This window comes from Phyllobates terribilis, unplaced genomic scaffold (genome assembly GCF_046119375.1).
Source record: "Phyllobates terribilis strain yellow unplaced genomic scaffold, ASM4611937v1 Scaffold_1__5_contigs__length_1240528914, whole genome shotgun sequence".
Lineage (NCBI taxonomy): Eukaryota > Metazoa > Chordata > Amphibia > Anura > Dendrobatidae > Phyllobates > Phyllobates terribilis.
The window spans coordinates 175079935-175224113 of record NW_027362761.1 but is presented as its reverse complement, the minus strand read 5'-3'; the positions used below and the strand labels follow the sequence as shown (position 1 = coordinate 175224113).

Below are 144179 nucleotides of genomic sequence, written 5' to 3'. Positions count from 1 at the left end.
GCGGACCGGGAGAAGACCGCATTCACCACCCCGATGGGACTTAGCGAGTTCACCTGCATGCCGTTCGGACTCTGCAACGCACCGGGAACCTTCCAACGACTAATGGAGTGTTGTCTGGGCCACAGAAACTTCGAGACGGTCCTGTTGTACCTGGACGATGTCATCGTATATTCCAAGACGTATGAGGACCACCTGAAACACCTGGCGGAAGTGTTCGAAGCTCTGGCAAGTTACGGCCTAAAGGTGAAACCCTCCAAGTGTCACCTCCTGAAACCAAAGGTGCAGTACCTGGGACACGTGGTGAGCGCTGACGGAGTGGCTCCCGACCCTGATAAGATCACCGCAATTAAGGAATGGCCAAGCCCCTCCAGCGTAAAAGAAGTGCGGCAGTTCCTCGGGTTGGTAGGCTACTACCGAAGGTTTATTCCCGGTTTCACCAAAAAGGCAGCACCTATGCAGGACCTCCTGATAGGCCAGTCCCGGAAGGCCAAGAACCAGAAGCCGCCCTTCAAATGGGAGGAGCTGGAAGAAGAGTCCTTCCGCCAGCTGAAGATGGCCCTCACGGGGGACGAAATCCTGGCGTACCCGGATTATAGCCAGCCCTTTATCCTCTACACCGACGCCAGTAACATCGGGCTAGGAGCCGTACTGTCCCAGATCCAGCAGGGGAAGGAACGAGTAATCGCCTACGCCAGCCGAAAACTGCGACCCACCGAAAGGAACCCCGAGAATTACAGCTCATTTAAGCTAGAGTTCCTGGCCGTAGTATGGGCAGTCACCGAGCGCTTTAAGCATTACCTCGCTTCTTCCCGGTTCACCGTGTACACGGATAACAACCCGTTGACACACCTGGACACGGCAAGACTCGGTGCCCTGGAGCAGAGGTGGATGGCCCGTCTGTCCAACTACGAGTTCACAATCAAATACCGGGCAGGACGCTCCAATACCAACGCGGACGCCCTGTCCAGGATGCCCAACCTGCCGGACGGAGGAGAAGATCCGGAGGGACTGGAAGAAGTTGAACTCCCTGCGTTCCACCGTCATGGGACTATTCAGTATTCCCACCAGGTAAGGAGTAAGCAGACTGCTACGTTGAACCCCTTACCCCACTACAACTGGGCGGAAACGCAAGACAGCGACCCTGCCGTCCGACTGGTGAAGGAGATGCTGACTCGGCCGGAGGCTCGCCTTGAACCAGACGCTCCGGAGGAAGCCAAACAACTATGGGCAGAGAAGAGTCGACTGTTCCTTTACAAAGGGAAGTTGTGCCGCAGAATGGTTAACTCCCGGACGCATGAATTACTCTGGCAAGTAGTGGTGCCACGAAGGGACGCAGCCATGGTGATGGAGGCATACCACGACGGAGCTGGGCACTTCGGGTGGAAGAAGCTGGAGTTCCTGCTGCGCGAGCGGTTCCACTGGGTAGGCATGAGGGGAACCATTGAGAAGTGGTGCAGAGACTGTGGCCCGTGCAACCTGAGAAGGAAGGACCGTGCCAGCCAGAAGACTCCCCTGCAGTCCATCGTCACCCGGCAACCGTTGGAACTGGTAGCCTTGGATCATGTAAAACTGACCCCAAGCAGAAGTGGCTACGTCTACGCGTTAACCATCGTGGATCATTACTCCCGGTTTCTGGTTGTCGTCCACGTCAAGGACTTAACGGCTCAAACAGCAGCTAGAGCCTTCCAGCAGCACTTTTGCCGTCCACACGGGTACCCGGACCAAGTGCTGACGGACCAGGGACCTGCCTTTGAAGCGGAGGTCTTCCAGGAATTCTGCAATCTGTATGGCTGCCGGAAGATAAGGACGACACCCTACCATCCGCAAACTAATGGACTTTGTGAGAAAATGAACCAGGTGGTAATGGATCTTCTAAAAACGTTGCCCCTGGAAGAACGCAGTCTGTGGCCTGAGAAGTTGCCCGATCTGGTGGACCTATACAACCACATCCCGGTAGGTTCCACCAACTGTACCCCGGCTTACCTAATGAGGGCAAGACCTGGTAAGTTACCTGTTGACCTGGAAATGGGAGTCCTGACACCCGAGGACACTTCACCAGAAACAGACTGGGACACAGAGAGGCAGCAGCAGTACCGGAGAGTACAGGAGAGCGTGGAGCGAAGTCTCTGTCAGGCTAGGGAAAGACAAGAGAAAACTTACAACCAGTATGCTCCCGCTGTTCCCCTGGTACCCGGAGAGCAGGTCTTGAAGAGGAAGAGACGGCTCCACAAGTTGGATGACCAGTGGGAGAAGGACCCGTACACCGTACTGCCCTCAAGCCACGAGAACCCGAAGGTTTGTACCATCAGTAAAGACGGAGGGGAAACCACCGCCATTGTATCCCGGGACCACCTGAAGAAGTGTCCCGAACAACTGAGGAACCCTGAAGAGGAACAAGAAGACCATCGACCCGTAGAGGAAAGGGAAGATATGGTTAGTACTGTGCTCGGGGACTTCCCTCGGTCTTGGACTCAAGTCAATGGTGCAGTTGTGGTACCCGTACTCACCTTCCTCCAACCAGCATCCCAAGCACCTACAGAGCAACAGGTAGAGCTAGAAGAACAGCCGGTCCAGGAGGCAGAAGACTCCACACAAGCAGAACAGGAGGATCAACCCTCTGCTTATAGTGAGCCTGCCGTACCCCTAGTGAGACAAAGAGCCGGTAGACAGCTGCCCAGTTTACCCTTGACAGCTCCTACACCCTGTAGTTCAGGGCCAGACAGTCAGCTCCGTAGGTCCACTAGGGCCACTAGAGGCCAGTTACCCGCACGCTGGAGGATTTGAAGTGTATAAATTGTTTTATTTATGTTTATCTGTGTATTGTTGCTTGTGTATAATTTTGTGTTTCCAGTTATTTTTAGGAATCCTTGGTGGATTTACCGGGAATCCTTGTACATAGTTGGAGCGTAACCCAGGATGGACTAGAGACTGTTAAGGACTCGGGGTAGGACAGACCCCTACCTGGTTACGTCTCCCTGTTTTGGTGAAATGGACACCTTGCTTTCTTCAAAGACTGCACCCGGTTACGGACATGCCGTGACCACCTTTATGTGTTTCTTTATTGTATTGTTATTGTTATATCTTGTTATGTTTTTCTAAAATATGTTTAGTCCCGGAGTACTAAATTTCACTAGGGGGGAATGTGACACCCCAGGGGTCTGGTTGCCACAGTGATAGAGATATTATGTCTGAGAGCAGGTGGGAGGTCCTTTGGTCAGGGATCCTGTGCATGCCACACCTCCTGCCCAGTCTTGGGAGGGGAAGAACTTCCCCTATATAAACCCGGGGCTGAAGCAGGGTTAGCAGTCAAGGAGAGTAGAGACAAGAAACAGTCACAGGAAGAAACAGCAGAAGCTCAGTGGGAGCAATACTACTACAAGTCAGGGGCTGGCAGCTGCAGAGCTCGCCCTGACTGAGAAGCTTTCTTACCGGACCCGGAGTCCGAGGCTGTGGGGACTAACTCCTACCCAGCAGCAGAATCCGTCAGGCAGGGGATTCCAGGTCCTCTGGCCAAGAAACCCGACGGCCCCGAGTCACCGGCCATACGGGTGAGCACCACACGGTACACTCAGGGACGTGGGCTACTTATATCCGCTTCTAGCAAGGTAGCCAGAAGAGTACAGTCAGTTTGGGAGGCCTACAACTCCGCCTGGCCAGGGGAGATCCCATCTGCTCAAGGACTGACCAGGCCCCGTTCACTAGCAAGTACTCCGGGAGGGTCTATCGTTGTTACCAGTAAAGACCCTGAATTACACCGCACCGTCTCTGAGTGGTTCCTGCTACCCCCATCATCCACATCTGCTGCCCTGAGGCCATACCCCTCCCGTTGGGGGTTATACCATCTACGCTGCACCATCCATCCACCGGCCTCAGCGGACTGTCCTGCAGCGGCAGCTCCATAGCTGCATTCAACGGGTGGCGTAGTCGTCCTGCATCTACCGCTGTTACATCGCCGCTCAGTTTGACTCCCTGGGCACGGACCGGGTCACCGCCACGAGACTACAACCCTCAAGAGATCCGGCTCCGGGTAAGCTCCCGCGTGCGCAACGCAGCGCGACACAGGCCCAGGGGCGCGTCACATACCTATCGAAAAAACCTGACACTCACATCAAATGTTTGCTTAGAAAAATCCCAAAAAGATTCGGTAAAGGATATATCAAAGTGGAGGTACAGTTTTATCACCGCCTTCAACAGGGGTAATTCAAACATCCGTATAATACTAAAGAAGTACTGGTATCTCATCAAAAAAGATCCAATTCTGAAAGGGATAGTACCCTCTAGACCAGGGGTCTCAAACTCGGCTGGGTATATGGGCCGCACATGGAAAAAATTTGAATTTGGGGGGCCGCATTCTTTGTTCAATGTGACATTTTTAGTGATACCATTTGTTTTGTATACACCTTTTGAACATTTTTGCCGTGTTTATTTTTTTATGGCTTGGGTCGTTATGGATGTGGAGATAATAAACGTGCACTTTTTTGTGTTTACTTTAGTTTACATATAAAACAGCATTTTTAGTACCAATATTTTTTCATGCTTTATTTTATTTTTTTTACAATTTTATTTCCCCCAATTGGCCACATACAGTAATATTGTCTTACAATTAACATCATATAGTAATAATGGAAAACATCTTGTAGTAATATTCCCCATCCAAGTCCCCATCTTGTACTAATGTGCCCCATCCAGGTCCCCATCCTGTGGCTATGTGCCCCATCCAGGTCCCCATCCTGTGGCAACGTTCCCCATCCTGGCGCCCATCTTGTACTAATGTGCCTCATCCAGGTCCCCATCTTGGGGCTATGTGCCCCATCCAGGTCCCCATCCTGTGGCAATGTTCCCCATCCAGGTCCCCATCTTGTGGCTCTGGTCCCCATCTTGTGGCTCTGTGCCCCATCCAGGTCCCCATCTTGTGGCTCTGTGCCCCATCCAGGTCCCCATCTTGTGGCTATGTGCCCCATCCAGGTCCCCATCCTGTGGCAACGTTCCCCATCCTGGCGCCCATCTTGTACTAATGTGCCTCATCCAGATCCCCATCTTGGGGCTATGTGCCCCATCCAGGTCCACATCCTGTGGCAATGTTCCCAATCCAGGTCCCCATCTTGTGGCTATGTGCCCCATCCAGGTACCCATGTTGTGGCTCTGGTCCCCATCTTGTGGCTCTGTGCCCCATCCAGGTCCCCATCTTGTGGCTCTGTGCCCCATCCAGGTTCCCATCTTGTGGCTATGTGCCCCATCCAGGTCCCCATCCTGTGGCAACGTTCCCCATCCTGGCGCCCATCTTGTACTAATGTGCCTCATCCAGGTCCCCATCTTGGGGCTATGTGCCCCATCCAGGTCCCCATCCTGTGGCAATGTTCCCAATCCAGGTCCCCATCTTGTGGCTATGTGCCCCATCCAGGTCCCCATGTTGTGGCTCTGGTCCCCATCTTGTGGCTCTGTGCCCCATCCAGGTCCCCATCTTGTGGCTATGTGCCCCATCCAGGTCCACATCTTGAGGCTATGTGCCCCATCCAGGTCCACATCATGAGGCTCTGTGCCCCATCCAGGTCCCCATCCTGTGGCTATGTGCCCCATCCAGGTCCCCTCTTGTGGCTATGTGCCCCATCCAGGTCCCCTCTTGTGGCTATGTGCCCCATCCAGGTCCCCTCTTGTGGCTATGTGCCCCATCCAGGTCCCCATCCTGTGGCTATGTGCCCCATCCAGGTCTCCATCCTGTGGCTATGTGCCCCATCCAGGTCCCCATCTTGTGGCTATGTGCCCCATCCAGGTCCCCATCTTGTGGCTATGTGCCCCATCCAGGTCCCCATCCTGTGGCTATGTGCCCCATCCAGGTCCCCTCTTGTGGCTATGTGCCCCATCCAGGTCCCCTTTTGTGGCTATGTGCCCCCTGTGCTGTTCTTCACACACATAAAATAGAAAAAAAAAAAGATGATTCTCACCTGTCCTCCGTTCCCTCGGCGTCCTTCCTGCAGATGTGGCCCGCAGGCACCACAGAGTCCGACCCCTTGACGATCCCGACCTGGTCCAGGAGGAGCCGCCGACAGCAGCGCTGCATTGCCGCACAGAGACTGTCTCCCAGCACAGCATTTTCAATGTCAGCCGCCGGCCAATCAGAGGCCAGCAGCTGACATCTGCATATGGCAATGACGTCATACTCGCTGCGCCGACACGCAGATATCAGCTGCTGGCCTCTGATTGGCCAGCGGCTGGCATTTGAATGGCATTGGAAATGCTGTGCTGGGAGACGGTCTCTGTGTGGCAATTCAGCGCTGCTGTCGGCGGCTCCTCCTGGACCAGGTCGGGATCGTCAAGGGGTCTGTGCCTGCGGGCCGCATAAAGTAGCCTCAGGGGCCGCATGCGGCCCGCGGGCCGCGTGTTTGAGACCCCTGCTCTAGACCCAACATAGATTTCAGAAGAGGTAAGACTCTAAAAAACAACATAGCACTCAGTCTTTTAAGAGATAAGAAGGTAAACGACAGGAATGTTAAACATCAGAAAAAAGAGAAAATGGGAATATTTAAATGTGGATATATAAATGTCACTGTTGTAAGATTATCAATTGGGATAAGAGGAAGAGTATCCACACTAAGAATCCGAAGATCACCTTCAAACCCACCCAAGAGCTCACATGCAGCTCGAATTTTGTCATCTATGTGGTAACATGTAGTTGTGGATTACATTATGTAGGACGGACCACCCAGACACTACGAAGCCGTATGAATGGCCACAGGCATAACGTTAAAAAGGGGTTTCTCAAACAGAGCCTTTCCAAACATATCACTCTTGTGCAACTTTGACTCCATAACAGTGACACCTGTAGAGCAAATTCCACCACTCACCAAGAACAGAAAATCGGTCCTCAATGCGAAAGAATCCTACTGGATCTACAGACTGGGCAGTCTGTATCCAGATGGATTAAATGAGACAGTTGAGACAGTATAAGAGATATGTAGCTAGCTGAATAACACCACTTTTTCCATGGCAATTAACATCATGATACTTTTAGTAAAGACCCGTATCAGAAACAGGGACCTGGGGCATCTATCTGGCAATCCCCGATATCTCTCTAATACATCATATGTCTTTGACTAGTTTGTCACAATTGACCTCTTTCTCATATAATCTGTTCATATGTGCAAATCATTCCATCTGAGAATTAACATTATCGTTGTTGTGGCAAGTAACATCAATACACGGGTCATTGTTTTTTATCCCCCCTATAATATACCCATTTACATTCAATTCATCACCAGCACATACATATATTTTAATCAATATAGATCCAAAATTCATGAGACAATCGAAATTATACCATCAATTCACTTTTCTTTATTTTTAGTAACACATCCCCCAATTATTATCCAGCAGATGCTAAAGCATCACATCATATCCGAGATCCAATCTATGTGTACATACATATATATATATACTAGCTTTTACCCGCGGCTTCGCTCGCGTGGAATTTGGTCTGCCACATTAAGTTTCGTGACAGATCATTTTAATAGTAAAAAAAAATAATCTTAATAGTAAAAAAAAATAATCTTATTTAGTTACTCGTACATCCAAAATTTCAGATGTCTAACTTCAAAACTGACGGATTCCATACAATCTTTGAACCCCTATAATATGAAGAGGGAAACTCTTGAGGGTGGAATTATCAAAATTCCTTTCTTAGTGCTCATTTAAGCTATAATAGAACCTATCTGCAAATTTCAAGATGCTAAGTTCAGTGGTTTCGGCTGTGCGTTGACCGCTAGGTGTGTCAGTCAATCAGGTTTACAGTTTTATATAATCTTCGCCTGTATGGTGTGTTTATAAAAAGTAGCCCTATGTTCTTCTCCAGGCTTGAAATTATCCATATCAAATTTCATCACAAACGGATTACTAAACACTGATTAATAAACAGGACGGACTGAAGTTACTTGCGTTTAATATTGTTCGTGTTAGTAAAGAATTAGTATGTAATTGGAATAATGGACATCTGCAGGTAATTTATCTATGTGTTTTTACTGCAATATACTCCTGTAAACTATGTTATTTGATTTCTTTCGTTCAGCGAAAATATGTAGATTTTGCGATTTAGAAACACGTGAGCAAGCTACGTATAGCTGACCGTGGGAAAAACAGGGCGCGCCTAAATGTATCCCCGCTACCTTCAAAGTTTGCCCTTGCGATTTATTGATGGTCATTGAAAATGCAACTTTAAGTGGGAACTGCAAACGTTTGAAATTAAAGGGTAAGTTATTGGGTATTATTGGGATGCGTGGTATAAGAATATTTTCACCCTTAGCTTCTCCAGTTAAAATTGTGGCCTTTACAATGTGCCTGCCTAGTTCAGTGACTCGCAATCTAGTGCCATTACATAATCTCGGGGCGTCCAAGTTGCGCATTAACAAAACGGGTATACCGACCTTTAATTCGAGCTTATGAGATGGGACCCCGCATAGCTCCAAAGAGTTAAGAAACTCCACGGGGTAGCTCGTACAGTCTTCAGATGACATGACTGTGTCGATGGAGTTGTAGGTTGTTGCATCGCTGGTTACTTGGTCCAAGATAATTTTATTGATTTTCGCAACTGTTTCATTTCTTGGTGCTAGTATAGTTCTTTCACATAGCCAATTTTCATCGTGGATGTTTTGTTGCAAATTTGGAAAAACTTGAGCAATAAGTGCGTCTTCCGAATCCACAACATGACAAAATTGGTTAGAGAATAGAACCATACCTTCTTCGTCAGTTTCGATTCGACCTTCACCGATCTCGAGCAGTTTCTCAGCGTACGCGCCCGACTCTAGATCACTGAATAACTGGACACGCATGTTGGTGGTGAGGTGCAGCTTTTCAACTTTGGTCCATAAATATGAGGATTTCAGACATGCGTTAATTTCGTCTGCTGCAGTGCCTCGCTCGATGACAGGCAAAGTTTGCCTAAAGTCCCCGGCCAATAAAACAACCACACCACCCATTATTGTTTGTTTACTGTGTAAGTCTTGTAGACAACGATCAAGAGCTTCGATGGCGCGTTTGTGTGACATTGTGCACTCGTCCCACACGATTAGTTTGCACTGTTGCAACAGGAGGCCACGGGCGCTGCTCTTGCTGATATTACATGATGGGGTTTCTTCGTTCACCAGATTAAGAGGTAATTTAAAGACTGAATGTGCCATCCGTCCACCGCTTAGCAATGTTGCAGCAATTCCAGAGGAAGCCACAGCTAATGCAACGTTATGACCGCTACGAATTTTTGCTAAAAGTAAATTAAGCAAGAAAGTTTTTCCTGTACCACCCGGGGCATCAAGGAAAAAAAGTCCGCCTTCACCATTCTCAACTCGTCCTACTATTTTGTGATAAATCTCTCTTTGATCAGGTAGCAAACGCGAGCGTCTAACTGGTTGGTATCATAGCTTAGTTCTTTTATCAACTCGTTCGACAGCTCTCCTCTACGCCGCGGTGAGGGTAGACCAAAATCAGACAATTTCTTTCCAGAAATTATTAATATTTTGTCCTCGATAAGCCCCAACGCCTCATTGAAACAGAGATCATCGTTAACGTGATCCATTCTTTCAAATCTGTGCATGATATTCTCTGATAACGCAGTTTTATACTTGTGCCAGAGTTGTAGAGGATTGGATAAACCGTAAGTGCATATCAATATGGCAAACAACTCTCTTATTTGCGCCGGGGAGCGACATAGCACGGCCTCTTCTAAGGTGGTATCCCAGAGGTTATCATCTTCCAACAACCCCATCTTCTCACACACTTGCCGAAAAGTTGCAAGTTCTTGACCTTCAAATGTTTTTAAATCCGAGAAGTTGGTTGGACCCCTTATTACATTCAGCAGCATACGCAAGCAATAACATTCAAAATTGCTAACGTGCACCGTGTAAATGCGACCTAGAGCGTCTCCTGCCTTCACACCTGGCAAGCCATCTACAGGTGTTTCTTGTAAACGACGTTTCCATTGCTTCCGTGCCACATTCCAAGTATAGTAGCGAGGCACGTCAATGTAAAGTAATGTTTTTGCAAACGTATCACTTTGGCACAACAGGAAAAATGCAGTTAGTGTAGTTTTAGGTGGTGCTTCTAATCTCTCTCTAAAATTATTTTCCGTAAAGTAAACCCTCTCGCCTTTGGGTAAATGAATCGCGAGATGAGTGACGGTTGGGTGTCTCTCGTGCAGAGGCAGACCTAAGATCCGCCACGCTGCTTCGCTACTACTAACATATCGGCCGGTTCTAAAGGTCTGCACCTCATCTCTTGGGTCAATGTTAACATTCCCTTGCTGGCGGATGTTAAAAATAGCCTGGTCACTACCCTTATTAATATATTTACAAATATATTTTATCGCCTGTACCGTATTACAGAACTCTACATTTAAATGAGAATTAAAATTTTTTGATAAGAGTGGAGAATATGGGACCACCCAGCTATTGTCCACCAATATTTCCTGTGTTCCTCTACGGGTTTTTATAATCGTCATGCGTCCACCATTCTCTGGTGACCTGCGCCTGTACAAAGGATAACATTTGTCATTGGTTTGAGTATCTTTTAAAAGCTTCCTCGGATATTTTTTGGTACATTTTCCTTCTTTCATGCATGGCGATGAAGAATTGAATGTACCACATGGCCCGTGAATCATATTCTTTGTCACTGTATCATAGAGCTTTTGATCGGTTTCTGGGTTTGGTTATCTCAGCACATATGATTTCGTCAATTTGGTTCGGATGCAATTTTTCCTTTAACCACAGCAGTAAGTGCACATGAGGCAAACCTCGCTTTTGCCACTCGATCGAGTACATGAAGCATTGCATATCACCAAATATGTTACCTTTTGTAAGTAGAGCTACCAACTTCTGTACTTTTATTCTAAATACTCGAGCTGTTAAGTCATGTCTGTCCGTTGAATTTTGACCAGCCATAAGCTCTTTGGTGATTTCTGGCCAAGCGGGGTTGCAAGTCATTGTAATAAATAAATCAGGCCTCCCATAATTACGTACGTATGTGAACGCATCTTGTGTGTATTCGTGTAGGTATCTCGGGCTATTTACAAATGATGACGGGAGAATCACCATCTGACCTAAGTTATTTGGATCCAAATCCGCATCATTTCTTATTGCATCTTGCAAGTGAATATAATTTTCTGTGCGCAGTTTTTTTTGATTTAAAGAAATGAACCTTAAGCGCTCACTTTCCATCTTTACATACATGTCGACCAGAAACTGATGAAGTAGGAGCCTACACTTAAGCATCAAATTAAAATCGCTGCGACGGACCATCAAGTGAAAGGCATAAAAATCTTTGCAGGACACCTTTTTGCTTGGCATTGCTTGTTTGGTAATTGGATTTATCTGAGGAATATCAATGCTGTACCCCTCTTGTCCTTTCCAAAAAATTATTGGGTACTCGAGAGCGTCATAGAATCTATGTGTATCGGGAACCCTAGTGAGCATGCCATCGCGTGGCTGCACAACGATGTCCCGAGACATAGTTTGTTCGCTACTAACTATTACAGCAGCTATTTCATTTGTAGTAGGGGCATTGAATCGTCTCTCATCTTGACCACCTGGTACACGGTCTGGGTGAATCACTACTTTGAAATGATCGTCATTGATCATTCTGTCTCTAGCCGTTTTACATTCATGCACCAAAATGTTGTGGTCGTGAAGTACTCGTTGTAATTTTTTAACTATGTTTCTATCTACGCTTTGCACGCACTCAGTACGCCTGTTGATTTGTTCTTCTTCGTCACCTATGAAATAAACTTGTAAAAATTGTGGTTGCGAAATGGACGTAGGAATTAAAGAACCGATACGGTGGTATACTTTTCCTTGTATGTAAAGGTCGGGCAAAACCCTGGTATTGAGACAATTTGATCTGCTCCAAAAGACGTCATATGAAAGCACATGTTGTATTTTCTTATATTATTTAGAAAAAGGCGAGATTCATCAGTTTCATTAGAGAAAAGCTCTTTTAAAGGTTGAACTGGCTCGTCTATATAAGGAAGAGCTACTTTCCCGCCCAAACAACACATACCTGCTGCTTCCTCTTTCCACTTAAGAGCTCCGCAATATTTGCAATCTATGGTCATTGCTTCTATTTTTATAAGCTTGTGAGTTTCATAATCAAGAGTCACGTCATACTCAAATGCAGCTTTATTAAATAATATCAATGTATTTCTTGTAAATGTTTGACGTCGCTGTGCTGCCCTTTCAGCAACAGTGCGTCTGCGAGATTCGGCCATTTCATAAGTTTCAGTGGCTCTTTTGGACGCCATGTAAGTCGCTTGCTGCTGACGTCGAGCTTGGGACTGTTCTGGAGTTTCAGCAGCCCGTTGAGACGCCAGATACTCCGCATGCTGTTCACGTTGGGCTTGGGACTGTTCTTGAGTTTCAGCAGCCCGTTGAGATGCCAAAAACTCCACATTCCGTTCACGTCGGGCTTGGGATTGTTCTGGAGACTCTGCAGCTCTATGTGCCGCACAACGCACCGCCTGCTCAAGCCTTCGTTGCTCGGCTTGTTGAGACGTCTCATCACGTCTAATTATTTTCATAGCTCGGGCTTTATTAGAGCTTTGCGAAATGTTAGACTTACGCTTTCGCGGCATTTTTATAAGTACTAATTACAAAATAGGTACTTAGTAAAGTTCAAACAAAATACTAAAACAATCTAATTAGTTATATTACGATCGCTGTACAGACGATATCAGTTGCATATGACTGGTCTATGAGGAGCAGCTGTGGCGCGGTTACCCATAGCAACCATTCCCAGTGCTCTGTGGGAGCTGAGAGCAGCCTGCTTATGCTGTGGGTGACATGTTGCGCTGCACACACACAGGGCTGTGCTGCACACAGGAGGGGAGGACGCCATTTGTGTAGCGCTGCTGCCGGTGCTGTCAGGCTGCAGTGTGTGCATCCTCCATGGAGCCGCGCTCAGGTTACTGCCCCTCCCCGTGTGTGAGTCACTTCCCCTCCGCCCAGGTGAGGCGCTCGGAACTTTCCCGCTGCAGCAGCTGGCGCAGGTGAGCGCATGTTTTATTATACGGTGTTATGTGGAGGGACAATGGCGGCGGGGACCCCCTTTGTGAGGACAATGACGGCCCGGTGCCCCCGGGCAACCTGCAGGAGGAAGCCTCACACTCCCCCCGGGCTGTGGGCGCGGGCAGGCCGTGCTGGGATGTGTAGTTCCCTAGTAACCTGTTCCTGACATATGGGCTGTTTTCTGTGTTTTTTTGTTTTTTTTTTAAGTCTGAGAAAATGTCATAAATTATCCTTCTCCCTTCAGCTGTTTCCAGAGTGTAATGTATCAGGGTGAGCTCATGACTGACAGCTGCCAAAGTTTCTAGGAAATGTCAGTCCCTGGGGGTCGTGTGTGAACCCCCTGTGCCACACTTGTACCTGGCCACGGTATATGATCACCCCTGTATTCTGACTGTGGACAGGCGGCAACTGTGACCTCACTATACAATGATCCACTATGGGCAAATTATTGTATTATCAATCTCTTCTGACTGCTGTAAATCAGCCATTTAAATATCACCTGTGTATGTGTGTATATAAGAGAGCTCTCAGAGGCCAGATTTTTTTCCGACTTAATTGACATGTATCGTTATATTACGACCAAAATTACATAAAATCCTTACAAATTGTAGCCTATATGTTATTCCGATGTATAATCTATATTACTGTACTGTACTTTCGCATTTATAATATTAGTAGGATATATATATATATATACAGTACAGACCAAAAGTTTGGACGCACCTTCTCATTTAAAGATTTTTCTGTATTTTCATGACTATGAAAACTGTACATTCACACTGAAGGCATCAAAACTATGAATTAACACATGTGGATTTATATACTTAACAAAAAAGTGTGAAACAACTGAAAATATGTCTTATATTCTAGGTTCTTCAAAGTAGCCACCTTTTGCTTTGATGACAGCTTTGCACACTCTTGGCATTCTCTTGATGAGATTCAAGAGGTAGTCACCAGAAATGGTTTTCACTTCACAGGTGTGCCTTGTCAGGTTTAATAAGTGGGATTTCTTGCCTTATAAATGGGGTTGGGACCATCAGTTGTGTTGTGCAGAAGTCTGGTGGATACACAGCTAATAGTCCTACTGAATAGACTGTTAGAATTTGTATTATGGCAACAAAAAAGCAGATAAGTAAAGAAAAACGAGTGGTCATCATTACTTTAAGAAATGAAGGTCAGTCAGTCCGAAAAATTGGGAAAACTTTGAAAGTGTCCCCAAGTGCAGTTGCAAAAACCATCAAGCGCTACAAAGAAACTGGCTCACATGAGGACCGCCCCAGAAAAGGAAGACCAAGAGTCACCTTTGCTTCTGAGGATAAGTTTATCCGAGTCACCAGCCTCAGAAATCGCAGGTTAACAGCAGCTCAGATTAGAGACCAGGTCAATGCCACACAGAGTTCTAACAGCAGACACATCTCTTCAACAACTCTTAAGAGGAGACTTTGTGCAGCAGGCCTTCATGGTAAAATAACTGCTAGGAAACCACTGCTAAGGACAGGCAACAAGCAAAAGAGACTTGTTTGGGCTAAAGGAATGGACATTAGACCAGTGGAAATCTGTGCTTTGGTCTGATGAATCCAAATTTGAGATCTTTAGTTCCAACCACCGTGTCTTTGTGCGACGCGGAAAAGGTGAACGGATGGACTCTATATGCCTGGCTCCCACCGTGAAGCATGGAGGAGGAGGTGTGATGGAGTGGGGGTGCTTTTCTGGTGACTCTGTTGGGGATTTATTCAAAATTGAAGGCATACTGAACCAGCATGGCTACCACAACATCTTGCAGCAGCATGCTATTCCATCCGGTTTGCGTTTAGTTGGACCATCATTTATTTTTCAATAGGACAATGACCCCAAACACACCTCCAGGCTGTGTAAGGGCTATTTGACCAAGAGGGAGAGTGATGGGGTGCTACGCTAGATGACCTGGCCTCCACAGTCACCAGACCTGAACCCAATCGAGATGGTTTGGGGGTGAGCTGGACCGCAGAGTGAAGGCAAAAGGGCCAAAAAGTGCTGAGCATCTCTGGGAACTCCTTCAAGATTGTTGGAAGACCATTTCCGGTGACTACCTCTTGAAGCTCATCAAGAGAATGCCAAGAGTGTGCAAAGCAGTCATCAAAGTAAAAGGTGGCTACTTTGAAGAACCTAGAATATAAGACATATTTTCAATTGTTTCACACTTTTTTGTTAAGTATATAATTCCACATGTGTTAATTCATAGTTTTGATGCCTTCAGTGTGAATGTACAATTTTCATAGTCATGAAAATACAGAAAAATCTTTAAATGAGAAGGTGTGTCCAAACTTTTGGTCTGTACTGTGTATATATATATATATATATATATATATATATATATATATATATATATATATATATATAAATATAAAATGTGTGGGGAACAACCCAAAGAAAAAATATAAGCAATTTGACACATCAAAGTACAATTTGTATCACAATAACACTCAACGCTCCGGTTCGGGGCAGCTCCATGGATTGCGGCGGAGGAGTGAGACTCCAGGAGTGAGCATGCATCTATGTGTCTGGTCTGGGATGTTTAGTTTTTTTTAGGGTTTTTTTTTTTTTTTGCTACCCATCACATCAATCCAATGCCTCCCTAAATCAATTTTTAGATTTCTTGTAGGAACTCCACACAATAGATAATTATAGATTTTGACAAAGTAGTCATTTGGTTAACATAGGCTTCCAGCTCACATTTGGGTGATGATTTTTAAAATTTGAGCAATGACACTATTGGTAAGAAATATATGTATATAAAAGTCCACTTATATTCATTAATTAGAGTTCAGACTCCACAACAGAGAGAAAGAGTAGATTTGAGTTGGGTGTTACCTCTGAGGGTGACCCCACCCACAAGTAAAGATTCTGGGTATAAGAGTTCAGTCAAACCTAAGGTCTCATACACACCCGATGAAGGCTCTATGAGCAGAAATGCATTGTGTGATCCTTTTTAAAGACCCCCTTCTCCCTTCCCTTTTTTGTACATCCATGTCCCTCATGTGTATTCACGGTTTTATGATTTTTTAATAAACCTACAAATATTAATCCCTTGTGGAATATCCTCCATGTGATTGCACCTCATTTGGAAGATTCAACAATTTTTTGGTTACTCTTTCTTCCACGGGAACGCCTCCAGAATCCATTTGTCTCAGGATTGGGTCTGAGGGGGCCATGCATACCAGAATTGGAGATGAGGGGGCCATGCATGCCAGGATTGGAGATGAGGGGGCCATGCATACCAGGATTGGGGATGAGGGGGCGATGCATACCAGTATTGGGACGGAGGGGGCCATGCATGCCAGGATTGGGGATGAGGGGGCCATGCATACCAGGATTGGGTCTGTGGGGGCCATGCATAACAGGATTGGAGATGAGGGGGCCATGCATACCAGGATTGGGGATGAGGAGGCCATACATACCAGGATTGGGTCTGAGGGGGCCATGCATACCAGGATTGGGTCTGAGGGGGCCATGCATACCAGGATTGGGGATGAGGGGGCGATGCATTCCAGGATTGGGTCTGTGGGGACTATGCATACCAGGATTGGGTCTGTGGGGCCATGCATACCAGGAATGGGGATGAGGGGGGCCAAGAATACCAGGATTGGGGATGAGGGGGCCATGCATACCAGGATTGGGGATGAGGGGGCCATGCATACCAGGATTTGGGATGAGGGGGCCATGCATACCAGGATTGGGGATGAGGCAGTCTGCGAAACGCCCCTCATTACCAGCTCCCCTCTGACAATTCCTTCTGCCAGGGGAGAAATAAATGGTAAATGGGTGTGGATTGGTGTGTGGCCAAAATTTACCCATAATCTGTCCCTCTTTCTCTTCTTCAAAAGTTGGGAGGTATGTAATTATAAGACCAGGATGTCAAAACTCTGTAATGAGATAAGTTGAGTACAACAGACATTAACATGATTACTGACACATCTCTGCACAGGCGCAGAACTGTACAGTTTACAGGGCTAGGCGAGGAGGGCAGCTGATTGACTCAGCTGTGCCATCCGTTCCCCTGCAGGAATTTAATATGAAAGGTTTGAGTCACTTCTGTTATATAATCTCTCAGCACTTTCTAATCATGAAGGAGGTCAGACCATTACATCTCACACTCAGTGAGCTCTAAGTTATTGTGGGGCATGTTTTTTTCTGTTGTATTGCAGCCTGCTTATGTTTCATAAAACATTGGGACAATCCTTGTAAGCACTTGCTCATTTTGGGCCTTTAGGACAAAGCAATTTAGTGTCAGGACTCCTTTAATATAATTAACTGTAACGGCGGTGGGTGTGGACCCACTATGCCACCGGTTGGGCTTACCCTGGAGAGGTGTGACTAAGTAGCTACCTGGTCTTCACTAGGGCATCTGATGGTGAGGATAGGCTTGGGCCGTTAGGCTAGTCGCCAGATGCCACTCCAGGGCAGTGTCTGTATCTGCAGCAGCTGGCCTAAGGGTCAAGGCAGAAATGCGAGGCACAGATGATGAAGACAGAGATGTGGTCTGACAGTTCGAGGTCAGGGAGGGCAGCACAGATTCAAAATACGAAGCTGGGGTTGTCAACGCAGATATCAGACAAAACAAAATGGGAAAACAAGCCAGGTCAGTAAGGATACAGTACAGACCAAAAGTTTGGACACACCTTCTCATTTAAAGATTTTTCTGTATTTTCATGACTATGAAAATTGTACATTCACACTGAAGGCATCAAAACTATGAATTAACATATGTGGAATTATATACTTAACAAAAAGTATGAAACAACTGAAAATATGTCTTATATTCTAGGTTCTTCAAAGTAGCCACCTTTTGCTTTGATGACTGCTTTGTACACTCTTGGCATTCTCTTGATGAGCTTCAAGAGGTAGTCACTGGAAATGGTCTTCACTTCACAGGTGTGCCCTGTCAGGTTTAATAAGTGGGATTTCTTGCCTTATAAATGGGGTTGGGACCATTAGTTGTGTTGTGTAGAAGTCAGGTGGATACACAGCTGATAGTCCTACTGAATAGACTGTTAGAATTTGTATTATGGCAAGAAAAAAGCTACTTTGAAAAACCTAGAATATAAGACATATTTTCAGTTGTTTCATACTTTTTTGTTAAGTATATAATTCCACATATGTTAATTCATAGTTTTGATGCCTTCAATGTGAATGTACAATTTTCATAGTCATGAAAATACAGAAAAATCTTTTAATGAGAAGGTGTGTCCAAACTTTTGGTCTGTACTGTATGTGCCAACGATCAGGAAATAGCAGCATTTTGGAAGCAGCGTATATTCGCTGCGTCTAAAACGCTGTGTTCTAATCACGCAGTTAAATCTGCATGTGTTAAGTGAACCATGCGGATTTAAAGTATCCAGTACATTCTATTGTGGAAATTTCTATCGTGGAAATAGCGTCACTGCAACAGAGATTGACATTCTGCGGCTCGTAAACCCGCGTCGTGGGTGAGTTTACGCAGCGTCAAATAGAAGCACAGTGGGCATGGGATTTCTATAAATCCCATCCACTGTGCTTCTAATGTAGAACGCAGCGTTTTGGACACAGCGCAGATGAGCTGCGCCCAAAACGCTGCTATTCCTGATCGTGAGCACATACCCTAACAGGAGAGTCAAAATATGAATGCACCTAAATAGGAAACTGGAGACTAACTACAATAGAACCTAAGTTCAGGCAAGGCGTGGCGGGAAGAGCTGCCTAATATATCCCCTGCTGGCAGGGGATAGGCCAAGGAAGCAAAACTCTGCAGGACACAGCTGGTTAAATTCCTGCAGAGTCTGGCTGCGTCAGGTGGAGACTTTCCAATCATATGAGGATGCAGCAGTCCTGGGAGTTGTGACAGGAAAGACTAAGTGCAACTGTGGCTCCCCAGGGGTCTGGTTGCTACAGTGATAGAAATATCACGTCTGGGAGCAAGTGGGAGGTTCCCTGATCAGGAGCTCTTGAACATGCAACACCTCCTGTCCCAGACCAGATAGGGGAGGAACCTGCCCTATATAAACTGGATCTGGGGCGGGGTTAGTCAGTCAGAGCCTGGAGTTTGTTCCAGACACAGGGACAGTAACAGCGGGGAGCTCTGTAGGAGCAGGAGCTGAAGACCAGGGACTTGAGCTAAGTGGAGTTCGTCCTGGCAGAAGACGCTAAGAACCGGACACAGGAGTCCGAAGCTGTGGGGACTTATATATACCCAGCAGCAGAAACCCGCCGGCAGGGGATTTCAGGTCCTCTGGCCATAGAAGCCCGGAGGCTCAGTCACAAGCAAGGGACCAGCACCGCCATCGAGGAGCGGAGGCTATCAGAAGGCCCCAAGTCACCAGCCATACGGGTGAGCACCACACGGTACACTCAGGGACGTGGGCTACTTCCACTTGCTTACAGCAAGGTAGCCAGGAAGAGTGCAGATAGACGGGGAGGCCTACAACTCCACCTGGTCAGGGGAGCTTCTGTTTGCTCGCAGACTGACTAGGCCCCTTATGCTAGCCAGTACTCCTGGGAGGGTCCGCCTTATTATCACCAGTAAAGACCCTGAACTGCACTGCAAAGACTCTGAGTCGTTCCTGCTACGCCCGTGCACCATCACTCCCATCATCCACATTCCCTGCCCTGAGGCTATACTCTTCCCGTGGAGAGTTATCCCATCCTTTGCTGCGCACACCACACCAGCCTCAGCGGTCTGCCTCGCAGCGGCAGTACACCCTGACCGCAATCCACGGGTGGCGTAGTCGGACATTAAACCACAAAAACCCTATAAAAGACTGCCACTGGTTTGACCACCCTGAGCCACGGGACCGGGTCACCACCACGGAGACTACAACCCCCAGAGACCCGGCTCCGGGTAACCCACACTCGTGCACACACGGCCCTGGCGGCGCGTCAACTTTGGCGTAGTCGGCAGGATTGTGACCAACCCGTCACAAACGGGTATTGCGTTCCTGAAAAAGACTTTGCACTTACCTGAAAAAGAGTTTTCCCGCCATCCGGAGCCGTTTCCCGCCATCTTCAGTCGTCTCCCGCCATCTTCAGTCATTTCCCGCCGTCTTCAGCTGTTTTCCCGCCATGGGACGCCATCTTCAGGACGCCGCGCGGGAAGAAGAGGGGCGTGGACGCCGAAAGCGCGCGAGAGCTGAAGCCCCGCCCTACGCACCGACGCTGCGCAAGGTCCTGGAAGGAGAGAGAGCGACGCTGACGTCACCAGGACGCGACGCAAGGTCCTCCACCCCAACGAACGCCAGCGGAGCCGCGGCCTACGGAAGAGGATCGACGGAAGATAGGCCACATTTAACTAGGGGGGAGGAAGATGACGGACACGGAGGGACCCTCTACCACCAGCGCGGCCACTGCCGCAGTAATGCCGTTCACAATGCCATACATCCCCGGAGCGGCCTGGCTGCCCCAATACTCAGGGGAGTCGCATACCCTAAGCGACTTTAAAGAGAGACTGTACAGCCTATTTAAAGTATACCCCCTGACGGAGGGACAGAAAGTGAGCATATTGATAGCCCAGCGTGAAGTAAAGTCCTGGTCAGTCCGGGACAAGGAGACCGTAAAAGAGATCTTGGCCCGTCTGAAGGACACTTTTGACACCCGCACCTCAGCCGAGATCAAAATGAGATTTTATGGGTGCAAGCAGCAGGCCCAAGACAGTATAAGAGACTATGCTTTGAGTTTGCAAGAGGCCCTGGGAGCCATTAAACAGGCTGTCCAACGCCCACCGAACCCAGTTACGTGCAATGGCCTTGCAGAACCCTGGTTTAGACTTTGCAAAGTTCAAAGACAGGGCCATCCGGGTGCTCCGAGAACCGGCACCGGGTAGAGCTGTAACCCACCGGCGCCCTGCTATTACCTATCATCAGGAGGCGGCGCCCTTGTCTACAGAGTCTGTAGGAGCTGGTGCGCAGGCTTTGGACAACAACCCGGCTACAGACCTGCACTATCAGGTCCAAGAGCTGACTAAAAGCGTAGCCGCGCTAACCAGAACTGTGCAGTCTTTACAGGTCTCTCCTCCAGGAAAGATCCAGCTGGCTTCCGGACCGGAGGACGTCCCATGGCGCCGACAGAGGAGGATCCCATCGTCCAGAGGAAGACCCAGCAACAGATACAACGAGGAAGGACAACCCATCTGCCGCCGCTGCGATCAACCCGGACATATGGCAAGGTACTGTCATTTAAACGGGCACAACCTGGGGCAGAGGGACAACCCCCAGGCATAAGATCATCAGGCCCCTCAAACTGGCGAGATAAATATGTAGGGGGACGTCCAGTCTTGCCTGTGGTACTGGATGGCATTCCAATGAGTGCCCTACTAGACACTGGGTCACAGGTAACTACCATCCCTTATGTGCTCTTTAAGCGGTACTGGAATGACTCGGACATAACCCGCTACCCAGATGACGACCTGAGTATCATCGCCAGCAATGGTCAGCCCGTGCCGCAGGTGGGATTCAAAGAGGTGACCATTAAAATCGGTAAAGTTGAACTGGCGGCACAAGGACTGATTATTGTGGACATTGACCGTCATGAGAGTCACCCTAAAATAACCTTGGGAACTAACGTGATTGAAAATTGTCTTGCAGAGATAATTCTCATTTTACAGCAGGTTGCCAAGAACGCCAGTTCCAGCCAGCAGCGTGTTCTCCAAAAAGAGATCCGGGCACTGATGAAACGGCAACAAGTGGAACTATGTGGTGGTGAGTTTGGTAGCGTGAGAATGTGTGACCCGTTCCCTATTGCCATGCCCCCGAAAAGTGAGATGATGATCTGGTGCCGGGCAGCTATTGGTCTGAGAGGTAGAGACTACCAAGCAATGGTGGAACCCGTTTACTCAGACAGTAGGCCCACCATTTTGACAGCACGGGGGGTGGTCGATGTACGCCATGGGAGGGTACCTGTCCGCATCGTAAATATCGGGGAGAGAGAAGTACACCTGCCCCGGTATGCCACGCTAGCCAAATTGTTCACCATAAACCAAAATTCTGTAAAGGCCGTAGAACCCTTGCCTCCATCTCAACCAGAGGAAGGTAACGGCTCTAAGAAACAAATGGAGGACTGGTGTCAGCAACTGCATTTGGGTACTGACTCCACTCCCTCACACCAAAAACAGGGAGTCTACCGGGTGGTTCAGGAGTACGAAAGAGTCTTTAGTAAACACCCGCTAGACTTCGGGCGAGTAAAGGGGGTAGAACATCACATCCCCACAGGAGACCATCCACCCATAAAGGAAAGATACCGACCTGTACCCCCTGCACACTATCAGCATGCAAAGGGGATGTTGCAGGACATGAAGGAGGCTGGGGTAATCAGGGACAGCTGTAGCCCCTGGGCAGCTCCACTAGTTCTAGTGAAAAAGAAGGACAACACAATGAGAATGTGTGTAGACTACAGAAAGGTCAACTGTATCACACACAAAGATGCGTACCCGTTACCTAGAATAGAAGAATCTTTAGCTGCATTAAAATCTGCTAACTTCTTCTCCACTTTGGATCTTACTAGCGGGTACTGGCAGGTTCCTGTAGCAGAGGCAGACAAGGAGAAGACTGCATTCACCACCCCGATGAGTCTCAGCGAATTCAACTGTATGCCGTTCGGGCTCTGCAACGCACCAGGAACCTTCCAGCGGTTGATGGAATGCTGTCTGGGACATCGGAATTTCGAGACGGTCCTGTTATACCTGGATGATGTCATAGTTTATTCCAAAACCTACGAGGACCATCTGAAACACCTGGCAGAAGTGTTTGACGCCCTGGCAAGCTACGGCCTAAAGGTGAAACCCTCCAAGTGTCACCTGCTGAAACCAAAGGTGCAGTACCTGGGACACGTGGTGAGTGCTGACGAAGTGGCTCCGACCCCGATAAGATCACCGTGATTAAAGACTGGCCAAGACCTTCCAGCATAAAGGAAGTGCGGCAGTTCCTCGGGTTGGTAGGCTACTACCAAAGATTCATTCCCGGTTTCACCAAAATGGCAGCTCCTATGCAGGACCTCCTGAGAGGTCAATCCAGGAAGGCCAAAAACCAGAAGCCGCCCTTCAGGTGGGAAAAGCTGGAAGAGGAGTCCTTCCGCCAGCTGAAGATGGCCCTCACGGGGGATGAAATTCTGGCGTACCCTGACTACGGCCAGCCCTTTATCCTCCACACGGACACGAGCAACATCGGGCTAGGAGCCGTACTGTCCCAGATCCAGCAGGGGAAAGAACGGGTAATTGCTTACGCCAGCTGAAAACTACGGCCCACAGAGAGAAACCCTGAGAATTATAGCTCATTCAAGCTAGAGTTCCTGGCAGTGGTGTGGGCAGTGACCGAACGTTTCAAGCATTACCTTGCCTCTTCCAAGTTCACCGTGTACACGGATAACAACCCGTTGACACACCTGGACACTGCAAGACTTGGTGCCCTGGAGCAGAGATGGATGGCCCGCCTGTCCAACTATGAATTCACCATCAAATACCGGGCGGGACGCTCAAATGCCAACGCGGATGCCCTGTCCAGAATGCCAAACTTACCGGACGCAGGGGAACATCCAGAAGAACTGGAAGAAGTTGAACTCCCTGCGTTCCACCGTCATGGGATTACCCTGTATTCCCACCGTGTAAGGGACAGGCGCTCTGCTACGTTCAATCCCTTACCCCACTACAGCAGGGCGGAGACACAAGACAGTGATCCCGCAGTCCGTCTGGTGAAGGAAATGCTGACACAGGCTGATGCCCGTCTTGACCCAGACGCTCCGGAGGAGACCAAGCAACTGTGGAAGGAGAAAAGTAAACTGTTTCTTTACAAGGAGAAGCTGTGCCGGAAAATGGTCAACTCTAGAACACATGAGCTGACCTGGCAGGTAGTGGTCCCAAGACGAGACGCGGCTATGGTTCTGGAGGCATACCACGACGGAGCAGGACACTTCGGATGGAAGAAGCTGGAGTTCTTGTTGCGTGGACGGTTCTACTGGGTAGGCATGAGAGGAGCCATCGAGAGGTGGTGCAGAGACTGTGGCCCGTGCAGCCTAAGAAGAAGAGACCGTGCCAGCCAGAAGACTCCCCTGCAGCCCATCATCACCAGGCAGCCACTGGAACTGGTAGCCCTGGACCATGTGAAACTGGCTCCAAGCAAATCTGGGTACGTCTACGCCCTCACCATCGTAGATCACTACTCCCGGTTCATGGTGGTGGTCCCTGTCAAGGACTTAACGGCTCAAACAGCAGCTAGAGCCTTCCAGCAGCACTTCTGCCGTCCACACGGGTATCCGGAGCAAGTGTTGACTGACCAAGGGTCAGCCTTCGAAGCGGAGGTCTTCCAAAAGTTCTGCAATCTGTATGGCTGCAGGAAGATAAGAACAACGCCCTATCACCCTCAGACCAATGGACTATGTGAGAAAATGAACCAGGTGGTGATAGACTTGCTAAAAACGTTGCCCCTGGAAGAACGCAGTCTGTGGTCTGAAAAACTGCCTGATCTGGTGGACTTGTATAATCACATCCCCGTAGGTTCCACCAACTGTACCCCGGCTTACCTAATGAGAGCAAGACCTGGTAAGCTGCCTATTGACCTGGATATGGGAGTCCTGACACCTGAGGACACCTCGCCAGAGGCAGACTGGGATACAGAACGGCAGCAGCAGTATCGGAAAGTACAGGAGAGCGTCGAGCGAAGTCTGTCTCAAGCAAGAGAAAGGCAAGAGAAGACTTATAACCAGCATGCTCCCGCTGTTCCCCTGGTACCTGGAGAGCAGGTCTTGAAGAGAAAGAGGCGGCTCCACAAGTTGGACGACCAGTGGGAGAAGGACCAGTACACAGTACTGCCCTCAAGCCATGATAATCCAAAAGTCTGCATAATCAGTAAGGATGGAGGAGAAACCACAGCCATTGTTTCCAGAGACCACCTGAAAAAGTGTCCCGAGCAGCTGCAAAGCCCTTACCAAGATCAAGAGAACCCTCAACCCGCAGAGGAAAGGGAAGAAATGATCAGTACCGTACTCGGAGACTTTCCCCGGTCCTGGACTCAAATTAACAACGCGGCCGTGGTACCCGTCCTCACCTTTCTCCAGCCAGCCCCTCAAGGGCCTACAGAAGAACAGGTAGTGTCGGAAGAGCAGCCGGCCCAGGAGGCAGAAGAATCCATACCAGCAGCCCAGGAGAATCAACCCTCTGCTAGTAGTGAGCCTGCCGTGCCCCTAGTAAGCCAAAGAGTATGCAGAAAGCTGCCAGACCTACCCGCAACACCTCCTACACCCTGTGGTGCAGAACCAGATAGTGGGTTACGTAGGTCCACCAGGAGCACTAGAGGACAGATGCCCGCTCGCTGGAGAATCTAAACTGTAATGTGAATTTACCTGTAAACTGCAAATGTTGAAAATGGTTTATGTTTGTTGCCTGTTTATTAATTATGTTTCTCTAGTTACCCTTCAGGTTTATTTGGACTGACAGGTTAAGGACGCTGAATAACCGGAACTACATTGTAAATAGTTGCACTTTGTGCCTCTTGCGAAGACGGCCACGGAAGAAAAACCAGTCTGGCATGGTCTCGTGTGGTCCAAAGTAGTTCGCTTCGCCTTGCAGCCAGGCCCAGGGCCAACGTTTGGGGTTTGCTTTGGACAGGTCCCCTACTCCGTTCTAAAACTTCACCTTGGGTGATATGGACACCCGGTTACGGAAATGCCGTGACCATCAAGACAAAATGTACTTTTTCCTGTTAGTGTTTATACCCTGTTATATTATGTTTCAAAAATGTGTTTAGTCCCGGAGTACTAAATTTCACTAAGGGGGAATGTGGCACCCCAGGGGTCTGGTTGCCACAGTGATAGAAATATCACGTCTGGGAGCAAGTGGGAGGTTCCCTGGTCAGGAGCCCTTGAACATGCAACACCTCCTGTCCCAGACCAGATAGGGGAGGAACCTGCCCTATATAAACTGGATCTGGGGCGGGGTTAGTCAGTCAGAGCCTGGAGTTTGTTCCAGACACAGGGACAGTAACAGCGAGGAGCTCTGTAGGAGCAGGAGCTGAAGACCAGGGACTTGAGCTAAGCGGAGTTCGTCCTGGCAGAAGACACTAAGACCCGGACACAGGAGTCCGAAGCTGTGGGGACTTATATATACCCAGCAGCAGAAACCCGCTGGCAGGGGATTTCAGGTCCTCTGGCCATAGAAGCCCGAAGGCTCAGTCACAAGCAAGGGACCAGCACCGCCATCGAGGAGCGGAGGCTATCAGAAGGCCCCAAGTCACCAGCCATACGGGTGAGCACCACACGGTACACTCAGGGACGTGGGCTACTTCCACTCGTTTACAGCAAGGTAGCCAGGAAGAGTGCAGATAGACAGGGAGGCCTACAACTCCACCTGGTCAGGGGAACTTCTGTTTGCTCGCAGACTGACCAGGCCCCTTATGCTAGCCAGTACTCCCGGGAGGGTCTGCCTTATTATCACCAGTAAAGACCCTGAACTGCACTGCAAAGACTCTGAGTCGTTCCTGCTGCGCCCGTGCACCATCACTCCCATCATCCACATTCCCTGCCCTGAGGCTATACTCTTCCCGTGGGGAGTTATCCCATCCTTTGCTGCGCACACCACACCAGCCTCAGCGGTCTGCCTCGCTGCGGCGGTACACCCTGACCGCAATCCACGGGTGGCGTAGTCGGACATTAAACCACAAAAACCCTATAAAAGACTGCCGCTGGTTTGACCACCCTGAGCCACGGGACCGGGTCACCACCACGGAGACTACAACCCCCAGAGACCCGGCTCCGGGTAACCCACACTCGTGCACACGCGGCCCAGGGGGCGCGTCACAACAAAAAGGGATGAGGGGAAGGAAGCACAGACACTAGGAAAAGGGGGAGTGGAGACCCCTAAGCAGATCTAATGACACCCTGCCTACCCTACTGTCCCTATATTGGTTCCACACCAATCGTCGAGCAGGAAATCTAAGGCCTGTATATCCCTAGAGCTAGGCCCTAGATAGGGAGGGGGTGAGCACTGGTCACTGTCCACTATAAACTAAAGACAACAAGTGAGACAAACAAAGGAGGAAAACGTAGCTTGAGCAGACACCAGAGAGATAACACCAAACATCCTACAAGGGCACCAGAGAGGAAGCTAGCCGACTGCTGTAGTTCCAAGCTTTCACAAGGGAAATATGAATATCACCGGTGACTCACTTCAGCAGCAGACTGAGAGTTTATAAACACTCAGACCAGGTGTGTCAATCAGAGCAGGAGGGAGGTTGCCGCTGGGTCCAAAAGTGAGAAGGATTTAGGAAGATGTCTGCAATGCCAAACCTTCTGCAGCCAGATGCACAGCGACTGTCACATCGGACACACCTGGTGTCTCTTGCAGCAGGAGTGCTGCAAGAGGCAGTTCAGCGCGATGGCTCAAAACTGGGAGGAGCAAAGTGAGTAGGACGGCGTGCGAGTCACCGCCGTGATAATTTCCCGATCATTACACCCTCTCCTTTTTTGGCCAATATATCTTCTCAGCACCAAAGCCCTTCCGATTAACTAAATAGAAGGTCCTTCCCTGAACCTTCCTAGAGTCCAGAATGTCATTTACTTCAAACACATCCAAGGGAGTGTGGAATTTAGAGAAGCAATTCAGAACCACTGGTTTCAGGAGCAAGATATGGAAAGAATTTGGAATCTGTACATTCACCAGGAGCTGAAGACTGTAAGTCACAGGATTCATTTGTCTAAGGATTTTGAACTGACCATGATACCGAGGGGCAAATTTATAGGAAGGCACCTTCAGGCAAATATTCCAGGAAGATAACCAGACTTTATTTCTAGGTTGGTAATAAGGCATAGAACTTCTCTTCTTGTCTGCATGAGACTTCAGCTGAGACACGGCCTTAAAGAGGAAGGTCCGAGTTTGCTGCCAGATTTGGAAGAATTTGCCATATGAGGAATCAGCTGCTGGTACCCCAGAAGAAGCAGACATCGGAGAGGGCACAAAAGGATGCTGAGAGTATACAACAAAAAATGGAGGTGCTCCAGAAGACTCCCCAACATGGTTGTTGTAGGAAAACTCTGTTCAGGGAAGTAACTGCACTCAATCATACTGATGGGCAGAGATAAAGTGGTGTACGTAGTTTTTGAGAACTTGGTTGATCTGTTCCACTTGCCCATTGGTCTGAGGATAATACACAGAAGCGAAATCCAGCAGGAAACACTGAGACCATGGAAAGGAAACACATGCTGAAAAAACTGCATGACAAGCTTGGAAGCAGAGGGAAGGCTGACCAGAGGAATGAAGTGAGCCATCTTGAAGAACCAGTCCACCACGACCCAGATGGTGTTGAAACCCTCAGATCGGAACAGATCCATGATGAAATCCATGGCTGTGTGTTGCCAGGGGACGGAAGGAACCGACAGAAGCTGAAGGAAACCAGCAGGCTTGTTCCTGGGATACTTGTTTCTGGCACACAGTGGACAGGTGGTTACAAAGTCCCGAACATCCTTGAAAATCAGCTCAGTAGACTTACTGTAGTGTGAATATAAAAATGGCTATTTTTGAGTCCATATTGAAATATATAGAATGTATTCAAACCAGCACTGGATGCTCTGGTTTGGTTATATATTTACAGACAGATAAGGCTCATTCTGTTTAACTTTACTTTGTATTTACTTGATGTTTAGACACAAGACAATGTTAATAGTAACAATATCTTGAGGATCGCTTATTCACAATGTCTGAAGCATCTATCACAAATAGTCTTCTGTTTATTGAGGGTTACTGTAAAGCATGAAGATTTACATAACCTTTTGTGTTTAGTTACTTACTTGATTCCTAAGAGCTTTTAAATTGTGTACGTTTATTGTTCACAATTGTCCATGTAAGAGCCTATATCTGATTCACCTTTTTGTCTACAGCTGGCCACTGTGGGGGCAAAGGTGAATTAGACTTAGTAGTGTACATTCACTATATAAGGCCAGAAAAAATATTGCTGAGCACAAGCTTTTTGGACCTGTACTGATGTGTACAGTGTTGTGATACCTGCCCATGCAGTGTTGTAAGACTTCCATGGGTTTCTCTGTCTTGGTGAAATTGCTTCTCTGATATTCCAGACTGATGTTTAAAAGCCCCTTGGTGATGACGTGAGTATATGTACGTATGTACTGTACTTAACTGTATGTACAGTAAACATATACAAAAGTGTACGCAATATCATACCATTCCTTTAATTGTGTATATTATCTTTTAAATCAACTATTATAAATAAAATTACATTACATCAGAAGTGGTTGCCTTCTTTACAGCCGTATCCGAACCTTAGTGTCAAAAACTTGGCAAAACACTTACACATGTCAACATGGCTGGCCAGCTTGCATTCGTGTCCCCAGGACAGAATTCTCCTCCTCCTATCCTATTGTAGGAACAAAGGTCTTACCTGGAGGGATGTCTTTTAACAGAACAGGAGCTGCTTCAATAATCCTATCCGGGTTAATAATGTGCTGTGATTCCTCCTCAGAATCAGACATAGTAACCTAGTAACATAGGTTGATTAAAGAGCTAGGTCCATCAAGTTCAACCTTCCTCCCCCAATTGTACATTTTGTGTAATTTAACTGTAACCCACAATGTTATGTGTATCAAGGAAATCATCCAGCCAATTTTTGAAAGCTGTTATAGTGTCTGCCTTTACTACCTCTTGTGGTAGGGCATTCCACAGTCTGACTGCTCTGACTGTAAGAACCTTTTCCTGTTTAGGTGTCAGAATCGCCTTTCTTCCACCCGTAATGAGTGCCCCCTGGTCCTTAGTATGGTCTTTGGAAGGAATAAGTCATGTGCTAGTCCTTTGTACTGATCATACATATATTTACTGTATACATGTAAATGAGATCTCCTCTGAGGCATCTTTTTTTCTAAGCTAAACAAGTTCAACTTTTTCAACCTCTCATCATATGAGAGGCCTTCCATCCCTTGTAATAATCTAGCTGCCCGCCTTTGAACTGACTCTAACTTCTGAATATGCTTTTTAAAATGTGGAGGCCAAAACTGAATCCCATATTCTAGATGTGGCCTCACCAGTGATTTATAAAGGGGCAACGGTACATTGGGATCGTAGGATTTTATTTCTCTTTTTATACATCCTAAAATCTTGTTTGATTTTGTGGCTGCTGCTTGACATTGAGTACTGCTGCTCAGCTTACTTGTAACCAGAATACCCAAGTCCTTCTCCTGTTCTGTAGTCCCGCATATACTCCCATTTAATGTGTATGCAGCAATAGGATTACTCCGTCCTTGGTGCATTACTCTACATTTATCAACATGTCAAAAGGATCGAGACAAAGAATACACTTTAATATTATTCTCCGCAGGACGGAAGTGCAACTCAAAGTCGAAAAGGGTATAGAAGAGTGCCCACTTGTCTTGACAAGGATTTAACCATTGGGTGGTCTGAAGAAAGGTCAAATTCTTATGGTCCATGTATATTATTACTGGAGAACTGGGGCCTTCCAGTAGAGGTCACTATTTTTCAAGCGCCATCGTAATGGGCAGTAATTCATGACCCCCAATATTATACATTCGCTCAGCCAGTGAAAGCAGCTTAGAGAAAAAACACAAGAGACAGACTCCTCTGAAGAAGTTCTTTGCAGAAGAACTGCCCCAACACCAATAGAGGAGGCATCCAATTCCAGGAGAAACTGTTTGTTATGATCAGGGTGGTGCAGCACTTGCAATGGCCCTTTTCAAGTGCTGGAAGGTCGACACAGCTGACTCAGACCAGATTCTGGCATTAGCCCCCTTTTTGGTTAAAGAGGAGATGGGTGCCATGAGGGACAAGAAGTGCAGAATAAATTGTCTGTAGAAGTTGGCAAAATCCATGAACTGCTGGATGGCACACAAGCCTTGGGGACGAGGCCAGGAAAGGCAAGGAGGGTATTTCGAAGACACATTTGGACAACTTGGCAAACAATTGTTCTTCCGTAGATGCTGCAGAACCTGATGGACATGTCTTCTATGGGTAGATCAGGAGAGAAAATCAGGATGTAGTCCAAATACACGACAACAGAAACAAAAATGAGGTCCTGGAAGATGTCGTTAACGAATTCCTGAAACACGGTGGGCGCATTGCACAGACCAAAGGGCATGACGAGATACTCATAGTGACCATCACGAGCACTAAAGGCAGACTTCCATTCGTCACACTTGAGAATCCAAATAAAGTTATAAGCCCCTCATAGATCCAATTTGTTTAAAATCTTTGCCCACGGATTCTGTCAAATAATTCAGAAATGTAATATAGCAGGGGTAACTTGTTCTTTATGGTGATTTTCTTAAGGCGCCGATAGTCAATACAGGGATGTTGGGAACCATCCTTCTTTGTCACGAAGAAGAAGCCGGCACCGGCAGGAGAAGAGGACTTAAAGAATGAATCTATTGGCTAAGTTTTCTTTGATGTACTCCAACATGGCCCAAGTCTCTGGTAGAGATAGGGGATATACCCAACCCCGGGGTGGAGAGGTGTCCGACTGAAAATCGATGGGACAATCATAAGGTCTATGGGGTGGCTAGACCTCTCCCTTCTTTTCACAAAAGTCATCTGCAAAGGCACGATCATAGGTGGGCAGAGAAGAAAGGTTTGAAGGCACAGTCGGCAGAGACTTGGGCAAGACTTGGGCACAAAACGGTCCCCACTAAAGCACGTAGCCGGTGGACCAGTCAACAAGCGGCACGTGTAAGTGCCACCACGTTAGGCCCAGAAGAATAGAGTTTACTGATTTAGGTAGCATGTAGAAAGAAATTCTTTCGGAATGCAGGGCTCCTATCTGCAACGTGACTGGCAGCATGATATATGGGATAGGCTCTCCAAGGAGTTGTCCGTGAATGGAGTCGATAGCCAGGGGATGATCTAGCTGTTGTGTAAGAAGCTGAAGTTGAAGAACGAAATCCTGATGGAGGAAATTGGCAGTGGAACCCGAGTCTAGATGGGCTGTCGTGAAGAGAGACCTCTCTTCCCAGGTCAGGGTGACCCCGGTCAATAGTTTTGGAACAATCTTTCTCACCTAGGGTCATCTCTCCTACCAACCATAGGTGCTGGAGTTTCCCGCTCGGCCTCCTCACTGGGCACTCACGAACATAATGCCCTTTGCCTCCACAGTGATAGAGTCTATTTTGTTTTACTATCGGCCATCTTGTTGTGGTTTGCTGGCTTCTAGTCTTTTCCTCTGGTGCTGGGTTTCTTGGTCACGTGATCTCTGCACTCTTTATTACCCAGCACCTGGCTCCCATTCCCTGCTGGACATCAGTGTTGTAATGCTCGTGCTCTGGCTAAGTAGCCTTGTTTAGTTCTTCTTGCTTTGGACTATTGTTATCCTGGGACTTCTTGTTCCACCAGTTTTGTTTCCTTTAATTTTCGTTTCTGCAACTAACTTTTCTGTTAGGAGGTCTCCTGCTTTTGCTCCCAGTCCTTAGATCTTTTAGGAACCCCTTTCCCCATCCTACAGGTCTTCGTTTGAGTTCAGTGAAGGAGTTGCAGGAGTGGGGCTATTCATAAGGAATAGGGCACCCACCCCAGCGTAGGGTTAATCTGAGTCTCAGTGCAGGGACAGCTTTTCCCTCCTATTCCATAGTTTTAAGTTGCAGAACATAACACACAGTACATGGACTTGTTCTCTCTATACCTGCACTGTCGCTCTTATACAGAATGTTTGGCCCGCTCAACTTGCATTGGCTCTATAGCAAGTGTGGCTTGCGACAGCAAAGGGTACTAGAAGGTTGGAACCAGCCTGGGTGGCCTTCTGAAGTGAGAATATACTTGAGCTTGTTCTAGAGCTCGATCATATAAACGAAGATCAATCCTCTTAGCCAAGTGTATAAAGGGAAACCAGAAAAGATGGTAGACCTCTCCTTTACAATTCATCCTTAATACGAACAGTCAGACCCTGCCTGAAGGTCGCCACCAGGGCTTCTTCATTCCAAGCCAGCTCCACAACTAGGGTACGGAAGCATAACGCATACTGAGCCATGGTGTCAGCGCCTTGTCTTAGAGTTAAAAGGGACGAGGAGGCTGAGGAGGTGCGGCCTGGTACCTCGAACACAGCTCAGAACAACTCCAGGAACTTTCCTAAAACGCAGGTCTCTGGACAAGTCAGGGAAAATCCTGTAGCTGAGTTGGCACCACATTGATTGCCTGCATCAGCTGGTTTTGACGCTCACATTGAGAACAGACTTTCTCCTACAGGACTTGTCAGTGGGGTCCACAGCCTGAACTTACTGTGTGATGGTAGTGGGTGGACACATTGCCCACTGGCTTCCTTGTCTTCACTAGAGCCTCTGATGGTGAGGATAGGCTTGGGCCCTTAGTGTAGTCACCAGGTGCCACTCCAGGGCAGTGCCGGACCAGCAGCAGCTGACCTGCAGGTCAAGGCAGAAATGCAAGGCAAAGATGACGAAGACAGAGATGTGGTCTGACAGTTCGAGGTCAGGGCGGGCTGCACAGGTTAAAATTACAAAGTTTGGGCCAGGAGCAGAGAGATCAGACAAAACGGGTAAACAAGTCGGGTCAGTAACAGGAAGGTCAAAACAAGAATGCACCTAAACAGGAAACTGGAGACTAACTGCAACAGAACCTAAGTTCAGGCGAGGTATGGAGGGAGGAGCTGCCTAATATGTCCCCTGCTGGCAGAGGATAGGCTAGGGAAGCAATACTCTGCAGGACACAGGGGGTTAAATTCCTACAACTTCCTGGCAACGCCTCCCTATAGCCAGGTGGATACTCTCCAGCCTCATGAGGATGCAGCAGTACTGGGAGTGCTGCAAAAGGCTGTTCAGCGCAATGGCCCAACCCTGGGTGGTGTAGAGAGGTGAACGCTGTGAGTAGAAAGGTGCTGAGAAGGCATGCGAGTTACCGGCATGACACTAACTACTACTTACCTATTCACTTTTTTTAAGCCACTGACATAGTCAATAAAAAAAACAACAATCTTTGGCATTACCATAATCGTACTCAGACGGAGAATCATGTTGCAAGGTGTATTTACCTAAAAAAACAAACTATAAACATGGTACCCAAAAAATGCCAAAATTGCATTTTTTCCACCATTTTACCTCACTTCCAAACTTAAATTTTTTCCCATTACTCAGTACATGGTATGGTAAAATAAATGACGCCAATCAAAACTACAACTTATCCCTCTAAAAACAATCCCTCAAAGTCGATGAAAAAAGTTCTGGCTCTTTGAAGAAAGAGAAGAAGAACTGAAAGAGCAAAAATGAAAATTGACTGCATCTTTAAGGGGTTAATATTTTGATCCCAACATAATTTTTTCGGGGTAAAAACTCTTCCTTTGTATTAAAAAGAGGTTAAATATTCTTTCTTATTTTATTTATTTTTTACAAATACAATTTTGTGGGGACATAGTAGGCTGAAAAAAAGACCTCTCTCAGTTAATTAATTCTTTAACCCCTTAAGCCCCGAGGGTGGTTTGCACGTTAATGACCAGGCCAATTTTTACAATTCTGACCACTGTCACTTTATGAGGTAATTACTCTGGAACGCTTCAACGGATCCCCCTGATTCTGAGACTGTTTTTTCGTCACATATTGTACTTCATGATTGTGGTAAAATTTCTTCGATATCACTTGCGTTTATTTTTGAAAAAAACGGAAATTTGGCGAAAATATTGAAAATTTTGCAATTTTCAAAATTTGAATTTTTATGCCCTTAAATCAGAGAGATATGTCACACAAAAGAGTTAATAAATAACATTTACTTTACATCAGCACAATTTTGGAACCAAAATTTTTTTTTGTTAGGGAGCTATAAGGGTTAAAAGTTGACCAGCGATTTCTCATTTTTCCAACAAAATTTACAAAACCATTTTTTAGTGACCACATCACATTTGAAGTCACTTTGAGAGGTCTTTATGACAGAAAATACCCAAAAGTGACACCATTCTAAAAACTGCACCCCTCAAGGTGCTCAAAACCACATTCAAGAACTTTATTAACTCTTCAGGTGCTTCACAGGAATTTTTTGAATGTGGAAGAAAAAAATGAACATTTAACTTTTTTCACAAAAATGTTACTTTAGACCCAATTTTTTTTATTTTCACAGAGGTAACAAGAAAAAATGGACCCCAAAATTTGTTGTGCAATTTCCCCTGGGCACGCAGATACCCAATATGTGGGGAAAAAACACTGTTTGGGCGCACGGCAGGGCTCGGAAGGGAAGGAGCGCCATTTGACTTTTTGATTGTAAAATTTGCTTGAATAATTAGCGGACTCCATGTTGTGTTTGGAGAGCCCCTGTGTGCCCAAACATTGGAGCTCCCCCACAAGTGACCCCATTTTGGAAACTAGATCCCCCAAGGCACCTATTTAGATGCATAGTAAGCACTTGGAACCCCCAGTTACTTTACAAATTGATTCGTAAAAATGAAAAAGTGAAAAAAAAAACACTTTTTCATATTTAAGAATCAATTTGTGAAGCACCTGGGGGTTCCAAGTGCTCACTATGCATCTAGATAGGTGCCTTGGGGGGTCTAGTTTCCAAAATGGGGTCACTTGTGGGAGAGCTCCAATATTTGGGCACACAGGGACTCTCCAAATGCAACATGGTATCCGCTAACAAATTGTCGGCTCAAATTGTTAGCGGACATCATGTTGCGTTTGGAGAGCCCCTTTGTGCCCAAACATTGGAGCTCCCCCACAAGTGACCCCATTTTGGAAACTAGACACCCCAAGGCACCTATCTAGATGCATAGTGAGCACTTGGAACCCCCAGGTGCTTCACAAATTGATTCGTAAAAATGAAAAAGTGAATAAAAAACACTTTTTCATATTTATGAATCAATTTGTGAAACACCTGGGGGTTCCAAGTGCTCACTATGAATCTAGATAGGTGCCTTGAGGGGTCTAGTTTCCAAAATGGGGTCACTTGTGGGGGAGCTCCAATGTTTGGGCACACAGGGGCTCTCCAAACGCAACATGATGTCCGCTAACAATTTGAGCCGACAATTTGTTAGCGGATACCATGTTGCATTTGGAGAGTCCCTGTGTGCCCAAACATTGGAGCTCCCCCACAAGTGACCCCATTTTGGAAACTAGACCCCTCAAGGCACCTATCTAGATGCATAGTGAGCACTTGGAACCCCCAGGTGTTTCACAAATTGATTCATAAATATGAAAAAGTGTTTTTTTTTCACTTTTTCATTTTTACGAATCAATTTGTGAAGCACCTGGGGGTTCCAAGTGCTCACTATGCATCTAGATAGGTGCCTTGGGGGGTCTAGTTTCCAAAATGGGGTCACTTGTGGGGGAGCTCCAATGTTTGTGCACGCAGTAGCTTTCCAAACGCAACATGGCGTCCGCTAACAATTTGAGCCGATTTTCCATTCAATTTGTTAGCGGACACCATGTCACGTTTGGAGAGCCCGTGATGTGCCTAAACAGTGGAGCTCCCCCACAAGTGACCCCATTTTGGAAACTATACCCCTCAAGGATTTTATTAAGGTGTATAGTGAACATTTTGAACCCAGAGGTACGACACAGAATTTGTTTACATTAGGTCATCATATTGAATAAGTTGTCATTAGTCTTGAGCGCAAGTGCTCGCTACTTGAGTTTGCATCGGGTACTCAGGTATGCACCATGTACAGCGTGTGCTCGAGTGACATGCTCGAGTCCCTGCTCCGCATGTTTCACGGTTATTAGACACCCAAAAAAAACCATGCGGGGATCGCTCGTGCATGGCAGGCAATCCCCGTAAAGTTTTTTTGGCCGCGAAGCATATGGGGCAGAGACTCGAGCATGTCACTCAAATACCCACGATACTCAATGCATACCAGAGCACCCGATGCAAACTCAAGTAGCGAGCACTTGCGCTCAACACTAGTCGCCATATCGTCATCTTTTTTCTTACTTTTGAAAAAAATCCCAACCCCATCACAACCCTAACCCCAACCCTAACCCCAACCCCAGCCCTAACCGTAGCACAACCCTAACCGTAGCACAACCCTAACCGTAGCACAACCCTAACCCTAGCACAACCCTAACCCTAGCACAACCTTAACTCCAAACCCAGCCCCAACCCTAGCCCAATCCTAACCCAAGAGTTTATTTTTGACGCCGTTCCTCGTGCGGTATAAGTGATTAGACGACTTTATTCTTCGGGTCGGTGTGATTACAGCAATACCAGAATCATATGGGGTTTTTATGACTGACAGCTGTCACACACAAAAAGACGCATTTTTTGTAAAATCTAGTTTTTGCAACGCCATATTTTGAGAGCTATAATTTTTCCAGATTTTGGCAGACAGTCATGTGACGGCTCTTTTTTGCGGGATGAGTTGACGTTGTTATTGGTGCCATTTTCAGGCATGTGACATTTTTTGATCGCTTTCTATTCCGATTTTTGGGAGGCAGAATAAACAAAAACCAACAATTCAGGAATTGTTTTTTTTTTTTTATTCTGTTCCGCGTGTGGTAAAAGTGATAAGGCAGCTTTATTCTTCGGGTCAGTACGTTTACAGCGGTACCACATTTATATCGTTTTTCTATGTTTTGCACTTTTACATAATAAAAGCAATTTTATAGAAAAAAATATTTTTTAGCATAGCTTTATTCTGAGAGCTATAACTTTTTTATTTTTCGGCTGATGGAGCTGTATGTCAGCTTGTTTTTTGCGGGACGAGATGACGTTTTCAGCGGTACCATTTTTATTTATATTCGTCTTTTTGATCGCGTGTTATTCCATTTTTTATTTGGCGGTATGGTGATAAAGCATTGTTTTTTTGCTTCGTTTTTTTTTTTTTTTTTTTTACCGTGTTCACTGAAGGAGTTAACTAGTGGGACAGTTTTATAGGTCAGGTTGTTCTGGACGCGGCGATACCAAATATGTGTACTTTTATTGTTTTTTTTGTTTTTTTTTATAATAATATTTATTGATGGGTACATTATATTTTTATTTTTGGTGGATTATTTTATTTATTTATTTTTTATATTTTTGCAATTTTTTTTTTTTTTTTCTCTTACTGACAGTTTTTATACTTTATTACTTTGTCCCACTATGGGACTTTCACTTTTTTTTCTCTGATCGCCTGCATGGCACAGGAATGCAGCACCATCCCTGTGTCATACAGGCTATCAGCGCTGCACAGTGAGAAGATTGTTTGGAGATGCACTGAGCATGTCCAAACAATCTTCCTGCTGTCTGGTGACCCGGATGTTGTCATGACGACATCGGGTCGTCATGGCAACACCCGGGAAGCCTTTGCAGACAGCGCTGGAAGCCGGAAGAGGAGGTGAGTATCTGCGATCACCTCCCCTTGCCCCCGCAATGCTGCGATCGGCTGCGATCGACTTCGATCGCAGCATCGCAGGGGTTAATGTGCTGGGAGCGGTGCAGGACCGCTCCCTGTACATAGTACCGGGTGTCAGCTGTGACAATCAGCTGACACCCGGCGGCAATCGCGCCCGCACAGCCTGTGCGCGCGCGCAATCGCGATGACGTACTAATACGGGTCTGGCTCTTAAGTCCCAGGGCACAGACGCGTATTAGTACGTCAGATGTTATTAAGGGGTTAAGGACCAGGGAATGTTTTTTTCCTTTTTCCTTTTTCCTCACCGTCTTCCAAGAGCTATAACTTGTTTATTTTTCAGTTGACTTAGACGTATGAGGCCTTGTTTTATGCGAGACAACCTATAATAATACTATAAAAGAAGAAAAAAAAAATTCCACGTGGGAAGACATGGTAAAAAAAATGCAATACCACCATTGCTCCAACACACACTCCACTTAAATACTGCTGTCAAAGATTGACAGCGGCATCCAATGGTTAGCACTTACGGCCTGAGCTAAAGCAGTTAAAGGCAAATGCTAGCTATGTAATATATCCGGCTTCACAAGCTTGTGGTAGGAACTCCGATCCACACATGTGGACCCGTTCCCAGGATGTTGTTTGCGTTCTATTGCAGGATATGTTTATTCACTTAGAAAATAAAAGATGCTTGTGCGGAAGGCTGACAATGTCATCTGCTATTCTGCAAAGTGTGCATTATAACACTTCACTCAGATGTTTTTTACAAAGGTGTTGGGTCCATTGTTCTGAAAGGAACCATTTGGCAAGAACAAAGTGAAACAGAATTAATTTTATCTGTCTTAAGAAATTTTACCATAAAGTTATAATTAATGACAAAATTGTTTTTATTACCACATCTGTCAATAAGTTCAAAAAGAAAGGTCCCACCGAGATTTGAACTCGGATCGCTGGATTCAAAGTCCAGAGTGCTAACCATTACACCATGGAACCCATTACATTAACCCTATAAAATACTATTTACAACATTGACTAATCTTCTCTAATTATATATTTGTACAACAGGTTTGGTGTTGGGTGCGGCAGCAGAAGCCGCAAATTATTATAGATCTGAGCATGCTATTTCAAGTCACCTGTGATGTCAAATCTTCCTTACGTACTTTTTTTTATCAAAGTCATCCCAAATATCCATATAATCAATTAGCTGTTCACTAAGTGTAAATATAGTACTGACAACTAACATAATATTAGGATCAAGTGCCGAAAATATTAAAAAACTAATGTAAATTACACATAAACAATAATAAATTAATTTAATATATTATAAACAAGTTTACAATCTCTGAAGCAATAGAAACCCTCACTGATGTTAAAGTATTTCTATAACTCGGTACATTTTCAATTTGGTCCCAACAAGTTCCTAGATATCTGGACTAGGCTACATTCATGTGTTTCCATTTTAAGATCCATTAAAAAGGACACTATTTTCCAATGTGTTATCCATTTTGCATCCATTTTGCGAAAACTGAAGGACGTAAACTGTCTATAAACTTTCTTTCTCTATTCACTCTTAACAATGGAACAATGAAAAACTGATGCAAGTCTTTCATTTTTTTATTCATATGTATGTAAAAAACTGTCCGATTTTAATCAGCATTTTGGATCAGATTTTTATCAGTGTTTGGTCTGTCTTTTACATCAGAGATATTCTTGTTTGGAGAAAAAAAATTGCAAAGCTTCTCCTACCCATTAAATAGTTTTTTTTTTTTTTTTAATCAGATCATTTTTATTAATACAGGATATATAACATTTTTTTACAAATCATCTATGAAAACAATAACTTGTACATATATACAGTGGGTACGGAAAGTATTCAGACCCCTTTAAATTTTTTCACTCTTTGTTTCATTGCAGCCATTTGGTAAATTCTAAAAAGTTCATTTTTTTTCTCATTAAAGTACACTCTGCACCCCATCTTAACTGAGAAAAAAAAAACAGAAATGTAGACATTTTTGCAAATTTATTAAGAAAGAAAAACTGAAATATCACATGGTCATAAGTATTCAGACCCTTTGCTCAGACACTCATATTTACAGTCATATGAAAAAGTTTGGGCACCCCTATTATTCTTAAGTTTAATGTTTTCTAAAAATTGGTGTTTTTGCAACAGCTATTTCAGTTTGATATATGTAATAACTGTTGGACACAGTAATGTTTCTGCCTTGAAATGAGGTTTATTGTACTAACAGAAAATGTGCAATCTGCATTCAAACAAAATTTGACAGGTGCATAAGTATGGGCACCCTTATCATTTTCTTGTTTTAAATACTCCTACCTACTTTTTACTGACTTACTAAAGCACTTTTTTGGGTTTTGTAACCTCATTGAGCTTTGAACTTCATAGCCAGGTGTATGCAATCATGAGAAAAGCTACTTAAAGTGGCCACTTGCAAGTTGTTCTCCTGTTTGAAGCTCCACTGAAGAGTGCCATCATGGGCTCCTCAAAACAACTGTCAAATGATCTGAAAACAAAGATTATTCAACATAGTTGTTCAGGGGAAGGATACAAAAAGCTGTCTCAGAGATTTAACCTGTCAGTTTCCACTGTGAGGAACATAGTAAGGAAATGGAAGAACACAGGGACAGTTCTTGTTAAGGCCAGAAGTGGCAGGCCAAGAAAAACTTCAGAAAGGCAGAGAAGAAGAATGGTGAGATCAGTCAAGGACAATCCTCAGACCACCTCCAGAGAGCTGCAGCATCAACTTGCTGCAGATGGTGTCACTGTGCATCGGTCAACTATACAACGCACTTTGCACAAGGAGAAGCTGTATGGGAGAGTGATGCGAAAGAAGCCGTTTCTGCAAGCACGCCACAAACAGAGTCGGCTGAGGTATGCAAAAGCACATTTGGAGAAGCCAATTTCTTTTTGGAAGAAGGTCCTATGGACTGATGAAACCAAGATTGAGTTGTTTGGTCATACAAAAAGGCGTTATGCATGGTGGCAAAAAAACACAGCATTCCAAGAAAAACACTTGCTACCCACAGTAAAATTTGGTGGAGGTTCCATCATGCTTTGGGGCTGTGTGGCCAATGCCGGCACCGGGAATCTTGTTAAAGTTGAGGGACGCATGGATTCCACTCAGTATCAGCAGATTCTTGACAATAATTTTCAAGAATCAGTGATAAAGTTGAAGTTACGCAGGTGATGGATCTTTCAGCAAGACAATGATCCAAAACACCGCTCCAAATCTACTCAGGCATTCATGCAGAGGAACAATTACAATGTTCTGGAATGGCCATCCCAGTCCCCAGACCTGAATATCATTGAACATCTGTGGGATCATTTGAAGAGGGCTGTCCATGCTCGGCGACCATCAAACTTAACTGAACTGGAATTGTTTTGTAAAGAGGAATGGTCAAAAATACCTTCATCCAGGATCCAGGAACTCATTAAAAGCTACAGGAAGCGACTAGAGGCTGTTATTTTTGCAAAAGGAGGATCTACTAAATATTAATGTCACTTTTCTGGTGAGGTGCCCATATTTATGCACCTGTCAAATTTTGTTTGAATACAGATTGCACATTTTCTGTTAGTACAATAAACCTCATTTCAAGGCAGAAACATTACTGTGTCCAACAGTTATTACATATATCAAACTGAAATAGCTGTTGCAAAAACACCAATTTTTATAAAACATTAAGCTTAAGATTAATAGGGGTGCCCAAACTTTTTCATATGACTGTAAGTCATATGCTGTCTATTTCCTTGTGATCCTCCTTGAGATGGTTCTACTCCTTCATTGGAGTCCAGCTGTGCTTAATTAAACTGATAGGACTTGATTTCGAAAGGCACGCACCTATCTATATAATACCTCACAGCTCACAGTGCATGTCAGACCAAATGAGAATCATGAGCTCAAAAGGAACTGCCCAAGGAACTCAGAGACAGAATTGTGGCAAGGCACAGATCTGGCCAAGGTTATAAAAGAATTTCTGCATTACTCAAGGTTCCTAAGAGCACAGTGGCCTCCATAATCCTTAAATGGAAAAAGTTTGGGACCACCAGAAGTCTTCCTAGACGTGGCCATCCAGCCAAACTTTGCAATCGTGGGAGAAGAGCCTTGGTGAGAGAGATAAAGAAGAACCCCAAGATCACTGTGGCTGAGCTCCAAAGATGCAGTAGGGAGATGGGAGAAAGCTCCACAAAGTCAACTATCACTGTAACCCTCCACCACTCGGGCCTTTATGGCAGAGTGGCCCGACTGAAGCCTCTCCTCAGTGCAAGACATATGAAAGCCCGCATAGAGTTTACTCAAAAACACATGAAGGACTCCCAGACTATGAGAAATAAGATTCTCTGGTCTGATGAGATGAAGATAGAACTTTTTGGTGATAATTCTAAGCAGTATGTGTTGAGAAAACCAGGCACTGCTCATTACCTGCCCAATACAATCCCAACAGTGAAACATAGTGGAGGCAGCATCATGCTATGGGGTGTTTTTCAGCTGCAGGGACAGGACGACTGGTTGAAATTGAAGGAAACATGGATGCAGTCAAGTATAGAGATATCCTGGATGAAAACCTCTTCCAGAGTGCTCTGGACCTCAGACTTGGCCAAAGGTTCACCTTCCAACAAGACAATGACTCTAAGCACACAGCTAAAATAACAAAGGAGTGGCTTCAGAACAACTCTGTGACCATTCTTGACTGGCCCAGTCAGAGCCCTGACCTAAACCCAATTGAACATCTCTGGAGAGACCTTAAAATGGCTGTCCACCAACGTTCACCATCCAACCTGACGGAACTGGAGAGGATCTGCAAGGAAGAATGGCAGAGGATCCCCAAATCCAGGTGTGAAAAACTTGTTGCATCATTCCCAAGAAGACTCATGGCTGTACTAGCTCAAAAGGGTGATTCTACTCAAAACTGAGCAAAAGGTCTGAATACATACGACCATGTGATATTTAAATTTTTCTTTTTTAAATTTGCAAAAATTTCTACATTTCTTTTTTTTTCAGTCAAGATGGAGTGCAGAGTGTACTTTAATGAGAAAAAAAATGAACCTTTTAGAATTTACCAAATGGCTGCAATTAAACAAAGAGTAAAAAATTTAAGGGGGTCTGAATACTTTCCGTACCCACTGTATGTATGTTCCATTTGCGTAAATTTTCATCGCCAGCCCTACAAATGGTATATTCCTATGTATTAAAACACTTACTCCTCTGGCATGTGACGAGTAAACTGAATGAAACCCCCTCCCCACCCTTGCCCTCTTCATTAGATGTAATCTGTCATATGTGTTTTGATATGCAGATTATACCAGGTTGGTACTGGTGTAGCCAATCGAACACTGCCCCCCTTTTCACCACATCTCCCAATCCCTTGACATTCCAAGTCACGATATTAAGTACATGTGCCATTCTCATATATATGGCTATACTTAACAGCATATCTCCCGACTCTCAACTGTGCACTCCCATATAATATGACAATTTTACTAGCATTATTTGGACATTTTGTGGTTTCCCTGATGCAAAACCCCTTTTAACAACCTTAGGTATCCATGGTTACGTCCACTGATAAAGTCACACTATGTTAGCTAGTTGCTAGTGGTCGTAACCATGGATACCTAAGGTCCTGCGATGCCTGTACATGAGGAAAGAGAGATAGCAAATCAAAAATACTATACTACATTTCTAATGGGAGATATTTGCTAATATTATTATTACACCTACTACATATTGGGATAGGATCTTGGAGATGGGAATACCCCTTTAACCCTTCCATCCAGTGGAAGTTGGGGCTATTAGATAGCCTAAGTTTGGAAAATAAAACCAGCACTATTTTCCTTTTTTTCCAAAAAGATATATAAACCCAAACAGTTAAGCTCATTCCGCAACACTTAAATCTCCTTAATTATAGGAGATTCCTACATCAGACTAGCTCAGAACTAGTCACAGCATTGAGTAGTAGGAAAAGAAAAAATAGGGGGAAAGAAAAAATAGGGGGAGAGAAGAAGCAGATCCTGGTGGTGTGAATACATAGCCAATGTATCTTCCCTCAGGAGACTCTTCCTCTTCCATTTTCATTTTGCATAGACCATTCATTGGTGTCCATCCAGTCCAGCACCTCCTAGGATTATCAAACACAAACAATTGGATCTTCCCCACTACCATTACTCTAAGACGTACTGGGTATATCATGGAATAAGGAATTTGTTTTGCACGCAGTCTCCTTTTTATGTCCATGAACTGTGCTCTCTTAATCTGCACCTCTGCTGAAAAATCCGGATATATAGATACAGTTGCTCCATTGATGCTTAAAGGGGTTGTCCGGTCAAAAGTGATAAGCCTGCAGTCACTCTGTGTGACTGTAGTCTTAAGAATTTCCCCAGCGGATGCACTGTGCGCTGCGGGGATTCGCCGGTATAAGACTCGGTAACGGAGGGTATGTATACGTTATACATACCCCAGGCCAGTGGGTGTGGCCTCGCTCTCCATACACTTGTATTGAGCGAGGCCACGCTGAATGGCCGGGGGTATGTAGAACGTATACATAGCCTCCGGTCAAGGGTCTCATACCGGCGAATCCCTGCAGCACACAGTGTCTGCGCTTGGGGGATTCATAAGTCTGCTGTCACAGAGTGACTGCAGACTTATCACTTTTGACCGGACAACCCCTTTAAGCATCAATGGAGCAACTGGAGCAACCCACTATCAGTATTTGGTCAGTATTTTTTCCTCAAAAGTAGGAGGCAAAACCAGGCGAAGAACAATCAGAGAAAAGGTATAACAGAAACAAGTCACCAATTCTGCATTTATCACCCACTCCTGGTTTTGGCTCCCACTCCTGAGAAAAAATACTGACCGAATACTGGGCAAATACTGATAGTGGGGCCGTGGCCGAAGAGAGGGCTCCTTGTTAGTGATGAGAGAGCATGCTCGCTACTGCTCGGTGCTTGCCCGGGCATCTCACTGCTCGAGATGCTCAGCGCTCGCCGAGTATTTCCGGGGTTGCTTGGCGGGAGCTCGGGTCCCCTCCCTGCATGTTTGGCGCTCTTTACAGAGTCAATGAATATGCAAGGATTGTCTGCCACCCACTGTAATGCCACAGCCATGTTGGTTATGGCATTACAGTGATTGTCTGGCAGCACAGCGTCATCAGGTCTATATCAGACCTGGCGCGTCAGTCTACTCCGCAATCATACAGTGTAGGGAGAGCTGCTGCTGAGCTAGGGAGAGATTTGCTTGTTTCTAGTTAGTGTAGGTATACCAAACTATATTAGAGATACATATCCATCTCAACTAAGAGTCCTTCTGAGGACTAATCCATCTGCAGAGATATCAGGCAGACAGTATATATAGGCAAGCAGGCAGTGTATATAGCAGACTGCAGTGCACATAACACAAGAGGCTCCATTCCAGTTTTGTCTGCTGCTGTTAGATATTTCTAGAAATAGGCCCAGGTATCAGGGGCCAGGAATAATTTTTGCTTAAAAAGCAATCCAGAGAACACAGTTTTTCTGCGCCTTTTGCTTGTTGGCACTGCAGAATACAGCCAGGTCCTTTCCTTATTACAGTGCTAAAAATCCAGCTATTTAAGACTGTGCTTTCTCCGTCACACGGATCACATATACATTTTCAGAAAATACTGCCATTTCTGGCCTCCATTAAAAATTTGTTTCAGTGTGTCAGTGAAGCTATTGACACCAGTTTGCTGTTCAAACTAGTTAACTACAGGCCAGCTATTTAAAACTGTGGTTTGTCCGTCACAAGGATCACATATAAGTTTGCTCCAAATTCAGTCATTTGTAGTGAGTGTGGAAGATAGTGTTCTCCATTTAAAATGGGCAAGGCACGTGGCAAGGGACGGGGAACTGGACGTGATGGTGATGGTGAGTGCAGTGGGCAAGCTGAAATTGTGCCACAACAAACACCCACATCTTCTCGCTTGACCTTCCTGTCCCAATTAATAGGGGATCGCAGAACACCACTATTGAACACAGAGCAGTGTGAAAAGGTTATTGGTTGGATAGCAGATAATGCTTCCAGTCACTTAGCCACCACCACCACCCAGTCTTCCACACGGTCAAGTCTCAGTAGCCGTGAGTCTGGACCGCATATTCCTCACCCTGATCCTCCTTCCTCCCACCATGCCGAGTGCCCAGAGACAACTGATCCCACACTTGTACACTCCGAAGAGCTGTTAACTTTTTCATCTATAGATTTGGGCCTCTCGCCCGGTCCACTTGAAGCGGGGTAAGAAGAGATCGCATGTAGTGATGCCCAAATATATGAGCAGCCACGGTCACACGAAGATGAAGGTGGGAAAGTGTCACAAGAGGTGGACGATGATGAGACACAATTGGCAGAAAGTCAGGGGGAGGACCAGGGTGCGGAAGTGGAAGACAAGGTGGTGGATGATATAGAAACTGACCCAACCTGGCAGGAGGACATGCAGAGCGAGGAGAGCAGCACACAGGGGGAGGAAGGCAGAGCATCCCAACAGGCAGGAAGAAGCAGTGTGGTGGCCGCAGACAGAAGGCAGGCAACCGTTCCCCGTAACACCAACACGAAGGAAGTTGCCAGTACAACTGTTAGGTCTTCCCGAGTTTGGTTGTTTTTTAAAGACTCTGCCGATAACCCCAAAAAGGCCATTTGCACCACCTGCCAGGCCAGCATCAACAGGGGTGGCAAAACTACAAGCCTGACCACCACCAGCATGATCAGGCACATGGCAGCAAAGCAACCAACTTAGTCGGCCGAGCCCCAGGGTCCAGGAACAGTGTCTGCAGGTGGCACCACAGCTTCTTCCGGTGTTGTGCTTGCAAGCCAATCCCCTGTCCATGGTGCATGTGAAGATGCCTCCTGCCCTGCACCTGTCATTGCACACTCTCAAGTAGCAGTATCAGGAAGCACGTCCACGTCGTCCTTGTCCCAGCGCAGCGTTCAGTTGTATATACCCCAGTCCTTGGAACGCAAGCGCAAATACGCACCACAGGCCACATTACTAAATTCCCACATTTCGCGACTGCTTGCGCTCGAAATGTTGCCTTTTAGGTCCGTGGAGAAGGAAGCATTCCGCAACCTGATGGCGGCGGCCGTCCCTCGGTACTCGGTCCCCAGCCGCCACTATTTCTCCTGGTGTGCAGTCCCCACATTACACAAACACATGTCCCAAAACATTAGACGTGCCTTGAACAACGCAGTTACCGGGAAAGTCCACCTAACCACGGATATGTGGACAAGTGCTTGTGGGTAGGGACGGTACATCTCGCTGACGGCACACTGGGTTAACATAGTGGAAGCCGGGACCAAGACGGACCTTGGGACGGAACACGTCCTCCCGACACCAAGAATTGCAGGCCCTAGGTCAATCAGGGTTGCCCCCAAAGTCTACAGCTCCTGCACCTCATCCTCCTCAGCCTCCATCTCCGAAATGATCACATCAGTCACAAGCTGAAAGCACTGCAGCATTGCTTCGGCTAAGCGGCAACAGGCTGTACTGAAGCTAATATGCTTAGGTGACAAACCGCACAATGCTGAAGAGTTGTGGACAGCTCTGAAAGAGCAGGCAGATCTGTGGCTTACAACGCTGATCCTACAGCCAGGCATGGTCATGTGTGACAATGGCCGGAACCTGGTGATGGCTCTGAGGCGAGGCGAACTCACACACATACCATGCCTGGCCCATGTGCTTAACCTCGTGGTTCAGCGGTTTCTCAAATCCTAACCGGAGCTGCCGGATCTGCTTGTTAAAGTACGCCGCCTGTGTGCCCATTTTAGAAAGTCACCTACAGCTTCCGCCACCCTTGCCGTGTTTCAGCAGCGTTTGCTTCCGGCTCAGAGACTGGTGTGTGCTGTCCCCACACGTTGGAACTCTACACTCCAGATGTTGGGAAGGATTTGTGATCAGAAGAGGGCAGTTGTTGAGTACCAGCATCAACAAGGCCGTCGGTATTCAGTTCAGACTCCACACATAAGACCTTAGGAGTGGACATGGATGTCAGACATATGTACCATCCTCCAAAACTTTGAGGACTCCACCAAGATGGTGAGCGGCGATGACGGCATAATTAGCGTCACCATCCTGCTTCTCTGTCTTCTGAAACGCTCTCTGCTCACAATCAAAGAGGATGCATTGCAGGCAGAGCACGATGAGATGGAGCAAGGAACCATACAGGGTGATTACACACAGCCCAGCCTCATCTCATCCCAACGTGAATTGGGTGACAATGAGGAAGAGGAGAAGGAGGAGGAAGAACAGGAGCTAGTTTCATGCGCTATAGAAGGTACTACCTGCACAACTGTCATACCGTCTCTTCAGAGTGGATGGCCTGAGGACAGAGAGGAGGAGAGCATGGTCACTTGTCCTCTTGGTGAGGACACAGAAGTCTTGCCTGTTAACAGTCTGGCACGCATGGCTGAGTTTATGTTACGCTGCCTTTCCCATGACCCTTGCGTTCTCAAAATTTTGGGTGACAGTCATTACTGGTTGGTGACACTTCTAGACCCACGCTACAAGGAGATCTTTATATCTCTTATTCCTGAGGCAGACAGGTCTACAAAAATGGGGCAGTACCAGAAGGCCCTTGTTGTGGAACTATTAAAAAAATTCCCATCTGAAAACGCTGGCGGCAGAGGTCACAGTTCGTTGGACAATCAAGGACTACAGGCGAGAGAGACACAACTCCAATCCAGCAGAGGCAGGGGAACACTGTCAAAGTTTTGGGAGCATTTTCTCAGCCCCTCCCATCGCACAGGCCCTGAGGCGCAAGGTACTGTCACAAGGAGTGCAAAGTTTGGGAAGATGCTGAGGGAGTACCTTGCCGACCGTACCAATGTCCTCCGTGATTCCTCTGTGACTTATAATTATTGGGTATCCAAGCTGGATATGTGGAATGAACTGGCTTTCTATGCCTTGGAGGTCCTGGGCTGCCCTGCAGCTAGCGTTTTATCAGAGCGGGTTTTTAGTGCCGCTGGTAGAATTATAACTGATAAGCACATCCGCCAGACAACTAAAAATGCTGACAGGCTGACTCTTATAAAAATGAACAAGTGCTGGATTGGGCCAGACTTGTCAACACCATAGAATGATAGCAGCATAACATAAACTCAAATCCAGTGTCTTTTTTTGGGAGGCGTATTCCCATGCACCTTTTCAAACCCACACATATGTATACGCTTCCTGATTTTGGCTATTTGCTCTTGTTCTCCTCCTTCTCCTCCACCACCATATCACCAGGGTGACCGTGGTCCGTGATGCAACACCCACATAATTTTTTAAAGGGTTTTTATGATGCCCGTAAAAATTTTTTTTATAAAGTATGCTCATGTATACCCCCCAGGGGTAAATGTTTGTCACTCCATACATGGGCATTACAAGTATAGGAGACCCGCTCCTTTCTAATGGGAACATTTTTTTTAGGAGGCCCTCCTACACGTCTCTTCCAAGGGGTATTGGAGTGCCTCCCAATTTTTGGCAGCCCTTGCATTCACTGCATAGGCCAACACTATGGGAGACCCACTTCCTAATAATGGGAACATTTTTTCATGAGGAACTCTACGTCTCTTCCAAGGGGCATTGGAGTGCCTCCCAATTTTTTTTTCAGCCCTTGGACGCCGTGCTCTCTTGGGCCCTCTGCTTCTGAGCTTTGCTGCGCGTCATCCTCACCACCGATTTGCACCGAATCTGGGTCTGCTAGGGAACGTCGTACACTGGGCTGAGGGAGATCAGCTCCACATGTCCTTTTTACATGGCCGCTAGGACACGCCACTCATTACATTGTTAATCATGGACAGGACCTGGATTGCACCCAGATACTTGTTAGTGTACATATATCTTTTAAGGTTTCATTTATCTAGTATAGACATTTATATAAGTCCGACTTTATAGCACAATAAACGTTATTAGTACACAGTTCTATTTGTTCTGCATTCCCTTTACCAACAGAGTCCTACTGGGCTACCATAGGAGTATTCCCCTCAGCTCTCCACCTACCCCTTTCTTCATTAGCATTCCCTTTTGTTTACCAATCTCATACATGCCTCTTCTCCCATTTACATATTGTTTCCCACCAAGTGTGCCTATCACAGTGATACTTTTCCTTGGAACACATCACTTCCGGTGACATAAATACATACAGCCCTTTACTAAAGTTACTACAGCTCGCTCATCAAACCACAATGTCATTTCCGGGTCATGTCACTTACGGTGACAAAGAGATGCGAGATCATGCACCATAGTAACAGGAATGCTTTCCGGAGACCGCAGCGTCAATTTCGGTCACCTGGACACGTCAATACAGTGTGGGCATATTGCGGCCACGTGGTCCAACACAAATGGTGATCTCTTCCCGGTCATAGGTCAGACTCCTACATTTAAGACACCTGCAGTCCCTTACACACAGAACTGTACCACAAGCATAGTAGTGCAGTTCCCTAGCGCTCATTGGAGCTTAACTAAGAGGGTCCTTCTGGTAAGTACATGACACATGTTAATCTTATCATTTACGTTGTGAGCTCTTTGGGACTATAATCCCAACTTCTTGCGCCTACTATTTGGCTTAGTATCTATTACTGTCATTGTGTGTTTACTCATTCATTTTTCTACTATATTTTAGGCCTTTGTGCCATTACATGGGACATTCCTAATTTGAATACTAGTCCTTTGTCCTCATTATAATCTATTGACACTGATGGTAAGAAGAATTGAGAAACCATTTTGTTTTCTTTCTTTTGGTTTTCACTTAGTGGATCGCTGTTATAGTATTTTACACAGTTTAATTCATTGATCTGTATCACTGCTGTATACTGTTTGGACTTGTTACTATTTATCTGATACAAATGTGCATATACACATGATTTGTTCTGTCTCTAAATACACTTGTTATCCACTTTTGTATGAATTTCTTGTTTACATGTTTTTGTTATTTATTTATACTTTTCAGTTCTGATGAAGGCCATGCTATTGGCCAAAACGTCAATATTGTTTATACAGTGGATGAATTTGCATCAATAAACACATCTGTCTTAACCCCTTAAGGACAGAGCCAATTACAGTGGGTACGGAAAGTATTCAGACCCCTTTACATTTTCACTCTTTGTTTCATTGCAGCCATTTAGTAAATTCTAAAAAGTTATTTTTTTTTTCTCATCTGCACCCCATCTTGACTGAAATAAACAGAAATGTAGAAATTTTTGCAAATTTATTAAAAAAGAAAAACTGAAATATCACATGGTCATAAGTATTCAGACCCTTTGCTCAGTATTGAGTAGAAGCACCCTTTTGAGCTAGTACAGCCATGAGTCTTCTTGGGAATGATGCAACAAGTTTTTCACACCTGGATTTGGGGATCCTCTGCCATTCTTCCTTGCAGATCCTCTCCAGTTCCGTCAGGTTGGATGGTGAACGTTGGTGGACAGCCATTTTAAGGTCTCTCCAGAGATGCTCAATTGGGTTTAGGTCAGGGCTCTGGCTGGGCCAGTCAAGAATGGTCACAGAGTTGTTCTGAAGCCACTCTTTTGTTATTTTATATCAGAGAGATATGTCACACAAAATAGATAATAAATAACATTTCCCACATGTCTACTTTACAGCAGCACAATTTTGGAACCAATATTATTTTGAATAGGAAGTTATAAGGGTTAAAAGTTGACCAGCGATTTCTCATTTTTCCAACAAAATTTACAAAACCATTTTTTTAGGGAACACATCACATTTGAAGTGACTTTAAGGGATCTATATGAGAGAAAATACCCAAAAGTGACACCATTCTAAAAAATGCACCCCTCAAGGTGCTCAAAATCACAAACATTGAGCCGTAAAAAAATTAAATTTTCACATTTTTCCCACAAAAATGTTTTTCAACCCCCAATTTTGCATTTTCATAAGGGTAACAGGAGAAATTGCCCCATACTATCTGTTGTGCAATTCCTCCTGAGTAAGCTGATACCCCATATGTGGGGGGAAAAAACACTGTTTGGGAGCACGGCAGGGTTCAGACGGGAAGGAGCGCCATTTGACTTTTTGAATGTAAAATTTGCTTGAATAATTAGCGGACGCCATGTCGTGTTTGGGGAGCCCGTGAAGTGCCTAAACAGTGGAAACCCCCCACAAGTGACCCCATTTTGGAAACTAGACCCCACTGATGTGTGGTAAACACCTTGAACCGCCAGGTGCTTCACACAAGTTTATAACGTAGAGACGTGAAATTAAGAATTACATTTTTTTTCCACAAAAATGTACTTTTAGCCCCAATTTTTTTATTTTCACAAGTGTAACAGGACCCCAAAATTTGTTGTGCAATTTCTCCTGAGTATGGACATACCCTATATGTAGGGGAAAACTATTGTTTGGGTGCATGGCAGGGCTTGGAAAGAAAGGAGTAACGTTTGGAAAGCAGACTTTGATGGAATGGTCTGCGGGTGTCATGTCACGTTTGGAGAGCCCCTGATGTGCCTAAACAGTGGTAAATCCCGACAAGTTACCAGTTTAGTGCCCATATATTGTGCCCCCATAAAGTGTAGTACCCCATACATTTCTCCTGGTGACACACACCCTGTAAATTAAATGCTCTCCCCGCTAGAATTATGCCAAACATGTGGCCTCTTACTGCGGTTTAGACACAGTGGGGCACTTGGATTTGGGAGCGCAGAATTCACTGGATTTTATTTGAGGGGGCAGGAGCCATGTCCCTTTTCCAGAATCTTTGTTCTACAAGTAACATAGGACCCCCTGTAGTCCCAGTGACAGATGACAGACCTGAGTGGGGGCTGGGTTTGTGTGGGATAAAGTAGGGATTTTATTGGTAACATTTTGGGGTACATAATTTTCGCTTGCTTCCAGAATAAGACTGGATAGCCAGTCTACGTTGAGCACTTACGACTGGATTTCCGTGTAAATCCCACAAAAATGCGATTCAGACGAAACCCCCAACATAACCACCCACCACAAAGAGGCAGATGGAGAAAATTTGGAGTCCGTTTGACGTCTGCTCCAGTGGTCTCCATCTTTTTAGGCATGCACAGATCTGTGGTCGTCCACACTTGTGCGCTAAAAAAAAGCCTAAAATGATGGTACGCCGCCGGAACAGAGACCAGTCCAAAGGGACTCCATCAGCCTCATAAGTGAGTGTCTCCATCTGTTTTGTTTCAATGTAAAAAAATCGCTGCACTGCTGAATAATGGTGCTCAAGTAGGGGCTGAACCCTTTTGTATATCAAAATAATCTTGGCACTCAAGTATGTATTAAGGAAGTGAGAATTTAATGCAGTCCATTCATATTACAAACAAAAACGTTTCGGTCACACAGACCTTCATCAGTTAACTGCAGAGAATGTAAAATAATGTGAGTAAAATAAAATACATAATCAAAAAGAACAGATTTCATACAGTTGAATTACATATAGGCGTACTCATAGGAGAGGGAGGGGTAAACAAGGGGAGGGAGGGGGGGGGAGTTTAGGGTTGTGGGGGAATTCATAGGGATGCTCTGTTTTATGTGTGCCATTTAGTCTGTGCACCAGTGAGCCTTGGTGCTCTCTAATACCCACTTTCTAATGTTCTTAGATAGTTCTGTAATGGACTATGACACAACACGTGCTGCCTATGCAAATTAATTCATTTGCATTACAAACATTCTGGTAGGTGCCTCTTTCACCTTTACCAGATTTAATATATGGAGCTAGCTTCCCGCATCCCTATGAATTCCCCCACAACCCTAATCCCCCCCCCTCCCCTTGTTTACCCCTCCCTCTCCTATGAGTACGCCTATATGTAATTCAACTGTATGAAATCTGTTCTTTTTGATTATGTATTTTATTTTACTCACATTATTTTACATTCTCTGCAGTTAACTGATGAAGGTCTGTGTGACCGAAACGTTTTTGTTTGTAATATGAATGGACTGCATTAAATTCTCACTTCCTTAATACATACTTGAGTGCCAAGATTATTTTGATATCCATCTGTTTTGTTGTCTGAATTGTGGTTTTGGTGAATTTAATAATAATAATTTACACAGAAACCCCAACGTAAGTATTCTCCCAACGTAAGCGCTCAGCGGAGAGCGCAGGATAAACGTGAGCTGAGCCTTATTCCGATTTTTTTTGAAGGCAGAATGAGGAAATAGACAGCAGTACCAGAATAGTTCTTATTTTGATTTTTTCGCGGTTCACAGTACGGTATAAGTGATAAGGCGGATTTATTCTTCAGGTCGGTGTGATTACAGCGGTACCAGATTTATATTGGGTTTTTTTTAGGTTTTGTTGCTATCACACAGTAAAAATGTTTTTTTTTTTTTTTTAATAAAAGTACCATATTTTTCGGACTATAAGACACACACAGGTTTTAGAGGTGGAAAATGGGGGGGAAGCTATGACATGCTGGGGAGTTATAGTTCCCCACATTTATGTCATGTGTTTGCCCTGAGAACTATAACTCCCAGGACGTCCTTCAGCTCTTATGTCATGCTAGGAGTTATAGTTCACCACTGGAGTGGTAAAGTGTTTGACGTGCTTTTTCACTTTACTTCTACCTTATAATGCTTGCCTCTCATTCTGGATAGGCAGGGAGCAGGGTCACACGGGCTGGGGGCTGCGGCAGCGTAGGCGGCTGGGGCTGTGGCAGCGGTGGGGGCTGTGGAGGGGGCTGTGGCAGTGAAGGCGGCTGGGGCTGCGGAGGGGGCTGTGGCTGCAGAGGGGGCTGAGGCAGCTGGGGCGGTGATGGATTGGTGTTACCCAGCGGGCGCCGCCATGAATTCACTATGGCCGCGCTAGACATCAGGAGGTGGGCGGTCTCCCGTCCAGATCGCGCGCTGCAGTGACGTTACTAACAGGCAGGGCCGGGGAAACACAGAACAGCACAGCGCGCAGTCATCCCCGGCCCTGCCTCTTAGTAACGTCACTGCAGTGCGCGATCTGGACGGGAGACCGCCCACCTCCTGATGTCTAGCGCGGCCAAAGTGAATTAATGGCGGCGCCCACTGGGTAACGCCACCCCAGCCGCAGCCCATGCTGCCGCAGCCGCCCCCCCACATCACAAAAAGCCTTAGTTACTTACCGGTAATGGGATTTTTCGGAGCCCATGACAGCACCACGAGAGAGGATCCGCCCATCATGGACAGGAAACCTACAGGTTAAAAAGGGCGGCACCTCTCTCCCGCCTCAGTTTAGTTAACAGAGCATGAGAGGACCGCCAAGGTTAATAACAACAAAACAAATTCATTTTAAGCCAATTACTTTAAGTAACTTCCCCCAAAGGTGCAAAAAAAAAAAAAAAGAAGAAATAACTCTACGGGAGTGCAATAACAACACCAGTGTAGGGAGGGAATATAAGGGTGCTGTCATGGGCTCCGAAAAATCCCGTTACCGGTAAGTAACTAAGGCTTTATTCGTACTCCCATGACAGCACCACAAGAGAATTACAGAGACGAAAGGAGATTAGGGAGGGACCACAGCTTGAAGCACCCTTCTCCCAAAGGTGAGGTCAGAAGAGTCACCCAAGTCCAATCTATAATGCCTATAGAAGGTGGAGGGAGAAGACCAGGTGGAAGCCTTACATACAGTGGTGGCCAAAAGTATTGGCACCCCTGCAATTCTGTCAGATAATACTCAGTTTCTTCCTGAAAATGATTGCAATCACAAATTCTTTGCTATTATTATCTTCATTTAATTTGTCTTCAATGAAAAAACACAAAAAGAATTGTCCTAAAGCCAAATTGGATACAATTCCACACCAAACCTAAAAAAGGGGGTGGACAAAAGTATTGGCACTGTTTGAAAAATCATGTGATGCTTCTCTAATTCGTGTAATTAACAGCACCTGTAACTTACCTGTCGCACCTAACAGGTGTTGGCAATAACTAAATCACACTTGCAGCCAGTTAACATGGATTAAAGTTGACTCAACCTCTGTTCTGTGTCCTTGTGTGTACCACATTGAGCATGGAGAAAAGAAAGAAGACCAAAGAACTGTCTGAGGACTTGAGAAACTAAATTGTGAGGAAGCATGAGCAATCTCAAGGCTACGAGTCCATCTCCAAAGACCTGAATGTTCCTGTGTCTTCCGTGCACAGTGTCATCAAAAAGTTTAAAGCCCATGGCACTGTGGCTAACCTCCCTAGATGTGGACGGAAAAGAAAAATTGACGAGAGATTTCAACGCAAGATTGTGTGGATGGTGGATAAAGAACCTCGACAAACATCCAAATAAGTTCAAGCTGCCCTGCAGTCCGAGGGTACAACAGTGTCAACCCGTACTATCCGTCGGCATCTGAATGAAAAGGGACTGTATGGTAGGATACCCAGGAAGACCCCACTTCTTACCCCGAGACATAAAAAAGCCAGGCTGGAGTTTGCCAAAACTTACCTGAGAAAGCCTAAAACGTTTTGGAAGAATGTTCTCTGGTCAGATGAGACAAAAGTAGAGCTTTTTGGGAAAAAGCATCAATATAGAGTGTACAGGAAAAAAAAAGAGGCATTCAAAGAAAAGAACACGGTCCCTACAGTCAAACATGGCGGAGGTTCCCTGATGTTTTGGGGTTGCTTTGCTGCCTCTGGCACTGGACTGCTTGACCATGTGCATAGCATTATGAAGTCTGAAGACTACCAACAAATTTTGCAGCATAATGTAGGGCCCAGTGTGAGAAAGCTGGGTCTCCCTCAGAGGTCATGGGTCTTCCAGCAGGACAATGACCCAAAACACACTTCCAAAAGCACTATAAAATGGTTTGAGAGAAAGCACTGGAGACTTCTAAGGTGGCCAGCAATGAGTCCAGACCTGAATCCCATAGAACACCTGTGGAGAGATCTCAAAATGGCAGTTTGGAGAAGGCACCCTTCAAATATCAGGGACCTGGAGCAGTTTGCCAAAGAAGAATGGTCTACAATTCCAGCAGAGCATTGTAAGAAACTCATTGATGGTTACCGGAAGCGGTTGTTCGCAGTTATTTTGGCTAAAGGTTGTGCAACCAAGTATTAGGCTGAGGGTGCCAATACTTTTGTCTGGCCCATTTTTGGAGTTTTGTGTGAAATGATCAATGATTTGATTTTTGCTTCATTCTCTTTTGTGTTTTTTCCTTGCAAGCAAATTAAATGAAGATAATAAGACCAAAGAATTTGTGATTGCAATCATTTTCAGGAAGAAACTGAGTATTATCTGACAGAATTGCAGGGGTGCCAATACTTTTGGCCACCACTGTATGTCTTCGATGGAAACCCCCGTCTTCTCGGCCCAGAAAGTTGCTACTGCTCTGGTGTGCTCTCAACCCTTCCGATACTTCCCTATCCCCTGAGGAGTAAGCGAGGGAGATGGCCTCTCTAATCCACCTTGCGATTGTGGATTTTGAAGCTTTACAACCTTCTCTGGCCCCCTGATGGCATTTAAATAGGGACCTATCTTTCCTAAAATTGTGTGAAACCTCCAGATATTTAAGCACGCACCTCCTAACATCTAATGTATGTAGTTTCTCCTCTTTCTGATTCTTAGGGGGGAAACAAAAGGTTGGAAGATTTACCTCTTGAGTTCTATGAAACCGCGAGACTACTTGTGGGAGAAAAGCTGGATCAGGCTTTAACACAATTCTATCATCCATAATTTGGGTAAATGGAGGGGATATAGAAAAGGCCTGTATGTCACTTACTCTTCTGGCCGAAGTCAGGGCCACTAACAAGGCTGTTTTAAGAAATATAATTTTATGAGTGGCATTTAAGACTAGGTTTAGATCCCAGGGAGAGGGTTTGGATTTAATGATAGGTCTACATCTGAAAGAGGCCTTTATAAACCGTGCTACCCAATAATTTGCTGCTATATCAGATGCAAATAAGGCCTCTAAAGCTGACACCTGTACCTTCAAGGTACTAGTGGTTAGACCCTGTTCTAACCCCCGTTGTAGGAACTCTAGTATCTTCCCAATAGGGATCCCATCCTCCAGCTTGAATTCTGTAAAATATAGGAATTTTCTCCAAGTTCTAGCATAGATGTGGGTAGTAACGGGCTTTCTGCTACTTAAGAGAGTGTTTACCAAATTTGAGGAAAACCCTTTGCTGGCTAACAGTGCCCTCTCAAATTCCATGCCGTTAAATGGAGATTTGAGGCTGGAGGATGGGAAACCGGACCCTGAGTAAGAAGGTTCGGGATTTCCGGAAGGATCCAGGGGTCTGATATTGATATCTTGCGGAGACAAGAGAACCATGGCCTCTTGGGCCAAAAGGGGCATATGAGGATCACTCTGGCTTCGTCTGTCCTAATCTTTCTTAGGACTGACGGAAGCAGGACCATAGGAGGGAAGGCGTACGCCAAAGGAAACTCCCAAGGTATCATGAAGGCATCCACCGCCAGGGGCTTTTCTCTGGGGTCTAGAGAACAAAATGTTGTCACTTTCCGAATGGACTTCGTCACGAACAAGTCCACTGCTGGAAGACCCCACATTGCCACGATCCTGGAGAATATTCGAGGGTTCAATGACCATTCTCCTTCCTTTAGGGAATTGCGGCTGAGAAAATCTGCCCTGATGTTTTCTTTTCCTCTTAGATGCACCGCAGAAATGGAGAGAAAATGATCTTCTGCTTTTTGAAGAAGACTGTCTGCTACTCTCATTAAGTCTCTTGAACGAGTCCCCCCTTGATGGTTTATATACGCTACCGAGACTTGATTGTCCGAGAGTATACGGACATCCTGGCCCTGTAAATATACAAGGAACCCATTGAGCGCATAATCAATCGCCAAAAGTTCCTTAACATTTGAGGAAAACCGTACTTCATTTTCTGACCAGGTTCCCTGAATTAAGCGGTTTTCAAAATGAGCTCCCCAACCTGTAGCACTTGTGTCTGTAGTTACAACTGCCGTAGGTTTATTTTCCCAAGGGACTCCCCTAGAAATATTAGTGTAAACTAACCACCAGCGAAGGGATTGTAAGGAGCGAAGGCCCAACGTAAACTCCCGGTCTAGATGTCCATCTAGGATTGAGTCATTATATAACACATCCCATTGAAGAGCCCTTGAATGAAATTGGGACCAGCGCACTGCCGAAAAACTTGAGGTCAGGGTCCCCAATAAGGACCTGGCTTTGCGCAGTGTCATAGAGGGACTATCTATACAGTGTTTCACTAGTCCCTGAATTGTCGCAATTTTCTCATCTGATAAATGACATAACTGCTTATCTGAATCTAAAATGACCCCCAGGAACTGTTGGGCTTTTTGTGGAATCAATCTAGATTTTTCTAAATTTAGAAACCAACCTAAGCTTTGTAGGATAGAAATTGTTACCTGAAGATGGGCTTCGCATTGTGCAAAGGAGTCCCCCACTATCAGGAAATCATCAAGGTACGGGATTATTAAAATATCTTTTTCTCTTATGTGGGCCATCACTTCTGCCACCAGTTTAGTAAAAACTCTTGGGGCTATACCCAATCCAAAGGGAAGGGCAGTGTACTGGTAGTGTTTTAACACCCCTTTAATTTTGATGGCTAATCTTAAGTACTTTTGATAATCCTTATGAATGGGGACATGGTAGTAAGCGTCTTTAAGATCTAGGACAACCATAAAACAGTGGGGAAAAAGCAATTTTATTATCGTTTTTAACGATTCCATTTTGAAGGTGTCTATTCTAAGAAACCTATTTAAAGATTTTAAATTTATGATAGTCCTGAAACAGCTATCCGGCTTGGGAACCAAGAAGAGCGAGGAGTAGAATCCGTCTCCTTCTTCTGTTTTCGGAACCTCAATCAGGACGTTTTTCTTTATTAGGTCTTGTATTTCCGATATGAGGGCAGCCTGCCGCTCTGGGGAGGAACTAGAGGGAACAATTACGAATCTCTTGTAAGGAAGGGTTTGAAATTGAAATTTAAGACCAAACCTAACCAACTGCTATGTGAAATACGTTCCCAAGCCGGAAAAAACAATGACAAACCCCCCCCCCCCACACACACACACCTGGGTGGATTGTGGTTCCCCTGGCTTCCGCTCATCTCTGGAAGAAGAACCAAGGAGTAGGCCTCTACCTTTTCGACTTCTTTCCTCGAATTTCTCCTGTTCTCTAAAGAATCGCCTACGGACAAACTTCTTTTTCCGAAAGGATCTTTTAAAAGAGGGTAGAGGTACAGATGGAAAGCCCTTCTTAGGATCTCCTGCTTTTTCCAACAGATCATCCATTGTCTGGCCGAAAAGATATTCACCCTCACAAGGAATTGTACAGAGTCTGGACTTTGTTTGTACATCTCCCGGTCAGCATTTTAGCCAAAGGGCTCGCCGAGCAGCATTTGAAAGAACTGATGATTTTGCTGCTAATCTGACTGAGTCTGCAGACGCGTCAGCAAGAAAGGCTGCTGCACCCTGGACTAGGGAAAGAGAAGAAATGATCTCCTTTCTGGGGACACCTTCTTTCAATTGGTTGCCCAGCTGTTCAAGCCAGACCATCAGGGCCCTGGATGTGCAGGTGGCAGCCACTGCTGGTTTCAGGGCTCCTGTAGTGGTCTCCCAGGTACCTTTTAAAAAGGTATCTGCTCGTCTGTCCAGGGGATCTCTTAAAGCTCCCATGTCGTCAAAGGGGAGGGAAGCCTTTTTTGAAGCCTTGGCAATGGCCACATCAAGCCTTGGTGCCTTTGACCAGGAGGAGCATGCGGAATCATCAAACGGATATCTCCTTTTGAAAGAGGGAGGGATGCTGCCCTTTCTGTCCGGCTTCTGCCACTCTCTTTCAATAAGATCCTTAATCTTTGTGTTCATGGGAAAGGATCTTTTTTTTTTCTTTGACCTAAACCTCCAAACATAACATCCTCCAGGGACTTCTCCGGTCTAGCGTCCACAATGCCCATAGTAGAACGGACAGCTTTCACTAAGGCATCTACCTCATTTAAAGGAAAACATTGTCTCTCAGATTCACTATCAGAGGAGGATATGGAAGAGGAAGAAATGTCCGAGATGTCGGAATCTGAGCCCGGTCGAGGATCCTGAGGGGGAATGCCCAACCTCAGAATTCTCACGCAAGGCCTTGCCTACTTCTTCTTTAATTAAGGTTTTTAGGCCTAAAGAAAACCCCGGGATCTCCTCCACCATCACCTTGTCAATACAAGGCTGGCACAATTTTTTAATATATGCATCAGGGAGCGGGCTGCTACATAGGGCACATTCTTTATGCCTTGATTTAAACTAACATTTCTTGCTCTGAAAGATTCCATAGACAGAGAAGAAAAAAGAGGAGCAATTAGTAGGACTTTCACGAAGATTCCACTTACCCCCTGGCATATGCGGTACCGTAGAAGCAGAGTAATCCTTCTTAACTGGCAGAGGATCACGCCGAACGACAGGACCTTCCTTTCTGCTCTTAGCGGTAAACTTCTTAGTAGAACAGCTGGACCCGGTTCGGGAACGACGTTGTACCGCCTGTTGTGAGGGCTCCCCAGAGGGCTGCTCCTGCAGCAGTTGTTCTTGCTCAGGTGAAAGCTTCTGTGTATCTCCCATTGTTTAAGAGAAACCAAAGGGCTGGGAAGCACCTCTGCATGTAGCCAGGCCTATTTTATATTGGCCATGCAGGCACCTGTGTGATTAACTTTTTTTTTTTTCACAGGGGGGGGGGGGCTCTTTTTCCTCCTCCCCCCTACCTTCTCCCCCCTCCCCGGGTTGGGCAGAACACCTGCGGGACACCCCACTGTTCGGGACGCCCATACTGTTATGGGCCTCCGGCGTCCCCACTGTTCGCATGCGGCCCCTACTTCCTGGCCGCGCGCGAACTGCGCCCACTTCCGGTGGAGGCCAGCGCACCGGAAGTACGTCATAGGCCCGCCGCAACATGGCCGCGCCTGCACGTTCCCCGCCGGCGCGGCTGCGATCTCTTGTAGGAAGCGGGGGGGGGGGGGGGGAGTCTTACCCGCATGTGGCACTTTTTACTCACACACACAGCGGACCATCCAGCTCTAGCGAGGGGATGTCAAGCTGGCCGAATGCACACGGAGGTGCCCCAATGAGCCCTGCCGTCTCGAGGAAGAAGAGGACCGACCAGGGGAGGAACCTCATCGCTCCAGGTACCCTGTCTATCCCTCTGGGCAAGAGACCACTCCAATATTCCTCCTGCAGGAACCTGATAGGTCTCCCATCATGCACAGGAAACCTAAACTGAGGCGGGAGAGAGGTGCCGCCCTTTTTAACCTGTAGGTTTCCTGTCCATGATGGGCGGATCCTTTCTCGTGGTGCTGTCATGGGAGTACGAATAAACTGTACATTCGGACCATAAGACGCACCCCACTTTCCCTCCAAAATTTTGGGGAAAAAAATTGCGTCTTATGATCCGAAAAGTACGGTAGTTATTTTCGTCGCCATATTCTGAGAGCTGTAACTTTTTTATTTTTTGGTGAACAGAGCTGTATGAGGGCTTATTTTTTGCGGGATGAGTTGCACATTTTTATTGTACCATTTTGGGGCACATAGTAATTTTTGATTGCTTTTTATTCAGATTTTTCAGACACACAATGAACAAAAACCAATAATTCAGTTATTGTTTTTATGTTTTGCGCCGTTCGCCGTGCGGTAAAAGTGATAAGACCGATTTGTTCGTCGGGTCGGTACAATTAAAGCAATACCAGATTTATATATTTTTTTTATGCTTTGCTATTTTTAGAAACTAAAAACAGTATTTTTCAAAAAAACCCTTGATTTTGCATCGTCAAATTCTGAGAGCTGTAACTTTTTTATTTTTTTTTGCCGAATGAGCCATATTATGGCTTGTTTTTTGCAGGTCGGTTTGACGTTTTTATTTATATCATTTTTTTTTTTACATATGACTTTGTGATTGCTTTTTATTCACTTTTTTGTGAGTCAGTATGATGAAAAAGCTTCATTTCTGGTGTTTTTTTAAATTTTTTTTACGTCATTCGCCAAAAGGACTAAATAACGCAACAGTTTTATAGAGTGGGTCGTTCCAGACGTAGCGATACCAGTTATGTGTATGTTTTTTCGCTTATTTTTGTTTTATCACAAACCCTGCGTTTTGAGCGGCGAAACAGATTTTAGTGATTTGTGTGAACTGTTTTTTTCACTTTTTACCAAGTCCCTCTGTAGGACATGTAAAATTTTCACTTTGATCGCTGGTCTCATACTCTGCAGTACTCCTGTACTGCAGTGCATGAGACCTGTCAGTGAGTCACTGATTCACTGACTCTGCCTGTGAGATCCAGCTTATTGCTGGATGCATTACAGCGGTCGTTGGATCTATATTTACATACATACATAATTTTGATCCATGACACAGATGAAAAACGAACATGTCTTCATGATTTATTTGCAGTCACAGAGTCCACAAAAAAACACGGACATGTGAATGACTCCACAGATTATAACCGGTATGTGTTCTATCCATGAAAAATACAGATAGAACTCATTCAGACATACTGTACGTGCCCTAACTTAGAGAAAATTTCTACAAACACATACAGAACGTAAAACCATTGCTTCCAGGATTGAAGAACTGCAAGGTAATTGCACCAGCCACCATTCTGATCAATGACGTATTGTTACATTTTATGTTAGGTTCCCTTCTTTTATGACACACCAAAAAGAGGCAGAAAATGCAGCATCAAAAACGCGATAAAAATGTAAGTTAAAAAAAAAAACACACAAAACGCAATGAAGAAATGCAAGTAACCCAATTTAAATAATAGGTGCAGATATTCTGCAACTTCAAAAACTCACCAAAAGCTCATTGTGGGAACGTAGCCTAAAGCGGCCTAATTGGGCTTTAAAAATGGAAATGAAATTATGCCGACAGCCACTTCTTTGACTAAGTAACTGGTGTTTTTAAAAGGTTCTATGACTTTGGCCCACTGATTTTACACCACCAGTGCAAAGAAGGGGATGCCCTACATTAAATTTACTTAACTCCACAAGGGTTATTGGCTTGAAATCTGGCATCAATATGGGTAGACAACCATTTTTATTGATTTGAATAAGCAACTGGTGCTTTGAAAGGGTTAAATATCTTTGGGCCACTGATCTTACATCACCAACACACAGAGAGCAGAGCCACGCATCAAAATCTGTAATAGGAAGTTTGAAATCAGTGGAATAACCTAGAAACCAGGACAAGTATCATGGCCGCGCTGTTGGAAAATGGCGGATCATCACGTTTACTGGGGAAGTCCATGTCTACGCGTTTCGTAGTCAGTTAACCCTTAAAAAACACCAATTGCTCATTCAAATATTTCAAAATTGACTGACACTTTGTAGACAGTTTTTATGCCCAGAACCCATTGAAACCAGTGTATAGTGAACTGAATTTGATGCAGCAGGACATCTCTATCTGGTGTTTCTTTAGTGGCCCAAAGTTGATTAACCCTTTAAAAAAACAAGTTACTTATTCTAATCAGTAAAAGTTGGTTGATGCCACCTGTGACACCCAGAACCCATTTGAACCAGTATAAAGTAGGCTGAATTTGATGAGAGAAAACCTATACAGAAAAGAAATACCAAATATATAACCAAAACGTAAAGAATACCAAAATCAACGAGACACCAAAAAATGTATTCTGAGACCAAACTATGATAAATAGGAAATCAATTTATTTGTATAGAACTACACAACAAAAATAAAAACACAACATGACAAAAACAGAAAATATAAAAAGAGGAGATCTGGGGGTATCCATATCAAAAATATAGGCCAACATGCAAAAACCAGCTCATAGTGATATTACATAAATAATTGTTAAAGTGCAATGTGCAAAAATAAATGCAAAATAATATATTTATGAACAATGCATAATATTATAATCAATCAGTTGCTAAATCATGATAGTATAAAATAACAGAAAGTGCAAAGTGCTTTAGCAACCATAAATACGTCTATGAACCATAAGTATATATAAATAGGTGAAGTGATCAAGAAATAAATAACAAAAATATTCCAAGTGGAAAATAGACCACATTTGCATGAAAAAGTAATTGCAATCAAGTTAATGGTGAAGGGTACAACATACCCCAAATGTGGGCACAGATTCCCTCACACCACTCCAACGCGCGTTTCGCTCGGGCTTCGTCAGGGAGTGTTTATAGTTTGTGTTGTGTTTTTATTTTTGGTCTCAGAATACATTTTCGGAATTTGATGAGAGGATCTTCTGTGTGTTGACAGTGCGGGCTCAGTTGCCCAAAAGCGTTTAACCCTTTTGATAACGCCCATGTTTGTTCCACTTGTACAGTTTACCCCTCAGGAATCCTCACTGCATTATATTCTGTTACTGGGATATCAGTTTTGCTTTTTACTAAAAATAACTGTAATAATAATAAGATAATTTTGTGACCAGAAGCCAAGTTTAGTCCAGCATCACACACTGAAGCTTTGTAGCCAGTGTGGCAGGACGGGATCCGCAGGACTTACTCTCCCCTGTCCTGGTGAGCGCCCTCTGGCGGCCCCTGATGTCACCGTCCATTGCCCTCATACATAACGTCTGCAGCCGGCAGGGGCAGAGTGAATGTAGGCCTATGAGGCAGCAGTGCTGGAGAGCACATGCACACAGCGCTCTACTCGGTAGCACGCACAGTCACCAAGGACGGCGCCGTGCACCCGGCAGCGGAGGAGTGGCAGGCTGACCCGGAAGCGCATGAATCTCCGCCTGTAGCCGCGGACATGGCGGAGTGGAAGGAGGAGGTGGAGGTGCTCGTCCAGCGGGTGGTGAAGGACATCACTGGCGCTTTTCGCAGGAACCCCAACATGTGAGTGGTGGAGGCGGTGACGTCACTGACGGGCCGTGACGTCGCTTGTTTATGACGTACGTGGCGGCGCCGCTAGAGTTTGGAAAGTTTAAGTGTTGTCCTGTAGTAACCGCGCTGTCCATACCTGAGCTGTGTGCAGTGTCGTGTCCATGGCAACAGCAGATGTGACGTGCCCCATCCCCCATCATTATTTATACTTAAAGGAGAACACCCACCTAGAAGACAGCGCAGGATGGCTGCACTACCAGTGTAACCTGCAGGACGATCAGTGATGGCGTGTGTACTGCAGAGCTGCACAGACCCACAAGTATGGCGCTTAGTGCTGTCAGCCGACCCATAAGTGATTGATTATAGCTCCTGACCACTAAGCCAGCATGTCTGACCACTGCAACAGGCTTCTTCCCAGTGATCGGCTGCAGCGGTGATATGCTCTAGGCATAGTGTCAGGATCAACAGCTCCAGGGTGCTGCATAGTGTAATAGAAAGGCTATACTTGCCTCCTGGACCAGTGCCCCTCCTCCACTCTCAGGCCCCGGCCCCCTGCTGGTCTTGTGATGTAAAAAGTGGCTGCAGCCTTCACATCATTGTCTGAGCAGAACATTTCTTCCTGTTAGGGCAGGTGCAAACGGCCGTGTGATATGACAAAACATCGGATTGCAGTCGGACCAATGTTAGCCTATGGCGCCGTGCACTTGTCAGATTTTTTTTTTTTTACCTTGGACAGAGCTGGTCCAAGTAAAAAAAATCACAGTATGTCTGAGTTTGTGCTGATATTCGGATTGCACTCGGCCATGCAAGCCAATGAGTGCTTGGGGAAACATTGGACTGCACTCGGATGACATCTGAGTGCAGTCTGATTTATATGGACTGAGAGAATGTAGAAGATGGAGAAATGTTGTTGTCCATCTTCTCCTCCTCATTCGAGAGACTCTGATCACACTCTTGGTGATTGTGTGATCAGAGTGTGACTTCCATAATTGGCCCGATTCTCTAGTCTGCACAAGCCCTAAGAGTGTATTCAGACATCTGTGTGACTGTCAGTGTGCGGCCTGATTTTTATCACACAGCACCCATTCCATATTCTGAGTCGCAACATCTGATCGGAATAGGATATGCCCTGAGTTTCACCAATCTCATTCTCACAGCCATGCTTAGATCTGTGAAACGCTATCTGTCCGAGTGCTTTCTGCTAAAAAAAAAAAAATCGGACAGCACTCAGACATTTCACATGGATATGTGAATGCACTCCTCGACAAAAGTTGAAAGGCTTTAGTTGATCAGTGGTTACTGATTGGCTGCAGCGGTCACGTGACCAGTGAGTGATGAAGGTCTTGAAACAGAGGTTTTTCACTGGTCTGCGAGGTAAGTATAGATTATTTTTCTTTTACTTTATGCAGCATCCTGGGGCCATTGATAAGGGATTGTAAAAGAAGGTAATTTTAGTATTTTTTTTTTTTCTAGAGAGCAAACCTTTGGGATTAAAAAAAAAATCAATGGAAAACATCTTTAAACAATTTTTTTTTTTTGTTTATGTCACATATTTCACAAAAGTGCATGGCTGTTAATGTAGGCGCATAAAATAAGCCATTCAAGTGGTGTAACATTAGCCATATGTTTTTGCCATGTAGGAGGTATAGCCTTTTTACTCAGCTAGCTAAAAGAACAGGGTCAGAAAATCCAGCCCAATAATTCCCATGGCCGTCTGGTGGCTGAGTGCTGTCACTAAGATGGGACGTGCCCTACGCCAATTCTACATATGGATTTAGGATAATACTGCTGTTCTGTATGAGAACGTTCCCTACATTCACTGCTGACTGTCTTTTCTCAGACAGCACACGGCCCCGGTGTCATTGATCCATTGCACACTTGTTTTATGCACAGATCCATGTCTCTGGTCCGTGAGGCTCACTCCATGTCCTACTCTCATCCGTTTTGCAGACCACAGTTCAATCCTTGCTTCATCTGTTCTTCACTGATACATTGTGACGAGTCCTTGCTGTGCATATGTTCATTCTTTTTGGCGTTTTTTCAGGCGGAATCCAGGTAGAATCCGCCTGAAAAGGTCGTTGTGTGCACATACAAGCAGAAAAGCGGAGACCGGTTTTGCTGCAGATACAAGATCATTCAGATGCTAAGGTCGGACTAAACAATGATGGTGGACACAGGGTCTGGTCAGTACATTGATTCCCATCACAAGACTATCTGCCGGGGATCACAGAGCCAGAATCCCTCTCCAGTCCTGACCTGTCATCTCTGCTAATCCCGGCTGTGCTATTCGATAAGGTCATGTGCTTCCTGAGGCTTGTGTAGTATTGATTATTGCACTGAGCCATTTATTTTCTCTTGGGGTCGGAGACAGAAGCCACCTAGGGCACATGTCCTGTTATTGTCTGTAAGATGAAATAGCTGAGCGCTGCACTCTGCTTTCACCGGCAGTCCCATACAAAATGAATGGAGTGTTCTAGAGCCCTATTCTTCTTGGGATTGAAATGGGTCCCAGAGTTTGGACCCCCAATGATCAGTAAGTTATCACCCATCTTATTGATAAGGCATAACGTATTAAAGGGAATCTGACACCAGAAAAAAAAACGCTATTACCCTGCAGATATGGGGTTAATCTGTAGGTTAATAGCATTACTAACCTGTAGAACGCTGCAGGGAGAAAATTAACTTTATTCCCCCCGGCCCTGGCTCTGCATTGGGGCCAGCTGTCAGTCAGGGGGCGCGGTTATAGTCGCCGCTGTGCATTCTCAGAGTGGTGACTGGACCAGCGCCGCCCCCTGTGACTGAAGCCGGGACTGTGTGAGGAGAACACTCCTCGCAGTGTTCAGATAAGTGCAGGCGCTGGGCAGGTTAATAACGCTATTAACCTGCAGATTAACCCCATATCTGCAGTTAATAGCGTTTTTTTCTGGTGACAGGTCTCCTTTAAGTGTGTGATCTATATGTTAGAATTAAAGGAGATATCCAGGACTTGGAAAAAAAAATGTGCCTAAGCACAACAGACGGGTATGTGCTACCTACCTGCCTGTTGTGCCAGCGCCGTTCTCCGCTGACACAGAGCAGTCACAGACTTCCGCTGACATCACGTCAACAGAGCGGCAGTTTCTCTTCCTGTTGACATGGCGGGACTTCTGGTGTCATGCTGATTGACAGCTGGCTCTCTGCTGCCTAATTGGGGGAAGCCGGCTGTCAATCAGTATGACACCAGTAGTCCCATCATGTCAACAGGAAGAGACATCACTGCTCTGATGACAGGGAGCAGCTGAATCTCCGGCAGAAGCGGTCAATGACCGGCACCGGGTACAACAGGCAGGTAGTTGCCTCTGTTAGCAATGACATGGCTTTTTTTAAAGTCCCTCATAGTCCCTTTAATAGTGTTTAGGGCTCATGTAGACAACTGTAGTTTCTTTCCAAGTGCAGTCCGTCAAAACATCGGATCGTATGCTGACCAATGTTATTCTATGGAGCCGTTTACATATTTTAGTTTTCCTGTGACTGAGTGGTCCAAGGAAAAAAAAAAATCACAGCGTGCACGATTTGCCTTCATCTATCCTATTGTACTCGGCCATGCAAGTCTATGGGTCCGTGTAAAAATCGGACCACACTCGGATGACATCTGAATTCAGTCCGATTTTCATGGACTGACAGAATGGAGAAATTGAAACTGTTTTTTTCCACATGCAAGAAAAATGGATCCTACTCTGATATACATAATCGGACTGTTTTTTTTCTCAGATGTAGACCATATGGTCGTGTGATCCTGGCCTAACAATAAATACTAATTCCGGTAGTCTTCACCCCACTTACGATTCAACTTCTAATTGAGGCTTTGTTCACACAATGGTTTTACAATCGGACTTTCACCAACAGAAATCCAATGCTGACATTTTGTCCTAAGCCCCTTTTGGAACTGGCCATTTTTCTTTTTTGAGATTTCATGTTTTCCTCCCCTTCTTTCAAGACCCATAAGTTTATTACAAGCCATCGTGAGGACGAGTTTTGTGTTTTGCGATATTGCAATATTGTGAAAAAAAAAAAATGCAATTTTGCCATTGTTTTTCGGGTTTCGTTTTTACGGAGTTCATTGTGCAGTAAAAATTCCTCTGGCATCACGATTCATCAAGTCAGTACGATTAAGGCGTAAACCTGTCCTTTTTCTTTGTGTTTATTTTTTTATAGTTTGGCAGTGAAAGAAAATTCTGAAATTGAAAAAAAAATTAATGTGTTGCCATTTTCTCCCCCCCCCCTTGATATAGCATTGTGAGGTTTTGAGTACTTAAGATATATTGGTTTCTTTTTTTTTTGGGGGGGGGGAGGGGGGGGGTTGGGGAACTGCAATAATTGAAAAAAAAACACATACTTTTTTTGTTTTTCATATTTTCAGTGTTCATTGTAAGCTTTAAATAATTTAATATTTTGATAGACTGGTCTTTTATGGACCTGGCGATACCAATTTTTTTTTTTTCACTCCTTTATATTAGTACTAGGAAACAACGTGATTTGAAAAAATTTTATTAGTCCCCATAGGGCACTTTATAACCTGCAATCATTTTTATTACCGTGTTGCAGTGTATGGTATAAATCGAGGTCTCCTATGAAAATAAGGATATTGGCAGGTTCAAACAAGTGTATTTTCAGTCCGAGTGCTGTCTTTGGAAAAAACGGACAGCACTAGGACAAATGTTAAAGGGGTTGTCCAGTACTTTATATTACCCCCCCCCAATGTATCCCCCTGGGTCCCCTAATTATTTTTGTAATTACCTTACATTGCAGATAATGCCTGTGAGTGGCGCTATCGGTAGCCGCTCACAGGCATCACGTGACCCCCGGCTGCAGCCGGCTCGGACATCCGCTCGTGTCACGTCAAGTGCTGGCAGCAGCCGGGGGTCTCTGTCTTCTGCGTTCCACGGTGGCTGCTGGGTTGTGGGCGGGTTACCCTGCGTGTCACACCCGGCATCCACCACACGCTCTCCCTCTCCCCATTCATTGGGAAAGCGCGCGGTGGATGCTGGGTGTGACGCGGGGGGTAACCACGCCCACAACCCAGCAGCCACCCCGGGGACCCCAGCGCTGAGTCACGCCTCACTTGTGACGTCAGCGCGGGGTCACATGATGCCTGTGAGAGGCCACCGATAGCGCTGCTCACAGGCATTATCAGCAACACAAGGTATTTACAAAAATCCTTAGGGACCCCGGGGGGATACATTGGGGGGGTAATATAAAGTACTGGACAACTTCTTTAATCGATGGGGCAATGCTGATGAGAGTTTTTTTCACTGACCGATTCTCCGTGTGAAAAAAAAAAATCACAGCATCTACTAGTTTCTTCCATGTGTTGCACGAGACTCGTTCATTCAAGTCTGAGTGCACCGAAAAAAAAAAATTGATTCCATATGGGGACACTGTATAGCATCTGTTTTTTACAGATACATTGCATTTCTGTCACATAGGAAAGTGGAAATGGTCTTCTAATGACTGCTGCTGAAAAAAGGCACACGGATGAAAAGTCAGAAAAAGTCATCAAGTTTTTAGGATGAAACTGACAATTTTTATTATACACCAATGTGAACTTGCCCTATAGCTAAACTTCAGGGGATGGGGGTATTTAAATAGTTAAACGGAATTGATCGCGGTTAGCGCTGATTGGTCCTATTTTGGTTAGATGCCTTCTATGTGTTACAGCTGGCATCTGACCTATATGGAGCAGGCACAGTGCCTAAAATCCACATCAAATCCATCACGCATGATCGGCAGCAAAGCAATCCATTACAAACAGCTAAAATCTTATGAAGTCCCTATCTCTCTCTTTTTTTTATCGCCACGTTTAGGTTTTGGTCTATAAGGCCAGAAGTGAGGGATCACCTTGGGCACTGTGGAAGTACACAGTTAATGTTAGGGTTTATTGACATTGTCGGGTTTTTTTGCTCATATTTTTTTTCCCATAATTGAAGTAAAATGTATCTCTTTTGGTGCCATGTAGAAAAAAAGTGCTACACCAGACTTGCATCACAAGCATGAGGTTGTCGAGCATAAAATGTGAGACTTTTACAACTACATCGAGGAAGAGGACTAGAACTCTAGTGCCACCTATTGGAAGTTTGAATTCTAAAAGCCTCTATCGACTCTTAGGCTGTGTGCCCACTATGCGTTTTTTTTTTAAGCTTTACCGCAGCGGCAATTCCGCTGCAGAAACGCTTAAAAAACGCTTGGTAGAAGGTCTGCCATGTCCCCCAATGATAATCTGCATGTGCTGTGCACATGCTGTGGAAATTTCCGCTGCAGATTATCATTGCGGAAAAATCCGCATCGCTACATGTTCACATGCGGATATTATGCGATTCTATGTGCGGATGGTACCCGGGTTTGGAGAAGAGGAGACTCTCATCCAGACCCGGGTGCCATAGTACCTGTTAAAAAAAAGAATTAAAATAAAAAAATACATTATACTCACCTTCTGATGGCCATAGCGATCCGTCCTGGCTTGCTGGCAGCTCACGATGGTCTAAAACAGGGGTCCTCAAACTTTTTAAACAAGGGGCCAGTTCACGGTCCCTCAGACCATTGGAGGGCTGGAATATAGTTTTTAAAAAAAAACTATGAACAAATTCCTATGCACACTGCACATATCTTATTTTGTAGTAAAAAAACCAATACAGGAACAAATACAATATTTAAAATGAAGAACAAGTAAAGTTAAATCAACCAGTATTTCAATAGGTAGGTAACTGTACCCAATAGGCAGCATAGGTCCCCAATAGGCAGGTAAATGTACCCAATAGGCAGCATAGGTCCTCAATAGGCAGGTAAATGTCCCCAATAGGCAGGTAAATATCCCCAATAGGCAGCATAGGTCCTCAATAGGCAGGTAAATATCCCCAATAGGCAGCATAGGTCCCCAATAGGCAGCATAGGTCCCCAATAGGCAGGTAAATGTCCCCAATAGGCAGGTAAATATCCCCAATAGGCAGCATAGGTCTCCAATAGGCAGGTAAATGTCCCCAATAGGCAGCATAGGTCCCCAATAGGCAGGTAAATGTTCCCAATAGGCAGCATAGGTCCCCAATAGGCAGGTAAATGTCCCCAATAGGCAGGTAAATGTCCCCAATAGGCAGCATAGGTCCCCAATAGGCAAGTAAATGTCCCCAATAGGCAGCATAGGTCCTCAATAGGCAGGCTGTTTCCCCCTTATAATGCCCTATGCAGGCTGTCCCCCCCCCCCCCCCCCCTTATTATGCCCCATGCAGGATTTCCCTTTCTCCCACCATATAATGCCCCGTGCAAGATATCACTCCCCTGTCTTTATAATGCCCCATTCAGGATGTCACCCCACCATAGAATGCCCATTCAGGATGTCACCCCCCCCCCCCCCCCATATAATGCCCCGTGCAAGATATCACTCCCCTGTCTTTATAATGCCCCATTCAGGATGTCACCCCACCATAGAATGCCCATTCAGGATGTCACCCCCCCCCCACCCATATAATGACACATGCAGGATATCACCCCCCCATATAATGCCCCATGCTGGATGTCACCCCCCCCATATAATGCCCCATTCAGGATGTCACCCCCCCATATAATGCCACATGCAGGATGTCACCCCCCCCCCCCATATAATGCCACATGCAGGATGTCACCCCTAATATTATGTCCCATGCCTCCATACATTAAAAAAAAAAAAAAATCCAATACTCACCTCCCTCCTTGCCTGCTGGCTCTTCTCAGGTCCGGACTCCAGTGTCTCCGGCATCGTCCCTCTCTGCGCTGCCTGTGACGGCACTCGGGAGGGCGCTGTGTAAAGACGTCACCGCACCCTCTGACCTGAGACGTCACTGTGCAGCAGCCGCGGAAGACAGCGGATCTGCGAAGGCACGGGGAGAGGTAAGTATCGGGCTGCCGGGGCTCTGAGAAAGCGGGGGGAAGGGCGGGCGCTGACACTGCTCCCCTCTGCCCACAGCCCGGCGGGCCGGATAAAAATCCTCCGCGGGACGCATGTGGCCCGCGGGCCGTAGTTTGAGGACCCCTGGTCTAAAAGGACCTTCCATGACGTCATTTAGTCATGTGATGGGTCACGCGACCGCCGCCGACATTACTAAATGACGTCATGGAAGGTCCTTTCACACCACCGCGAGACACCCGAGACCGGACGTAGCGGAGAAAAAAACAGGGGCCTTCAGAAGGTAAGTATAATGTTTTTTTTTTTTTTTTACCATTTTTAATCTTTTTGGTCACACTGTATAAATCCTTGCCGGTGGCATGGATTTATATAGTGTGACCAAGTTGTCAAGCACTTTCCAAGTGATGCTAAAATCGCTTGGAAAGCGCTGGTCAACCTGCATGCGGAAATGCATGTGAAGAACGCTTCACATCCGCATGTCCCTGGCAGGAAAACGCATGTACAATCCGCATGCGTTTTTTCTGCCAGGGAGATGCAGAAACGCTCAGGAAAAAATCCTGAGCATTTCTGCATCGTAACATGCCTTAAACGAGCCTCGTAACATGACTTCGGATAAAAGCCAAACCAGAATCTCAATTTTCAGACACTGTGTTTCGAGGTATTGCCCCTCATGAGTGCAAAGTGTGAGATCTGGTTTGGCTAGATGAGAGGCTCTAGACTGGGGACTGTGTTTACGCCCAGCAGGTTCAGGTGCCGTTGTTCTATTGCGCATTCACATGATTGGTGCTTTTCTTCAGCAGCCGCTTACAGGAGCATTGTTTTGGCCAGTCTGAAGACTTTGGAGTTGTGACTGATGTGTAATCTTTCTTCCACAGAGATGAAATTGGCTTAATTCCGTGTCCAGAAGCAAAATTTAATCGCAGCCCCATCGTACTGGTGGAAAATAAACTGGGAGTGGAGAGCTGGTGTATCAAGTTTCTGCTCCCTTATGTACACAACAAGCTCTTGCTATACCGGCAGAAGAAGCTGTGGCTTAATAGAGATGGTGAGTCTTTTTTTTTTTTTTTTAAATCTTCTGCAATCATACTTTTTTCTCCCAACATGAGGATGAATCTATTAATGGAGGTCTCCTTACACCTCATTAGTTGATACATTTATATTGAATTCACTTCCACTCTTTTCACCTGGACCATTCCCACTGATCCAAGTATCTACGTACTAAATAATCATACAGTAATTGTTTACGGAAACAAGTAAAATAGAAATAGTTAAAGTGAATCTGTCAGCGGGTTTTCGCTTTGTAATCTGAGAGCAGCATGATGTAGGGGCAGAGAGCCTGATTGCAACAATGTATCACTTACTGGATGCTTGGTGTTTTATCTGTTGTTCTATGTAGCAGTGGTCATATTGCTCACCCCGCCCACACCCCTGATTGGCAGCTTTCTTTGTACACTGTGCATTGTCAGCAAGCTGCCAATCACTGGTGGGGGCGGGGTTACACAGATTAGCTGGACTGGACTACACATGAGATTTAAGGCCCCGTCACACTTTAGCAATGCTGCAACGATCCCGACAACGATACGACCTGTCAGGGATCGTTGCTGCGTCGCTATGTGGTCGCTGGTGAGCTGTCAAACAGGCAGGCTCACCAGCGATCAGGGGAGCAGCGACATCGTGGAAAGAATCTTTCCACGATGTCCTGCTCCTGGTTACCAGCCTGCTGAAGCAGGAGCAGGCTGGTAACCATGATAAGCAGCGCGTTACTAGGGGCACACGCGCACCTAGTAACCTGTTGTTTATCATGGTTACCACTCTGCTACGGTGAGCGGGAGGTTACCGCTCACTTTAGCAGGCTCGTAACCATGATAAACAGCGGGTTACTAAGTGCGCGTGTGCCCCTAGTAACCCTATGTTTATCATGGTTACCAGCCTGATCGCTGCTCCCGCTGGTCACACACAGCGATGTGTGCTAACCAGCGGGAGGGCAACGACCAAAAAAAGGTCCAGGACATTCTGCAGCGATCAGCGACCTCACAGCAGGGGCCTGATCGCTGCAAAGTGTCACACATAGCGACATCGCTGGTGAGGTCGCTGTTGCGTCCCCAAAACCGTGACACAGCAGCGATCTCGCTATGTGAGACGGGGGCTTTAGCCAGGCAGTGATAATCTCGTACTGATAAAACACTGATTGGATTGAACCTACAAAACACTGCCTAGTAAGTGACACATATCTGAAATCAGGCTCTCTTGCTCTATATTACCGTGATTTCAGATTATATAGCAAAAACCTGCTGACAGATTTTCTTAATTAATAAACCTGTATAATCGTACATCAAAAATAGTTTTGCATGCGAGGTAAATGTAGGTAGGCACAAAGGATAACTACAAATCCTATACAATCAATGGGTGCACACAGAGCCAGTACAGAAGATGCAAAAATGAATCTTCTTTATTCTCTTATAGAAATGTACTCATAGGACAAGTTAAAAAGTGAGACACGCCGCATGAGGCATAATAATAGAGCAATAGTATTATCTCTGATTGATACATGTAATAATCGCGGATGTCACATGCCGCTTGATGCATCTTGGGGGCATATCCACATCCTACCAGAATCGTTACATGCGCCACTAAAGGCCCCGTCACACTTAGCGACGCTGCAACGATCCCGACAACGATACGACCTGTCAGGGATCGTTGCTGCGTCGCTATGTGGTCGCTGGTGAGCTGTCAAACAGGCAGGCTCACCAACAATCAGGGGAGCAGCGACATCGTGGAAAGAATCTTTCCACGATGTCCTGCTCCTGGTTACCAGCCTGCTGCTGAAGCAGGAGCAGGCTGGTAACCATGGTAAACATCGGGTTACTAGGGGCACATGCGCACCTAGTAACCCGTTGGTTATCATGGTTACCAGCCTGCTACAGTGAGCGGGAGGTTACCGCTCACTTTAGCAGGCTCATAACCATGATAAACAACGGGTTACTAGGTGCACGTGTGCCCCTAGTAACCCGATGTTTATCATGGTTACCAGCCTGATCGCTGCTCCCGCTGGTCACACACAGGGATGTGTGCTGACCAGCGGGAGGGCAACGACCAAAAAATGGTCCAGGACACTTTGCAGCGATCAGCGACCTCACAGCAGGGGCCTCATCGCTGCAAAGTGTCACACATAGCGACATCGCTGGTGAGGTCGCTGTTGCGTCACCAAAACCGTGACTCAGCAGCGATCTCGCTAGCGATCTCGCTATGTGAGACGGGGACTTTAGAGCCGGCTGCTGAGCAGGTATCCAGTCTCTGTTTTTATTGGTGAGAAAGCTTCTTAATAGAGACTCTTGGCCAATGTGACGCCAGTCCCTGAAGTATAAGCGTCAAAATGCTTGTTGGGGCTGGCATCGTGCTGGCAGGAGGCGAAGGAGTTTATAGGTAAGTACTAAGCATATGGTCCCTTTGCTTACTTCATATTGCGCACTTACACAATATGAGTTTTGTCCAGTCCCCCCTCTATCTGTGTATTATGAATCTCATTGTATATTTTCAGTTATGTATATTTGTGAGCCTTGTAACATATTACTCAGTCTGGACTTCCTCCCTCTTTTATATAATACTATTGATATTTTGTTATCCCTGCTGCTTGTGTCGCCATCCACTGGGTGACTCGCTTTTTAACCTGTTCTATGTGTATATGTCTGTATTTTCCTATATACTGGCTCAGTGTGCTGTGTGCCCTCTTTGTACAGGATTTATACTACCTAAATGTCACTTTTATTTGCTTTAACCCCTTTACCCCCCCCGAGGGTGGTTTGCACGTTAATGACCAGGCCAATTTTTACAATTCTGACCACTGTCACTTTATGTGGTAATTACTCTGGAACGCTTCAACGGATCCCACTGATTCTAAGATTGTTTTTTCGTGACATATTGCACTTCATGATTGTGGTAACATTTCTTCGATGTCACTTGCGTTTATTTGTGAAAAAATCGGAAATTTGGCGAAAATTTTGAAAACTTCGCAATTTTCAAAATTTTAATTTTTATGCCCTTAAATCAGAGAGATGTTACACAAAATAGTTAATAACTAACATTTCCCACATGTCTACTTTACATCAGCACAATTTTGGAACCAAAATATTTTTTTATTAGGAAGTTATAAGGGTTAAAAGTTGACCAGCGATTTCTCATTTTTACAACAAAATTGACAAAACCATTTTATTAGGAACCACATCATATTTGAAGTCACTTTGAGGGGTCTTTATGACAGAAAATACCCAAAAGCGACACCATTCTAAAAACTGCACCCCTCAAGGTGCTCAAAACCACATTCAAGAACTTTATTAACCCTTCAGGTGCTTCACAGGAATTTTTGGAATGTGGAAGAAAAAAATGAACTAACTTTAACTTTTTTCACAAAAATATTACTTTAGACACTCATTTTTTTATTTTCGCAGGGGTAACAGGAAAAAATGGACCCCAAAATTTGTTGTGCAATTTCCTCTGAGCATGCAGATACCCCATATGTGAGGAAAAACCACTGTTTGGGCGCACTGCAGGGTTCGGAAGGGAAGGAGCGCCATTTGACTTTTTGAATGTAAAATTTGCTTGAATAATTAGCTGACGCCATGTTGCGTTAGAAGAGCCCCTGATGTGCCTAAATAGTGGAAACCCCCCCACATGCGGGGATTGCTCGTGTATGGCAGGCAATCCCCGCAATGTTTTTTTGGCTGTATAACAGCTGCAAAACATTTGGAGCAGGGACTCAAGCACCCGCGATACTCGGTGCATACCCGAGCACCCGATGCAAACTCAAGTAGCGAGCACTTGTGCTCAACATTAGTCGCCATATCGTCGTCATTGTTTTTCTTTACTTCTGAAAAAATCCCAACCCCTAACCTTAGCCTAACCCTAGCCCTAAAGTTTATTTTTTACGCCGTTCCTCGTGCAGTATAAGTGATTAGATGACTTTATTCTTCGGGTCGGTGCAATTGCAGCGATGCCAGATTCATATCAGGTTTTTATGGTTGACAGCTGTCACACACTAAAAAACCCTTTTTTTTTGCATCGTCATATTTTGGGAGCTATAATTTTTCCATATTTTGGCCGACAGTCATGTGACAGCTTGTTTTTTGCGGGACAAGTTGACTTTTTTTATTGGTAGCATTTTCGGGCACGTGATCGCTTTCTATTCCGATTTTTGGAAGGCAGAATAAACAAAAACCAACAATTCAGGAATTTTTTTTTTTTTTTTTTTTGTCCTGCGTATGGTAAAATTGATAAGGCAGCTTTATTCTTCGGGTCAGTACTTTTACAGCGGTACCGCATTTATATATATATTTTTTTATGTTTTGGTGCTTTTACACAATAAAAACTATTCTTCTAGAAAAAAGAATTGTTTTTGCATCGCTTTAGTGTGAGAGCTATAACTTTTTTATTTTTTGGCCATTGGAGCTGTATGGCGGCTTGTTTTCTGCGGGACAAGATGACGTTTTCAGCGGTACCATTTTTATTTACATTCGTCTTTTTGATCTTGTTTTATTCCATTTTTTGTTTGGCGGTATGATGATAAAACTTTTTTTTTTTTTTGTTTTTTTTTATACAGTGTTCACTAAAGGGGTTAACCAGCAGGACAGTTTTATAGGTCAGGTCGTTCCGGATGCGGTGATACCAAATATGTGTGTTTTTTTTTTTTTTTTTTTTTTTTCCATAAGATTATTTATTTATGGGTACAATATATTATTATTTATTTATTTATTTTTTTTCTCTTTTTGACATTTTTATTACTTTTACACTTTGTCCCACTATGGGACTTTCACTTTTTGCAGCCTGATCGGCTGTATAGCACAGGAATGCAGCACCATCCCTGTGCTATGCAGCCTGTCAGCGCTGCACAGGGAGAAGTTACTTTGGTCGTGCACTGCGCATGACCAAAGCAACTTCCTGCCTCCTTGTGATCCGGATGTTGTCATGATGACATCGGGTCACCATGACAATATCCGGCTACGGACTCAGACACCGCGGGACGCCGGCAGAGAAGGTAAGTATCGCGCTTACCTCCTCTTGCCACCGGAATGCCTCGATCGATTTAGATCGCAGCATTTCGGGGGTTAATGTGTGGGACCGCTTCCTGCACATAGCACCGGGTGTCAGCTGTGACAATCAGCTGACATCTGGCGGCGATCTCGCCCGCACCGCTTGTGTGCGGGCGAAATTGCCAAGGCGTACTAATACGTATCAGGCCCATAAGGCCCAGGGCACAGATATGTATTAGTACGCCCTGGGCCTGAAAGGGGTTAATTGACATCTGCTAGAAGAAAAATTGTAGAAAGGCTATTTGTGTACATTGAAAATGTCAAAAATATTATGTTAGATTATGCATTACATTACTAATATTGCACTATTACAAAGGATTTTCTTGACGTGAAGGGACCAATACACATATACAAGTTGGCTGAACCCACAGACTATCTTGCTTGTATTGCTGGTATCCTGACTCTCCCTCTACTGCAGATATGGGGGAAGTAAGAAGGATCAGGCTAGTTGTATTATAACCTCAGTGTCTGGACACGCTCCTGACACCTTTGTCGCTGTGCGCCACGGCATTGGTTGCGGTTGGGCAGCAAAGACGTTTTTCGGTTGAACTCTAGTTCTGCTTGTGTTCCTCCTGCCAGTTTTCCTGTTTCTCTTCATTGAGCTCATTAGGCTGATGTAATTATTTCTCTGCTGGAGCTATTGCTGGTGCTATTCCCTCTTTAAACATCCAGCAGTCAGTCCCTGGCTGCCAGTTACAGTTTATACTATCTCTGGTGATGCCTGCTGTTCTCAACTGTGATTCTGGTGAATGTTCCTGCTTCAGACCTTAGCACTTTTACTGATCATTCTCCTGCCTGTCGACTTAGGCTCTATCCGTACCTCCTGGTTCTGACATGGCTACCTAACCATTCCTGCCAACAGCTCCACAGATTTTACCTAGGGTCTCCATGTAAATCCAGATCTTTGGGATCTGATAGGCTTTGCAATAGTTACTCTGACTGTCTGTGGAAGCCCTATTTAAAACTGCCAACTTACGACAGCAACAGAATGATATTAGCTGTTGACCAAATGTAAAAAAAAATATCTAAGCTATATGGCAAGGGTGCACAACATTTTTTGGGTCCAAGGGCCTCATTGACATACTGAACCAATCACAATGTCGGCAAAAAATGTAAAGGGGCACTTGCATGAATACATCACCAGAACCACCATCAGTACATTAATACATAATAAGAACGAAGTTTTAAGCGTTTGAGGAGGATTTGGAGAGATTCTGCTCTGCAGAAACTCGCCAAATCCTCCTCATAATGTCAGAATTCTAAGTTTTGAGGCTTTTTCTGTTTTAACATAGCTATGAAGCGTGTTTTGGATTGCTGTATGTGTACAAGATCAGAACCACCATCAGTACATGTATGCAGAGACAGAGCCAGCATCAGTACATGAATGCAGCGTCAGAACCGCCATCAGTATCTGAATGCAGCGTCAGAGCCGCCATCAGTATGTGAATGCTGCTCCAGAGCCACCCTCAGCATGTGAATGCTGCGCCAGAGCCACCCTCAGTACGTGAATAAATTACCAAACCTAATAGAGAAAACAATTGCAATGATAGTTTAGCTCCATATACAATTGTATCGCATGAACCTACGACTCCCAGTATGTCTTTAACAATGGTAAGGAGATGACGGGAGTTGTTACCAGCAGGGCTGTGAAGTCGGTAAGCCAAACTTCTGACTCACTCCTAAATTTCCCTGACTCCACAGCCCTGCCTCACTACTGAGCATGTGCATAAAGTGCAGCACAGATTTATCTCAATGAAATGCCTAAATCCTTAGATCAGGAATAGAACAGACATTTATAGGACATTTCATAACTTTCCCAAATTCTTATGAAAACATTTCATAAGAATATCCTGCATTGTACTACTGTACCCAATTTACTATATATTTTAGGAGTCGGTCCATTTTATACCGACTCCAACTCCACAACTCTGAGTCCTCAATTACTCTCCGACTCCACAGCACAGCCTCACTACTGAGTGTGTACATAAAGTGCAGCACAGATTCATCTCACTGCCTCACTACTGAGGGTGTACATAAAATGCAGCACAGATTCATCTCACTGCCTCACTACTGAGCATGTACATAAAGTGCAGCACAGATTCATCTCACTGCCTCACTACTGAGGGTGTACATAAAGTGCAGCACAGATTCATCTCACTACTGAGCGTGTACATAAAGTGCAGCACAGATTCATCTCACGGCCTCACTACTGAGCATGTACATAAAGTGCAGCACAGATTTATCTCACTGCCTCACTACTGAGCATGTACATAAAGTGCAGCACAGATTCATCTCACTGCCTCACTACTGAGCTTGTACATAAAGTGCAGCAGATTCATCTCACTGCCTCACTACTGAGCATGTACATAAAGTGCAGCACAGATTCATCTCACTACTGAGCGTGTACATAAAGTGCAGCACAGATTCATCTCACTGCCTCACTACTGAGCATGTACATAAAGTGCAGCACAGATTCATCTCGCTGCCTCACTACTGAGTGTGTACATAAAGTGCAGCACAGATTCATCTCACTGCCTCACTACTGAGCATGTACATAAAGTGCAGCACAGATTCATCTCAATGCCTCACTACTGAGCATGTACATAAAGTGCAGCACAGATTCATCTCACTGCCTCACTACTGAGCTTGTACATAAAGTGCAGCAGATTCATCTCACTGCCTCACTACTGAGCATGTACATAAAGTGCAGCACAGATTCATCTCACTACTGAGCATGTACATAAAGTGCAGCACAGATTCATCTCACTGCCTCACTACTGAGCATGTACATAAAGTGCAGCACAGATTCATCTCACTGCCTCACTACTGAGCATGTACATAAAGTGCAGCACAGATTCATCTCACTGCCTCACTACTGAGCATGTACATAAAGTGCAGCACAGATTCATCTCAATGCCTCACTGCTGAGCATGTACATAAAGTGCAGCACAGATTCATCTCACTACTGAGCATGTACATAAAGTGCAGCACAGATTCATCTCACGGCCTCACTACTGAGCATGTACATAAAGTGCAGCACAGATTCATCTCACTGCCTCACTACTGAGCATGTACATAAAGTGCAGCAGATTCATCTCACTGCCTCACTACTGAGCATGTACATAAAGTGCAGCACAGATTCATCTCACTACTGAGCATGTACATAAAGTGCAGCACAGATTCATCTCACTACTGAGCATGTACATAAAGTGCAGCACAGATTCATCTCACTGCCTCACTACTGAGCATGTACATAAAGTGCAGCACAGATTCATCTCAATGCCTCACTACTGAGCATGTACATAAAGTGCAGCACAGATTCATCTCACTGCCTCACTACTGAGCGTGTACATAAAGTGCAGCACAGATTCATCTCCACTAACAGCCGAGATCCTTAGATCAGGAACAGAACAGACATTTATAGAACATTTCATAACTTTTCCAAATTCTTATGAAAAAAATGTATAGCACATCCTGCATTGTACTACTGAACCCAATTTACTATATATTTTCAGAGTTGGTCCATTTTATACCGACTCCACAGCCCTGGTGACCAGCCATCATCAGACTGCGGACAATACAGGAACCACAGCACTGAGACGCAGACAGTATTACAAATAAACATTTATATCCAGGTACCCTCATAGATGACATTCTCTCTGATTGAAGTCGTTCCAATCCCTTTTGTCTCCATGTAGTCCGGACACCATGAAGAGATTTTACACCCAGAACTAGTCTCTTCAGATTTCCCTCTTCTCCGTCTTAAGCTGCACTTCCCAACACTGTGCCCCCAAAAATAAAAGTATCATTATACTGCCCCATAATTGCAAATATCTCCTATGCTGCGCCCCTGAACAAATAGTTGCTGTGCTTACTGCACAAAATATCCCTCCTGCCACCCACACTGCCCCTCTGCAAAATATCCCCTACACTACCCGCTGCATAAAGTACCACCCACACAATCTGCCTCTCACTATACTGTTCTCCCTTTCATAATTGTCCCCCATTATGTGCCCCCACATCCAAATAGGATAGGACATTTAATCTTTGGCTTCTTCATGGAGCACTAACTGTTTCCCGCTATCTCTGCGGCACTGAGGTGCCAGCAGCGGTGTCATTGGATCAAAGCTTGATGACCTGATCACTCCGCTGCACTTTGGGGTGGGGTATGATGGGAGCTCCTCTGCCCCAGTCCTGGCACTCAAGTGTTCAAATGTATTTTGTATCTAAAAGTGTCCCCTGACATGTGGCTCGCGGCTGTCCTCTGCGGCCACAGCAGTCAAGTGAAAGTTTTCTGTAAAACACAGTGATGGAGGAGGAACCAAGGAAAGACTCTAGTTGTGCTGCGGCTCCCTCCTCCTCTTTGCTTGTGATGTCATCTGTCTCATCTGCCTCCTTGTCCTATGTTGTTTCTGCACTGCTATTGTGCCGCTCGGTCGTGTTCTGTCATTAAGCTGCCTTGGTGGTATAGTTGTATTTTAAATGCTCCTACAATGCTCCCCAATTTTGAAAACAAACAAAAACCTGTAAATGTCTACACAGAGGGAATCTGTCGACATGATCCAGCACTCCAAACTGCTTAAATGGTCATGTTGCTCTCAGAAATGTGTCATCCACATCTTTTACTTATCCAATCTGTTGCTTCCCAACTAGTGATGGGTGGACCCGAGGATATTCGGGTCTGTTGGGTTCGGCCGAATTTAAGAAAAAAAAGTTTACCCAGATCTAATTCAAATGAATGGGGGGGCCCAAACATCTGGTGTTTTCCATGCTGTCATCTGTGTGACAGTGCGGTAAACACTGGCTCTGATCAATGGTAACCTTTTTGCGTTACTGCCAGTCAGAGCGCTGCGGTTCCCACGCTGTCACACAGATGACCGCGTGTGGGCCAGCAGCTCTGACCGGTGCTGAGAAGGTTACCGCCAGTCAGGCGTTGGCTGATGAGAGTACTACTTTCATCAGCGTACGCATTGTCTCACTTATAGCATCGAGAGCAGGCGAGGCTGATAAGTGTATTCACCAGCCGGTGCCTGTCCATAGTAATAGAATAGCCAGTGAGATAATTAGTGCAGTGTGTGTAGCTTACTGTGCATGTATTTATTGAATAAATAAAAGAAAAAAAATGATGTGGGGTCCCCTCTATTCTTGATAACCAGCGCAGGTAATGCAGACAGCTGAGGGCTGGTATTCTCAGATTGGCATCGGGCCATGAATATTGTCCCTCCCCAGCCTAAAAATAGCAGCCCGCAGCCGCCCCAGAGAAGGCGCATGCACTAGGTGTGCCAATTCTGGCGCTTTGCCCCGCTCTTCCCACTTGCCCTGGTGCGGTGGCAAGTGGGGTAATAGTTTTGGGGTTAATGTCAGCTGTTTTATGTCTGCTGACATCAAGCCCAGAGGTTAGTAATGAAGAGGCGTCTATCTGACACCCCCATTACTAACCCCGTAATCAAAAGTAAGAAAGACACACCCAGAAAAAAGTCCTTTTAATTGAAAATAACACTTTTACCCATTTATTAACCCCTTTCTGACATTGTGCATAATAATATGTCCCCGTGCCCTGGACCTTATGGACCAGGTACGTATTATTACGTTTCGGCGATTGCATCCGCACTCAGGCTGTGCGGGCGCGATCCCGCCGGGTTCAGCTGATTCAAACAGCTGACACCCGGCACTCCGTGCCAGGAGCGGTGCCCGCACCGCTCCTGGCACTTAAACCCCCTAAATGCTGCAATCACAGCATTTAGTGAGCGAGCAGAGGGACAAAAGCCCCTCTGCTCCTGGATCGGAGACCCTGCGCAGTCATGGCAGTGTTCCGATCGTTGCCACGGTGACCCGTTGTCATGATGACATCCAGGTTACCATTCACCAACAAGTTAGTTTGATCATGCACTAACTTGTGTCTGCATCACGGACAGTTATGAGTTATAGCAGTGATCCTGCACTACTATACCTTATAACTGCGATCAGCGTGCTAAAAGTGAAAGTCCCATAGTGGGAATAAGTTTTAAAAAAAAAAAAAAATTACAAAAATATTTCAAAAAATTATAAATATATAATTTGTACCCATAAATAAATATTATTATAAATAAAAGTACATATATTTTGTATCACTGCGTCCGGAACGACCTGACTTATAAAACTGTTCCGCTAGTTTAACCCTTTTAGTGAACACCTTTAAAAAAAAAAAAAAAAAAAGAGGGGAAAAAAATATGTTTTATCATCATACCGCCAAACAAAAAGTGGAATAAAACGCGATCAAAAACACAAATGTAAAAAAAAAAAATGGTACTGCTGAAAACGTCATCTTCTCCCGCAAAAAACAAGCCGCCATACAAGCCCATCAGCCAAAAAAAGTTATAGCTCTCAGAATAAAGCAATGCAAAAAAAAATAATTTTTTCTATAAAATAGTTTTTGTGTAAAAACGCCAAAACATAAAAAAAAGTATAAATATAGTATTGGTGTAAAACGTACTGACCCGAAGAATAAAGCTGCCTTATTAATTTTACCACACGCGGAACGGCATAAAAAAAAAATCCTGAATTGTTGTTTTTTGTTTATTCTGCCTCCCTAAAATTGGAATAGAAAGCGATCAAAAAATGTCACGTGCCTGAAAATGGTACCAATAAAAACATCCATCAACTTGTCCTGCAAAAAACAAGTCCTTACATGACAGTTGGCCAAAATATGGAAAAATTATAGCTCTCAAATTATTGCGATGAAAAAACCTAGTCTTTGCAAAAAACACCAACACGTTTTTAGTGTGTGACAGCACACATAAAAACCCAATATAAATCTGACATCACTGTAATCGCACCAACCCGAAGAATAAAGTCGTCTAATCACTTATACCTCATGAGGAATGGCGTATAAGAAAAATAAAACCAATTCTTCACCTGCTGCTGATTTGTTCATTCTGCCCCCAAAGATTGCACTATAGTTCAGCTCACATTTATCCTGCACTGAGCGATTACACCGGGGTTTCTGTGTAAATCTCTGAAATACGTGATTCAGATGGAACCCCCAGTGGAAGATTCCCTGTAATGAGGCAATGGAGGCACCGTGGACGCTGTCTGGCCTGTGATCCAGAGGTGTCCGTCTTTTTATTTGGCGTGCATAAAAGTGCCGTCGGCAACCGTTTTGTGAGCCTCTGAAAAAAAAAAAGGACACCGCCAGACGGAGTCCAAAGTAAGGCCAGTTTCACACATCCTGATATTTATGGTACCAGAGATGTCCGTGGGCCGCATCAGGAATATACGCACCGGCGCCTGGGAATGAGCGGTACAGTTAGCCCTGTTCCCAAGTTCCTCATCATTGTCCCCTGCCGGCGCTGCAATCAGCGCGAGTAAGGGACAATGCTGAGAGTAGTATTCTGCTCCCGCTGTGTCATGGCGTAAAAATAAGAATAAAATTTAAAAAAATGATTATACTCACCTGTACGAAGATGTCCCCCGCTGTAACCCATCTGACTGCTCACACCGAGGAGCCGGGGAGAATGACTCACTCCAGCGGGCGTTGGCGGTGAATACCAACCCCCAGCTGTATGCTTTAGCTTGGATGGTTATCAAAAATGGATGGGGGGGGCACAACTTTTTTTAAATTATTTATTTAAATAAAAAAGGCATGGGGCCCCTCTATTTTTGATAACCAGCCAAGACAAAGCTGACAGCTAGGGCTTGCAGCCTGCATCTCTCAGCTTTAACTTTACTGGTTATCAAGAATAGAGGGGACCGCACGTGTGTTTTTTTTTATTTATTTATTTTTTTTTTTATATATATACACAGTGTGCTGGCCAATCACAGCCATGACAAGTATTGGGTCGGAAGTGCCCACATTGGAAAGCTTCTTGATTGGCTGCCCTGCAGCCTTTCAACAAACTTTGTTTTGGCTACCGAATCCGAACAGCAATACTAACTTCCGGGAGAAGTGCATGTTTGGGGTCGGTGCACGGAGACTAGGTGTCCGGTACGGACCCTGAACTTTACCGTTTGGGTTCACCCATTCCTATTCCTGACTGAAAAATTGCTGTTTTCATTCATATGTAAGTGAGACCTCAAGGGTGGTCAGACAATCCTGTCTGTGTGCGCTGTGAGGATTCACAAGTCTGCAGTCACATAGCGTGAAATTTTTATTTCAAGCAGATCAATAGGGTCAGCGTGCTATAATACTTTTGGTTTATGCAGTTTTACAATATTTTGTCAGTACCACGTTACCTCTGTGACTTATTACTCTCTGCCTATAGCAAAATCATTATTAAGGCAAGGAATGATTCCAGACAGTAATATGTTAAGAAATAGAAGTTTTAAAGGGGTTTTACCTCTAAATATACTGAATAAATGATAAATGTACGACCACAGGGGGGAGATGGGGCATGACTAATTTATAAGCTACATTGATTCACGTTAAACTTTGATGGAAAAAATATGTGTGTGTTTAATTGGTTGGTAGAAGTTTAGGTGAACATCAGTGTGTTTTTTTTTTTTCTTTAAAATAAAGATGCAAATTTTCTCCTGTCTTGAATCTTAACAAGCCAGAAAAGCTTCATTAATCTTAAACGAATTTAACGATACCCTGAATGTGTGTGGATCATTAAACCATCTGCCTGAAATGTATGACAAATTAAGGCCACTTTGCATTAATGTACTGGGTTCTGTTTGAAAAGTTTGTGTTTGTCTTTTTCATAATTTAATGTTTATTGGGGTCAGGGTTCTGGTTTTCTCATGCAGAACTTGAAATTTTCTGAGTTAAATGATGCTGCTGAGTTGACCATTAATAAGGGCGCTTAAAGGGTTGGTTCCATCGTTAATGGCCATAAATTCCAGTGATGGACCCACCTCTGGGACATAAACCTACCTCTAGATTCGGCATCCCTGATCACTGTTTTGTGGCTTCTGTGAATGTAGAGTTGGCCACACATGCCCAGCTCACTTCATTCATTTCTGTTGAAGATCTGAAAACAGCTGATTTATCGGACTTTCATGGGATTGCTATAGGCTATGTCATAAATATTTAACATGAGAAAAGTCCTTCAAAGAGGTTGTGCACCAATTTGAGCTTGATGACCTGTTTTTAGGATAGGTTATCAATATATGATTGGTGGGGTACGACATCTGGAAATCCCACGTTCTGCTGTTATCCGTTTAGTGGGTTTCCCGATGTGCGCTGTAAACTGTCTATGGACCTGTTACAGCACAGTTCCATACACTTTTTAGTTGCCATTCCAGGGTACTTGAGCTCAGTTCCCATTCGATAGAAATGGTGACAATTATCAAACTAGTGGAGAACCCCTTTAAGGTATACAGCTTATAAATTGAGCACAGTAATAAAATGGTTGTCAGTAAGCATATCATGGAGGAATTTTCACCAAATTTTTCATGTTGAATTGGATGCACAATGTAATAGTGGCTGCATAGCAGAATAGGAGTTTTCACTGGGTTTGTATGCAAATTACCCATCTTCAGAGAAAAAGAGGACTTAAACTCTATAGCACCACCTATTGGAAGCAGCAATCCTACAAGTCACAATCAACCCTTTAAAGGGAATCTGTCACCCCCCCCCCCCCCCGTCACGCCGGGCGATATCAGACCTCTACTGTGGGCATACAGGGTATAGAAAAGTAAATCTATACATACTTGTATTGCCCATAGTAGAGGTCTGATTGCAGAGGAAAGAGCTTTAATCGATTCTATTTTGTACAGGCTTGGCGTCCGGGGGATGCCAAGCAATCCCCGCCTATGTGCTTATTATTCCCCAAATCCCCACCTCTCTGCTTAATTATCATATCCCCCTTCCCCTGCACGTCGCAGGGCCCTGTGACGTGCACTGTGCTCCCTGACTTCCCTGGCATGCGCAAATCGCCGCTCACATAGAGCGCGCTGTGCTTCATCCCGGCCCCGTCTCTCCGTGCTCTGTGCCGCAGGTTTCTATTGCACTGGCGTTGGTGGGGGGGGTAACTGTCACTTCCTGGCGCCTGCACAATAGAAACCTGCAGCGCAGTGCACAGGTAGACAGGGCCGGGATGAAGCAAAGCTTGCTCTGTGAGCGGCGCTTTGCCAATGCCCGGAAGTCAGGGAGCACAGTGCACGTTACAGGGCCCTGTGACATGCAGGGGAGGGGGGGGGATATGATAATTAAGCAGAGAGGTGGGGATTTGGGGGAATAATAAGCACACAGGTGGGGATTGCTTAGCATCTTCCGGACGCCAAGCCTGTGGAAAAAAAAATTGATTTTCTCTGCATTCAGACCTCTACTTTGGGCCATACAGGTGGTACAGATTTACTTTTCTATACCCTGTATGGCCATAGTAGAGGTCTGATATCTCCCAAGGGGTGACAGATTCCCGTTAACCCTTTATGTTTTTCTCTGAAGAGGCAATTTGCACATTAAATTTCCCAGAGGAGCATTGCATTGCGAATAAGCCTCCTTACCTTGACGTGCCAGAGCCGGTGTGTCACTCTCCATAAGGAGAAACGTTACCCCTTAGACCTCAGTCCAGAGCCTCTCATGCAGCCAAATCAGTTCTCATACTTTGCACTGAGGAGGGCCAACAGCACGAAACACCGTGTCTGCAAGCTGAGATTCTGATTTGGCTTTTATCCTAAGTCTTATTGCACGACTCGTTAAAGGGTTGATTGTGACTTGTGGGATTGCTGCTTCCAATAGGTGGCACTATAGAGTACAAGTCCTCTTTTTCTCTGAAGAGGCAATTTGCATATTACCATTGCACGGCAGTATGTCATTATCCACTGGTTTTGTGTATTTCTTTATCCCTGAATTATGCTGACCAATCATAAACAAGCAGCAACATTCAAAGGAAAGAAGATCACACCCTCACCATAGCTTAGAGCAGGGATATCCATGTGAGATGTGCAATGATACAGCCCTAACATCCTGGTGTAACCTGCAAGATTATAAAGCACAGATGACTAACACCTTTCAGATAAGGTGTCTATGGGGAATGGGGCACCACAGCTGAGCTGTGTCACATTACCAACTTTTCTATCCGCTTTCCTAGCACTGTAACCCTTGCTGTACTGCCACTCCCCGACACTGTTTTGTCCGGAGATGTGTCAGTAATCACCTTTATGTCTGTTGTGCTTGACTTGTAGTCTGTCTGCAGTGAGACCTGGCTATCATTACATCTCACACAGGAGTAGTCTAAAACAGACTGCTCTTGTGTGAAATATTGACAGCCCTGATCTCTCTGCAAAGCAAGTACAAGTTGCCTGGACACAGCAGACATGAGTGTGATTTTACTAGTGATGGGTGAGCACTAAAATGCTCGGGTGCTGGTTGCTCTGGTCGAGCAAATTGGAATACTCGGGTGCTCAACCCAAGCAAAGAGCCCAATGTAAGTCTATGGGAAACTCGAGCATTTTTCAGATGACTCCCCCCGGTGGTCTGCAGAGGGCCTAAAAATTGCCCAAATCGATGGGAACAGTGCTCAAATTACATGGGAACAGCACGGGGAAAACCCCTGGAAGCATTTCTGACTCCCAGGTCACTGCTGTGAACAACGTTGTCAGAGGTATTACGCCACTTTTATGGACTCACAATAAAACATACAAAAACGAAACCAAAATGGATTTTCCTGGGAAATATGTTAAGGAACATCCTTTCCAGGATAATGATTTGTATATAAGGCAAAATAAATATACAAAAACACCTTGGGCTATGTTCACACGTAGCGTTTTTGATGCGTTTTTGCACTTTTGCATTGCTTTCAACCAAGACAAATGCATTCACTGGGAAATGTCATTTTAACATTTTACAACCTTATCTGGCCATGTGGTGTGTGACACATCATCAGACATATCCTGCTTCATTTATGATGGAGGGACTCTTAAAGTCATAACTCTTATTTTTATAGGGCCATCAGGTGGCCCTTACTATTCTTAAAGGGCCAGCAGTCTGCCCTCGCTATTGTTAGAGCGCTGTCAGCCGGCTTTGTTGTTCCTATTATTAACGAGTGGGTCTCCTATACTGTTATTGCGTATGCAGTGACTGCAAGGGCTGGAAAAAATTTGGAGGCACTCCAATGTCCCTTGGAAGAGACATAGAGGTCGGAGAACCTCCTAAAAACAATGTTCCCATTATTAGCAAGTGGGTCTCCCATAGTGTTTGCCTATGCAGTGAATGCAAAAGCTGCCAAAAATTTGTAGGCACTCCAATGCCCCTTGCAAGACACTTAGAGAAACCGTTGAACCACGAGGTTAAGCACATGGGCCAGGCATGGTACGTGTGTGAGCTCGCCTCGCCTCAGATCCGCCACCAGGTTCCGGCCATTGTCACACACGACCATGCCTGGCTGTAGGTTCAGCGGTGTCAGCCACAGATCTGCCTGCTCTTTCAGAGCTGTCCATCCACAACTCTTCAGCGTTGTACGGTTTGTCACCTAAGCATATTAGCTTCAGCACAGCCTGTTGCGGCTTGGCCGAGGCAGTGCTTCCAGGTTGCGACTGATGTCATTTCAAGAGATGCATGCTGATGAGGAGGAGCAGAAGCTGTAGAATGCGGGGGAACCCTGATTGACCCAGGGCCGGCAATCCTTGGCGTCGGGAGGACGTGTTTCGTCCCAAGGTCCGACTGGGTCCCGGCTTCCACTATGATAACGCAGTGTGCCGTCAGCGAGATGTATCGTCCCTGCCCACAAGCACTTGTCCAAGTGTCTGTGGTTAGGTGGACTTTCCCAGTAACTGCGTTGTTGATGGCACAGCTAATGTTGTGGGACACGTGCTCGTGTAATGCGGGGACGGCACACCGGGAGAAATGGTGACGGCTGGGGACAGAGTACCGAGGGACGGCTGCCGCCATCAGGTTGCGGAAAGCTTCCGTCTCCACGTGGCTAAAAGGCAACTTTTCGAGCGCAAGCAGTCGCGAAATGTGTGAATTTAGTATTGTGGCCAGTGGGGTGTTGGATGCGTATTTGCTCTTGCGTTCCAAGGACTGGGGTAGGGACAACTGAACGCTGCGCTGGGACGTGGACGTGCTTGCTGATGGTGCTAGTTGAGAGTGTGCAATGACAGGTGCAGGGCAGGAGGCATCTTCGCATGCGCCATGGACAGAGGATTGGCTTGCACATACAACAGCGTAAGAAGCAGTGGTGCCACCCGGAGACACTGTTCCTGGACCCTGGGGCTCTGCCCACAAAGTCGGGTGCTTTGCTGCCATGTGCCTGATCATGCTGGTGGTGGTCAGGCTGGTAGTTTTGCTACCCCTGCTGATTCTGGCCTGGCAGGTGGTGCAAATGGCCTTTTTGGGGTTATCGACAGTCTTTTTAAAAAACAACCAGACTCGGGAAGACCTAACAGTTGTACTGGCAACTACCGTCATGTTGATGTTATGGGCAACGGTTGCCCGCCTTCTGTCTGCGGCCACCACACTGCTTCTTCCTGCCTGTTGTGGTGCTACGCCTCCCTCCCCCTGTGTGCTGCTGTCCTCGCTCTGCATGTCCCCCTGCCAGGTTGGATCAGTTACTATATCATCCACCACCTCGTCTTCCACTTCCGCACCCTGGTCCTCCTCCTGACTTTCTGGCAATTGTCTCATCATCGTCCACCTCTTGTGACCTTTTCCCACCGTTGCCTTCATCTGACCGTGGCTGCTCAAATATTTGGGCATCGCTACATGCGATCTCCTCTTGCCCTGCTTCAAGTGGACCGGGCGAGAGGCACGAATCTATAAATGGAAAAGTGAACAGCTCTTCGGAGTGTACAATTGTGGGATCAGTTGTCTCCGGGCACTGGGCATGGTGGGAGGAAGGAGGACCAGGGTGAGGAATATGCGGTCCAGACTCACGGCTACTGAGGCTTGACCGTGTGGAAGACTGGGTGGTGGTGGTGGTGGCGGCGGCTAAGTGACTGGAAGCATAATCTGCTATCCAATCAATAACCTTTTCACACTGCTCTGTGTTCAATAGTGGTGTCCCCTATTAATTGGGACAGGAAGGTCGAGCGAGATGTGGGTGGATGTTGTGGCACAATTTCAGCTTGCCCATGGCCTCGGCCTCGTCCTCTGCATGCACCATCACGTCCACTCCCCAGTCCCTTGCCACGCGCCTTGCTCACTTTAAATGGAGGACAATATTTTCCACTTTCGCTACAAATGGCTGGATTTGAAACGCAGTGATATGCGATACGTGTGATGGAAAACCAGTTTTAAATAGCTGGCCTGTAGGTAACTATTTTTAACAGCGAACTGGTGTCAATAACTTCGCTAACAAGCTACAACAAAATTTCAGTGGAGTACAGAAATGACAGAATTTTCAGTGCACTTATATGTGATCCATGTGACGGACAAACCACAGTTTTAAATAGATGGATTTTTAGCGCTGTAGTATGGAAAGGACCTGGCTGTATTCTGCAGTGCCAACAAGCAAATGGAGCAGAAAAACAGTGTTCTCTGGATTGCTTTTTAAGCAAATAATGAGGATTAAGATAAAAAAAAAAATATTCCTGGCCCCTGATACCTGGGCCTGTTTCTACAAATATCTGTAAGGCTGTGTGCCCACGATGCGTTTTTTAAGTGTTTCCGCAGCGGCAAAAACGCTGCGGAAACGCTTAAAAAAAAAACGCATGGTAGAAGGCCTGCCATGTTCCCCAATGATAATCCGCATGTGCTGTGCACATGCCTCGGAAATTTCCGCTGCGGATTATCATTGCGGAAAAAAACGCAGCACTACCAATCATTTTGCGGAAGCGCAGCGTTTTCGCCGCCATTGGCTTTCATTGGAACGCATGAATTCCGGATCACTTTATATATTGATGCGCATTCCATGCGATCCAATGTGTGGATGGTACCCGGGTGTGGAGGACAGGAGACTCTCCTCCGGACCCGGGTACCATAGAACCTGTGAAAAAAAGAATAAAATAAATGTTATATTTACCTTCTGACTGCCCCCGCTGCGCTCGTCCTCCCATGCCGGCAGATCGTGGTGGTCTGAAGGACCTGCGCTGACGTCATAGTCATGTGACGGGTTACGCGATGCTGACGTCGGCAGGTCCTTCAGTGTACCGCGATCTGCCGGCAACCAGGACGAAGCGAAGCAAGACTGCGGGGGCCATCGGAAGGTAAGTATGATATTTTATTTTTTATATTTTACCTTTCTTTCGGTCACACTATATAAATCTATGCCGTTTGCAAGTTGACAAGCACTTTCCAAGTGATGCTAAAATCGCTTGGAAAGCGCTTGTCAACCCGCATTTTTTCAGCCAGGGGAGATGCAGAAACGCTCAGGAAAAATCCGGAGCATTTCTGCATCGTGGGCACACAGCCTAAAAGCACCAGCAGCAGACAGAACTGGAATGGACCCTCTTGCTATGTGCGCTGCAGGCTGCCATATACACTGCCTGCCTGCCTAGCACTGATATCTCTGCAGATGGATTAGTCCTCAGAAGGACTGTTTGTTGAGATGTATATGTGCCTCTAATATAGTCTGGTATACCTACACTAACTAAGAAACAAGCAAATCTCTCCCTAGCTCAGCAGCATCTCTCCCTACACTGTCTGATTCCGGAGTGACTGTGACGACCACGGCGGCGCCAGGTCTGATATAGACCTGATGACGCTGTGCGGCCAGCCAATCACTGTAATGCCACAACCAACATGGCTGCGGCATTACAGTGGGTGGCAGACAATCCAATTCTCCAATGTATTGCTGCCTGCTTATGATTGGTCTGCATCATACAGGGAGAAGTAAGAATTTATCTTTTAATTAATTGGCAATTTAGGAACCTTGAAGTGAAAAGGAACCATATTACCAATCAGTGCAGCACGAACATGTAATATAGCATGATACCCAACTTGTATTATCCTTAGAAAAAAAATAAAATTTATAATTAACCCCCTTCCCTATCTCAAATGACTTAATTGACGTAAACCTCTGAATTACTTTTTCAGCATTGAAAGTTTGTAATAACTTTCCTGCTTATCTTGTAAAAATCTAATTACAGGTTCTTATGATTCGTGTCTGCCTCCTTAAAATAACATTAAAAGCAATATATAAGACAAAAAAATCCTTTGGAAGATCAAAGATAAACTTAGCTAAACTGCGGCGGTGCGTGGCTCTTTAGATGTTCTATATTTAAGAATCCCTGTGGAGCTTCAATTCTACTATGCCCCTAACCTCCTTAGTAATAGTAATTTAAGGTAAAATCTGCTTTGCAAAATCATCCATTCCTTTATGGAAATAAATGTACTTATCTCACTTAAAAACCTTTTAGCTGCATACTAAGCATATCCATGCAATAAAGATAAACCAATTTCACGGTATTATGATGCTCAATATTTTTCTGAAAAACAAATGTACACATTAATCCTGTATTGATTTGGGTGTGATACAGTCCAAAATTACACTCGCGTCACCAGAACCACCACCCCTATATGGGGCCCATTATTCTGTATGGAGGACTATGTGGGGCCCATTATTCTGTATGGAGGACTATGTGGGGCCCATTATTCTGTATGGAGGGCTATGTGGGGCCCATTATACTGTATGGAGGACTATGTGGGGCCCATTATACTGTATGGAGGACTATGTGGGGCCCATTATTCTGTATGGAGGACTATGTGGGGCCCATTATTCTGTATGGAGGACTATGTGGGGCCCATTATTCTGTATGGAGGACTATGTGGGGCCCATTATTCTGTATGGAGGACTATGTGGGGCCCATTATTCTGTATGGAGGACTATGTGGGGCCCATTATTCTGTATGGAGGACTATGTGGGGCCCATTATTCTGTATGGAGGACTATGTGGGGCCCATTATTCTGTATGGAGGACTATGTGGGGCCCATTATTCTGTATGGAGGACTATGTGGGGCCCATTATTCTGTATGGAGGACTATGTGGGGCCCATTATTCTGTATGGAGGACTATGTGGGGCCCATTATTCTGTATGGAGGACTATGTGGGGCCCATTATTCTGTATGGAGGACTATGTGGGGCCCATTATTCTGTATGGAGGACTATGTGGGGCCCATTATTCTGTATGGAGGACTATGTGGGGCCCATTATTCTGTATGGAGGACTATGTGGGGCCCATTATTCTGTATGGAGGACTATGTGGGGCCCATTATTCTGTATGGAGGACTATGTGGGGCCCATTATTCTGTATGGAGGACTATGTGGGGCCCATTATTCTGCATGGAGGACTATGTGGGGCCCATTATTCTGCATGGAGGACTATGTGGGGCCCATTATTCTGAATGGAGGACTATGTGGGGCCCATTATTCTGCATGGAGGACTATGTGGGGCCCATTATTCTGCATGGAGGACTATGTGGGGCCCATTATTCTGCATGGAGGACTATGTGGGGCCCATTATTCTGCATGGAGGACTATGTGGGGCCCATTATTCTGCATGGAGGACTATGTGGGGCCCATTATTCTGCATGGAGGACTATGTGGGGCCCATTATTCTGCATGGAGGACTATGTGGGGCCCATTATTCTGCATGGAGGACTATGTGGTGCCCATTATTCTGCATGGAGGACTATGTGGGGCCCATTATTCTGCATGGAGGACTATGTGGGGCCCATTATTCTGCATGGAGGACTATGTGGGGCCCATTATTCTGCATGGAGGACTATGTGGGGCCCATTATTCTGCATGGAGGACTATGTGGGGCCCATTATTCTGCATGGAGGACTATGTGGGGCCCATTATTCTGCATGGAGGACTATGTGGGGCCCATTATTCTGTATACAGGTTGGCCCGCAACTTTGTCCAAGATTTTCATTTTGGCCCTCTGCATGTTTTTAGTTTTACATCCCTGTTCTAAAGACTTTGGCCCGATTTTCTCGTTGGTCTTGATGAGGGGGTGTGGTGCAGTCAGACACTCCTATTTCATGAAGAGGCGCACTCTTCATGAATCTGGAGCGTCTTATGAGTGGCGTTCATCTCCGTGCTCCATGCTAGAATTCTTGTCACAGTAAGCGACTGAACTCTGTTTTCTGGTATAGGGAAAGCCATGGATTGTCATGAATTAGACGAGCTGTGGCGTCCCGCAGAACCTGGCATGAAAAAGCCAAATGTTGCAAAATTTTGGCACTACTCTGAGCACACCATTTAATGAATTAGTTGCATCTTACAAATGCCGTGCGCCTCTGGCAGAAATGTACTCCAGTCACATACTGGAGTACATTTCTGGAGTAAGTTGCGCCACTAAAGTTGCTTAACTTTTCGTGAATTTGATGAGCAGCCTTAGCCATATTCTGTTCCATCCATGCTCCGTCCATAGTGGCATAGCTGGCCAGGACTGGCGTGAAAATTTTTGCGCAATTTTAGAATTGCCCAAAAAAAAACCCAGGGATTTATTAAAGTGTAATACGCCAGAGTTCTCATGTAACACACCTTAACAATTTAGCTCCTAAGGGTGCATTTACACTGGCCTGACAGGAAACGAGTCTTCCTAGGAACATGCATTCTCAATAATTGGACAATATGCTTGTTTGTCTAGTGAAATACTTCTTACTTTTACTTACGGTACTTTTTCTTTTTTCTTAACTGTAATATACATTTACATCAAAGGTCACGTGCAGGGTGTATAGCGCTGGCTCAAGTTGTTACACAGCCATCATCTGCCGCTAACAGAAGCAACCAAAGCTCTACCTCTGGTTGGTGCTGTTTAACCATGTAAATGCCTTATTTAAATGACATTTAAACCAGCCCCCCCCCGGCATTCAATTTTTTTTATTCTTTTCTGCATTTAACATATGGTTTAAATAATTTTATATTTTGATAGAGCAGACTATTTTAGATAGTTTTTTTTTTTTATTTGGACACAACAATACCAAACATGTTAGTTTTTTTACTTCTATTTCTTTCAACAGGAAAAGTGAGTGATTTAAGCTTTTATATTTAAGATTTAATACAATTTCTTTTTTACATTCTTACTTTTTTTTATTTTTAGTCCTCTTGGGAAAATTGAATCTGTAAATCATTTGATCACTCAGACTATATGGTAGTATGAGATATACCATACTTTTATAGTAGGAATGCCATTCTTAGTATGGCAGATATTGGGAAGGGGTTACGCAGTTTAGTAACATTAAGTACTGTTGAAACCTGGTGCCAAGGTCTTTGGAGATAGTCTTGCACCTTTTTGGACTGCTTGTGCTTGGTGGTGATGGAAGTTCAGGTCTGCTTAGACCATTTTTGTTTTGTGTTTGCAATTCTGAACAGAGAGCAGAAACTGAGGGAAAGCTCTCCATTTTTCAAAATTGCTCAAAAACTTGGTGTTTCTGCTCTGTAAGCTCAGCAAAGACTGTGTGCCCATACTGGCTTTATTTGAGCATCAAACCAACATTCATACGTAGGGATAAGCCGACCCATGGATGCTTAGGTTCTTCGGGTTCGAACGAACTTTAGTCCAAAATTCGATTCGGGTACCAGAACTCTACCCAACCTTAACTCAAACCCCACAGAAGTCAATGAGGAACCAAACTTTAGTGCTGTAAAATGGTCGTAGTAAGGGTTAAGGGGCTGCCAAAGGTAGCAGAGTACCCCCACAGAGTCTCTGTCTCTCTCTGTCGGTGTCTCTCTCTCTCTGTTTCTCTCATCCCAGAAGTCTGAATACTAAAACGGACTTCCTTGATAAGTCAGTGTTCGGAGTTCAGCACTGAATACCAGGTGTCCAGTTCGGGTTCGCTCATCAAGGCTACTTAATGGGAATCTGTCAGCAGGTTATTGTTATGTAATCTAAAGACAGCAGGAGATAGAGGCTGAGACACAGAATTCAGGGATGTGTCACTTGTCAAGGTGCTGTTGTTTACTAACTGAAGGATTTATCACTAAGAGGTTAACATTGCTGGACTAGGCTGGCAACCCCTTCCTGTGATAAGCACCTCGCTGTCTATGGACTTTTGTACTTAGAGAGCCTGGTGTGGGCGGGATTTGTTTTCTCAGCTCTGCTCCTTTCTAAATGTAAGAACTGCTGCACCCTGTAATCTAAGTGATACATTGTTGGATTCAGCTTCTTTCCCTACATCATGCTGTTCTTAGATGAGGTAGCAGGTGACAGATCTCACTTTAAAGTCATGAGCGCATAGACAAGGTGGGTCCAGGTGAGCCTACATTCTAATTTCTCACAGGTTAGTTTTGATTTTGTTTCATTTGCTGCCATTAATCATGTCCAGGCATTGTTTTCCATTGGTATGCTTTTTTTCCTGATAGATTTTTTTAAATTTATTTTTGTGTCTTATGCTTTTCTGTATCAAACATATGATAGATACATACATCCAAACTGTTTCCGTAAACACTTTTTATTTCTGAAGACTTACATAGCGTGCTAAATATTCAGGGGTGCCAATCATGTTGTCTCACAACTTAACAGCACATTTGTGAAGATCTTCCATGTGTAATATATTCTTCTTTCTTTTCTTTAGAATTGATTGATGTAACCTGCACCCTGTTGTTGCTGAACCCCGATTTCACTACTGCATGGAATGTAAGGTATGCATCCTTCTTTTGCCTTTTCTTAAAGGGACTTTGTCAGCCCTGAATGACTGTTGAAACCAAGTACGGACACTTGGTGCTTCACGGCTGGGCCAATTGTTTAAATACACCTTCCCACCTGCTTGCTGCCCCTCTGTCTACAACCCCCCCTCTTCTTTGATGGACAACTCTGGCTTTATAGGACCAGAGAAGGATGGAGAAACCTGAAGGTGTATGTAAATGTTTGGCCTTAGCGCCTGTACTTAGTTTGAAAAGTCATTCTGTGCTGACAGTCCCTTTAATGTGAAACTTGGACCTTGTGTTCGTCTTGCTTCTATCATTATAAGTCACACGAGAGCCATTGCATAGCAACAATTTGTGTTAGGCTTTGACTTGCTTTTTCTACTGGGCTTTTTGGAGATGTGTGTTTCGCTCATATGGACATCAGAAGTTCTTGTAAGGTAAGATTTCATAGGCTATATAATGCTAGTTCTTCATCAGTTATTAATAATTGCACAGCTTCTGTCACATGGTTTAATGAAGAAGATGACCTTTTACGTTCCTTGACTTTATAATTATGGTCTCTCCATTTATTTAGGATAATATAATAGAAGCCATCTAGAAGCACTAGTAATTAGATGGTTCATTCAAATGTAGGCAAAATTATAACAAACATTGTATTATATCACTAAAATAATGTATTGTGGCACAACTATCTTAAAAAAAATTATAATAGTATCTGCTAACTAATGTGACGCTGGTTTTGCTACTTAGTGATTCCCCTCCTTGCGGGGACGTTGTATCACATTTTTTATCTGACTGCAACATTGTAATGAAAATGTGAGGAGCTTTACACAAATAAAACACATTATGCAGTACATGTTCTATGGAAAAGTCAGTAAAGAATTAGAAAACATCAGATCATAGTTCAGGAGTCAGAAGGGGTGTACCATACGTGGAGATTGTCCCAAAATGTCGATGTGGGTTTAGAGTCCCCATGCGCATCCTTGGTTTGGCAACTACAAAGGGCGGATGAGCAATCCTTGGAGCAGACAGAACTGGCACTAGTTGTAGCTGCCCATGTGATGCTGTGCCGATTCATAGGAAGGGGATACAGTAAAGGGAAGTTGGATGTGTAATCCTAATGGTTTCTTTGTTTTTCTGTATTTTAGAACACAAGTTCTCTGTTGTACACATAATTTTTAATATCTGATTTAGAAATGGACTGTTATGGAAAGGAGTATGTGTTCTCCTTTACGATAGGTTTGGTTATTACTAGTTTTTAAAATCAATGATGAAACTTTGTATTTTTATGTAAAGCTCTTGACCCTTCTGATTCCCTGTGCCTGTGTATATTATTATAGGCCTATAACAAATGTCAGAGATCTGGCAGCGTATGAGCTCGTTTTGCTCATCAATGATACAATGATGTTGTGTTTATTTTTATTTATTTTTTTCTCTGTTGGATTAAACTGTCTGAGACTTTTTGTTACTCGGCATAATTTTAAAAGGAAACGCGTATACCTGATGTGTTTATGTGCCTGTTTATACTAAGACTTAATTAGGTCCGTGCCACTTTAAATCAGTAATGTGCCTTATATTTATCCAACAGGAAAGAGTTGATCCAGTCTGGGGCTGTCAACCCAGAAAAGGATTTGCATCTTGGGAAACTGGCCTTAACGAAGTTCCCGAAAAGTCCTGAAACTTGGATCCACAGGTCTAGTATTTAGTGGTTAACTTCCTGCATTTTATTACCTGTTTCCCCATAACTGTGCTATGCCTCTACATCGCATGTAGTCGTCTGTAGATGAAAAAATAGGCATACCCAATATTTTGTATGTTATAGCTGTTATAAAACTGCTGCTCTTAGGCCACGTTCACATAATCAGTATTTGGTCAGTAAGCCAAAATCAGGAGTGGAACAATCAGAGGAAAAGTATAATAGAAACACGTCACAACTTCTGTATTTATCACCCACTCCTGGTTTTGGCTTACAAATACTGATGTAAAATGCTGACCAAATACCAAGACACCCCTCCCAGTTGTGGCGTGTCTTGTCTCATATCAACATTTTTTATTTTTAAATTCTAATATTAGATCGTACACAAAGAAAAGCTTAAAGGGGTTGTCCCCTTCCAGAATACTTTTTCCTAGGCTGCAGTAGCTAGAAAAGAGAAACAAACTGAGTAAACAAAAAAAAAACAGAGTAATACTTACCCTCCGTGGGTCCAGTACCGGCTTTCCACTTCTGCCCAGTCTCTTGATTGGCTGCAGAACTGTCAATGTGACACCAGCACTGCCACCAAACAACAGAGACCGGGGCAGCGGCGGAGAGTCTGCGCTGGATCCACGGTAAGTAATACTCTGTTTTTGTTTTATAACTAATGCAGCCTACGAAAGAAAGCTTTTTTTTTAATACTCCCTCCATCTGGTTTTGTGAGAAGCAGTGTTTAGTGACAGCCAGTGTATGATCTGATCCTTGAATTGGGCTTCAATGTAGCAAGAGGAAGTGTTTGGGGGTACATGTGTGCTAATAAAAATTATAGAGGTTTTCTAACCCTGAGACTATCTTTCATTCATCATTGAAATCTATGTAAGCAATTTAATGGGAAACCCCCATCAATAAATACATTACTAACGTTTTACAGTTCTCGCAGTTCATCCTCTATGACCATTTTGCCCCGCCTCGCTGTTGTCCAATCTGATGTAAACACTGACTGTTCCTTCTTGCCTGTGCTGTCCATGTGGCTAGATGACATGATCACATGACTACACTGTCCACAGCGCTGCACATCTGCGCATTGGCTAGGCTGTTCTGTTGCGCCCTTGGCTAGGCTGTTCTGTTGCGCCCTTGGCTAGGCTGTTCTGTTGCGCCCTTGGCTAGGCTGTTCTGTTGCGCCCTTGGCTAGGCTGTTCTGTTGCGCCCTTGGCTAGGCTGTTCTGTTGCGCCCTTGGCTAGGCTGTTCTGTTGCGCCCTCGGCTAGGCTGTTCTGTTGCGCCCTCGGCTAGGCTGTTCTGTTGCGCCCTCGGCTAGGCTGTTCTGTTGCGCCCTCGGCTAGGCTGTTCTGTTGCGCCCTCGGCTAGGCTGTTCTGTTGCGCCCTCGGCTAGGCTGTTCTGTTGCGCCCTCGGCTAGGCTGTTCTGTTGCGCCCTCGGCTAGGCTGTTCTGTTGCACCAAGCAGGGACCTTTGTGTAAATGTTAGCTATCCTTATGATGTCCAGTCAATGAGGTGGCTTGGCTAATTTTAAGTGGTTCCAGTTACAAATTCTGCGGTCTATATACCCATATTTGTTTGTAGGGATGGAACAGGCATTAATTCAGTGCTCCGTGGAATAGGCTAAAAACCTTTATTCTGAACGTATTTTCAGGTGCTTATTTTTCTCTGATGTCCTGCGTCTACTGGCAGGCTTCCTGCTTTATCTTTATTCCTGTTTATCTTTAATGGAAGCTTCTAGCGATTTTACACTCGAGCTGCCTTTTAACTGATTTCCCATAGGAGTGGTGATTAGTTTCCCATCAGGCTCTTATCTGTGGGCTGGTCTCACCCGCTAGTATCTAACATTCCCTGAGAGAACATTAAATCCTGAGATCATACACCAGACATGCAGTATTCTTCACACTAGAATCAATGTCTATCCTAAGCAGAAAGATTTCTTCCTACCGTTGTGTATTCCGCTTGCATGAGCTTAGAGTAAGTGGGTATTATAACATTGTAAATAATTTCTTTGAATTGACTAAACACTGGAGTTTTATGTACTGCTGCTAAAGAGATTAACCTTTTCCAGCCACGGCCATTTTTTTTTTTTGCCATAACAGTCTTCCAAGAGCCATAACCTTTATTTTCCTACTGATTTAGCCATAGGAGGAGCTCAGGAGCAGAACTCTCGCTGCATACATACAGTCATATGAAAAAGTTTGGGCACCCCTATTAATCTTAAGCTTAATGTTTTATAAAAATTGGTGTTTTTGCAACAGCTATTTCAGTTTGATATATGTAATAACTGTTGGACACAGTAATGTTTCTGCCTTGAAATGAGGTTTATTGTGCTAACAGAAAATGTGCAATCTGCATTCAAACAAAATTTGACCGGTGCATAAGTATGGGCACCCTTATCATTTTCTTGTTTTAAATACTCCTGCCTACTTTTTACTGACTTACTAAAGCACTTTTTTTGGTTTTGTAACCTCATTGAGCTTTGAACTTTATAGCCAGGTGTATGCAATCATGAGAAAAGCTACTTAAAGTGGCCACTTGCAAGTTGTTCTCCTGTTTGAATCTCCTCTGAAGAGTGGCATCATGGGCTCCTCAAAACAACTGTCAAATGATCTGAAAACAAAGATTATTCAACATAGTTGTTCAGGGGAAGGATACAAAAAGCTGTCTCAGAGATTTAACCTGTCAGTTTCCACTGTGAGGAACATAGTAAGGAAATGGAAGAACATAGGGACAGTTCTTGTTAAGGCCAGAAGTGTCAGGACAAGAAAAACATCAGAAAGGCAGAGAAGAAGAATGGTGAGATCAGTCAAGGACAATCCTCAGACCACCTCCAGAGAGCTGCAGCATCAACTTGCTGCAGATGGTGTCACTGTGCATCGGTCAACTATACAACGCACTTTGCACAAGGAGAAGCTGTATGGGAGAGTGATGCGAAAGAAGCCGTTTCTGCAAGTACGCACAAACAGAGTCGGCTGAGGTATGCAAAAGCACATTTGAAGAAGCCTATTTCTTTTTGGAAGAAGGTCCTGTGGACTGATGAAACCAAGATTGAGTTGTTTGGTCATACAAAAAGGCGTTATGCATGGTGGCAAAAAAACACAGCATTCCAAGAAAAACACTTGCTACCCACAGTAAAATTTGGTGGAGGTTCCATCATGCTTTGGGGCTGTGTGGTCAATGCCGGCACTGGGAATCTTGTTAAAGTTGAGGGACGCATGGATTCCACTCAGTATCAGCAGATTCTTGGCAATAGTGTTCAAGAATCAGTGATAAAGTTGAAGTTACGCAGTGGATGGATCTTTCAGCAAGACAATGATCCAAAACACCGCTCCAAATCTACTCAGGCATTCATGCAGAGGAACAATTACAATGTTCTGGAATGGTCATCCCAGTCCCCAGACCTGAATATCATTGAACATCTGTGGGATCATTTGAAGAGGCTGTCCATGCTCGGCGACCATCAAACTTAACTGAACTGGAATTGTTTTGTAAAGAGGAATGGTCAAAAATACCTTCATCCAGGATCCAGGAAATCATTAAAAGCTACAGGAAGCGACTAGAGGCTGTTATTTTTGCAAAAGGAGGATCTACTAAATATTAATGTCACTTTTCTGGTGAGGTGCCCATACTTATGCACCTGTCAAATTTTGTTTGAATGCAGATTGCACATTTTCTGTTAGTACAATAAACCTCATTTCAAGGCAGAAACATTACTGTATCCAACAGTTATTACATATATCTGTGATGAACCTGTAGCCGCCTGTTCCTTGAGAGCTTTCAGGCTGTCGTCTGCTTCCAACGCAGCCTGAAATTCCTGACTTGATGTGGCCAGAATCGACGAAACTGCCACATCCTCTGTCAGCCCCTCCGGGCATGTCACCTGGCCGCTGTCTGACCCGGCAGACACTTGGTCAGAAGTGGGGAAGCCGTCGGACCTCTGCAAGGCTCCTTGGGCTCCGGCGCTCCCACTCCTGGTGACAGCGGCTATGACCGCTGTGACCGTGGGTAGTGCCTGCTTCCCCTCTGTTTCTGACCAAGCCGCCCGATCAGGCAGGCTTCCTAGGCCTTTGGACATCTCGGATGTGGGGAACTCCTGCCCTGGGGTCTTACCTGGCGGCTCCTCTCTTGGGACACCCCCACCTCCCATGGCCTGTTCCTCCCCCTGCAGTGGGCCTATACTCAGCAGCCTGGATACCCCTGGGAGCCCTACACTGCCGGTAGCTGCCCCCCTCTCCATCCCTGAGCTTCCCTCTACAGAATCCTGCCCGCCCCCTCCCTCACCGGAGGACAAGAGGTCACGGCACGCCGGCTGAGCACCTCTGCGGGCATCCCCACACTCCCCACCTGCTTTCACTAACCCTGTTTGTGTTGTGTCTGTGCAGGTGTTACCCTCAGGTTTCACTCCCTCCTCCTCAGCAGGACGCACACTACATACAACATGGTTGGCATTAGCAGCAGACAAATCAATACACTCTTGGGGGGCCGAACTTGGGGGTTCAGAGGGTACATACTGCGATACTAGACGCCCCAAGTCGGTCCCTAATAAAACATTTGCGGGAATATTTGGCGTTACTCCCACCTCCCGCATCCCCCTTCCGGCACCCCAGTCCAAATACACCATGGCAACGGGAAGTGCCGGCTCCACGCCTCCAACCCCGGAGACGGAAAGAGTCTTTCCTGGTACCAAGTCCTGGGGGGACACCACCTCAGGCCGTACCAGTGTTCGTTCAGCGCCCGTGTCCCGCAGTCCCATGACCGCAGAACGGCCTATGGTGACGGGTTGGATGTTGTCCAGGGACCTACCACCACCCCCTCCCACACACAAAACATTGGGCGCTCTCTGGGACTGGGATGGGGTCTTTTGGCGCTGGGGACACTCAGCCCTAAAGTGTCCTGGTTTGTTGCATAGATGACAACGTCTTACGTCTGGTCCTTGCCTGGAGAGGGCAACAGGGGGATACACCCCTTGTGTTCTAGGGGCCGGGGAAACAGGGGCATGACTGGGCTTACCCCCTCTCCAGGTGCTGCTGGCAGACTTCTTCAGCTCAGGCGCCCTGTTATTGGCATACTCGTCTGCCAGGGCGGCTGTAGCAGAAGCCCCTGTTGGTTTTCGGTCACGGAGGAACTGTCGGAGGTCCTCTGGGCAGTTCCACAAGAACTGCTCCGTGACGAACAGTTCCTGGACCTCCTGGCAGGTAGTAAGCGCTAGACCCGAGGTCCAGTGCTCTGCGGCTCTCAACAGCGCCCGCATATGATCGGTCCAGGTGTCCTTGGGGCCACGCAGCAGGCTCCGGAACTTCTGGCGGTACGACTCGGGAGTGAGGTTGTACTGCCGGATCAGGGCCCGCTTGATGCAGTCGTAGTTCTGTACCTCCCCGGCAGGTAAGTCCCCCAAGGCATCCAGGGACTTACCCCTCAAACGGGGGGTCAGGTATCTGGCCCACTGATCCCGGGCCAGATGGTGCTGAAGACAGGTCCGTTCAAATGCCACCAGAAAGGAGTCCAGGTCCCCATCCTTCTCCAGTAGAGGGAAGTCCTCAGCTCGGACTTTGGACGACTTGGTCTCCTGATGGGTTGGTTGCTCCAGCGGAAGCCCCCGCTGGGCCAGGTCCAGTTGGTGCTGGCGCTCCGCAGCTCGCTCTGCACGCTCCGCAGCCTCCCGGCGCTCTGCAGCTTCACGCTCCGCAGCCCGCTCCGCAGCCCGCTCCGCAGCCCGCTCTGCACGCTCCTCCTCCGCTGCCTTCTCTGATGCTGCCAGGAGGGTTTTGTAGACGGCATCGCCATGAGACTGGAGACTTGCCATAGCCGCTTGTAAAAGGGCTTGTGATCTGGACAGGCTGGGCTGGGTAGGTGGTGGGCAGCCCACTGCGGGACCGTATACTGGGGACTGGCTCCCTGAGGTGCCCGGGCTGGACTCCTCCTCGCCATGAGTAACAATGTCCTCCCCTCCTGCCACACGGACCGTAGCATTAGCCTCTTGCAGGGTCTTGCTCCTGGTGCCGTCTGCCATCTTGGTAACCGACACCGCTGCAACCCTGAGTTTGCACACACCTTGTTATACTTTTAGCCTGACCGTCTAACGTTGGGCTGACCTTAAGACTCCAGCAGTGGAAGTTACCACTGGCAGTCTTTAGTGCCTGGGAGTAGGGGTCCCACAACACTATTATTCTGCAATCCCACCGCTGCCACCAATGTGATGAAAGCCGGCCGGTGGGTGCAGCTCTCTGGCGCCCCCTTACCTCTCAGGTCAGTCAAGGTACTGCACCTAGAGAAAGTAGTGCCAGGAAGCTGCAACCAGCGCAGGGAACACGGTAGTGTGTTATCCCTTCAACGTCACTAAACCGTAACGTCACTACACAGCACAACTCGCTAGCGCCCTCTTAGCCTCAGGTCAGTCAAGGAACTGCACCTAGGATAAGCGGTCGCCAGGGAGACTGTCCTGTAACCTACTGGGTATCGGGGCCCTCTGTAGTGAGGGCGGTATATATATCTTCCTTGGCCGCGCCAGGAATATATATATCTGAACCTCCGACCGTCACTACCAGCCTTCCCCAATCCCCAGTTGGTATGCTGCCACCAGTCCCTATTTTAGATATACGCCCAGTCCGTGAATGGGCCTATATCGGGTCAGGAACCAACCCTGGGTAGCGTTTTTGGCTTGAGCCGAGCTCACACGGACGTGCGTTCGTTATGCAGAATAAAAGGCAGGCCCACAATTACTTGAGGTAATTGATTATAATAATACACTAGATACACGATATACAACTAAATATACACAGGTATAAGGTCAGGCTAAACTATACAACAATGGAATACAACACACAGAATCACCACAGCATATCAGTTACCGGTTTCTTGATTTTCTTGTGACGCAGGGAGAGGATTCTGCGATCGCAGGCACGGTTCTTTGTTACAGGCTGAGGCCTACCACCGCATGGTCAAACTGCTCCTCCCCTTGGTGGCCTCAGCTGGTGCTCAGATGTTCAGCACACCACTCTTGGGTCAAGACTGACTTGTCTCTTGTCTGTCCTGCTATCTTACCTGCCCCGTCCCGCCCACTGCTGGTGAGGTCAGCTGGCTCAGTCTCCACCCTCAGGTCTAACTTCGATCAGAAGCCCAAATTCTATGGAACCCAATAACTTCTTCTGGGATGGTCTCATGATACCCCCAGGGGTTCCCATGGATTCGGGCCGCCGTAACCGACCTTTTGATATCAATTATGATACCATACGGTCCTCAGGAATGGCTCAGCGCTATATCTTGGCTTCCAGAGCACGTACAAACGTCTACCGCGGAGGCTTGTGTGCGCAATGGCTCCGGGACGCCGTGATATTTTTTTTATTGGCCCATCCCATGCAACATGCGTGTACTTTTCATGTTTCTATATCTTATGCCTCCATGCTTGTGACAGACAAAGAAACTAGTCCTATGGGACAAATGGTCAGGTACAGATAGACGAAGCACCCCCCCCTGCTGGCTGTGTTTCCTCTCGAAGTCTTTGAAGCTCCTAGCATTCAAGTGTTAAGTAGGCTTCTTATCTTACAGGAGCCTGGATGGGGGGAAACTATCTAGTTGACGTTTTAACAGAAGGTCCCAAGGGTGGGGGCTGCTGAAGTGTGGCCATCCCTGGATATGATTTATCATTACCAAGATGGCGGCTACAGGTTCATCACAATATCAAACTGAAATAGCTGTTGCAAAAACACCAATTTTTATAAAACATTAAGCTTAAGATTAATAGGGGTGCCCAAACTTTTTCATATGACTGTATAGTAGGTGTGAGTTGTACACAATTTTTTTCCCGTCTTTCGTTGTTTTTTTTTCTTTTTACACTACAGTATATGGTAAAGTGAAATAGCTATTTACAGACATTATGGCCACTGTCCCCATTGGGGCTCACAATCTCTAGATTCCCTATCAGTATGTCTTTGGAGTGTGGGAGGAAACCCACACAAATACGGGGAGAACATACAAACTCCTTGCCGATATTGTCCTTGGTGGGATTTGACCCCTGGACCCCGTGTGTGTGTGTGTGTGTGTGTGTGTGTGTGTGTAATATAAATATACAAATATATATATATATCTCAAAAAAATAAGGGGAACACTCAAATAACACATCCTAGATCTGAATGAATGAAATATTCTCATTGAATATTTTGTTCTGTACAAAGTTGAATGTGCTGATAACAAAATCACACAAAAATCATGAAATCAAATTTATTAACCAATGGAGGCCTGGATTTGGAGTCACCCCCCAAAATGAAAGTGGAAAAACACACTACAGGCTGATCCAACTTTGATGTAATGTCCTTAAAACAAGTCAAAATGAGGCTCAGTATTGTGTGTGGCCTCCACGTGCCTGTATGACCTCCCTACAACGCCTGGGCATGCTCCCGATGAGGTTGCGGATGGTCTCCTGTGGGATCTCCTCCCAGACCTGAACTAAAGCATCCGCCAACTCCTGGACAGTCTGTGGTGCAACGTGACGTTGGTGGATGGTGCGAGACATGATGTCCCAGATGTGCTCAATTGGATTCAGGTCTGGGGAACAGGCGGGCCAGTCCATAGCTTCAATGCCTTCATCTTGCAGGAACTGCTGACACTCCAGCCACATGAGGTCTGACATTGTCCTGCATTAGGAGGAACCCAGGACCAACCGCACCAGCATATGGTCTCACAAGGGGTCTGAGGATCTCATCTCGGTACCTAATGGCAGTCAGGCTACCTCTGGTGAGCACATGGAGGGCTGTTCTGCCCTCCAAAGAAATGCCACCCCACACCATTACTGACCCACTGCCAAACCGGTCATGCTGAAGGATGTTGCAGGCAGCAGATCTCTCTCCACAGCGTCTCCAACACTCTGTCACGTCTGTCACGTGCTGAGTGTGAACCTGCTTTCATCTGTGAAGAGCACAGGGCGCCAGTGGCTACTTTGCCAATTCTGGTGTTCTGTGGCAAAATGCCAAGCATCCTGAACGGTGTTGGGCTGTGAGCACAACCCCCATCTGTGGACGTCGGGCCCTCATACCACCCTCATGGAGTCGGTTTCTAACCGTTTGTGCAGACACATGCACATTTGTGGCCAGCTGGAGGTCATTTTGCAGGGCTCTGGCAGTGCTCCTCCTGTTCCTCCTTGCACAAAGGCGGAGGTAGCGGTCCTGCTGCTGGGTTGTTGCCCTTCTACTACCCCCTCCACGTCTCCTGGTATACTGGCCTGTCTCCTGGTAGCGCCTCCAGCCTCTGGACACTACGCTGACAGACACAGCAAACCTTCTTGCCACATCTCGCATTGATGTGCCATCCTGAATGAGCTGTACTACCTGAGCAACTTCTGTGGGTTGTAGAGTTCGTCTCATGCTACCACGAGTGTGAAAGCACAACCAACATTCAAAAGTGACCAAAACGTCAGCCAGAAAGCAGTGGTACGGAGATGTGGTCTGTGGTCCCCACCTGCAGAACCACTCCTTTATTGAGTGTGTCTTGATAATTGCCAATAATTTCCATTTATTGTCTATTCCATTTGCACAACAGCATTTGAAATTGATTCTCAATCAGTGTTGCTTCCTAAGTGTACAGTTTGATTTCACAGAAGTTTGATTCACTTGGAGTTATATTCTGTTGTTTAAGTGTTCCCTTTATTTTTTTGTGTGTAATATATATATATATATATATATATATATAATAGTGGTGGCCATTTTGAGATCTCTCCACAGGTGTTCTATGGGATTCAGGTCTGGACTCATTGCTGGCCACCTTAGAAGTCTCCAGTGCTTTCTCTAAAACCATTTTATAGTGCTTTTGGAAGTGTGTTTTGGGTCATTGTCCTGCTGGAAGACCCATGACCTCTGAGGGAGACCCAGCTTTCTCACACTGGGCCCTATATTATGCTGCAAAATTTGTTGGTAGTCTTCAGACTTCATAATGCCATGCACACGGTCAAGCAGTCCAGAGGCAGCAAAGCAACCCCAAAACATCAGGGAACCTCCGCCATGTTTGACTGTAGGGACCGTGTTCTTTTCTTTGAATGGCTCTTTTTTTTTCCTGTACACTCTATGTTGATGCTTTTTCCCAAAAAGCTCTACTTTTGTCTCATCTGACCAGAGAACATTCTTCCAAAACGTTTTAGGCTTTCTCAGGTAAGTTTTGGCAAGCTCCAGCCTGGCTTTTTTATGTCTCGGGGTAAGAAGTGGGGTCTTCCTGGGTATCCTACCATACAGTCCCTTTTCATTCAGACGCCGACGGATAGTACGGGTTGACACTGTTGTACCCTCGGACTGCAGGGCAGCTTGAACTTGTTTGGATGTTAGTCGAGGTTCTTTATCCACCATGCGCACAATCTTGCGTTGAAATCTCTCGACAATTTTTCTTTTCCATCCACATCTAGGGAGGTTAGCCACAGTGCCATGGGCTTTAAACTTCTTGATGACACTGCGCACGGAAGACACAGGAACATTCAGGTCTTTGGAGATGGACTTGTAGCCTTGAGATTGCTCATGCTTCCTCACAATTTGGTTTCTCAAGTCCTCAGACAGTTCTTTGGTCTTCTTTCTTTTCTCCATGCTCAATGTGGTACACACAAGGACACAGGACAGAGGTTGAGTCAACTTTAATCCATGTTAACTGGCTGCAAGTGTGATTTAGTTATTGCCAACACCTGTTAGGTGCCACAGGTAAGTTAATGGTGCTGTTAATTACACGAATTAGAGAAGCATCACATGATTTTTCAAACAGTGCCAATACTTTTGTCCACCCCCTTTTTTAGGTTTGGTGTGGAATTGTATCCAATTTGGCTTTAGGACAATTCTTTTTGTGTTTTTTCATTGAAGACAAATTAAATGAAGATAATAATACCAAAGAATTTGTGATTGCAATCATTTTCAGGAAGAAACTGAGTATTATCTGACAGAATTGCAGGGGTGCCAATACTTTTGGCCACCACTGTATACACACACACACACACACACACACACACACACACACACACACACACACACACACACACACACACACCGTATTTGTATTTTTCGGACCATAAGACACACCTAGGTTTTAAAGGAGGAAAATAGGAAAAAAAAATTTAAGCAAAAAATGTGGTCATGATGCCCTGTTATGGGAGAGGGGGTCTGCTGCTGACACTGGTATTGGGGTAATGTTCCCCAATTCTGTTAATATCCTCCATCCTGGTATGTATGGCCCCTCCTTCCTGGTATAAGTGGCTCCCATCCCGGTATGCATGGCACCTCTTGAGCCCCCATCCTGGTATGCATGGCACCCCTCTGAGCCCCCATCCTGGTATGCATGGCACCCCTCTGAGCCCCCATCCTGGTATGCATGGCACCCCTCTGAGCCCCCATCCTTGTATGCATGGCACCCCTCTGAGCCCCCATCCTGGTATGCATGGCACCCCTCTGAGCCCCCATCCTGGTATGCATGGCACCCCTCTGAGCCCCCATCCTGGTATGCATGGCACCCCTATGAGCCCTCATCCCGGTATGCATGGCACCATTCTGAGCCCCCATCCTGGTATGTATGGCACCCCTTGAGCCCCCATCACGCTGCCTACAAAAAAACAAAAAAAAACAATCATACTCACCTCCTCTCTCCTCCAGCGCTGTCCCGCTCTGCTGCCGACACTCTCACTGTGTGAGCGGCGCATGGCAGGGCGCGCATGGCGTCCCTGCCATGCGCCCTCACACAGTGTGAGACGCTGTGCTGGAATAGTCACTGCTCCCCACGCCGGGACTCTGTGCGTGGGGAGCAGTGACCATTCAGTCTGTTCAATAGCCAGCACACTGTACCGCAGCGCGGCTCCTGCTGCGCGCTCTGTTGTCAGTGTGCCTGCTATTAAAGACCATGGATATTCTCTACAACCCATGGGAGTGGGTTGTAGCGAATATTCATGAGCTTTAATAGCGGGCACACTAACCGCAGAGCGCAGCAGGAGCCACGCTGCGGCTCCAGTGTGCTGGCTATTAAGAGAAATGAATATTCATTGCTCTCCACGCCCATGGGCGTGGGGAGCAGGGAATATTCATTTTCTTTAGTAGCGGGCACAGCTAGACTGCAGCAGGCGGCTGCTGCTTCCTGTGCCCCGCTGATCCCCCGCTGCCGCTCCCCCACACGCACCACCATGCGGCCATATCATAATATAGTGTTCGGACTATAAGACGCACCCCCCACTTTCCTCCAAAATTTTGGAGGAAAAAGTGCGTCTTATAGTCCGAAAAATCCGATTATGTATGTATGTATGTATGTATGTTATTAGAAGATCTGCACTGATCTCCTTGTGAAGCCCTAGCCTGTTGTTAGTATAGCCGCCTTCTCTCCGGCACTCCTGTCCTCTACATGGATGCTGTTGGAGAGACTTGATCAGACATATTTGGAAATGTTCTAGTCCAGAAGATGATTATATTTTCAGTTGCCACTAGTATTGTCATGTTGAGAAATAAAATTAGGTTCTGCTCCAATAAGATACACAATGGACATTAAAACTGGACAGACAAATAGTTTAAATCATAGAAGTTGTCCAACCCGAGAATTATTGTTGATGCTTTAGAGCAGGGCACTATGTGGTTGCACAATGCCTTTTGCAGTGTGTTTAAGCTCAAAAGTCAGACGTATCAATAGGCCTTTTGCCCTCCTTTCAGGCTGGTATACGTTTTAAAACTAGTAACAACTCAACTTTTTCCATGACAGGCGATGGGTGTTGCAGCATCTTCTGCAGGAGCACATTCCTCCATCGCTGGTGAAAAAGGAAGCGAGTAGTCCGTTGCTGACAGAGCAGCTCCAGGGTATTGTGCGAGAAGAGATGAATGTCTGCTGTGAAGCCGCAGGAAGGTACCCAAGCAACTACAACTCCTGGTCCCATCGTATTTGGGTTCTACAGCACCTGGGGAAACTAAATGTCAAGGTATTTGGAACGTGAAAAGTAAAAGTTTGAACATACTTGTTAGTGAATTTATTAGTCTTTTTTTTATTAAAAAAAGGAAAATAAAGATGTTTGCGCTGATGAAAATCTGTAAGAAATAGCAATCTTTTATAGCTCTCACCTTCTGCCAAAGACTTCTTCTGGTTTTATTTATCAATCATAGATGCCTTTGGAATCAGCCGATCAGTGCACGTGCGGCTGTTGATACCTTTGACCATTACAGCCATTTATATCTTTTACCTGCTCTAACTTCAATGATCACTGCATACGCTTCTAAGAAAAATGTCTTTGCACTGTGTTAGATCGCAGATTGAAAAAATATTAATAAAGATTTTATCTTCTGTGGTCAATACATTTTGATGGCTATTACAGATATTAAAGGGAACCTGTCACCAGAAAAAAATGCTATTACCCTGCAGATATGGAGTTAATCTGCAAGAGTTATTAGCGTTACTAACCTGCCCAGGCGCCCACACATAGCGAACACTGCGGGGAGAAAAGTAACTTCAGTCCCCTCAGCAGCGTTCAGGTTTCAGTCACGGGGGCAGCGCCGTTTCGGTCACTGCTCTGTATACCTGCTGCAATCGCGCCCCCAGCATTGACCGACACCCAGCCCCAATGCAGAGCTAGGGTCCGTCAGGGTCGGGGGTGCAGTTACAGTTGCCGCTCTCTATACACAGAGCGGTGACTGAACCGGCGTCGCCCCCGTGACTGAAACCCGAACGCTGCCGGGGAGATATAGTTCATTTTCTCTCCAGCGTTCGGAGTGTGGGTGCCGAGCAGGTTAATAACTCTTTTAACCGGCTGATTAACCCCCATATCTGCAGGTTAATAGCGTTTTATTCTAGTGACAGGTTCCCTTTAACCACTGAGTACTCTCAATTTTTATTCCTAATTAATGGGCCTGTCCCAAAGAAAAACCTATCCCTATGTGAGCACTCTCTATATAGGGCAGGTGCCCCCTCGACCCCATCTACCTCTAACCACTGAAATGTCGCTGTCAATCTTTGATGGTGGCGTTTAAGATGTGCAACCCTTGAGTGCTTTTGAGGTGTCAAGTGAATGCTCTCCTCACCAATTTTTTGGCATCCAGCCTTTCTTAAGAAAATGCTATCAAATCGTCATATGTATCCCAAAATGGTACCAATAGAAGTCTTAGCTTGGCACACACAAAGAAAATGGTCTTGGAAAATGGTAACACAAAACAAATATATTTATTATATATACCGTATATTCCGGCGTATAAGACGACTTTTGAAGACTGAAAAATCTTCTGTCTAGTCTGGGGTCGTCTTATACGCCGGTAATGCTTTTGAACTTTCAGAAATTGACATGCGGGGATACTCTGGGGGTGTTAATAAGCTGCCGTGGCCGTATCCCTGCCATGTCGGAGTTAATATAAGGTGGAGGGAGTTAAAATACGGCGGCGGTAGGTCCAGACAGTCAGCAGCTTCTGTGCTGAAACTGACACATCGCTGCGTATTCCCAGCTCCGGACACAGCGCAGGGCTTCTGTGCCGACAGCTTTCACTTGTCACAGAAGCGGTGCGCTGTGTCCGGAGCAGGGAAGTTCGCATCGCTTCTGTGACAATATATGAAAAGCCGGCAATTCAGCAGCGGCATAAGCCGGCACCCGACAATTTAGAATAGAAAGAATAGAGCTTCACACATAGATTAGATAGATAGAAACATGTCAGTCACATATATATGAAGTACAGTGACAGTGTTGCTTACTGTACTTGTCATTTAGTGTAAAGGATTTATTAAAACAAATAATAGTGTTTTCATGCACCGTCTCTTTAAAAAAGCCGGCCGGCAATTCAGCAGCGGTACCCGACAATTTATAACAGAAAGAATAGAGCATCACACATAGATTAGATAGACAGAAACATGTCAGTCACATATATATGAAGTACAGTGATAGTGTTGGTTACTGTACTTGTCATCTAGTGTTAAAATAACGGATTTATTTAAAAAAAAATTGGCGTGGGGTTCCCCTTAATTTTAGTCTCTAGCGGAGGTTAAGCAGACGGCTGGGGCAGATGTTTGAAGCCTGGGAAGGGGGTAATACCCACGGAGCTTCCCAGACTACTAATATCAGCCCCCAGCTGAATACATAGCCTTTACTAGCTATTAAAATGGGGGACCCCCCCAAAAATATGACGTGGGGTCCCCCCTATTTTAATAGCTAGCAAAGGCTAGGCAGACAGCTGGAGGCTGATATTAGTAGCCCAGGAAGGGTGCCATGAATATTGGCCCCCTCCCAGGCTAGAAACACCAGCCGTCAGCCGCCCCAGAAATGGCGCATCCATAGGATGCGCCAATTCTGGCACTTAGCCTCGCTCTTCCACACTGCCCTGGTGCGGTGGCAGGGGGTAATAGGGTTGGGGTTGATGTCAGCTTATAATGCCAGCTGACATCAAGCCCAGGTTAGTAATGGAGAGGCGTCTATAAGACACCCCCATTACTAACCCCATAGTCAAAGTTAAAAGAAAACACAAACACCCAGAATAAAGTCCTTTAATTGAAATAAACACACAATTCTTTATTGTTCTAAATTAAACCATACTTACCATCACGCCCATTCCAGCTGAAGCCAACGATCTCCTGCAATAAAAGTAAAATAATAAAGCAACCTCATCCTTACCTTTCCATGGTTCCCAGGACAGCTCCAGCTCTGCTACATCGAGATGACAGGCTGGACCGCAGCAGAACGCTGCCATCCAGCCTGTCATCCCGCAGACACTGAGAAGCGCAGGCATGCTTGTGCTCCTCAGTGTCTCGCTGTGACGGCATCCAGATGAGCCGACAATGAACTCAGCTCACCTCCTGGACGTCCGTCACTGACAGCGTGGGAAACTTCTACTGCGCATGCGGGGAGCAGGAGAATTTTCCCACGCTGTCAGTGACGTGCATGAGGTGAGCCGAGTTCATTGTCGGCTCATCTGGATGCCGTCACAGTCAGACACTGAGGAGCACAAGCATGCCTGCGCTTCTCAGTGTCTGCGGGATGACAGGCTGGATGGCAGCGTTCTGCTGCGGTCCAGCCTGTCATCTCGATGTAGCAGAGCTGGACCGGTCCTGGGAACCATGGGAAGGTAAGGATGAGGTTGCTTTATTATTTTACTTTTATTGCAGGAGATCGTTGGCTTCAGCTGGAATGGGCGTGATGGTAAGTATGGTTTAATTTAGAACATTAAAAAATTGTGTGTTTATTTCAATTAAATGACTTTTTTCTGGGTGTTGTGTTTTTTTTAATTACTTTACTAGAAATTCATGGCGGTCATGTCTAATATTGGCGTGACCCCATGAATTTCAGGCTTAGGGCCAGCTGATAATGCCAAGCTGGCCCTAACCCCTTTATTACCCAGTGAGCCACCGCACCAGGGCCCTGGATGAGTTGGGTACAGCGCCAGAAGATGGCGCTTCTATGAACGCGCCATTTTCTGGGGTGGCTGCGGACTGCAATTTGCAGCGGGTGGGGCCCAGAAAGCTTGGGCCTCCCTGCGCTGCAGATTCCAGCCCCCAGCTGCCTAGTTGTACCTGGCTGGACACAAAAATAGGGCGAAGCTCCACGTATTTTTTTTTTAAATTATTTCATGAAATTCATGAAATAATTAAGGAAAAAAGGGCTTCCCTATATTGTTGTGTCCGGCCAGGTACAAATAGGCAGCTGGTGGTTGGGGGCAGCCCGTTCCTGCCTGCTGTACCTGGCTGGACACAAAAATATGGCGAAGCCCACGTCAACATTTTTGGGAAAAATTAATTACAAAATTAATAATAATTTAGGGACTGCATCTTTATTAACCCCTCAATTGTCATTTAGTGTTAAAATAAAGGATTTTTTAAAAAGAAAATTGGCGTGGGATCCCCCATCATTATAGTCTCTAGCGGAGGTTAAGCAGACGGCTGGGGCAGATGTTTGAAGTCTGGGAAGGGGGTAATACCCACGGAGCTTCCCAGGCTACTAATATCAGCCCCCAGCTGAATACCTAGCCTTTACTAGCTATTAGAATGGGGGACCCCCCCAAAAAATGACGTGGGGTCCCCCCTATTTTAATATGTTTATGAGTGACAGTTTTCCTGCTATATACCTGCATGTCATAAGAATTTAAATTAAAAAAGGACCATGTTAAATTCAAATCTGTTTTTTTTTAATATTTACCGGTGTTTGGTATGCGTTGGAAAAGGGGTAGTCTTATACGGTGAATATATCCTAAACTCTATATTTTAACAGGAAAGTAGGGGGGTCGTCTTATACACCAGGTCGTCTTATACGCCGGAATATACGGTATATATATATTTTTTTTACAATCTTCAGATTTTTTTTCAAGCTATTAAAGTAATAAAAGTAAGTATTCAAGTTTAGTATTGCTGTAATCGTACTGACCTGGAGAGTGATGTTGCCAAGGTATGAAGTAAAAAATGAAGCCCAAAAAACGTGGCATAATAATTGCGGGGTTTTTTTTTCACCATTTTAATTCAGTTGGATTTTTTTTTCCAATTTTTCTGTACACTGTATGATAAAATGATTGGTGTCATTCAAAAGTAAAATTCGCCCATTCCTATATATTGGCCAAGAAGTAAAGGCCACTCCTAATAAATACTTCCTGTCTTTATAGGTTTTTGTATTACACCCAGAAGTAAAATCAAGTAATGTTTATTACGTAACAACATACAAAGATTAAAAAATTGTATAGAAAAACTACTGCATTCAGGTGTCCCAGAAAATAATCGCACTAAACAAAACAAATGTTACATAAAAGGCATAATTCCAAGAATTATGCAATATAATCAATAAGTACTGCTACAAGGTGTTTGGATGGCAAAAAATATATAGTTTAATTTATCTAGACGTTGTATAGCCACAGAAAGGGGGGTGCCTTCTGCTTGTAAGAGCTAGCAAGGAGAAACCTTGTCACAAGCAGGAGACTGGGAAGACAGTGTATTCTTGCATAATGCAGCTTTCAGCCTAAAAATCAAGTGTGATGTGATGAGTCCCTACTCCCTCTACAAAGTCTATTGTATCATGGGAAATTTAGGCATCTGGCTTAGAGGGGAAGAAAAATCTAATATGACAGACAACTGAGACAGGTTTACACAAAGCATGTACAAGGCATCCACAGGAGTTACTTGTAACTGCACTATGTCGTTAAAAAAAAATGGTGGAGTGCTGCTTTATGCCATGTTTGCAAGTTAAGGCAGCAGTGCATTTTTTAAGCGATTTTAATGAAATAGCAACAAAAACAAGGCAGTTGTGGCGATTTTGAAAATTCTCAGCAAAAAAAAAATGTAGTATACAGAGCTGTGGAGTCAGTCTGTGTCCATTTTGGTGGCGTCGGTATAAAATGGACCGACTCCAACTCCTAAAACATATAATAAACTGGGTACAGTAGTTCAATGAGGAAGTGAAGATGGCTCCAGCTCAACACACCGGGCAATTAATTGTTGTGTCAGCTCCTGTCAGATGCTGATCTGATGCTCTGCAGAGTATTAGATCGCTGATCTGACTGTGTAAAGTTGATGTCCCATCCTGGGACAATGTGAAAAAGTAAATGAAAAACAAGCCAAAAAACGATGCTTTAGCATGATACCGCCGAATTAAAAGTGGAATAAAACGCGATCAAAAAGACGCATGTAAATATAAATGGTACCACTGAAAAGTCATCTTTTCCCTCAAAAAACAAGCCGCCATACAGCTCTATCAGCCGAAAAATAAAAAAGTTCTAGCTCTCAGAATAAAGCGATGCAAAAAAATTTTTTTTCACTATAAAACAGTTTTTGTGTAAAAGCGGCAAAACATAAAAAAACAATGTAAATGTAGTATCGCTGTAATCGCACCAACCCGAAGAATAATGCTGCATTATCAATTTTACCACATGCGGAACAACATAAAAAAAAAGGCAAAAAACAATTCCTGAATCGCTGGTTTCTGTTCATTCTGCCTCCCAATTAGCGGAATAGAAAACGATCAAAAAATGTCATTTGCCCGAAAATGGTACCAATAAAAACGTCAACTCTTCCCGCAAAAAACAAGACCTTACATGACTATGTATCCCTGGGGGGTTTCATCTGAATCACATCACTCCAAGATTTAGATGGAAACTCAAATATAAGTACTCAGTGCATGGGCGTACCCAGGATCAAAACTAGGGGGGGGAGGGGGGGCAAGCCATTTCAAGAAATCCCATCCACTATGCTCTAACATCTGGCCGCTGCGGTTTGCACTGCGTCCAATCCACAGCGATTGCTGATCGTGTGCACATACCCTTACAGGCTCTTACAGACTAACTATGATCTGTGCACCACACACGCTGTGTTAGGCCAGTTTCACATGTCCTGATATTTCCGGTACTGGAAAAAACAGGACCGGAGATATCAGTGTGTACTTGTGTGGCAGCCGTGCCGCATCAGTTAGCACTGTTCCCAAGTGTCGGGTGCTGAACGCTGCCCTCATCATTGTCCCCTGCCGGTGCTGAAATCAGCACACGCAAGGGACAATGAGTGATGAGTAGTATTCTGCTCCCGCTGTGTCCTGGTGTGAAAATAAGAATAAAATAAAAAAAATCATTATACTCACCTGTCCAAAGATGTCCCCCACTGTAACCCATCTGACCGTTCACGCTGCGGAGCTAGGGAGAATGACTTCTGCAGCACTGATGCTGTGCTCAGTGAGCGGTGTCCTGTCACTCACTGAGCGCAGCGGAGGTTCGGGGCTCACTCGCTGGAGTGAATCATTCTCTCCGGCTCCTTGGCTTGAGCGGTCAGATGGGTTACAGTGGGGGACAGGTGAATATAATAATTTTTTTATTTTATTCTTACACCAGGACACAGCTGGAGTAGAATACTACTCATGATTGTCCCTTGCTGGTGCTGATCGCAGCACCTGCAGGGGACAATGATGAGGCCAGTGTTCAGCACCTGGCGCTTGGGAACAGCACTAACTGTACACTGATTCCCAGGCACTGGTACTTGTCACACTGATGACACACGGATGTCAACCATGTGTCATCAGTACGGGATGTTTTGTGGCCCGTGCGTCGTGTTAAAAACTGACATGTCAGCGTGTTTTGGCCACGGACACATGGTCTGTGGAAACACACTGTCATGTGCGCAGACCCATTCACTGGCAGGGGAGAGAGGTTTAAAGCGCCACTCCAGCAGCAAAAGAAAAAACTGCAGGAGTGGAGCTTTAACTACACTATCTAACAGCTTTTTTCTTTTTCTGCTTCCTTTTGATGACGCTTCATTTGAGAATCCCATTGTCTACTGGGATGCTCAAACGGTGATCATCAGATAAAAATTGGAATTATTCCCACCTTTACCCTAGTGAACAATAAAGAAGTGTTCAAAAAAATAAAATCACATTTGGTATCAACGTGTCCACAAAAGTACGATCTCTAAAAACTACAAGGGCTCGCTGACACACGAGCGAATAAATCGGACAAGTGCAATACGATAAAAAAATAGGATTGTACTTGAGCAGTGTAACACTATGGGGCAGTGTAACACTATGGTTCAGTGCACTCAAATGTCACCTGAGTGAAGTGCAATTCCCACAGACACCGGCAATGGAGGAGATGGTGAAATGACTTTCTCCATCTCCTCCACAGCTGTGTTTCAATTCTGTCATGTGAGAGAATCGGGGCACAGAGCACTGACACTCGGATCACACTCGCAGCAGAACAGGAGCCGAGTGTCATTAGCATATCGCATCCGATGCTCTATGCTCGTGTGTTGTTGTTTTTTTATTGCACATTTTTTAGTAAACCGTATAAAATGGATGGTGTCAGTCAAAAGTATCACTGGTTCCAAAAAAAAAAGGAAGAAGGGAGGGAAAGACGAAAGTGCAGAAATTAAAAAGAAAAAAAAATAACATTATTGTAATAACATAGCCCACTGCTTATGGGGTTAAATGCTCGGCCATGTCAGGTAGGGACGTGTGACACTCAGTGCTGCTTATTATACTCTATTTTATATATATATACCTCCATTTATTACCCTGAGCTGCTGCCTCTTTTTTTTTTTTTATTTTTTTGTGAAGACTTTTCTTTTACTTTTTTTTTTTCCTGGTAGTATGAAACTCTTGTGTGTTGTGAGGGTGCCATTTCATTTCTGTCTATTCACTTAGATGCCTATTACATGACTGCGATCTAAAGCTGGCCACACTCCGTAGAGAGAGAGAGCTTTTTCTCTCTTACAAGTTCAGGTCTCTGTTATTTTCAATGGGGTTTGGATTCTGGTGGATGTTCGGGTACTGTTCTGGTACCTGAACCAAACTTTCTAAAAAGATTGGGTCCGATGCCAGAACCCGAACTTCCACTGGTCTGCTTAACCCTACTCGTGACTCCCCCATACACAGGAATGCACAGTTTGGCCCAATGTTCCTGTGTTCTCTATGACCGAGAGCCTTACCTTCCTGCCAAACAAAAGGTCGATTGAATTGCACAAGGTCGATCCTTGCTAACCCCTCACAAGTGCTCCAGGAGCCCTGTGGCTGCTTACCTGCATGCCCTGCAATAAAGATGATTCCTGGTCTATCTTTCACTACCTCCCCCCAAGTCCAAGCAGTTTACAGATTAATAGTCATAAATGGTTCATACAGGGTTCAATAATTTGTAGCCAAAAGTTAAAATGACCCTTAAACTGTGCCACAAGTTAAAAGGAGAAATCAAAAGAATATAATGACTTGTACTATAAAAAAAAAAAAAGGGGGGGGGATTGTTGTTTTAAATGACACCATTCAATTTAACACACAATATATTGTATAGTTGGGAAAAAAAATTCCAAGTGTGGTGAAATTGTGAGGAAAAAAAAGACCATTCCTATTTGAGAAATTCAAAAATTGGAAAAAAAATACATGGAAAACGGCGACAAAAACAAAATTTTAAGACCCGTACTACTTTTCATCAATGGAGTTGTGTGATAGCTTATATTTGTGCCCTGAGCTGATGTTTTTATTGATACCATTTTGGTGTGCATGTGATATTTTGTTTGCAGTTTATTGTATTTTTTGCGAAAAATGTAGCAAAACAAAAATGGAAGGAGGCTATGTTGGCAATTAAAGGGGACTTTAGCAGGCCCCTGGCTGCCATGGCAAGCCTGTTTCATTGTGGCACCGATGGGGGCTTGTGTGTGTGTGCACACCGGCAATCGCATCATTTACATGCTGCTGTCAGAGATTGACTGCAGTATTTAAATGGTTCAGTTTAAGCAATCAGAGCTAGCTCAAGCCGCTCCACTTGAAGGTAGATACTGGCTGTCTAACACAGGTGGCATTTGCCATGTATGAATCGGACTCAGGTGAGCTGGCTTCATATTTTACTTAGCGACTCATGACATCAGAGGTCATTAAGGAGTTAAAAAGTAACTTTTATTTTTACAATATTTTATGTGTGTTAGATGCTGTATAGTATTGTTGTCCCAAGACCCCCAGCGATCTGTCTACAAACGGCCCTGATTTGCGCAGCTCCTCTATGAGCTTTGAACACAGAATGGTGTAACTGCTCAATAGTAAGTCCATGTGTACGTACACCATGCTGTGAGAGTGAATGCAAGGGCCCAAAGACTTGCTCTTGAGCCTGTACACCACTCTGTGTTCTCAGCTCATTCAGGAGCCACACACTTCAGGGCGACATTTAGACCGATCAGTTGAGTTGTCTCGTTCTGGACCTTAAAGGGAACATGTAATGTAAAAAAAACAAATTATATTAACCTGCAGGTTAATTGTGTTCCAAAGCCCTGTGACCAGTAGGAAATGAACTTTATTTCTCCCTGCAGCCTCCAGCTTTCAGTCATAGATGCACGGCTTCAGTCACAGCTCAGTACAGAGTGAGGGGTGGCTATAATTAGGCCCCGGCACTGACTGACAGCCGGGCTCTGTACTGAATATACAAAAAGATGATGCTCACTTGGCTATGGATTGGGTGCCGGCTGAATGGGATACTTTCCTCAGATAAACTTATAGATAACAGCCGCACTCTGGGTTGTATACAAGAAGTGGAATAGTTTATTCAAAATATTTTACATTCACCACACCGTAGAGAAAAAAAAAAGACCTTAAAGCGATATGTTGTGACGTTTCGAGGGTAGGTAATTTCTTCTGCTTGAAAGAGCCTGTAACTAATGGGCATGTATTGGGCTCTGTACTGATACACTGCTGAGCTGACTGTCCGTCAGTGCCGTGTTGTGGTTACTGCTGCTTCTCACTGTGTACTGAGCGGTGACTGAAGCCGGGTATCTGCGACTGAAAGCCCGAGGCTGCCAGAAGGAATACAGTTCTGCAGCTTGGGGACCTGGGGCTTTGTGAAACTGAAAACCCCCATTTAAGGAATATGCCCCATCAGACTTTGAGGGCATAACCACCATAGACTAGATTACAATCGGTTCCAGTCCAGTGGCCGTACAGTTTCAGAACATTATTAACCTACAGATAAACCCCACATCTGCAGGTTAATGGCGTTTTTTGACATGGCAGCTTCCTTTTAAGTGATCAATAGCACTATGCAGCATCTTTAATTTTGAAAAACTTTTTATATCTTATAGTTACCCTTTAAATGCTGATAATGTCAATCTTTGTTTCATAACAATTTTGACATGATAAAGATTGTGTTATGTAAATATGTCTAAAATGGATGATTGTCCACTACTCAAGACGACCTCTTTTCAATTCCTATATTCCCCCTTATAAAATAACAGCCTATACTCCCCTCTGATGGTGGCACTGGCTCTCCAAGGTGTCTTGTGTTACGTTATGTCACGCAAGCCCTGCTGGTCTCTGACCCCATCCGAACGCTAGTTGCGTCCAGAAGAACTGAGAAGCAGATTCTGAGGCTGCAGGGCTTGCATGACATAGCGCCACGTTAGTCATGGGAGGGTCAGTGGACTCATCACTGCAACGGCGCTGACACCAAAGGGGGAGTATAGGCGGTTATTTTATAAGGGGCACAGTAAAGGATCTATATAGTTACGGTACCAACAAATCTAACAATTCACAGAGCTCGTACCTCTTCAAGACAAATTCTAAAATATAACTTTTAATATCTGTATTAAATTAATGACAGCCATAAAATAACAAACCACAACATCAGTGCACAATGAGAGGAGGGGATAGGGCCTAAATAGGGTGAGGCACTATCTCACCCTGCCTTGCCGCGGAGGTTGGCACCCTATTTACCTGCGCAATGGCGCCCCCGCTCAACAATGACTCTCCCTGGGATCCCTATAACACCCTATATTGGCAGCCAATGGGGTACAGGGATTCTTAGTGGAGAACACACAGTTTCTTGTGACAAATAGAAACAATGCAAAAAATACTCAAAAAGTTTTTAAATATCTGTATCCCTGATCAGTACAATTTGGCCACAGATACAAAAGAGTGCATGAATATAATCAAAGCGCATAACATGGATCAATTTTTTTAATTTTTTTGTTTGCTCGAAATCATGCCACATAGAAGGATAAATCTTAAAATGCACTACTAAATTTCCATGACATGGACAGAGGATCCATTTCAATATAATACTCAATGCCCGATCAGCTTATATATAGCTCATGATCTCCGTTAATAAATTGTCCTGGACCAGGGATCCATTTAATACAAATAAATATTGCTTAGTAGATGTAACCACAATTAAATCCCCAAATAGCTCAAGGCAATTCATATGTAGCTCATGACCACTGTTTACACGTCATGAATCAAAATATATTACCAAATCTATACATATGACTTAATGCCTGCACAACTAAGATTGCTGGTAAGATAATTCCATACCTTATGTATAAAGGTGTGTTGTTTTTTTTGTTTAGTTTTCTAGAAATGGCGCCTTTTTTATTTATTATTGCAGCTTACGTTAATTTTCTCATTTAGTCATCTGGATAAAAATATATTGTCGTAACAAGAAAAATATCTTAAAACCCCTAGTAAACATGAGTATGCTGGAATACCTACTTTTTAGAAATGTAAATTTTAGCCTTTATATTTTACCTGGCCATGAAAAATGTACCGGTAATTAGGAAGATGCATATTCCCCCTTTTTTTATCAGTATGAGTCTTAAAATGGTCATTTTACTCCATGGTAATCCAAACGTTTCTCTGTGGCTATGCCCTGGGATTAGTGGAAAAGGTGTAAAATGAATTCACACATTGTGTTCTTTGCACTTCACTGTTCCAATAGCTTTTTTTTTTTTCTTCTCTTTTTTTCCCCTCCCCTCTTTACCCAGCTCTATATAGTTTTATAGAAAGGTCACTTCTTTTTATTTCACTGTAAGGATATTCTTTTGTTATAAAATTTCTTTTTATGGGAGTGCAAAGTCTCCCGAGACCTCAAAAGGTTTGCTATAAAGTATTCTTAAGAAAATTACCAATATTTTATTGAAAGAGAGAAAAAGTTTGACACTTAAAGATGAAAGTAATGGAAACTGTTTTAGTTCCCTCCTCTGGGAAAAGATTTCTAGAATCCAAAGCATTGTATGTTTTCTCCACTATCAAATCCCCATTGCACAGTGTGAGGGATAGCTACAAAGTTGTCTGATGTCTGCTTTGTTGCCTCCGCATTTTTCTTGTCAAATCAATATTTCATATTTTCAGCTAAATAACATGGAGCCATTTATCTTCTGCAATGATTAATGGGATTGTCTTTGTTCTAGTAAATAACTTAATATATACAATTTAGAAAGATTAAAAAATAACAACTTTGTAAAGAACAGTGATCCAGACATGCTGGTTTTACTGCCACTTTGTTTTTTTTTTTACCCAGATCAAACCTCTTCAAAATGCAATTCCCTAATGCTGGGTTTATATGTCATAATCGCGGCTGTTAAATGAGCCACAACTGCTGATTTATAGGTCTCTCCCGATTTTATATGCAAGATCTTCAAAGCATATGATCTCTGAACATCGTAAGACTGTGTGCACACTGCGTTTTTGCAACTTTCTTTCCGACTGGAATTGGCCCAAAAACGCTAGGGAATCCATATGGCAGCTAAGTCAGTGAGAATCCTGAAGTGCTGTGCACATGATCAGTCATTTTCCTTTGAGTATTTGCAGCGCGTTTAAATCTGAAGCATGTTAATCCTTTGTCCGGTTGTGCAGCGTTTTTCACCCATTGACTTCAATTGAGTCAGTCAAATCTGCAGCAAAAATGCAGGTATAAAAACTTTTTTACTGTGTATTTGACAGACTCAATTGAAGTCAATGAGTGAAATAATGCTGCAAAAACGCACAGAGAATTGACTGCGGGTCACAGGCGTCGGCTGATGAGACTACTACTCCCATCAGCCTACGTCTGCTGTCACTGATAACGTTGAAAGCAGGCGACGCTGATGGGAATTGTCATCAGCCAGCGCCTGTGCTCACAGTAAAGAAAAGGTAAAAAAAGTTAAAATAAATCTTGAAATAAAATTTAACACATTATACTCTCGTAACACCAAATAACTGAAGCCCTTGTCACCTGTAAAAAATAAAAAAAATACCATAATACCTGTCCGCCCCAACCCACCTAATCCACAGTGTCCCACGGCGATCAGATCATTTGTAGAACAGTCACGTCGGAAGATGTCACTGTTCTACCCGGCTATACACTGACAGAAGTGTAATCGCTCCTGCAGTGAATAGCGCTGAGCTACCATGAGAGAGGTCACAGGAGTTCATCAGCTGATGAGCTCCGATGAGCTCACTTAAGGCACCGCAGCTGTGTGACAAGATTCATGCAGCAGTGCCGTGAGATCACCGGAGCTCATCAGTTGATGAACTCCTGTGACCTCTCTCACGGATGCTCAACGCTATACATTGCAGGAACGATTACACTCCTGTGTCGATGTGTCGGCTGCTGTCCTTTAGAACAATTACATCTGCTGATGTGACTGTTCTACAAAGAATCCGATTGCCGCTGGACACTGGCTTATTTCTTCATTTCGAACAGGTGAAGGACATGGATTTTTTTTAGTTTTGTTTTTGTTTTTTTACAGGTGACAATGGCTTCAAATAGATTGGGGTTTAGGTGAGTATAAGGTTGCTTTTTTTTTATTTTCTGTTTTTTACAGGGGATTAGGCGTTAGGTGAGTATACTGTGTGTTTTTTATTTTTAAATAAACGTGTAAAACTGTGTGGACTTCTGTTTCAAATAAATTTTTTCAGGCCGTGTGTTTATTTCCAAACTTTTACTGTAGGTTTAGTAATGGGGGCGTCTTATAGACTCCTCTCCATTACTAACCTAGGCTTCATGTCAGCTACCAATACAATACTGCAAGTGGGAAGAGTGAGGCTAAGCTCATTGATGCGCCATATCGGGGCGGCTGAGGGACGATGTTATTAACCTTGGTGGGGGCCCACGATCCATTGCTATTAATAACAGCCAGCAGCTTTTGCTGGTTACATTTTATACAGGGAACCTACTTCCATTTTCTTCTGGGGTCCCCCTGTAACCAGTAAAGGCTAACCAAACAGCTGAGAGCGGTTATTAATAGCCAGGGAACATTTGGGAGTAATGGCCCCTTCCTAGGCTATTAATATCAGCCCGCAGCTGTCTGTTTTACATTTGCTGGTTATATTTTATAGGGGGACCCTACTTCGATTTTTTTCTGGGGTCCCCCTGTAACCTAGTCAGTGCCCAGAATCAGGAATAGCAGCGTTTTGGACGCAGCTCACCTGTGCTGTGCCCTACAGTACAAGCACAGTGAATGGGATTTATAGAAATCCCATGCCTACTGTGCTAGTTTTGACGCTGCGTAAACTCACCCGCGGTGTGGGTTTATGACCCCACAGCATGTCGATTTCTAGTGTCTCCGCTGCAGATTTTGACAGATTGAAATGTCATTACATGCGGTGGATCCGCATGTACTGACAAAACAAGTGCGGTATTAGAGCACAGCGTTTTGGATGCAGAATGAGCGGTGTCCAAAGCGCTGCTGATTCCTGATCATGGGGACGTACCCTAAAGGCTAACCAAAGAGCTGTGAGCTGTTATTAATAGCCAGGGTACATGTTTGCCTAATGGGCCCCTTCCTAGGCTAAAAATAGCAGCCCGCAGCTGCCCCAGAAATGGCACTTCATATTTGAAGTTCTAGGTTCTTCCCTATGCCCTGGTGCAGTTGCATTGGGGTAATGAGATTAGGTGTCCCTGACACTAAGCCCTAGGTTTAGTAATGAAGAGGTGTCAGCCAGATTAACTCTTTACTTACTACAGGTTTAGTAATGAGGTTAATACACACACACACACACAGAATAAAACACTTTGTTTGAAATAAAACAAACGCATTCTTTAATCATTTAAATTAACCCAATATACTCACCCCAGGTCTGACGGTAATCCAAGGGTTAAAGCGATGTCCCACGTTTTGTTTTGTTTTTTTCAAATCTCTTTATTTAGCTCCACAAAGCATTCATTGCTATGCAAAAAACGCGTGTTTTTTTTTTTTTTTTGCAGCGTTTTTGCTACCAAGAGATGCAGAAACGTTGCAGAAATTTCTGCAATCAAATACTCAACGTGTACATATTCTAATACATCAGAGAATATGTCAGGTTGCAATCATGCCCTAAGTTTGGGCAGCATGAATCGCCTGACAGGTTCTCTTTAACTTTATTCTGTAGGTCAATATGAAAGTGGCGATACCAAATTTCTATAGTTTTATGTATGTTTCATTATTTTGTACAATAAATACATACTTGTAAAAAAAAAAAAAAAAAAAAAGCCACTTGTTTTGGGGTCACAATGTTTTTGAGAGCCATAAGCTTTTTTTTTTTTTACAATTTTACATCAGTGGAGCGGTATGAGGGTTTACTTTTTGCATGACAAGCTACTTTTTATTGGTACCATTTTGTGATACATGCAACATTTTGATCACTTTTGGAGGCAAATTTAACAAAAAAAATATCATTCAGAATTTGTTTTTATTTTTTTTAAAGTGAACTTGTCATGTTCCTAAATTGTATTAACCTACACATATAGGGTTAATCTGCAGGTTGGTACTTTATCTATCCTTGGAACCACCTATTTTCAGTCAGAGGCGTGCACGGAGTGACTACAGTCATCGCTCAGTACATAGGGAGCAGCGGCTGTAAGCACAGCCCAGCACCTTGATTGACAGACCTCTCTGCAGTGCATCTGTAGCCACACTGTGCACACTCCCATCAGGAATAAAGTTAATTTCCTCCCGGTAGCCACGTTTTTATCAAGGACAACATTGTAACGTTACTAACCTGCAGATTAATAGCATTTTCGGATATGACCGGTTCCCTTTTAACACCATTCACTGTCGTCTTTATTCTGTGGGTCGATACGATTATGACAATATGAAATTTATATAGGGTTTATTTTTTACATTTTACTACTTATGTGCAAAAAAAAAAAAAAAAGACTTTAAAAATTTCTTTTGTTTTGTTCACCAAATTCTGATATCCATAACTTTTTTTATTTTTCTATAGACAAGCCCTCACACAGCCCTTGTCTATCACAGGGCAATCTATAGTTTTTACTGGTACAATTTCTGGGATACATATGTCTTTTTGATTGCTTTTTAATTCATTTTTTTGGTAGGAGGCATGAACAAAACAACAATCTGAAATTATTTAATTTTATTTTTTTTATGTAGTTCACCATGCAGTAAAATGTACATTTTAACTCTATTCTGTGTCAATAAGGATAAAGTGACACAATCTGACGTAGTAATAACTGTGCAGTTTGATCTATTTCTCACAGCTTGGTTCAGATGCCTTGTGGGTCATCCTGGTATACTCTGGCGGAGGTCAAACCACTTCTAGGGCTACCATTGTTCTCTGGTTTCGATCTCTCAATGTGGCAGGTCGGAATAAGCTAGGACTGTCCTGCCAGGGCACGGCTCTCTCCCCCTGCGGGGTTGAATCCTCCTGGGTCTTGTGCCTCCAGATATCTGTCTGTTCTTCTATTTCAAAGGACCGCTACTTAGTCTTCTGTCCACATCTTTGTGGCGCTCTTACCTTTTCAACTAGGGATGTAAGAAGGGTGCTACAAGTAGCAGTTGCTCGGGTTGTAGCCTGAGGGATTGCTATTCTCTATTTCTTCTGCACTACTGATATTTGAACCCCCCCCTCCCCTCAGAGACTGCTTTATGATGTCCACTGGTCCCTGTGTCCCTCAATGAAGCAATGGAGAAATTAAGATGTTTGATACTCACTCTGATGTACAATAAAAAATTATATTGTGGTACCTTGTTAGCCAGAAAAATCAATGTAAACACTTTTATGCCCAAAAATGACAAAAGTATTTTAGGAGTGATACCTTTATTGGCTAACCAGAAGAATTATGTTTGCAAGCTTTCAGAGCACAGGGTCTCCTTCTTCAGGCAGGTTTACAAATGAATGGTAATTTATTTATAAACCTGCCTGAAGAAGGATCTTCTGTGCTCTGAAAGCTTGCAAACATACTTTATTGGCAAATCAGAAGAATTATCACTCCTAAAATCCAGAAAACAGCAAAAAAGACACCCCAAGCACATTGACAAAAATCCATTGGCAGTCAAAAAAAAGCATTCAGGAAATCCCCACCCTCCACCTGCAAAAACTAACAAACACCCCACTAAAAATAAAGGCAACATTGGCGTTATCTATAGCATCTTCATCTTGAACAACATCTATATTTTACGAAACTTGTCTGCGCTGATTTATGGCTACACTACAGGCCATATCAAAGTTGAGCTGAACTTTAATGTGGTCATGATTCGGCAGAGAGGAGCACATCAAAGGGTTACAAACTCTGTGAGAGCCAGATCACTGACTATTCTCAGCTAACTTTTTTCTGCTGCCAGGAATGTAAAAAAAGTAATTAAAGGGATTTTCTAGAATTTTACAACACTTGGCCAAAGAGTACGAATTGTTATTAACCAAAGAAATAACAATTACATAGCTGTTTCATTCCTTGCTGCTTCGCCAACTCTGGAGTGAGGACACCCTGTCCATCATTCACATGCACCAATCACTGTTCTTAGCAGTCACATGCTGTGCTTGCAAATGTTACTCTGAAACCAGTGATTGACTGCAGCAGGCATGTGATTGCTGCAGGCCAGTTGCCTACTCTTGACCGAGTATTGCAAAATCCTGGGTAAAAAAACCTAATCTGCATTAAAAGCACTCAAAGTGTGTTTTTGGCTGCATTCTTATTTTCATTTTAAGAATGTGTTTTTCTAACATTTTTCAAGTGCTATGGAGGGAAAAAAAAGTTTAAAAATTACCGTTCCCAGGAGTGTGCAACATTTAGAAAAAAAACCCACTAGAATACATTAACCCGAATTTATTAGTCACTTTACGCTAGTTTTTGGAGTACACAGAGTCCCAGTAAGTCGTATGTTGTGCAAAAATTTTCAAAATACATCTTTTTGCATAACACTTGCTAAAAGTTGAAAAAAAAACACTGAATTATTGAGCGTAATGTCTGAAAATATCACATACTTTTGTGCAGATCTGTACATGCTCATAGTAACCAAACAGCACCAAATTTATTTAGAGGCAGGAACAGTTCAGTAAATTAGGCATGATTTACCTGTACAATCTTTTTAGACTGGTATTCAACTCCTACCTTAAAGGGGTGGTCTGAAGGCAAAGCATTTTTCTCTAAAATTCCCTAACTACACTGTCTAACAGCTTTTTGTATTTTTTGTTCCTATTTCCTATTTGATGATGATTTCGTGTGAGTATTCCCAGAGCATGCTGGGATACTCAAACAAAGCATCATCAGGGGCCAGAGGCTACGGTCACTGTCTTAGCCTCAGCCCCCTCCTTAAAATGGAGAGTCATCAGTGACACTCTTTTCAGGTGTGGTGCTGTCCCTGAGTGTCTTCTTGGGCAGCGTCTCCCCCAGTGCCCTGTACGATGAGCGCAGTGTCCAGTATCTTGTCTGTATAGATGAATACTAATAAGCCGGCAGAGACCAGTGACTTCAATTGCGGGCAGGGCTGCGAAGTCGGTAAACAAAACCTCCGATTCCTCAATTTCCCTGCCCTCCGACTCCACAACTCTGAGTCCACAGCACTCCTCACTACTGAGCATGTACGTAAAGTGCCGCACAGATTCATCGCAACTAATAGCCGAGATCCTTAGATCAGGAATGTCACGATGAGGAGACTTTTAAAGCCGCAATGCTTCTCTGGGAAATATGCAAATTGTCTTTTCAGAGAGGAAGAGGACCAGAACTCTAGTGCCACTACAGGAAGCAACAATCCTAAAAGTCAATAGTGACCCTTTAACTAGCCTTATCACATGACTTAGGATATAAGCGAGAACCAGAAACTCAATTTGCGGACACTGCACTGACGAGGGGCAGAACCCTGAAACACAAAGTGTGAGTTCTGGTTTGGCTGGGTGAGAGGCGTCAGACCGGTATCTAAGGGGTGACATTTCTCCTTGTGGAGAGTGACATGTTAAGCATGAGCAAACACTCAGGGACAGAGCAGGGACCACCCCCTGAAACCAGCAACACTGATTCGTTTCAGGGAGGGGGCAGAGGCTGTGACAGTGACTGTAGCCACTGGCCCCTGATGATGCTTTGTCTGAGTATCCCAGCATGCACTGGTGATACTCACACGAGTCATCAGACAAGAAATAGGAAAAAAAATTCAAAAGCTGTTAGTGTAGTTAGGGAACGGTAGGTAATTTCTCAAGCACGTATATTAGAAAATAGCTTAGAATTATAGGACGTTAGGAGAAAAATGCTCTTTGCCTTTGGATCACCCCTTTAATAAATCTGTTCCTACGTCTGTAGTGCATTTTATGCTATTAGGAACTCTTAGACTGTGTGGTGTGTATGGGGGGCTTCCCGACTCTCCTGCAACTGATGATGGCGGCTGAGAGTTGGATTCCTGCAACTGATGATGGCGGCTGAGAGTTGGATTCCTGCAACTGATGATGGCGGCTGAGAGTTGGATTCCTGCAACTGATGATAGCGGCTGAGAGTTGGATTCCTGCAACTGATGATGGCGGCTGAGAGTTGGATTGGGCAGTTTAAATTTATACGTCTGATATGGTCACCTGCCACCTGAGCTATCTGGGGGGCAGCTTACTTCTCTCTCACCGTTGAACACTCGTGATTGCTTGGCCAGGCTTTCGTATATGGGGGTGGCAGGGGAGATGGCTGCTGGATATGGGCATCTTCACTGTGAATGGTTTCATCAACTACTCATGCAGTAGGTTCTTACATTATTTCAGCTTTGCTTTTTTTTACCTTATGCTTTGTTGTAGTCTTTTCATTGTAAAGTAGCCTTCACTCTGCGGGTGAGCTTCTGATATTATTGGAGTAATCTGACGAGTAAAGAGGGACTCTTGAATTTTGCTGTTTTTTGCCAATGCTGTATCTGGATTTCTGAACTGCCATCTCCTAACATTATATTACAGCTATTTACCTACGTTTATTTTAATGTTTCAACTCTGTGTGATATTAGATCATCTTTGATCAGTCCATACAACACTCCCTAATGTGGTGTGTTCTGTATTTTTTTTCTGACAAGTGTGAATTTGGCAGCTCAGCCTTTTTCTAGAGAGCTCCATGTACAATACATGATCGGTGAATATTAGGGGCGATAAATAAAACTGCCTTGAAACAATATGATGGAAGAGCAAAAGATGCAACTTATGTAATTAGTAATGAGACATGCCCTAATTGAAGGTCCTTTTGTATCTGTGGTTTGGTGCCATTGTAATCCTTTGTTGTTGGCAATTTGAAGATAAACTAGATGTCAGTGTTTGTGATTTCAGCTTCCTAATTGTTCTCAGCGTGCGCCTGAATTAGGCAACCAGTTTCATTCCCATTCAGCTATGGAATCCTATATTTAACTTCCACAATTAAGGGTCTGCATGAAATAAACAATAATTTCATTTCTTTTCTTGTTTTCAGCTTCTCGTAGATGAGTTGTCTTCCACGAAACACTGGGTCTCCACGCACGTATCAGACCACAGTGGTTTCCATTATCGGCAGTTTTTGCTGAAGTCTTTACTCTTCAGAGCACAAATGGACTGTGAAAACCTAAGCAATGTAAGTCTTCCCAGAGAAGAGGAGGCTCCACGGACGGATCTCCCCCTTTGGATAGAAGAAGAACTGGAACTTAGTGGGGATCTTATAGAGTCTTACCCAGGACATGAAGCTCTGTGGTGTCACAGGTGGGTTAGGTCTTGACTTTGAGGGGTTTTATTTAACAATGTTGATGGAAAACTTATTGAGTAATGAGCAGTAGGTTAAAGGAGTTGTCTCAAGTTCTTAAGTTGCTTGTCTTGCAGTTTTCTAATGAATAAAAAATACTCTCTGTAGTAAAGAAAAGAGGAATTTTTAATTCTCTAGTGTACAGCTCATTGCCTATATTACTGGCCACCCTCAGATCTGAGAGTGGCCGATTACCTAGGAAAGGAACGCGTGCCACTAGCAGGCTCGACGCTTTCACCGCTGTGAAGTTGGCCAAATCGCTGGATCCCTCCAGCTTCTGTCCATCTTCACTTCACTTCTCCAATGCTGCAGAGGCAAAACTACCGCTACAGTTCGGGCCAGTGACGTGACAAAGCCATTGGTCCAAACTGGCAATTTTCAGGAGCACATCCCCCACCCCGCCTGAAAAAAAGAAAGCCGGGGACTAGTGAGTGGTGCATTCTTTAAAAAATAAAAAGTTGAGACAACCCTTTTAACCTTTTGTGAATAATGTTAATATTCTAAGTTTTATGTAAGTATTCAATTCACCAGAAAACTCCTTTGTCACTTATTTGATGGATAAGTAACACCTTACTGATCAGTAGTAGAATGGGAAATTTTTTATCCCCATAATCAAATTGAACGGCAGGTCAGATGCCCACCACTTCATTAGTTTTTAATGGGGCTGCCAGAAAAAGCTGAGCTCAGTAGGAAATGAATGGAGCAGTAGTTGAGCTTGTGCACTGCGCTCCATTCTTATGGGGATAAAAGTGCCCCGTTCTGCCAGTAGGTGCAGGTCCCAGTGGTTGGATTCCCACCAATCAATAAATTATCACCCATCCTGTGGATAGATAATGATAATTTGTTTTCCACCAAGGATCAACAGAATGGGGTGGCCTGTATGAACAGAGCCTAAAACAAATCATTGCTGTAACTTTGAGATTAAAGTCTTTGCTCATTTCACATTAAAGCATTTTCGGTCTGAGTGCTGTTCGTGAAAAATAATGGACAGCACTCGGACCAATGTTATTCAATGGGGCAGTGCAGAGCGATTTTATTTATTTTTTCACTGACCGAATTTGCATGTTAAAAAAAAAAAAATGGCAACATGGACTAGTTTCTCTGTAAAACAGATGAGCTTCTTTTCGTCAGATCTTGGACTGGACTACAAGGTTTCCCTTATATGTGCCTTTTTATCAATGCCTGTGTTCCAGATCCAGTGCTTTATAGCTACCTATTTAAAGCAGCGCTGTGCCGAGAATGGAAAATCATATACTTGCTGCTTCATGTCTGCCTGCCTTTCCAAACAAACAAACCTGTAAATCTTTGTTTCTCCCAGGAAACAGTGCGGTGTACTCCAGGAATGAAAGAGTTTATAACCTTGCAATTTATTGTCCTGCTAATGTCCTCCGTGTTAGGCTGGCATTAACATAGAAAAGTTCTGGTTATCTGTGTAAGCAGATGGCTCCCCAGCAGCTCTGCAGCTATCATTCCCAGCTCGCTGCTCTGACAATGTGACCAGCACAAGCCGTTGTTTCTGCTAGAACAGAGCAGTGGCCGTTCATTCCTGGAAGGTGCCTCTGGCTCAAGAGCCCCATGTCAAAATAACATGGCTCCAAGTAGGAGATGCATGCTCTCATGTTCTGTATGTAGATTTATTTCCATCTATAGGTAAAGTTTCCATTGATGGCACATACACCATAGGCACTCCAAATTTTTGTTAAATAAATTTAAATCGATTTTTTTTTTTTTTTTAAAAAGTACATAAAATATAAGTGGTATTCTTCCATTTGGAGCTTTTTAATGTATTTTCATTTCCTTCTATCATAATACACATTTTATTATTCCTCAAACATATAATTTCAATGGGGATTGGATTTGAAGAAGCACTAAGAACAAGAAGGGAAACAGATTTTGGCTAATTCCACATCACGTTTTAGTTATGTTAGTACAAATATTAAAAAAAAAAAACAAGTGCAGAGATCAACATTTTCAGGAGGAAGTGAAGATTTGTTTTGCTTCTTGGACAAAGGATATTCTTACTCCGGGCAGCTATACTGCATTTTCTGTCGGGGTGGTGGTGAAACTGCAGCATGTTTACTAGCAAATCTCATGCAAATATTGCATGTAGAGTGGATGTTAAAGGGCTTTTTTTTGGGCAGATAGATCATTAAAACATTGTAAAGCTTATGAGAAATGACGAAAATTCATAAATTTACTTACTGTTAAAATTATACTCTGTTCTTGGACTGTCACATGTTGTCAAGAGTCCTCCTGCGTCTTACTTCCTGCTGCACTCCATTCAAAGCACAGAGTACAGAGATTTCCTGTCTAAGCACAGAGTACAGAGATTTCCTGTCTAAGCACAGAGTACAGAGATTTCCTGTCTAAGCACAGAGTACAGAGATTTCCTGTCTAAGCACAGAGTACAGAGATTTCCTGTCTAAGCACAGAGTACAGAGATTTCCTGTCTAAGCTTTGAAGGGAATGTAACCTGTCAGTGTAACACAACTCTGAATGCAGGATACAAGGCTCAGTCACTAGCTGTTAGTGGTCATATCATATAGGGCATGGCCGTCAAGTTTTGAGGGGAGGGATGGAGAGCAGAAGCAGGACACATCTCCACAGAGGAGTAGTAATAAGAGCAGCTAGTGATTTTTGCCTGAGAAGATGTGAGGTGTACGGGGAGATTTAACTGAAGCTACAGAAACAGGACACAGCTCCACAGAGAAGAGTAGTAGTCTAGTCAACTTTTCATTATGGCCAGAGAGGATTTGATGTGTACGGGGAAGGTTAGAAGAAGCAGGACTCAACTCCACAAAGAAGAGTAGTAGTCTAATCAACTAGTGATTTTGGCCAGAGGGGATGTCATGTGTACAGGGAGGGTGAGAAGAAGCCACAGAGGCAGGTCACAGCTCCACAGAGAAGAATGGTAATATTCTCAACCAGTAACTTTGGCCTGAGGGGTGGTGCTGAGCCATCGTAGAGTGCTGGATTACATTAGAATAAATGAATACATTATATGCTCCACTGCAGTACACTGAGCCTGTGCGGTGCCAGTGTCAGCACCTGGAACATTACTGATTGCACCAAATTTTGGACCTATTTAAATAAAATAATCAAATGTACATGCATTACTTTCTAGGCGACATGTACTCTGCTTGATTCACCAGCTGCACAATGAACAACCTCACGTGGAACCTCCACAAGTCACAAGTGTGGACAAGGCTGCTGTAAGCACAGGAAACGAATCCCGGGATCTCTGCACTGATTTTCTGGGATACCACTCAAACACTATGGATGTGGATGGAGTATGTGACGCAAACAAGCAGAGCTATACCCAGGAAACTAAACGTCTAAAACGTGCTCCTGTGGAAGACTCTCTTATATACGAATCCGAGCTCAGGTTCATTGGTTGTATTTTATCCAGCTGCCGAAATGCTGAGCAGTCCAGGTTTGCTGCTTCATATAGAAAATGGCTGCTGTCATTGCTAGGTCACTAACTGCTCTCTGCATTATGTATGGATTACTTACGGTGCAATATTTTCTTTTCTTTAGCGGTCTGTGAACTATGCTCCTCTGACTTAATAAGACTACGACAAGATTGATTTTTATTTATTTTTCCCGATGATTAAATCTGCTGGGATTTTTTTTTTCTACTTTTATTTAACACCGATAATGGGGAGATGAGATTTCTTTTTAAACACTGCGTGGCAAAGTCATTTCAACCTGTTACAAGTGAAGATCTTTAGTTTATGAAATCAAGCCCCCACTGTGGAGATTAGGAATTGGGAAATGGTTAGTTGAAAGATTTCAGGAAAATGTTACTTTTCCCATTGGTGTATTAACAATGGAGGTTTGGATGAGATATTCAGTCCTCGTCACTGTGTTAAGCCTTTATTTTATTAAAATAAAGACCATGGATGAACAAGGCATTTCGAACAAACATTTTCTGGACCCTTGGAGCCGAATAAGTGTGCTGCGGGGTCTCCAGCACACTACCTACAATGTACGCCTGCATAAAGTGGCATGGCCATCATGGGAAGCGGATCTTCTAGACATGAATTGTGTGAATGGAACAGTGCATGTTGTGATTTCCTTCTAGCAATGTATTTCAGAAAGATTGATCACTACATTCATCATACAGGATTACAGTAGTTAAAAATCTGGGGTGTCTTGTGGCTTTTCAAGACTTTTGTGCCCTCCATTATTGCTAACACTCATTTACTGAGTTCACTGAACTCTTCTAACACCTGGACATGTCGCCATACATACCAACACGCAACCTTTGCAGATACTGTCCTAGGATTATTATGTGCATTTATACATAGATAAAAATGGTGGTAGACCGACAACCTGTAGCTTTCCAGCTGTCATAAAAATGCAACTCTCATCACGCTGTGCAAGCCATTTTGAGAGCTGCAATATTCCACCAGCTGGAAAGCCATAGGGTGTCAGCGTCTCACTGCTCAGAAGCATTAAAAACCAGTAATATACTGAAATGTTAGTACACATTTAATTATTGAACAGGGATTGGTGTGGATCATTTCCAGATTGTATCTGTTACTTAAGAGGCTTAAAGGGACTCTCACTAAACTGTAGGATATATGGTGTTTCTTATTTAGCACAATACTGATTATTGCTCTCCTATATCTGTATGCTGGTTTAATAAAACTGTGTGTTTCTTGATATATTAAGTCTATAGATCTTTACATGTGTGGCCTGCGGCAGTTATGAATCTTCATTCATGACCTCTAATAAATACTGTCTTGTTCCCTCAGAACTATAGCCATGCTGTACAAGAAACTATGGCTGTTTATTGGTAATATTTCTCTGCAAACCATGGACACAGGACATCTTTGAACACTTGACTAGCTCTAGACTCCTGTAGCTCTTGCACTCTAAACTTTTCTCTAGAAAGATTAGAAAGTCTTATAGAATCATAGAATGGTAGAGTTGGAGGGGACCTCCAGAGTCATCGTGTCCAACCCCCTGCTCAAGGCAGGATTCACTAAATTATCTCCAACAAATGTCTGTCCAGCCTCTGATTGAAGACTTCCATTGGAGATCATCACCTCTCATGGCAGTCTGTTCCACTGATTGATCATCCTCACTGTCAAAAGTGTTTTCTAATCTCTAATCTGTATCTCCTCCCTTTCAGTTTCATTCCATTACTTCTCATGTTTCCATGTGCAAATGAGAATAAGCATGATCCCTCTACAGTGTGACAGCCCTTCAGATATTTGTAGACCGCTATTAAGTCTCTTAGCCTTCTTTTTTGCAAGCTAAACATTCCCAGATCCTTTAACCGTTCCTCGTAGGACATAGTTTGTAGTCTGCTCAGCATCCTGGTTGCTCTTCTCTGAACTTGCTCCTTGTCTTCATGCACAGGAAGAATTGATGAGAACTGTATAATCACCTTCAATTGAAGCCATATATTGCATATTCTTGTTCCAGCACACTAGATGAGATCAGCTAATGTGCTCTATTAGAGGGGCTCTGCCATGAATATGTCTTTCTGTAGTATATGCCATCATTTACTGATCATTGCATGATGAATGTGTAGTGATGAGACACTACCAATCAAATCATTATCATACAAATTTTTGAACTTTCCACACCCCATTGAGTATATACACTGCTCAAAAAAATAAAGGGAACACTCAAATAACACATCCTAGATCTGAATGAATGAAATATTCTCATTGAATACTTTGTTCTGTACAAAGTTGAATGTGCTGACAACAAAATCACACAAAAATGATCAATGGAAATCAAATTTATTAACCAATGGAGGCCTGGATTTGGAGTCACCCCCAAAGTTAAAGTGGAAAAACACACTACAGACTGATCCAACTTTGATGTAATGTCCTTACAACAAGTCAAAATGAGGCTCAGTATTGTGTGTGGCCTCTACGTGCCTGTATGACCTCCCTACAATGCCTGGGCATGCTCCTGATGAGGTTGCGGATGGTCTCCTGTGGGATCTCCTCCCAGACCTGGACTAAAGCATCCGCCAACTCCTGGACAGTCTGTGGTGCAACGTGACGTTGGTGGATGGAGCGAGACATGATGTACCAGATGTGCTGAATCGGATTCAGGTCTGTGGAACGGGCGGCCAGTCCATAGCTTCAATGCCTTCATCTTGCAGGAACTGCTGACACACTCCAGCCACATGAGGTCTGGCATTGTCCTGCATTAGGAGGAACCCAGGGCCAACTGCACCAGCATATGGTCTCACAAGGGGTCTGAGGATCTCATCTCGGTACCTAATGACAGTCAGGCTACCTCTGGCGAGCACATGGAGGGCTGTGCGGCCCTCCAAAGAAATGCCACCCCACACCATTGCTGACCCACTGCCAAACTGGTCATGCTGAAGGATGTTGCAAGCAGCAGATCTCTCTCCACGGCATCTTCAGACTCTGTCACGTCTGTCACATGTGCTCAGTGTGAACCTGCTTTCATCTGTGTAGAGCACAGGGCGCCAGTAGCGACTTTGTCAATCCTGGTGTTCTGTGGCAAATGCAAAGCGTCCTGCACGGTGCTGGGCTGTGAGCACAACCCCCATCTGTGGACGTCGGGCCCTCATGGAGTCGGTTTCTAACCGTTTGTGCATACACATGCACATTTGTGGCCTGCTGGAGGTCATTTTGCAGGGCTCTGGCAGTGCTTCTCCTGTTCCTCCTTGCACAAAGGCGGAGGTAGCGATCCTGCTGCTGGGTTGTTTCCCTCCTACGGCCCCCTCCTCGTCTCCTGGTGTACTGGCCTGTCTCCTGGTAGCGCCTCCAGCCTCTGGACACTACGCTGGCAGACACAGCAAACCTTCTTGCCACAGCTCGCATTGATGTGCCATCCTGGATGAGCTGCATTACCTGAGCAACTTCTGTGGGTTGTAGAGTCTGTCTCATGCTACCACGAGTGTGAAAGCACAAACAACATTCAAAAGTGACCAAAACATCAGCCAGAAAGCATTGGTACTGAGATGTGGTCTGTGGTCCCCACCTGCAGAACCACTCCTTTATTGAGGGTGTCTTGATAATTGCCAATAATTTCCATCTATTGTCTATTCCATTTGCACAACAGCATGTGAAATTGATTGTCAATCAGTGTTGCTTCCTACGTGGGCAGTTTGATTTCACAGAAGTTTGATTTACTTGGAGTTATATTCTGTTGTTTAAGTGTACCCTTTATTTTTTTGAGCAGTGTATATGTACCCCATTGAGTAAATATACATACACAAACACATTCTATTTTTCCTCTGAAAGCTTGAAAAGTTATCCAGAATTGCTCACTTTCGCATTATGAAGCGAGCATAGCTGGTGATGTCACATCCATCTACATATACCTCCAAGGACACGGACTTAATCCCCAGTGATTGTGTATCTGTCCTATTCTAGTGAGCTTGCACAATACCTGCTGATCTGGTGCTCACCCCAGCAAGCACGTGGTGGAATAATGCTTAAGGCTATGTGCCCACGATGCAGAAATGCTCAGGATTTTTTCCTGAGCGTTTCTGCATCTCCCTGGCAGAAAAAATGCATGCGGATTGTACATGCGTTTTCCTGCCAGGGACATGCTGATGTGAAGTGTTCTTCACTTGCATTTCTGCATGAGGGTTGACAAGCGCTTTCCAAGCGATTTTAGCATCACTTGGAAAGTGCTTGACAACTTAGTCACACTATATAAATCCATGAAACCGGCATGGATTTATATAGTGTGACCCTAAAGAATGTTAAAAAATAAAATAAATCTATACTTACCTTCTGATGGCCCCCAAAGTCTTGATTCGATGCGTCTCAGCTTGCCGGCAGCTCACGGTACACTGAAGGACCTGCCGTCACTTGACTAAATGATGTCAGCGCAGGTCCTTCAGTCCACCACGATCTGCCGGCAAGCGAAGACCAGCGCACCGCGGGCCATGAGAAGGTAAATATAATATTTATTTTTTATTTTATTCTTTTTTTTTTTTTTTTTTTTTTTTACAGGTTCT

The 144179-nt window shown here is 44.8% G+C and overlaps 1 protein-coding gene and 1 non-coding gene across 2 annotated transcripts; one reads left to right on the top strand and one right to left on the bottom strand.

Moving 5' to 3' along the window:
• Positions 1–39214: 39214 nt before the first annotated feature.
• Positions 39215–39286, bottom strand: TRNAQ-UUG (transfer RNA glutamine (anticodon UUG)). The gene has a single exon. It is a non-coding gene; the product is annotated as a tRNA-Gln (tRNA).
• Positions 39287–65680: 26394 nt separating this feature from the next.
• PTAR1 (protein prenyltransferase alpha subunit repeat containing 1) lies at positions 65681–140981 on the top strand. The gene is made up of 7 exons (XM_073670170.1): positions 65681–65990; positions 74766–74935; positions 100357–100423; positions 102018–102122; positions 114819–115032; positions 135908–136170; positions 139335–140981. Exons 1-7 carry the CDS (start codon positions 65785–65787, stop codon positions 139690–139692), a joined length of 1383 nt encoding a protein of 460 aa, XP_073526271.1. The 5' UTR covers positions 65681–65784; the 3' UTR covers positions 139693–140981.
• The last annotated feature ends 3198 nt before the right edge of the window (positions 140982–144179 follow it).

Excerpts from the sequence above, each read along its gene's own strand:
- PTAR1 (XM_073670170.1), top strand. The coding sequence starts at position 65,785 with ATGCACACAGCGCTCTACTCGGTAGCACGCACAGTCACCAAGGACGGC. Across the intron at positions 100,424-102,017 it reads ACTACTGCATGGAATGTAAG|GAAAGAGTTGATCCAGTCTG; the intron begins GTATGCATCCTT and ends TTTATCCAACAG. Across the intron at positions 102,123-114,818 it reads CCTGAAACTTGGATCCACAG|GCGATGGGTGTTGCAGCATC; the intron begins GTCTAGTATTTA and ends TTTCCATGACAG.